Source organism: Schistocerca serialis, chromosome 7 (assembly GCF_023864345.2).
Source record: "Schistocerca serialis cubense isolate TAMUIC-IGC-003099 chromosome 7, iqSchSeri2.2, whole genome shotgun sequence".
In the NCBI taxonomy this organism is placed as follows: Eukaryota; Metazoa; Arthropoda; class Insecta; order Orthoptera; family Acrididae; genus Schistocerca; species Schistocerca serialis.
In genome coordinates, this window is record NC_064644.1 from 419,116,120 (window position 1) to 419,260,298 (window position 144,179).

The following is a 144,179-nucleotide window of genomic DNA, read 5'->3' on the forward strand; positions in this document are numbered from 1 at the left end:
TGCCTAGTAAAATACAATGGTGTTCAAACCAATAACTGAATCGAGGACACGGTTACTGTTTTTATCAAATGTAAACGATGAACTGTTTGACCATACTGTTGCAAATCAACTTGTAAAATAATAAATGTTGGAAGTCCTTTCATCTACAGGGTGTTACAAAAAGGTACTGCCAAACTTTCAGGAAACATTCCTCACACAAAAAGAAAGAAAAGATGTTATGTGGACGTGTGTCCGGAAACGCTTAATTTCCATGTTAGAGCACATTTTAGTTTCGTCAGTATGTATTGTACTTCCTTGATTCACCGCCAGTTGGCCCAATTGAAGGATGGTAATGTTGACTTCGGTGCTTGTGTTGACATGCGACTCATTGCTCAACAGTACTAGCATCAAGCACATCAGTACGTAGCATCAACAGGTTAGTGTCTTGATTGGGCCCCATGTTCTTCCACCTACGCTCAATGGAGCACGTTATCATGATTTCATATGGGATACTCTACCTGTGCTGCTACAACATGTGCCTTTACAAGTATGACACAACATGTGGTTCATGCAAGATAGAGCTCCTGCACATTTCAGTCTAAGTGTTCGTACGCTTCTCAACAACAGATTCGGTGACCGATGGATTGGTAGAGGCGGATCAATTCCATGGCCTCCACACTCTGCTGACCTCAACCCTCTTGACTTTCATTTATGAGGGCATTTGAAAGCTCTTGTCTACGCAAACCCGGTACCAAATGTAGAGACTCTTCGTGCTCGTACTGTGGACGGCTGTGATACAATACGCCATTCCCCACGGCTGCATCAACGCATCAGGGATTCCATGCGACAGAGGGTGGATGCATGTATCCTCGCTAACGGAGGACATTTTGAACATTTCCTGTAACAAAGTGTTTGAAGTCATGCTGGTACGTTCTGTTGCTGTGTGTTTCAATTCCATGATTAATGTGATTTGAAGAGAAGTAATAAAATGAGCTCTAACATGGAAAGTAAGCATTTCCGGACATATGTCCACATAACATATTTCTTTCTTTGTGTGTGAGGAATGTTTCCTGAAAGTTTGGCCGTACCTTTTTATAACACCCTGTATTACAGATGTCAAACTCGTATGCACTGGAATATCAAAATAGCGTACTTCCTCCTTTTTAGTTCTTATAAATTGCTGTAACTGTTTAGATGATGATGATGAAAATAAAAATATCATCCTAAGCAAAGGCCACTGTGTTATTATCCAATCAATTATCATACAGTTCCATAGCTGTTTCTCATTTTGATGAAATGCATGATTCTATTACAAGCATCATTCAGCAAATGAAACAGATTCAGTATATTTTACTGTACATATGTTTTATTGTTCTTCAGGGACATAATTAAAATAATTTATAACACAGGCACAAGTTTTAAAGAGTGGTACTGTAAATGCAACACTGGCTGATGCTTAAGGTTATTCATTCACATTTGCAGCTGTTCTCAGGACACACACAAGGAGCATTTTCACCCTGTTTGCACTCACACTGGCTGCCCTCTGCAAAATAAACAAAATATTTATGAGTTTTCTTGTTATTACTCCATAGACAGTGTATGTCTAAACACGCAAAAGAAAATTTTGCATCAGAAGTAGTCCAAAAATTAGTATTTTGAAGTATGTGAAGCAGGTTTTATCTGAAGTACTAATATTACATCTTTATCTCATTAACTGTAACCAAGACTTGAAATTCCAAATATAACTGGATAATTAAATAAGAAGAATGAAAAAACATTACTTTGCACTTATTTTTGTGAAAAAAGTTGTGTGTTCAGCCAAGAAAACCTGTTCCAATTTGCATTCTTAGCTTGCCAGTTATGTTTTGGTTACATTTATTGCCACAAAACATCACTTTGACTGTGTGCACCTTCAGTATAGTCAACAATAAAATGTCTATTCACAATTGATTTCTGTGACTGCAAAGTGTATTTTGAAAGTGAATTGTGATGAAGAGCTTGATACTGAATTCAGCACACCAGAAAGTGACAAAGAATGTGAAAATTCATTGTTGGACAATGAAATTGATGAGTGACATCACTGTGTGAAATAGGCAGGCCTACATCTGATGAATTGCTGCCAGCCCCTACCAGAGCCTATTTGCATAGGAGTGCAAAAGCTCTGAACATGTTGTCATGCAACACTTCTGTTTGTTCTGTGACATAACTTGGTGTCATGGTTGTCACATGACTTAAGTGAAAAATCACTACTGCCAGCTGGAAACAGAATTGTCTACTGCCGCATCAAAGCACTGTGAGGAAGCCAAACTACTGAAAGCATTGAACAAAACACACAATACTAATAATCTGAAGTTTTTCACATTTTTTGTAGAGCAAAAATGCCTTACATTTATGATAGTTTTGTATACAATCATGTTAAAATCACCAGCAAAAGCTAAATAAAATGATCTGCCCGCAATGAAGAGACTTAATAATTAACATTTTCCATCATTGATACCATATTTTTAAGAAACTCACACCTTTTTTGCCCAAAAAGGGGGATTATGCATTCCCATTTTCATATGAAAATATTTTTAACTAAATGCTACTGTTCTGTAACAAAAATAATTATTTTTGGATGAAAATTTTAATAATTAAGAAGTTATGAAAAAAGTAACCAATGTAAAAGCTTTCAGAATCAGTTTCTAGTGGTCATAAGTGGTTAAACATATACGTTCATCATAAGTATAAAATGAAGAGTAAAATGCTAGTCTGTTGAAGACAAGTATATTTGTAAACAAAATGCCATGAGATGGAAAAATACACAATCAAATTGCATCTTGGTAGAAGAGGAATGGACATCCAAGGAAAAGTATGACCAGAATCAATCTACATGTAGGAAACAATACTGTTTTAAGCAGATATTGAGAATAAGGGATGTGGAAGGAACAAATTGGGAGCATCTGTTTACATTAAATTCAAAGCAAGTTATTCTACTGAATTGCTTCTATCACTCCCTTTTTATTTATCTGATATTTAGGAAGAGAACATTAAAATGAGACTTTATATTCATGTTGGAATCATGACTGGTAAACCTGTTAGCATGGGTCCACAACACTGCACAAGGGATGGAATGGATAATGTGATGGTGTAGCAAGATGCCTTGATACTTAAGATTGGAGAATATTAAAAGCAGAAGAATGATGGACTGGCATTCGCAACCACGTGACGGTATCAATAAAATGAAACAAACAAGAAACGGTTGTGCAGGACATGTAATGAAGACTGTATAATACAAAATTTCAAATTTTTCTCATTAGATAAGTAGAGGTAATTAGTGGATCAATGGAAATTGCCTGATCATCAGGGAAGCCTCACATAAGATGGAAAGACAACCTTAACAATGGGAAGATGAGATCACTGAAAAGAAAAATGAACAGGTAATAGTAGCCATTAATTGGACAGGAAAGAGCAGTATTCTGGAGTAAGCATATCATCAGCTAGAAAACTATAAGAAAATGAAGAATACTGATAGGGCACGTTGAGGTAAATGCATTAAATGTATATGATGGAGCAGTTGTGTAATTAGACTCTTCACAGTTTTGTTTTATGTATCGTCACACAAATACTACATGTGTTATTGATAAATATCCATGAATATCAGTTGAAAGTAGATGTAATGTGAATGGCAGGACTAACTGCAAATGTGTGAATTAGAAACTGAAAATATGAAAACACCAGAGGGTATGGTGATGGTACAAACAGTCTGTTGAGGAGATGATCAGTAATAAAGCTGTGGCATTCAAACTTATTAGCCAAACATCTCAGTGTCAGTTTGCAGACATTCACATATAAAGCTAAAAATGTAATCTAAGGGCTGAATTTAATGTAAGTGATGGGTACCTGATGATCAAAGTTTGACATATTTTATAGTGTAGTTGAATGCTGCATTATTATTATTATTATTACTTAAAGAGTAACAACAATTACCTCATAACCTAGAATGGATAACAGTAAAAATTACGGAAAAGATAATCTAACTATTAGTGTGAGGATGAAAGGAGATCAGTAAAGCGTGAGTGAATACAATATGTGACATTGCTTGTACATCAAAAAATTTCAAAAAATGTTTTATAACTTGGGGATTTAAAAATGGTATTGTCAAGAGGCAGCCATGAAAGCTGACAATGGTCAAACGAACAGTGTGCTGACCACATGCCCCTCCATATCCACATGCAGTGATGTCTATGGACTGAGGATGACATGGTGATTGGTCAGTACTGTTGAGCCTTCCGAGGCCTGTTTGGATGGAGTTTAGAGTTTAGAATTGTCATGAAGGTTTATCAGAGTTGCTTGAATGGGCAGTGTATGCCCTTATATGATTGTATCATGAACCTCAAATAGCACAAAAAATGGGAGCGTTTCATGATTGTGATTATTCTGTTAGTAGCAATTAATTCTGATATCAATTCAAAGAGTACATATGAAATGTAAGTGTGCTGTACTACCTGTAAGTTTTTTTTAAAACAAGTTGTTTAAACTCTTAAGTCTATTTAATGTTTGTGGTAGTTAACTGGGTACAATACACAAGAATGAACTATGGCCTATAAAGGGAGTAATTTCTGCAGTGAGCTGCTAGAAAGAGGAAAGAAGTGTACATGTCATATGCTGCAACAATCTTCTGCAATCAGGAAAATTCTAGAGATGCGTTATTCACTTCAGAGCAAATATGAAACTGTAGATTTGACCAGGATACTTGGTTATTGCTCAACATCCTCATGAGCTGTTTCTTTAAAAGTCAGATCTTGTGATTAGCACTGAGTTTTCAAATTATACTGAAGAGACATTGTGGAATATTTGCTTAACTGGGCTACTCTAATAAAAGAAACACTAAATAGAACAACAAGTTGGTTATTTGAAGTATGGTACTGTAATAAACTGTTTTAAAAGATAGAATTTAGCAGATCATTAAATAAGAACGTTCTTACAGTTTATTGGCAAACAACTGATTTTCATGCTTCAGCTTCATTAAATTAACTGGTCATCTTTCATGAAATAGTTTGCCAGTTTCCATAGCTGCCCTCTTCAGTTATGCTGAGCAATTGAATTCTGGATATGACTCATCTCAAAGTAACAGCTAGGATAGCTGTCAAAATATTTAATTATAAGTGACAACATTAACAAACTCTGCGGACATCTTTTAAAATAATCTTCAATTAATAATGGCCTGTTCAAAATTATTAACCAAAAATTCAGTCACAGACATAATGTACAACTTTACAAACAAAATCATTCTGGAGTATCATTCTAGTGTCAGTTTTTGAGCCTGTCCTTTGTAGTTCCTATATCACCTATGTTGTTTGCAGTCGAACAACAATACAGAATTGTATGTTTTCACAAAGTTTGTTCCATAGTGTTAATTTCATCCACACCAACTGCTATTTTTGCCTCTTGCTAGCATTTCTCGCATAGTTCAATCATAACTTTGTACATTTGTGATCATAATACATGCAACATACACAACATCCATTGTGAGTTATCAAACAAAGCATCCTGCACTCTTCTGTCATAAATTGTCTTTACACTAAGTTATGATGAATCACTGTCTCCCTTTTTTTCTTGTATTGTTATCGCCCCACATGGAATAAAATTCAGAGAATCTCAAGTATAGACAAATATTGTACATACATTTAAATCTATTTTTTCTTAACTGTGATACTGTTTTCCATTTAATTTATGATAAAGATCTTAGATTCATGACACATTAAAAAGCCTTTCTCTCTTACAATGAATTTTTATCTGTCTCTCATTATTTATTATCCTATTAACGACAGGGTGCTGCCTTAATTCAATATGCCTTAAAAATGGGAGGAAAAAGATCATAAATTACTAGGGAACTGAAGTTATTTTGTAAAACAAGGATCTTAAATTAGGTTCGTGCAGATACTACCAAGATCTGTGGATATTGTTATCATCTATTAAAGCCCACTCTCTTCATGAGCTGCACCATCAAGCCAGTTTCTTCTAACTCACAAGAAAGTAACAGCTTCTGTAATGTACAGTGTAAAGCAGCTCATGCAGTTGGATTCTTATCTGCTGTAACATTCTTACTTACAGAAATGTTCTGATGATATAAAAGGAAATTGTACTGTCTGTAATTTTCTCAGATAATGTTTGGACTGTTTTAAGAAAAGGGGAAGATTGTAATAAGATCTTTGACTTGGCAATTAATGTGGCTACAGAAAAGTACTGGTACTAAACACAGTTTTTGTCTATAAATTATTATGATTTAAATCAACAGAAAATTATGATTTCTCTCAACTAAAGGTCCAAGCAATGATAAAAGTGTGATAGTGCTCTAAGTAAGTTGAGCCACACATTTGTAATTGCCGGTAAATAAACTTGGGAAAAGATGATGATCAGTATGTTTTTATCACTTAAAATGCAATTAAACTTGACTATCTCTTGACAGATCTTGGACATGATTAAACATGTGTCACATATAAAGAAGTTCAGTGTAAAGTTGTAGCTATTAATAAACCTAGGCTGACAAAATATTTACTTGTATCATCCTTCCCTGACTGGCAACATTTACAGCTCTCCGGACACTTGCACTCCTTTCCACATTTTTCTTCCTCCTTGCAGGTATCTGCAACAGACAGATATTTTATTTTCATAAACACCTGTACATGAAAAAGAATATGAGTACATTTTCAAATAACTGAAAACATTTCCAGTAAGTGGTTCCTTCATGTTTATCTCCACATCTCAACATACATGTATGTCCTGCTACAGACTGCCGTGAAATATGATCCATTAAGTTGGAGAAAACTTTCAGAATGCTGTTGTTATAGCAGCTCTGCTGGAAATTTAATATTATGTCTGCAGTCCTGACAGAAAACAGCAGTGTGAATTATTTATTTATTAATTATTGTACAAAAATACAATGTAAAGGACAAACCAAGGTAAGTTTGAGGTGTAGCAACTAATATAAATATAAAATATGGAATAAAAACATGCTCACTGTATTTTGGTTATATTTTTTTGTGTCTTGTGTCAAGTGATAGAGTAGCCATAATGAAAGTAGTGTGTTCACAAGAACTAAACCATTCTGCTCCTAAAGATCATTTAATATTCACTGTCAGTGGCTAAGGTGGTTAGATAACTGTTTTATGTATGTTGTTATTTTTAAACTCAAGGAGGTGTACCAACCAACCTGACACAGCAATTAATGCACTGAATGCTTTTTCAGAAGGAGCATGTTCAAATACCAATCTGGCTATTCAGATTAGAGTTTTAAAAAATAACCTGATGCAAAGGCCACGAGGTGGTTCCTTTGAAAATAACACACATGGATTCCTTCTTATCCTTGTTCTATCTGTGCTATTTACATTAAACTCTGATCTTCCCACCTTCCTTCCTTCCTTCAGAGAGACATATTGTGATGCTGTTTAGGAGTAGACATTCCAACTATTTCATTAATCTCCCATACTCTCCTGTCCATACACTGAGCTATATGTCAAATTTACCCTTACTTGTTTAATTCAGGAACTTATATAATGAATAGGTTATTTCAAGAGAAAATTATTTCAAGAGAAAATATTTGAGTACTATGTCATTTCAGATGAAAACATTTAAGTAAACATTCAACAAATTTCCACTAAGAATATGTGCATAAAAGAGGTATTTAAAAAAGTTTCAATTACATTTTCAAAGCCTGCACTACTGTACAATAATCATTTAGACACAGTTTGCACTCTAAGGATATTCTGGCTTTATCTGGTTTAAAAGGTGTCACAGGAATGATCACAGTGGCATCCAAAATTATGCTGAGTGAACACAATGGCCCAGCTGGAAAAATACAATGCTGGCTATTTTGAAAATGGTTCAAATGGCTCTGAGCACTATGGGACTCAACTGCTGAGGTCATTAGTCCCCTAGAACTTAGAACTAGTTAAACCTAACTAACCTAAGGACATCACAAACATCCATGCCCGAGGCACGATTCGTACCTGCGACCGTGGCGGTCCTGCGGTTCCAGACTGCAGCGCCTTTAACCGCACGGCCACTTCGGCCGGCGGCTATTTTGAGAGCATTTCACTGAGCAAAGTCTCACAAGGTAGTGAGTGATGCTCTATGTATGACACTAACTACAGATTTCCCTGCCAACATTCTCAGCTGTCTTTAACTGATGGAGCATTTTAGCACTGATGGAGCACTACACACGCTGGCAGATGATGTTCACTGGGCATTTGCCATACCCACAACCTATCAATGGATAACTATATTGTGTACCATGATTTGTCACTTCACACAACGTTTTTCTACTGTTCAATTGTGCAATGTTTACACTCCTTACACCAAGCAAGGCATCGTTTGACATTCACCGGCTTGATGTGCGGGCTATGAGCAGCCACTTGACCATGAAATTCAAGTTTTCTCACCTCCCACCTAACTGTCATAGTACTTGCAGTGGCTCCTGATGCAGTTTCGAACTCCTGTGTGATGGTCTGGATAGATGTCTGCCTGTTATACATTACGACCCTCTTCAACTGTCGGCGGTCTCTGTCAGTCAACAGACGAGGTCGGCCTGTACGCTTTTGTGCTGTAAGTGTCCCTTAACATTTCCACTTCACTGTCACATCGGAAACAGTGTACTTAGAGATGTTTAGGGGTGTCGAAATCTTGTGTACAGATGTATGAACAAGTTACACCCAAGCACCTGACCTCGTTCGAAGTCCGTGAGTTCCATGGAGCACCCCATTCTGCTCTCTCACGATGTCTAATGACTAGTGAGGTCACTGATATGGAGTACCTGGCAGCACAATGCACCTAATATGAAAAACGGTTGCTTTTGGGGGTGTTCAGATACTTTTGATTACATAGTGTATATTAGATTGGCATGCCTTTGTGCTTTGTAAATGTGTGAGTAGAAGTACGACAAGGGGCTCAAGTGTAGTGTGTGCTCTTTAGCTGACACGGTGGATTGCTGTTCACGCTAAGTGGTTCAGTTCAGTTAGTCTCTGGTATGTCTGGAATTAACTCTTATTTTGTGCTTGAATTAATTCAGTATAAATGTCTGCAAGCTATAAAACAAATTTTTCTCTCATTCAGCAATTCTGAGTGCATGTTATTTATTGTGCTTGATGTAATGATAAATTGTGACTCCAAGAAGAAACATGGACTCTAAAAAGTAAGAAATTCAAAGTGAGCCAATAATGCCTACAGCAACAGATAACGTTACATCAAAAAATCAGTTCAGAAAGCACCATCTACATCCATATCTATACTCTGCGAACCAATACGAGATGCATAGCAGAGGGTATGTCACATTGTACCTGTTATTAGGGTTTCTTCCTGTTCCATTCACGTATGGAGTGCGGTAAGAATGATTGTGCCTCTGTGTGTGCAGTAATTATTCTAATTTCATCCCCACAATCTCTAAGTGAGTGATAGTAGGGGATTGTAGTAAATTCCTAGAGTCGTCATTTAAAGCCGGTTAAGAGACTTTCTCAGGATAATTTAGGTCTTTCTTCAAGAGTCTTCCAGTTCAACTCCTTCAGTACGTCTGTGACTCTCGCATGGATTAAACAAACCTGTGACCATTCATGCTGTCCTTCTCTGTATGCATTCAATATCCCCTGTTAGTAGTAACTGGTATTGGTCCCACACACTTGAGCAATATTCTAGAACTGGTTGGACAAGTGATTTGTAAGCAATCTCCTTTGTAGACTGATTGCACTTCCCCAGTAATCTACCAATAACCCAAAGTCTACTATCTGCTTTATCCATGACTGAACCTAGGTGATCATTCCGTTTCATAATCCTACAAACTGTTAAAACCAGTTATTTGTATGAGTTGGCCAATTCCAACAGTGCCTTTTTGATATTATAGTCACAGGATACGACGTTTTCCTGATTTCTGAAGTCCAAAATTTTACATTTCTGGAAATTTGGAGCAAGCTGCCAATCTCTGCACCACTTTTAAGTCTTACCAACATCTGACTGAATATTTATGAAGCTTCTTTCAGATAGTACTTCATTGCAGATAACTGCATTATCTGCAAAGAGCCTGATGTTTCTATTAATATTTTCTTCAAGGTCACTAATACACAATATGAGCAGCAGAGTCCCAACAGACTTCACTGGGGCACACCCAAAGTTACTTCTTCATCTGACGATGACTCTAAAAATGGCTCTGGGCACTATGGGACTTAACTGCTGAGATCATCAGTCCCCTAGAACTTAGAACTACTTAAACCTAACTAACCTAAGGACATAACACACATCCATGCCCGAGGCAGGATTCGAACCTGCGACCGGTAGCGCGGTTCCAGACAGTAGCGCCTAGAACCGCTCGGCCACCTCGGCCGGCGACGATGACTCTCCATACAAGATAACAAGGTGCGTGCACCCTACCAAAAAGTCCTCAATCCAGTCACAAATTTCAGTTGATACGCCATATGATCGTAGTTTTTGAAAGTAAGCACAGGTGTGGTACTGAGTTAAATGCTTTTCAGAAATCAACAAATACAGGAACTATCTGTTTGCCTAGATCCAAAGCTTTCAGTATGTCATGTGAGAAAAGTGCGAGTTTGGTTTCACATGATCGATGTTTTCGAAATCCATGGTGGTTGACGTTGAGGAGGTCATTCCGCTTAAGATACCTCATTATGAGGCTAAGCAGTCAAAATATTGACTTTAAATGTTCGAAAACAAATATTTCTGCAAAGATAGGGATTTTCTTTACCAGTGACAAACAATCCGCTAATCCCTTGCAGTGTCCTAACTATGCCACGAAATAAAGTGGAAGATTTGTCGTATTCACACAGCAACTAGAATTACGATTTCCTGTGCTTTAACTTTCTTTTGCTGCATATGGCGTTACAAGTGATGAAATTATTTTATATTGACAATTAATGCCTTAGACTCTCATAGATTGGTTTTAGTGTTATGCGTTTTTTTAAGAACCCGCCAGTGTAACACAAGTACCAGAATCTCAAAACCACTTTATTAAAAGTGATTGCAGATCATAGGAATAACACATTCAGCAAGTGATAAACAATGACCAATGGGTGATAAAGCACTATCCAATGGTTCCTGCCAGTATGTGCTATTGTTGACAAGTCGCTAATGACAGACAAACATTACATCATAAACTGAAGAGCCAAAGAAATTGGAACACCTACTTAATATCGTGTAGGACCCGCAAGCACGCAGAAGTAATGCAACACGACATGGACTCGACTAATGTCTGAAGTAGTGCTGGAGGAAATTGCCACCTTTAATCCCGCAGGATTGTCCATGCATCCGTAAGAGTATGAGGGGGTTGAGATCTCTTCTGAACAGCAAGTTGCAAGGCCTTCTAGATATGCTCAATAATGCTCACGTGTGGGGATTTTGATGCCCAGTGGAAGTTTTTAAACTCAGAAGAGTGTCCCTGAAGTAATTTTGGACGTGTGGAGTGTCGCATTGTCCTGTTGGAATTGGTCAAGTTCGTCGGAATGCATAATGGACATGAATGGATGCTGGTGATCAGACAGGATGCTTACGTACGTGTCACGTCTCAGAGTCGTATCTAGACATATCAGGGGTCCCATATCACTCCAACTGCACACGTCCCACATCATTACAGAGCCTCCAACAGCTTGAACAGTCACATGCTGACATGCAGGGTCCATGGATTCATGAGATAGTCTGTTGTCTCCATACCCGTACATGTCCATCCGCTTGATACAGTTTGAAACGAGACTTGTCCGACTAAGCAACATGTTTCCAGTCAGAAACAGTGAAATATCGGTGTTGACGGGTTCAGGCGAGACGTAAAGCTTTGTGTCGTGCATTCATCAAGGGCACACGAGTTGGCCTTCAGCTCCGAAAGCCCATATCGATGATGTTTCGTAGAATGTTTCGCACGCTGACACTTGTTCACGGCCCAGCACTGAAATATGCAGCAGTTCCCAGAAGGTTTGCACTTCTGTCACGTTGAACAATTCTCTTCAGTCGTCGTTGGTCCTGTTCTTGCAAGATCTTTTCCTGGGAGCAGCGATGGCGGAGATTTGATGTTTTACCGGATCTCGGTACAGTCGTGAAATGGTCGTACGGGAAAATCCCCACTTGATCGCTACCTCGGAGATGCTGTGCTCCATCGCTCGTGCGCCGACGGTAACACCGCGCTCAAAATCACTTAAATCTTGATAATCTGCCATTGTAATACCAGAAACGATCTAACAAATGCGCCAGACACATGTTGTCTTATATAGGTGTTGCCGACCGCAGCGCCGTATTCTGCCTGTTTACATAGCTCTGTATTTGAATACGCATGCCTATACCAGTTTGTTTGGCGCTTCAGCGTATGAGTCTCAACCAGCTGCCGCTACCTGTCAAAACATCAGCTACAACAAAGGCAAAAAAGACGTTAATTCAGTGCTAGAAACTGCACACAAGATGCACTGCATGCTTCAGCACGAAAAAGTACAGTATGCACAGTGACATAATCCTAAGATGACATTGCCACGGTGGCAGCTTCTGCCTTCAAATGAGAACATCATTTGATGGTTTCTGAGCAACTCCCGACTTTCAACAGAGTTTGGATGCACTCAAACAACGGCTTACTGAGAAGGAAGGCAAGAGACAATCCTGTATAAACAAAAAGATGCTGTTGATTTGCAATTACACCGCTCTGGTTCCTGCAACGATAAAAAAGAGTAAGTGAAGCCACTCCCTCGTGTACTTGTATCACGGCCGCCTCGGAATGTGTGCTATGAAGTGTATCACACCATGAATTTGCCCAAATGTAAACGGAATGGCAAGCCACACGGAAGCTTACAAGCGTCTACTGGGTAACGCACAGAACGTAGTGATGGGGCAACCGACTGCTCAGTCGGCAATTCTTCGTTCAGTCGGTTTTTTTAGTAGAATGAAACAACTGAATGAAATTAGTCTCCGAGGCCAAGTCAATATATGAATGTTTTCACTCAGTCACCAGATTCCAATAGTTTCACTTAATGTGAGAAAACTGACTGATAAGTCTCTAGCAGTTACTGCAGGTATACAAATGTTTTCTCTTAGTCTCCAGATTTGAATGATTTCAGCATCAACAATTTTTAGAGACAAATAACGTATCTTATTTCAAGGAAAGGTGAATAAATAGTATATTTCTAAAAATGTATTATCTATGTACTTAAATACGATTTTTTTGTACTTCTGGTATTAAATATGAGTTTTTGGTTGGTTTTAAAAGATTAATAACTGGCGCTGCATTGCAAATTTATGTTTAAATAAATGAACAATTACTTTTTTATTTTAATTTATTGAAGCTCTGTCCCTCTCTTCTTGCTGGTTTGCACCCATCACCGAAAATTCTGTTTCAGTAAATGCTGAGGTGATAAGAACAGAAAGCATATAAGATACAATTTTTTTCACTGTCTGATGACTTAATAACTTGTTTCTAAGCATGTACTTTTATTTATCAGAAAAAATGTATATCATATGTAAATATTGCATACATGATGTACATTTTTTATTTATAGATATTACATATTATTAACCAGTGATTCTAACTTAACAAATACCTTTGCAAATTCCGTTATTTACTTTCGATTGTGTCAGTGTTTATTGTGTCCAAAAGTCCTTTGTTAATAACTCGAAATTCATAAATAATATACTTCGAAATTTTTGCCTTTACATCTTCTAAAAGAAGTGACCTCTATATATGCGTGTGTGATATACGTCTATGAACTCCATCGAGACTAGGAGCTCTACATACAAACGTTCGACAATGAAGCAAAAGGTTTTGGTGCCAATTGTCACGTTTTACTATCTCGAAAGCTAAAGCACCTCTAAAAGGTACTAAGAATGTCGACCAAGCATTGATCACGGAATTAATTTCAGAGACGAGTGAACCTTTGTGTGACATACATATCTGGAACATTCTGGACTAAGTTGACCCATGAACTAGACGTCACGAGAGACAGATTGATTTGTTATCTACTCTAAAGTAAACTCTACCAGTTTGGGCGTATTATCTGTAGATAACACGAGTAAACTAGACTCCGATGGACTAGAGAACAGGACGATGGACAGGCAGTCATCGAGATAACGAACTATAACGTATACGGGTTCGTCTCGTGACAGTATTAAAGTTTGACTAACAAGAGATAGACCGAAAGAAAAGAGAGAGACTGGAGAGGGGAGTTCAAAGATATTCTGCGTCATTCCTCACTGACTTGTTTAATTATAACGCGAGCTTCGTCAGAGTCGGCAGGACATTTTTCCACACAAGCGACGTATGATTTACCCCCACCCCCTTGCCCCTGCTAGCCTTAGACATTAGTTACCTTTCCGATGGCTCTTGGCAAGACCGTTAACAGACGGTCATGTAAACCTTCCCGTTTCTTAGAATGCCTATCATTTTATGTCTGTTTTAGAAACTATATGCTCCTCGCAATACAATGAAGAGCGATCGATTCCCTCAGTGTAAGTGATTTCGATTTTAGATCGACAGAAATCGTATCCCGTCAACTGATGCCATCAACAGTGTACCGAAACAATCACGTCCCATCAACTGACGGGACCGACAGTCAAAGTGTTAAAATAAATTTAAATGATTGAAGAAATTGATTGTTTTTTTTCTTTAAACTAAGCATTACATAGACACATCTCTGTAACAGAAATAAATTCCTGAACCTTGTTCTAGTGCTAAATATTAAAAGAAGAAACAATCCATTTTCATTTACGGTAATTCCTGAGATCTTTAAAAAAAACTTTTAATGCGGGAACTATACTTATTTTATAGTTGCAGCTTCAATCAAAGTGTGCTGTCTTGAAAATGGGTGAACTGAATGAAAATAAAAAAAATTCTTTAATTTTTTAGTTTAATAATGGAACTTTTTAATTCTGTAATTTACAAATTATTTCACTTTCCATCGGGAAAAATGGCACAGAAATGAAATAAAAAAATCATACAGTTTTATATTGGCTTGTTCAACTGTTTATCTGCGTAAGTTATATGTTATATGTGCATGGGTGTCTGCGGAAATTTACGCAGCGGGAGGACAAGACTAAAACTGCCATCTTGGACATAAAAGAGTTGGTCATTTTAGAGACGTATCATGCCACAGGAACTAAATTATCCACACTGATGAGCCAAAACATTATGACCATCTGCTTAATAGCTTGTTTGTCCATCTTCGGAACAAAATACATTACTGATTCTGCATATCAGGGATCCGACAGTTTTTTGGTAGGTTTGTGCAGGTGTGTTAGTATTAGATGTGTACGCACGGATCACGTAATTCGCGTAAATAACGGGTTGCTGATTTGCGTAGCGGTGATGACGCCCGATAGCGAACCGGGGTGGGTCCTACAGCATTTAAATCAGGCGAATTTGATCGCCGATACATCAACGTGAGCTCACTATGACGCTCCTCAAACCACTATAGCACGGTTCTGACTCCGAGACACGGCAGTTATACTGCTGAAAGATGACATCACCGTCGGGGAAGACAACACGCAGGAAGGGATGCAGATGGTTCGCAGCTGTCAGCGTTTCTTCTATTACTATCACAGGTCCCAAGCAAGCACAGGAAAATGTCTCCCGTAGCATAACATTGCTCCCAACAGCCTGCGTCCATGGCGCGTTTAGAGCCGCCGTTCACTTCGATGACGGCGTTTGTGGAGACTACTATCGACCTAGTGTAGCAAAAACGTGATTCACCCAAAGAGCGGACACGTTTCCACTGATCGACGGTCGAATCTCGATGGTCCCGCGCCCACTGCATTAGTAATCGACGAGGTCGTTGAGTCAGCATGTGAACACGTAAGGGTGGTCTGCTGCGGAGCTCCATGTTCAACGATGTACGAGTTGCATTCAAGTTCTAAGGCCTCCGATTTTTTTTCTAATTAACTACTTACCCAAAATCGATGAAACTGGCGTTACTTCTCGACGTAATCGCCCTGCAGACGTAAACATTTTTCACAACGCTGACGCCATGATTCCATGGCAGCGGCGAAGGCTTCTTTAGGAGTCTGTTTTGACCACTGGAAAATCGCTGAGGCAATAGCAGCACGGCTGGTGAATGTGCGGCCACAGAGAGTGTCTTTTATTGTTGGAAAAAGCCAAAAGTCACTAGGAGCCAGGTCAGGTGAGTAGGGAGCATGAGGAATCACTTCAAAGTTGTTATCACGAAAAAACTGTTGCGTAACGTTAGCTCGATGTGCGGGTGCATTGTCTTGGTGAAACAGCACACGCGCAGCCCTTCCCGGACGTTTTTGTTGCAGTGCAGGAAGGAATTTGTTCTTCGAAACATTTTCGTAGGATGCACCTGTTACCGTGGTGCCCTTTGGAACGCAAAGGGTAAAGATTACGCCCTCGCTGTCCCAGAACATGGACACCATCATTTTTTCAGCACTGGCGGTTACCCGAAATTTTTTTGGTGGCGGTGAATCTGTGTGCTTCCATTGAGCTGACTGGCGCTTTGTTTCTGGATTGAAAAATAGCATCCACGTCTCATCCATTGTCACAACCGACGAAAAGAAAGTCCCATTCGTCTGTCGTTGCGCGTCAACATTGCTCGGCAACATGCCACACGGGCAGCCATGTGGTCGTCCATCAGCATTCGTGGCACCCACCTGGATGACACTTTTCGCATTTTCAGGTCGTCATGCAGGATTGTGTGCACAGAACCCACAGAAATGCCAACTCTGGAGGCGATCTGTTCAACAGCCATTCGGCGATCCCCCAAAACAATTCTCTCCACTTTCTCAATCGTGTCGTCAGACTGGCTTGTGCGAGCCAGAGGTTGTTTCGGTTTGTTGTCACACGATGTTCTGCCTTCATTAAACTGTCGCACCCACGAACGCACTTTCGACACATCCATAACTCCATCACAATATGTCTCCTTTAACTGTCGATGAATTTCAATTGGTTTCACACCACGCAAATTCAGAAAACGAATGACTGCACGCTGTTCAAGTAAGGAAAACGTCGCCATTTTAAGTATTTAAAACAGTTCTCATTCTCGCCGCTGGCGGTAAAATTCCATCTGCCAGACGGTGCTGCCATCTCTGGGACGTATTGACAATGAACGCAGCCTCATTTTAAAACAATGCGCATGTTTCTATCTCTTTCCAGTCCGGAGAAAAAAAATCGGAGGCCTTAGAACTTGAATGCACCTCGTACAATGAACGGTGTGCTCCAGAACACTTGTGCGTGCACCAGCGTTGTGCTCTTTCGGCAGAGATGCCACACATCACCATCTATCTTACTTTACAGACAGACAAACCCTCGAACTCCACGTTCTGTGAGGAGTCGTGGACGTCCCTAATCCGATAAGACCGATGACCTCGCAGTTTGGTCTCCTCCCCAAATCAACCCAACCCAACCCAGCACGCCCAGGCAGTATTAAGCCTTCCTATACCATTACACCTTAGCCACAAAAACGTTCACGGTCACCAATGTTCCGGGGTGCATTACGTGTTCTCACCTCTCGGCATGTGAGGGTATGTCTGAATCACTAATAATACTGAACTTGCACTCCTCGAGAAGAGAATACGATCGCACTCCTCGAGAAGAGAATGCGATCGCACTGCTCGGCGGCCCAGTCCCTAAGCTCTTGGCACCAATGCAAGCGATGCAGCCGATGTGCGGCAACAGAAGACTGGTCGTTGGCATATAGATCACCCCCATGGAGTCACCAGTCTGCTGTGGAGCGTGAGTTGCTTGCCTTGTAGTCTTGTTAAATGTGGTTGCACCCGCTGTTTGACGTCTGTGCTTTCTTGCCTGTTACACTATGCAGCAGTTACCTGCTGCTGTAGTTTACCGCTATCGACCAAATCCTCTCCTTCAGTCGGCAGAGCCTGTGGTTCGGAACCCCCGATGATGCACGAGAAACAATGCTATGCACAATAGCAAATTTCAGGGTCACACTCGTCACACTTCGTCGTTCTTCCAGTTTCCTGACGAGTCTTCCCCCTGTGAAGTCATCCAGATGTTGCCTCCAGACCACGTTGTAGTGAAGAAAGCCACTATAGTGCTCCGTAACTGCTTGCTGTGTGACAAACACTGTACGTATTTTCCCATTCCCTTAGCCTCCCCGCGTTGCAGGGCAGCCCCATTAGACACTACAATCAAGCAGACTTCCCGCCATGTGGTACCCAACTTTCTGTGCACGGCTGGGAGACCTCTGGCATTTTCACCGAGTAGTCAATATGTCATTTCATGTATCCCGTCCTCTTAAGTTTTGCAGAGGAGTGTATTTGGAAGTAACAATGTATAGAAATACGCATGGAACGATGCACGAGGCTCACTTGTAGGGAAAACAAATGACAGGCTACGATTCCTTTAAAAGAAACAGCTGCTTGTCTGGGAAGATATTGCTTACGAAAAGCTTGTACTGGTCATGTGTCTGGACCCACGGGCGAGCTGCTGAGAAACATGAACTGCCAGAAGCTTGAAAGCAGACGCTGACAATTATGCAAAATTGCAAGAGCCAGTATGAAGTGAGAGATCTAGGAATGTACGAGGGGCGTTCAGAAAGTAAGCTCCGATCGGTCGCGCAATGGAAACGACTATGAAAATCCGATAAAGCTTTGCACAGATGTGTTGGGTAGTGTCTCTAGTATAACCCCAGTTAGCATCACGTCGCTCTTCTCATTTCTGAGCTCGCAGTGAGTGCGTAAAGATGTCTAGAAAATAGTGTCTGCCGCCAAGTACGAGGGCCTGGTGAGAAATCTCGCCTGAAGCTATGCAGCTAACATTACATAACTGTCGTGCTGTTTCTTCTTCAAGACAATTCTCAGCCGCATTCTGCAGGGGCAATGAAGATGCTCCTGCATCGTTTTCAAATGGAAATGTGAGATTACCCACAATACAGTCCGCAATTGTCTCCCCCTGAGTTTCATCTCTGGTCACATGAACCGCTGTCTTTGAAGACAACATTTTGACACAGACAACGAGGTGTAGGCCAGCGTGGAGAATTGGCGGAAAGCACTGGCGGCTGCCTTCTATGACGAGGCTATTGAAAAGTTGGTACAACGCTATGACAAAAGTCTAAGTCAGAACGGCGACTACGTAGAGAAGTAGCTGAAAGGTGTAGCTAATTGTTACAAGTAAAACATTTCTGATGTTCACTGTGGTTTCAATTTGGCAATCAATCGGAGCTTACTTTCTGAACAGGCCTCGTATTAGAGCCTTCTACGTATCGCTCCTGTAGGGCCCGTAAAAAAATATTAGATTAATTAACGGCGCGCACAGAGACATGTAAGGAGTTATTCTCCCAGCGCTCCGTACTCAAGTGGAGCGCGAAGAAACCCTAATACGTCGTACAACGGCACCTACCCTCAGCCATCAACTTTACAGCTATTGGTTGAGTATGGATGTAAGTGGAGATGTACAACATGAGGACATCACGCATACGGAGCGACCAGATAGCTACTTGGTTCAAAATGGTTCAAATGGCTCTGAGCACTATGGGACTTACCATCTGAGATCATCAGTCCCCTAGAACTTAGAACTACTTAAACCTAACTAACCTAAGGACATCACACACATCCATGACCAAGGCAGGATTCGAACCTGCGACCGTAGCGGTCACGATATTCCAGACTGTAGCGCCTAGAACCGTCGGCCACTCCGGCCGGCAGAAGCATTTCCACTAGGAGTGCTGGACAGCCTCATCAATCGCATGGGAAGCTGTGGTCCTTCCAGTGTTGTCACGCGAATCTACCACACCTCATGTTGACGATCTGTATATGACAGCAGTGTGTGTGTGTGTGTGTGTGTGTGTGTGTGTGTGTGTGTGTGTGTGTGTGTGGAGAGGGGGCGGGGCAACACATTTGCCTCTTTATACAGGAGGAACAGTAAACACTAAATCATACTTTTTGAGGTGGCATTGCAGACTAATTCTTATAAAACATCCCATACAGGTGTAACTAAATTCCCTTTACAGACGTTGTGACTTGTAATGGGGGCCAAGACGGTCAAGTTTAGCATGGGAACTCACGACCGAAAATGTACCGTTTTCCCTCTAAACGCAAAATGTACCCTCAAATCTCACGGATTTTCTTCGCGACTGACTAGGGTATTACATAATTATGTCATGCACCGATCACCTGACGTTCCATGCCCACTACAGGCTTGTTTACGTGTCATTCTATTGAGTTTGTGATCTGCCCATAGAGATTTGTACCTACCGTTGTGCTTGTGGTTTTCGTTAATACTGTGCTACTGTACGTTAGTTATCATCCACTACAGTACAGAATACAAGCTGCATCTTCCTGTTGACCACCAGGAACTACAGGTTTTCGGAATATGCCGACACGATGTTATTGTACGTGAAGCTCGGTGCAGTGGGAGGGCTGGTCGTCAATTGTACGCAGAGCGTTTTCCACATCACCAGACACCTTCGCACCTCCTCTTTGGCACGGTGTACCAGCAGGCTGGTACATTCACCACCAGTAGAGCCAACCGTGGTGCTCCACAAACTAGACTTTGAAGAGACTCTACTACATGCAGTGGAGGAGGATGCGCAAGCGGACACCAGAAACGTAGCAGGTGACTAAATGTGCATCACCAAAATGTCTCGCGTTTTTTCCACGAACAGCAGCTACGCCTGTACCACCCCTAGAAGGAACAGACAATGCAGTCACAGGACTCTGGGTCACCAGCCCACTTCTGCAGATGATTTTGCACCGTTTTGTGGACGAGCCCGATTTTCTATGGCGGATAGTTTTCACGGATGAAGCCACGTTCACCAGGGAAGGTGTTCTCAATTCCCACAATTGTCGTGCGTAGGCTGATGTAAACCTGAATATTGTGCGCCACCACAGGTTTCAGAAATGATACCATATGAACATTTGGTCAGGGTGTGTGGATGGCCATGTAATTGGGGGTCACCTTCTTCCACTAAACCTCCCGGGCGCTACATACACTACTGACCATTAAAATTGCTACGCCAAGAAGAAATGCAGATGATAAACGGGAATTCATTGGACAAATATATTATAGTAGAACTGACATGTGATTACATTTTCACGCAATTTGGGTGCATATATCCTGAGAAATCAGTACCCAGAACAACTACCTCTGGCCGTAATAACGGCCTTGATACGCCCGGGCATTGAGTCAAACAGAGCTTGGATGGCGTGTACAGGTACAGCTGCCCATGCAGCTTCAACACGATACCACACTTCATTAACAATAGTGACTGGCGTATTGTTACGAGCCAGTTGCTTGGCCACCATTGACCAGACGTTTTCAATTGCTGAGAGATCTGGAGAATGTGCTGGCCAGGGCAGCAGTCGAACATTTTCTGTATCACAAAAGGCCCGTACAAGACCTGCAACATGCGGTCGTGCAGTATCCTGCTGAAATGTAGGGTTTCGCAGGGATCGAATGAAGGTAGAGCCAAGGATCGTAACACATCTGAAATGTAACGTCCACTGTTCAAAGTGCCGTCAATGCGAACAACAGGTGACCGAGACGTGTAACCAATGGCACCCCATACCACCACTCCGGGTGATACGTCAGTATGGCGATGACAAATACACGCTTTCAATGTGCGTTCACCGCGATGTCACCAAACACGGATGCGACCATCGTGATGCTGTAAACAGAACCTGGATTCATCCGAAAAAATGGTTGTTGTCTTGCAAACGTCCCCATCTGTTGACTCAGGGATCGAGACGTGGCTGCACGATCCGTTACAGTCATGCGGATAAGATGCCTGTCATCTCGACTGCTAGTGACACGAGGCCGTTGGGATCCAGCACGGCGTTCCGTCTTACCCTCCTGAACCCACCGATTCCATATTCTGCTAACAGTCATTGGATCTCGACCAACGCGAGCAGCAATGTCGCGATACGATAAACCGCAATCGCGATAGGCTACAATCCGACCTTTATCAAAGTCGGAAACGTGATGGTACGCATTTCTCCTCCTTACACGAGGCATCGCAACAACGTTTCACGACGTAACGCCGGTCAACTGCTGTTTGTGTATGAGAAATCGGTTGAAAACTTTCCTCATGTCAGTACGTTGTAGGCGCCAACCTTGTGTGAATGCTCTGAAAAGCTAATCATTTGCATATCACAGAATCTTCTTCCAGTCGGTTAAATTTCACGTCTGTAGCACGTCATCTTCGTGGTGTAGCAACTTTTATGGCCAGTAGTGTAATTGGGGGTCACCTTCTTCCACTAAACCTCTCGGGTGCTACATACTTGTGGTTTCTTGACGGCGTATTGTATGGCCTCTAAGAAGATGTGCCACTGCCACTGCATGTGCGTGAAAACATGTGGTTCCAGCACACCACCTCATTTTTCATGTGTGGTTCGAGGCCATCTGCACCTACGATGAGGACAACATTGCATAGGTCGTGGTCGCCGGACTGCCTGGCTTGCACGTTCTCCCGACTTGAACTCGCTAGACTACTACCTCTGGTACCACATGAAATCCTTGATATACGAGATCCCTGTGGCATCCAAGGAAGACACATTGACCCGGGTTACGGCTGTAGCGGATGCTGGAGGGTCAAGGATTGGTGATCATGTGTACCGGAATATGATAAGGAGGTAGCGCATCTGTGCTGACGTCGGCGGTCTTCACATAGCGTGGTCGTGCGGTAGCGTTATCGCTTCCCACGCCCGGGTTCCCGGGTTCGATTCCCGGCGGGGTCAGGGATTTTCTCTGCCTCGTGATGACTGGGTGTTGTGTTCTGTCCTTAGGATAGTTAGGTTTAAGTAGTTCTAAGTTCTAGGGGACTGATGACCATCGATGTTAAGTCCCATTGTGCTCAGAGCCTTCACATAAAGCCCTACTTGTGAATGAACCCAGACGACGAGTGACAGGAGCCAGAGAGCAACGTGTGTTGTGGTAATGTGCGTCTCGCAGGACAGTGGAAAGTTTCCGGACATGAATTCCTACGCTAAACTTAACTGTCTTGGTTCCCGCAAGTCCTCGAGATTTGTAAACGGAATTTAGTTACACCCGGTGCAACAAAATGGTTCAAATATCTCTGAGCACTATGGGACTTAACATCTGAGGTCATCAGTCCTCTAGAACTTAGAACTACTTAAACCTAACTAACCTAAGGAAATCACACACATCCATGCCCGAGGCAGGATTCGAACCTGCGACCGTAGTGGTGGCGCGGTTCCAGACTGAAGCGCCTAGAACCGCTTGGCCACATCAGCCGGCCCCTGTGCAAGTGTCCAGTTTGTACTGGTTATGGATATGAGTTATCTATTGCGTATGTATGCAGACAAGCGACGAATGAAAATTTGTACACAGGCCGGGACTCGAACCATGGTCTCCTGCTCAGCAGGTAGATGCGCTAACCACTACACCACCTCGGCACAGTGGCTTTGCACAACTGCACGGGCTACCCTGGCACGCTTCTCTACTCAATCCATATTCCAATACAGTTAGACTGTGCAATGCTTTTCGCGTTTAGGGGGAATACCGCATGGGGTGGGAATTTGGACTGAGGAACTCAACAAAGGTGCATGGGTGGCACCAAGGAGGGTATTGCCAAAATGGAGTGTCCTAGAGAGCCCTTTGCCGTTTTGGTTCAAAGATGGCTCTGAGCACTATGGGACTTAACATCTGAGGCCATCAGTCCCTTAGAACTTAAACCTAACTAACCTAAGGACATCACACACATCCATGCCGAAGGCAAGATTCGAACCTGCGACCGTAGCAGTCGCGCGGTTCCGAACTGAAGCGCCTAGAACCGCTCACTCACAGGGGCCGCCCTTTGCCGTTTTATTCATGCATGTGTCAATGCTGCACCTTCCGCAACCCCCCCCCCCCCCTTCCATCTGTGATCAAGCCACAGAAGGACTGAAAAAACATTAGCACTATTTGTTACTTCGGATATCACGTTTAAATTTTCTAGAATGCTTCTGAAGGATCCCTAGTGTTTCAACCCTGTATAATAGGGTAAAAATCGCTGTCACATTACCTTCCAAAGCGGTTCGATAGCATGTAATGGGGGTAGCCACCCCACGATGTCCCTAGAGAATGGCTGAATCGTCCGGTGGGTGTCAGCACTGTTCAACGTTGTCAAGAACGTTGTTTTTACTCATAGCATTACGAGCTGTCGCTTTCAACCGCAAAATGTGTGGGAACAGTACCACAAGGGAAAGGGTGGTTTCATTGACGCCATTTATGGCACATCCTGACGCCTTTTCCTATCAGTACTGAGTGGTAGTTTTTGTGAAACGTTTTCTATGGTCAACTATAATGAAACAGCGTGATTTCAAGGCTGGCCGTTGCGGTTCTCACTTGCATCACAGCGGTGTCAAAAGGAAGTGGAAATGTGAATAAGACGGGTGTGTGACGACCTTCCCATTGCTGCCCGCTGTGGCCGAGCAGTTCTACGCACTTCAGTCCGGAACCAAACAGCAGTTGACCGGCGTTGCTACGTGAAACGTTGTTGTGATGCCTCGTGTAAGAAGGAGAAATGGTTACCATCACGTTTCCGACTTTGATAAAGGTCGGATTGTAGCCTATCGCGATTGCGGTTTATCGTATCGCGACACTGCTGCTCGCGTTGGTCGACATCCAAAGACTGTTAGCAGAATATGGAATCGGTGGGTTCAGGAGGGTAATACGGAACGCCGTGCTGGATCCCAACGGCCTCGTATCACTAGCAGTCAAGATGACAGGCATCTTATCCGCATGGCTGTAACGGATCGTGCAGCCACGTCTCGATCCCTGAGTCAACAGATGGCGACGTTTGCAAGACGACAACCATCTGCACGAACAGTTCGAAGACGTTTGCAGCAGCAGGGACTATCAGCTCGGAGACCATGGCTGCGGTTACCCTTGACGCTGCATCACAGACAGGAGCACCTGCGATGGTGTACTCAACGGCGAACCTGGGTGCACGAATGGCAAAACGTCATTTCTTCGGATGAATCCAGGTTCTGTTTACAGCATCATGATAGTCGCATCCGTGTTTGGCGGCATCGCGGTGAACGCACATTGGAAGCGAGTATTCGTCATCACCCGGCGTGATGGTATTGGTTACACGTCTCGGTCACCTCTTGTTCGCATTGACGTCACTTTGAACAGTGGACGTTACATTCCAGATGTGTTACGACCCGTGGTTCTACCCTTCATTCGATCCCTGCGAAACCCTACATTTCAGCAGGATAATGCACGACCGCATGTTGCAGGTCCTGTACGGGCCTTTCTGGATACAGAAAATGTTCGACTGCTGCCCTGGCTAGCACATTATCCAGATCTCTCACCAATTGAAAACGTCTGGTCAATGGTGGCCGAGCAACTGGCTCGTCACAATACGCCAGTCACTACTCTTGATGAACTGTGGTATCATGTTGAAGCTGCATGGGCAGCTGTACCTGTATACGCTATCCAAGCTCTGTTTGACTCAATGCCCAGGCGTATCAAGGCTGTTATTACGGCGAGAAGTAGTTGTTCTGGGACTGATTTCTCAGGATCTATGCACCCAAATTGCGTGAAAATGTAATCAAATGTCAGTTCTAGTATAATATATTTGTTCAGTGAATACCCGTTTATCATTTGCATTTCTTCTTGGTGTAGCAATTTTAATGGCCAGTATTGTGGTTCTACGCCTAGGGGACTGATGGCTTCAGAGTCCCGTAGTGCTTAGAGCCATTTGAACTATTTGAACCTTCCCATTGCGTGACCCGTTCACGGTGGCATTGAGCAGAAGTGTGGTGAAATTTGATGACAACTTGACATCATTAACCCACCTTACACGTCACATAAACTTCTGAACTCTGGCCTTTTTTTCGCATGTGACGACATCTTCCTGTTCGAAGCGTCGCGGAGCCAGAGTGTCCGCGACAGAGCGCCACGCTTTTTCAGCGTTAGAGAGAAATGTAAGCATCTTACAGCGAAATTTCAAACTTTTGTATCGCACTGGGAGACAGTGACTGGGTTTCAAAAAAAGAGACGCTTGAATTGTTTTGCGAAGTGTAGTTAAGCCCCTGCTACTATCGCTGAATAATTTCCTTAATTGTGTAGGAATTATTTTCCGGATATTCCTCTTAGAGTAAAAAACATATCGCCACGTGACGCTGTTCTCAACAATACAGAGGTCTCCGTAGCGGGCCACGCCGTTGCTGGGCAACAGTCTGTGACGTCGCGACTGACGAGCAACATGGAGACATCCGTCCCCAGTCAGAAAAGTCTTACGAAAACCATGACGAGCAGTAAGAACACGGATCAACGATAACAGTCAGAAGGTAAGACATGAGCAAACATCTGAGTTCCGCCGATTCATGACGTCGTCCAATACGCAGGCGTCAAATCGATTGCATATTTCCGAGTACACATAACAAATTCTCACGGTCATGTTTATTTAATTAATATGTAGAGCTTTGACACTGCAGTTACGTTCAGAGAAAATCAAAGTTTGCCTGAGGCAGTTTGTGTTGGAGAAGCATGAATTTTAGAAATTTTGTAATTACAAAAAAATCGGAATTCTACAAATTATATATTGTACGAAGTGTGTTCGCTTGCATAGACAATGCACGATAAGTCGAGTGTGTCACCATGGTCTCGTGAAACAGAAGTTGGTAATTTCCTAGAATGATTGCCTATCGAAGTCTCGAGGTCCAAACGATACGTATCGAACGTGCGATCGTAAATCGATAATGCGACTTCGTGGCGGGTGTTGTGATCAATTATTTGTGATCGTCATTTTTATCTGTTTCCCGTTGTTCACGTAGTTGCTCTAAATTACGTACCTCCGCGAATTATTTTTGAGGTGCTAGGGAAACCAAGATGATTTATATCGTTAGAGAGTGGTATGTCTGGTGTTCTTGATGTTTCTTCGGCGGATTCTCTCACATGGGAAAAATCTAATTCCATGTTTATCCAGCGTAGAAAATTGTTTGACTTTTGTCGTATATATGGAGTACTACCAGACGAGGGAAAAAGGGACTGTGTAGACTATGATTGTGCAAAGTGTGTAAAATTTCGTAAGAACAGTTTCGATGCTGAAATACAGTTACAATTTCATTGCGGACAGTGCGGAAAACGAACGAGTATCAGGAAGAATACATTGTTCGACTGTTCCAAATTATCCACCCAGACCACCGCAATGGACTTTAACATGACGACAATACCGACGACGAGTAATGTAAGTCGTCTCCTTTGCAATTGCAAGTATTTTTGTAACACTCTTCTTTTGTCATTGCTGCAGCAGTGCGGAAAACGAACGAGTATCAGGAAGAATACATTGTTCGACTGTTCCAAATTATCCACCCAGACCACCGTAATGGACTGTAACATGACGACAATACCGACGGCGAGTAATGTAAGTCGTCTCCTTTGCAATTGCAAGTATTTTTGTAACACTCTTCTTTTGTCATTGCTGCAGCGAGCACCGTAAATATAACGCCCGGCATCACAGTTGCATGATCGATTTACGATCGCACGTTCGATATGTATTGTTTGGACCCCGCGACTTCGATAGGCAATCATTCTTGGAAATTACCCAGACGTTTCCTATTGAACTATCATAATAAAATGAAATGATCGTATGGCATTTACTGGCCGGGATGTCCCCTTCGGGATTCGGTCACCTTATTGCAAGTCTTTGTAGTTGACGCCACTTCGGCGACTTACGTGTCAATGATGATGAAGGACATACAACACCCATCCCCTGCCGGGAATCGAACCCGAGCCCCCTTGCGTAAAAAGTAATATATAACTTCCACAGACAAATTTCGAAGAATGAGCTGTTCTTTTTTTTTTCAGGGAATTAAATTGCTTTTAAATTGTAGGTGTCTTGCAAGTGGAACGAAATGTCATTTGAAACTATTGTTTCTGCTTACGGTTAATAAAATGAGGTGGAACAGCTTTCGTCTGTGTACCAGTATATTCCATATTCTCAGTCCCAGCACACCGCGCCAGCATTTTCTTGGCTTCTCGCCTCCCCCGTACTGGACTGGTAGACGTCGCAGTAATTGTAGCCGCTAATAACGTTGATTTCTCAAGCTGCCAACTATGGCGTTCGAATGATACTGCGCGCAGTAGGTCTAAAACTAAAGTCTTCATTGTTAAAAGATGCGTTTTGTTGCAGTGAAAAGGAATTTATAGCAATTATTTGTACATGACCTCTTAGTGAGACGTGTACCCCATGATCTGACAATCTACATCTACATCTACATCTACATTTATATTCCGCAAGCCACCCAACGGTGTGTGGCGGAGGGCACTTTACATGCCACTGTCATTACCTCCCTTTCCTGTTCCAGTCGCGTATAGTTCGCGGGAAGAACGACTGTCTGAAAGCCTCCGTGCGCGCTCTAATCTCTCTAATTTTACATTCGTGATCTCCTCGGGAAGTATAAGTAGGGGGAAGCAATATATTCGATACCTCATCCAGAAACGCACCCTCTCGAAACCTGGTGAGCAAGCTACACCGCGATGCAGAGCGCCTCTCTTGCAGAGTCTGCCACTTGAGTTTATTAAACATCTCCGTAACGCTATCACGGTTACCAAATAACCCTGTGACGAAACGCGCCGCTCTTCTTTGGATCTTCTCTATCTCCTCCGTCAAACCGATCTGGTACGGATCCCACACTGATGAGCAATACTCAAGTATAGGTCGAACGAGTGTTTTGTAAGCCACCTCCTTTGTTGATGGACTACATTTTCTAAGCACTCTCCCAATGAATCTCACTCAACCTGGTACCCGCCTTACCAACAATTAATTTTATATGATCATTCCACTTCAAATCGTTCCGCACGCATACTCCCAGATATTTTACAGAAGTAACTGCTACCAGTGTTCGTTCCGCTATCATATAATCATACAATAAAGGATCCTTCTTTCTATGTATTCGCAATACATTACATTTGTCTATGTTAAGGGACAGTTGCCACTCCCTGCACCAAGTGCCTATTCGCTGCAGATCTTCCTGCATTTCGCTACAATTTTCTAATGCTGCAACTTCTCTGTATACTACAGCATCATCCGCGAAGAGCCGCATGGAACTTCCGACACTATCTACTAGGTCATTTATATATATTGTGAAAAGCAATGGTCCCATAACACTCCCCTGTGGCACGCCAGAGGTTACTTTAACGTCTGTAGACGTCTCTCCATTGATAACAACATGCTGTGTTCTGTTTGCTAAAAACTCTTCAATCCAGCCACACAGCTGGTCTGATATTCCGTAGGCTCTTACTTTGTTTATCAGGCGACAGTGCGGAACTGTATCGAACGCCTTCTGGAAGTCAAGAAAAATAGCATCTACCTGGGAGCCTGTATCTAATATTTTGTGGGTCTCATGAACAAATAAAGCGAGTTGGGGCTCACACGATCGCTGTTTCCGGAATCCATGTTGATTCCTACATAGTAATTCTGGGTTTCCAAAAACGACATGATACTCGAGCAAAAAACATGTTCTAAAATTCTACAACAGATCGACGTCTGAGATATAGGTCTATAGTTTTGCGCATCTGCTCGACGACCCTTCTTGAAGACTGGGACTACCTGTGCTCTTTTCCAATCATTTGGAACCCTCCGTTCCTTTAGAGACTTGCGGTACACGGCTGTTAGAAGGGGGGCAAGTTCTTTCGCGTACTCTGTGTAGAATCGAATTGGTATCCCGTCAGGTCCAGTGGACTTTCCTCTATTGAGTGATTCCAGTTGCTTTTCTATTCCTTGGACACTTTTTTCGATGTCAGCCATTTTTTCGTTTGTGCGAGGATTTAGAGAAGGAACTGCAGTGCGATCTACCTCTGTGAAACAGCTTTGGAAAAAGGTGTTTAGTATTTCAGCTTTACGCGTGTCATCCTCTGTTTCAATGCCATGATCATCCCGGAGTGTCTGGGTATGCTGTTTCGAGCCACTTACTGATTTAACGTAAGACCAGAACTTCCTAGGACTTTCTGTCAAGTCGGTACATAGAATTTTACTTTCGAATTCGCTGAACGCTTCACGCATAGCCCTCCTTACGCTAACTTTGACATCGTTTAGCTTCTGTTTGTCTGAGAGGTTTTGGCTGCGTTTAAACTTGGAGTGAAGCTCTCTTTGCTTTCGCAGTAGTTTCCTAACTTTGTTGTTGTACCACGGTGGGTTTTTCCCGTCCCTCACAGTTTTACTCGGCACGTACCTGTCTGAAACGCATTTTACGATTGCCTTGAACTTTTTCCATAAACACTCAACATTGTCAGTGTCGGAACAGAAATTTTCGTTTTGATCTGTTAGGTAGTCTGAAATCTGCCTTCTATTACTCTTGCTAAACAGATAAACCTTCCTCCCTTTTTTTTATATTCCTATTAACTTCCATATTCAGGGATGCTGCAACGGCCTTATGATCGCTGATTCCCTGTTCTGTACATACAGAGTCGAAAAGTTCGGGTCTGTTTGTTATCAGTAGGTCCAAGATGTTATCTCCACGAGTCGGTTCTCTGTTTAATTGCTCTTTGTAATTTTCGGATAGTGCACTCAGTATAATGTCACTCGATGCTCTGTCCCTACCACCCGTCCTAAACATCTGAGTGTCCCAATCTATATCTGGTAAATTGAAATCTCCACCTAAGACTATAACATGCTGAGAAAATTTATGTGAAATGTATTCCAAATTTTCTCTCAGTTGTTCTGCCACTATTGCTGCTGAGTCGGGAGGTCGGTAAAAGGAGCCAATTATTAACCTAGGCGGTTGTTGAGTGTAACCTCCACCCATAATAATTCACAGGAACTATCCACTTCTACTTCACTACAGGATAAACTACTACTAACAGCGATGAACACTCCACCACCGGTTGCATGCAATCTATCCTTTCTAAACACCGTCTGTACCTTTGCAAAAATTTCGGCAGAATTTATCTCTGGCTTAAGCAATAGGCAGTAAACGTTGACTCTGAGAAGACCATCAGTGCAGCAGCTGACGGGAATAGCTGTTTCGATAGGGAGGTGAGAAAACTTGGATTTCATGGTCGAGCGGCTGCTCGTGAGCCACGCATCACACCGGCAAATGCCAAACAACTCCTCGCTTGGTGTAAGGATCGCAAACATTGGACGACTGAACAGTGGAAAAACGTTGTGTGGAGTGACTAATCACGGTACACAATGTGGCGATCCGGCGGCAGTCTGTGGGTGTGGCGAATGCCCGGTGAATGTCGTCTGCCAGCGTGTTTAGTGCCAACAGTAAAATTCGGAGGCAGTGTTGTTATGGTGTGGTCGTGTTTTTCATGCAAGGGGCTTGTACCCCTTATTGTTTTACATGTCACTATCACAGTACAGGCCTGCAGTGATGTTTTAAGCAACTTCTTGCTTCCCACTGTTGAAGAGCAATTCGGGGATGGCGATTGCATCTTTTAACACGATCGAACATCTGTTCACAATGCACGGCCTTTGGCGGAGTGGCTACACGACAATAACATCCTTGTAATGGACTGGCCTGCACAGAGTCCCGATCTGAATCCTATGGAACACCTTAGTGCAGCACTCCGTGAAGAATGGGTTGCCATTCCCCGAGAAACCCTCCAGCAACTGACTGAACGTATGCCTGCGAGAGTGGAAGCTGTCGTCAAAGTTCAGGGTGGGGCAACATCAAATGGAATTCCAGCATTACGGATGGAGGGCACCACGAACTTGTAAGTCATTTTTAGCCAGGTGAAGCCCATGAAGACTATTTGCAACATGTTGATTCCTATAGAGGAGATTTTCGGTCTCCAGAAATGTCATTTTTTCATTGTAATGTTTCTTGTAGCTGTTAGACAGAAGAATTACACATTTGATACAGTTTTGTTCCATATGCGTGTGCATAATTTCCAAATAACACAATCGCCGTACCACAAGGAACTTAGATTTCTTATTTCCTCAGTTCATTTATCTGAAGCCCTTTTTATTAAGAACGTGTGAAGAATACATGTATAATGTCTCTAATTGGATCCGTCAGCGTAGTTACTTCAGAGGTGGTTCACGACGTCGATTCCGAGCACGGGAACTGCATAACTGAGTGATAGACCGTAGTTCTTGTAATGCTTGTAATAACACATGATTCAATGTTGTGGTCGGGTATCGGTGATTGTAGAGGCTTCCCGAGCTGATAACACAATTTTATTTTAATAAGTCTTATAATTTCCCATTATATCAGGCACAATGCCACACTATGTAGTAATTCATTTTATTGGTTACCTTACCTCTTGATTGTACTACACTTTTCTAGTCCATGACAGATAAATTCAGAAATCCTCTCAAAAACCAGGGCTTCGTTTATAGCAATAACATCTGCTGTAAATACAAAACTCTTATTTATAAGTAAAATCTGTCAATTAATTTAGGAGAACATATTTGGAAATATCTCGTGTTACATTGTATTTTTATATCTGCCTGGGTAAATTTCGAGAGAGTTTGATCAAATCCGTTATTCGATAGTTCCATGTCTCGGTATGTTACAATTACAAGTTGCAATGGTGTAAGATAAGGAAGATTATAGTATCCAGGGCGGGTCAAGTTGTCAATTCGTTTTAATCTATTGGAGATAGCTGCAGTCTAGTGGCGAACATTTTAAACTATTCAGAGAGACTTCTTCGGTTTGGCCAGCGAGTTACTTGTCGATTGCTGCAGGAGCTCTTCTGCAGTAATTTGTGTTTTTTTACAGTTCTTGGGTTCGGAAAAAATCCTTTTTTAGCAAAGATCACAATTTATTCTCATTGATCGTTAGTTTCGGCTAACGTTGCCACCAGTCTACAGATCACGGTATGACGGACATTTTCCTTGTTCACCGATACCACTTGTCATGGGCAACTTTTTGCGATGTTCACGCTGCACATTTGGAGTCTGTGTCATACAATACTAGCACTGTTGATACAACTTCACATGACAATGTGAAAATTATGTATTGTTATTTGTTGCTTCGTCTCTAGAGTAACGCAATGTGTTAATTGCAACCTCACTCTGCGCATGTGGAAATTATCTGATATAACATTAACGTTATTACGCAGTGGGTGCAACGTTCTCTTAGACTTGAGTCATTTTACACTCATGTTTCATCGAGCTGTAAACAAGATTGAGCTATGCAGTTCGCACAGGATTTATGACAATGCGCCCTATCGATTGGTGTTTGTACATAGAAAACAGTTTTCTTATGCTTTGATGAATATGGCCAACATCTTTAGCCGAATCTAGTAAAACTAGTAATCAATAAAAAAATTAATCAGTAAAAGTAATAAATTGCACTCTTGCCTAATAAAGGAATTTTTATGAATCCAATAGCTGTAAACAATAACAGATTTTGTGTTTCCTCTATGATGTAAAGCAACTGAAAAATCCATTCGCATGTGTTTATATATATATATATATATATATATATATATATATATATATATATATATATATATATATATATACTCGGGCACAGTGACGTCGCCACTGTGCCAGAGCACACATTTCGTAACGTATTTACCTTATTTCAAGACAACGGAATTGATAATAAGACAGTATTTCGTGAAATAAATATATTAAGGCATAAGTGTATTAACAACATGGTGGAAAGCTATGTTCCCTAATCACGGGTTTATGTTAAGACGCTGTAAGATTATTTTAAAAAATATCTACAACAATAGTAGGATTCCCAAACTATTTAAAAGGCACGTGATGCTGCAAGAGAAGAAAAGATACCGTTTGCTACAGTAACCAAACTCTTCAGTGTTTCGAGAAACACACTTAAAAAAAAGAGTTCTTAAAAAAAAGTGATACTACAGACAAGAAGATTCAGGATAACTTCAGATGCGTACCTAACCAAGAGCAAGAGGAAGAACTCCTTAAATATACTTTTGACATGGAACGAGGACATTACGGCATATTCGTAACTGATTGACGCCACTTTGCACTTCAGCTTCCTGAGCGAAATAATTTACTTTTCCCATTCAACAAAGAGTAAAAGATGGCAGGCAAGGATTGAGTGACACAGTTTAGGAAGAGACATCCAAACATAAACCTTTCAAAACCAGATTCCACTTGATCTGACTCTTATTTATCGTTTTCTGTATGGTCACTTTATCCAAGGGCAACGTAGCCATTCCGCAAACTTTTAATTAAGTTCACTTTTCTATTACAAAAGAAGGGTTTGAATAATAATAATACAATTTTTAGTGACAGAATGTATAACACAGTTTACGCAGATATATTTCATGTGATTATCTATGACATGAGGTCAAATAGACATTTCCTCAGAGTGGCCAACTTACCCGTTTTCCGCTACTGTCGTGTTACTTAACTGGTAAGTATACAAAAGTTCAAGACGAGTACCAATAGCATATGTGTGAACTCTATATATAAACTGATCCCTCAGCAATAATAAGTCGTTGACTTGCTGGTGGGCGTAAGAGACGTAATTCTTACAATCCTTAAAACGTTTTCGACGGGACGTTAAACACTAACCACCACCACCACCACCTTAAAACGTTTGGTGTTTCGGTTCTTGTGCATTTCTTAGGATTTCTCTGCTAAAACTCTTCTTGGCGATGTTAAAGACAAAGTGGTGGACATCAATCCAAGACACCTGAACCAAATGAAACTGACAACTGTAATTTTAAGGGCGCCTTTTTGAACCATTAACATAATTACGATGAATCAAACAGTTGTTGATCTTTGTGAGATCAATAGCTGGTACCTGTTGAGTAGCTTACTTCAATATTTATTAACCTGCAAAGAGCTCTCATTCGACCAGTCTTAGATTATATGTGATCTTTTGTGGCAGCGGTTCGATAAAGGCACTCCTAAAATAAAAGTTCTTCTTTCCTTTGTCCAGGTCTTGTCAAACGAAGCAATGGAAATGCCTTTGACTATCCGAAGAAGGTTTGTAGCCGAATATTCAAGAAACGAAATACGATGTGCTTGAAATACTGCAAGAATTACGCTGCTACGCTCAACTACCAGCGATAACACGTATTGACGTCTAGCGTAGCCACATCTTATGTAGTGTTGGCAGAAGAGCCAACACTGTGTTTCTAGAGGAGGCCGAAATGCACGCGTTTAATTACACGCTGACTGGCGTGAGGTGGTTGGTTCAAATGGCTCTGAGCACTATGGGACTTAACATCTATGGTCATCAGTCCCCTAGAACTTAGAACTACTTAAACCAAACTAACCTAAGGACATCACACACATCCATGCCCGAGGCAGGATTCGAACCTGCGACCGTAGCAGTCGCGCGGCTCCGGACTGAGCGCCTAGAACCGCTAGACCACCGCGGCCGGCTGGCTTGAGGTCTGGAACAGGACAATATCTTGAGAATTGTAAATAAAGTACGTAGATGATGTAATACTTAACTTTAATCCACAATTGTAGAACATCTCTCTTGATGATACATGCTTCATAATATTAATTATCAATTGAATACGACGCCTTGCTAGGTCGTAGCAAATGTAGCTGAAGCCTATGCTAACTATCGTCTCGGCAAATGAGAGCGTATTTGTCAGTGTAGCTTCGCTAGCAAAGTCGGCTGTACAACTGGGGCGAGTGCTAGGACGTCTCTCTATACCTGCCGTGTGGTGGCGCTCGGTCTGCGATCACTGACAGTGGCGACACGCGGGTCCGACGTATTCTAATGGACCGCGGCCGATTTAAAGGCTACCAGCTAGCAAGTGTGGTGTCTGGCGGTGACACCACATCTTACAATGACTGAAGAGACTGTGAATGTACAGGGACATCTGCTCCGTATATACAACACAGCCAGTCCCTTCGAACTGCCGTAAAAACGATCTAATACTCAGCAACAAATATACACTTTGTATCATAACTAATCTATTTCGACATTTGTTCTATTGTTAGTAAAAAGACAACTACGTACTCAAAGCGGTCAACAGTCTTGAAAGTGAATCGATCTGCAGTCAAAGGCACATCACTTCTGACTTTCTTACTTATGACCAGGTATTCTGTCTGATCTTCATTAACACGTAATCGTGTTTTCTCAGCAATTTTTAATAGTTTTGCATTATCCAGATTAATTCTGTTTTGGAACTACTTATTAGTGCTGCATCGTCTGCCTAAGCAAGTCTAGTATTTTCACCTTCTCCAGTTGGGTCTCTTGTGGATTGGTTTTAGTAAATTCTCTATCCATTTTCTCAAATTCTCTATCCATCTTCTCTATCCGTCTTCTATAAAATAGGTGAAATGGCGTCCCCTTGTCTCAGTCCGTGTAAACCTTAAAGTTTTCAGTTTCTCCTATATGTCAAGGAACAGCGAACAAAATACATTTTAGTTTCATCAGAATTCTAAAGGAAAGATCACTTAGTACTAACATCAAAATCAGTGTATCAATCGACTACTTACTGGTAACGTTATGCGGATTTGAAGTGTTAATATTCAGAAAGAAGGTGAAAAAAAAACTGTTGATATTCGACGGAAAAATACTAAAGAAAATTTCTGGACCTGTTTGTAATGAAAATAACATGGAATGGACGATAAGGATCAATGAAGAATTAAGATAACTGTACAAACACCATAACATCGTCTAAACGCTAAAGAATGTTGCCGCACTTATGTCCGACATCAACGTGCAATAACCATTCACAGACAATTGGCAGCCGTAGCAGTGGGGGGACGCGGAAAACAGTGCATTCGTCGTAATAATGCGAAAACGGAGGAATTTAGCTAACGTTCAAAATGGCATGATCACAGGCTACCAGGTCAAGGGTAGAAGCATTTCCGAAACGGCTAGCTTTGTAAACTGTTTGCGTGCCGTCGTGGTTAAAGTACACCGTGCATGGCAAAATGGCGCGGGGCATCAGTAATGCCATAGATGACAAGGGTGAACGACGGCTGCAGAGATGTGTATCGACTAATAGGCGTGCAACCGTTGAACAACCGACCACCCGGTTGAACCAAGGGGCTACCAACAGCCTGTCCTCAATGACCGATCAGCGATCATTGTTGTGTGTGGTCTCCGCAGCAGGCGCCTCGCAGGGGCGGATTAATGAAGTTTTGTGGGTGGGGGCGGTTGCCTAGAGGAGAAAGAAGACCAGGGGTCCACCCTATGATAGTTCATGGGAAAAAACCTTCAAAAGCTACTGTGTTTGCTGTTTTGATACTTAAAAATATCAGACAACTGCAAAAATTTCTTGGAATGTGTAGAATTCACAATTTTTTTCTGAGTTGTTAATACACAGCAAACTGTTTGTATATGCTCCTGATTTCTGGGCAAGCAGTCTATCAACAATAGTAACAAAGACAAGATGGGAGTAAAGCATACAGCGCCCGAAGGCCAGTATTACATTACCAAATTTCTTTGTCAAAGAAATTTGATGGCGTAATAGGGAACTTTGTCAAATCTCGTGTGTCGTCAAATAAATTTGATCAAATCTAGGGCCTCGCTGTAGATTTGGTCAAAGAAGTCGCTTGTCTTCTGTTCACTGCAATGTGACATGTTACCACGTGGAGCGCTAGCATCGTTGCACCCTTCTGTCATCTGTAGTGTTTTTATAAGCATTGCCGGAAAAATACAGTTGGTGTGCACCGACAACTACAAAATTAGTAGAGATGTATGAAGCTGATGAGGCGCTTTACAACGTGAGGCACCCTGAATACAAAAATAGGTTAACAAGATTGGAGACCTGACCTGACTTGACCTAACCTAACTCTCTCCTGTAGCAAGGAATCGGAGTGTTACAGTGAGCCTGTCTTCTGCAGATATAGCAGTTCATAAGTGGGTATTGTGCTTTGTGATATGAGGATACACTTCACTGAGCACATACTGAAAGGTATGCTCATCCATTCTTAAGTAATTGATTTGCGACTTGACGTCCTCCACTATAAGCTCACGTAACAAGTTTTGTTGAATGCTTTTATCGTGTCGCCGTAAAACTCACGGCTTGACCTAGTACGTTTCCTTTTTACCACCGCTTCTCTTCCGCATGTGCACCCAGTGCAGTTGTGGTACATGCAACAGCTGTGGTTAATAAGTTGTTATTGTCAGCTATCTTGAACTTTGACGAAAAATATGATGACAGTGTAATACCCCTTTTTAGCACCACGCTAAAGATCTTTGTCAAGTATATTTAACGAATATTTGATCAAATCTTTGACAAAGAAATTTGATATTGTAATACCGGCCGAAGGGAAACGCGAAGCGCGTGATGTTGTGGAAGATCGGAAATCCCTGCTAGTTAGTATTTGGCGCCCACGATTCGAACAGGAGGGGGAGCACAAGTCACTGGTACAGGTAGTACACTTTCTCGGGCACTCAAAGTAAGGTGGCTTGGGGCATACTGAACTAAATCACTAAATCCACTGATCAAGACTAAGTTCACGTGCTCAACTTTGGCGCAGATCACAAAAATTACCATTTGATTTTAATTTAGTTTCGACTCTCTGGTTGGGAGGGCGGGGGGGGGGGGGGCGGGGAATCACCCCATCCGACGCCCCCCTCCCTCCCCGCCTTGTTCGTGCACCCTTGCTGACTGCTTTTCATCGGCGACGAAGAATGAAATTTACTGTACCAGCCGCAACTGGACGTTCAAAAACGGTTCAAATGGCTCTGAGTACTATGGGACTTAATATCTGAGGTCATCAGTCCCCTAGACTTAGAACTAATTAAACCTAACTAATCTAAGGACATCACATACATCCATGCCCGAGGCAGGATTCGAACCTGCGACCGCAGCGGTCGCACGGTTGCGGACTGAAGCACCAAGAACCGCTCGGCTACAGCGGCCGGCAACTGGACGTCCATCCGATTGGTGACAGGTGGCGTTTTCAGATGAATCACGTTTTATGCTCTATTGGACAAAAGCTGTTGGCGTGTATAGCGTGAAACGTCTGAAAGCAAACAAACTGCAACAATCGTCGGAAGGATCCAGGCAGGAGAGCATTCCATGTGTGATATCGTCAGTTTGGAAGGCACGGTAGGTCAGCATACTACGAACCTATCCACCACGTCCACCCCTGCACGCCATGTGTTTTCCTCGGTAGGATGGCACTTACCAGCAGGACAATGCAACTTGTCACACAGCTCTCAGTTTACGTGCGTGTTTGAAGAGCACCAGGGTGAGTTTACTGCACTTTCCTAGCCACCAAAGTTCCCACATTTAAACTCAATCGAGAATCTGTAGATCAACTCACACCATGGATCCTCAAAAAAAAAAAAAAAAAAAAAAAAAAAAAAGTAGCGTAACTGACTGCAGTACTGGGGTCGGCAAGGCTCCTATTCCTGTCGGTACCTTTTCCAGAACCTTACTCTCTTCCTTCATGTCTCTCAGCGGTCAGGTTGTTTTGACGGATGGTCAGGGTATAAAGAATGATGGAAATTAGACTACCTAGAATATCATTCTGCAGGATAACACACTCATGCATATAAATTGAGGATAATTGCAGAATGTGGTGCCACACAACGTGGCACTACACAAAACTGTCGCTAATAGCATAGGCACAGAGGGAACACACACGACACAGATCTGTAAATCCACGTTATTGGTGATAAGTTGAGAAAACCGTCCCGAAACACATATGCTACAAAACGCCACTTTTTCCTGCGCATGCACCCCGACATCAATATGGGATATGATCGCCATGCACACGTACGCAGGCTGCACAACGGGTTACCATACTCTGGATTAGGTGGTCGAGCAGCTGATGGGGTGTAGCCTCCCATTCTTGCACCAGTGCCTGTCGGAGCTCCTGAAGTGTCCTAGCCGTTTGAAGACGTGCAGTGATACGTCGACCGAGACCATCCCAGACGTGCTCGATTATGTTTAGGTCTGGAGAACAGGCATGCCACTCCATTCGCCTGATATCTTCTGTTTCAAGGTACTCCTCTACGATGGCAGCTCGGTGGGGCCGTCTGTTATCATCCATCAGGAGGAAGGTGGGACCTACTGCACCCCTGAACAGATGGACATACTGGTGCAAAATGAATACACGTCAAATGCACCCCCCTGACATGTTACAGTTCCTCTGTCAAAGACATGCAGGGGTGTACGTGCACTATCATAATCTCACCCCATACCATCAAACCACGACCTCCATACAGGTCCCTTCCAAGGTCACTAGAAATAGAAATGGGCGTTTGGCGTCGTTGGCCGGGAGGCCTCTTACGGGGCAGGTCCAGCCACCGTGGTGCAGGTCTTATTACATTCGACGATACATTGGGCGACCTGCGCGCCGGATGAGAATGATATGGCAACACAACACCCAGTCCCTGAGTGGAGAAAATCCCCGACCCACCTGGGAATCGAACCCGGGCCCCTTAGGACGGCAGTCTGTCAGGCTGACCATTCAGCTATCAGGGCGGACTTAAGGACATTAAGGGGTTGGTATCTGGTTCCTGGTTCACGCCGGATGAAAACCTGGGAGAATCACTGTCCAGACTATATCTGGACTCGTTCATCAACATAACCCGGGACCACTGTTCCAATGACCATGTACTGTGTTCTTGACACCAGGCTTTACGGGCTCTGCTGTGACCAGGGGTCAGTGGAATGCACCTTGTAGTCTCCGGGCGAATAAACCGTGTCTGTTCAGTCATCTGTAGACTGTGTGTCTGGAGGCAATATTTCCAGTGGGTGCGGTAAGGTCCCGAGCAAGGCTACCTGCAGTACTCCGTGGCCGTCTGTAGCCATTGATGGTGAGATATCGGTCTTCTAGTGGTGTTGTACAATGTGGACGTCCCGTACTGTAGCGCCTAGACAAGTTACCTGTCTGCTGGAATCGTTGCAATAATCTTGAGATCACACTTTATGGCAGACGGAGGGCCCGTGGTACCAGCTGCTGTGTTTGACCAGCCTCCAGTCGCCCTAGTATTCTGCCCCTCATAACGTCATCAATATGTGTTCTTTGAGCCATTTTCAACACACAGGCACCATTAGCACGTTTGTAAACGTCTGCACACTTACTCGCTGCACCGTACTCTTATATGCACCAACACACCTCTGCGTATGTGGACTGCTGCCAGCACCACCGTGCGACGACCGCAGGTCAAATGCACCGTATGGTCATACCCCGAGGTGATTAAAACTCGCAAACCGCCCATCAGAGCGTTGTTTCACCATGTATCAGCAATATCCTTAATTTATGAGCATGAGTGTAGATGGGATGAGAGGAAAAGGAACGCATAGAACTGTGTGGCGAGATAACATCCAGGAGGACACAGCTAGGAGGAACATCATCACCAAATGGATAAACAGTGCACTCGACGGAAAGAAATGGAAGACGCTCTTACAGCAGGCGTACGATCGATAAGGCCCTTGCCACGTGTAAAGTAATAAGAAAGTACGATGGTGAGTCAAATGAAAACCTTAAATTTGTAACAACAAATCGAAATTTCGCGCCGTCATCCTGTAAGTTGGTAAGCGTGCTACAAACAGCGTGCAGAATGGCCTTTAGGTGGCAGGCATAGTGCAGATGCACACATACATTCGCAGTATCAGAATAAAGATGGCCGCCCCATCTGTGACTTGCACCAGGAAAGAACAGCGTTCTGTTATTCGGTTTTTGCGTAGTGAAGGTGTGAAACCTATCGAAATTCATCAACGAATGAGGGTTCAGTACAGCGATACATGTTTGTCACAGCAGCAAGTCTACGAATGGAGTAGGAAGTTCGCAAATGGTGTGTGGAATGTGGAAGATGTTCCTCGTCCAGGTCAGGCACAACGAGTTGTGACTCCACAGAACACTGGAGCAGTTGAAGCCATAGTGAAGGAAAAACGCCGAGTGACACTGAATGACATTACAGCATATTTACAGATTAGTCATGGGTCAGCACGCCACATTGTGCATGATTTGCTCCAGTTTCACAAAGTGTCTGCAAGATGGGTGCCACTGCAGCTGACTCCTGAAATGAGAGAACGACATGTTGATGCTTGTGAAGAACTTTTCGGCGCTTTGAACGAGGTGGTGATGGCTTTCTTGCAAGAATCGTTGCTGGGGACGAAACCTGGGTTCACTTCCACCAACCGGAAACGAAGAGAGCGAGCAAGGAATGGCGCCATTCCTCATCACCAAAACCAAAGAAGTTTCGAACAGAACCATCAGCAGGGAAGGTTATGCTGACTCTCTTTTGGGACGAAAAAGGCGTCATTTTGGAGCATTATGTGCCTAGAGGGGCCACTGTCACCAGCGCATCATACGCAGATCCCCTAAAAAATCATCTGCGGCCTGCAATCAATTCAAAGCGATGTGTATTGCTGTCAACAGGTGTCCTTTTGCAAAATGACAATGCAAGGCCCCACACTGCCCGTACATCAGTTGCAACAATCACAGACCTGCATTTTGAGTGTCTTCCTCATCCACTATACTCACCAGACCTTGCCCCAAGTGATTTCCATATGTTTGGACCACTCTAAGACGCCATGGGAGGAAAGAAGTTCCGTTCTGATGAAGAGGTACGCCACGCAGTGCATGGGTGGTTGCGCGGACTACCAAAAGAATTTTTGTCTAAAGAAATTTATGCACTTTGTAAGCGCTGGAGGACTTGCACTGAGCGTGGGGGAGATTATTTTGAAAAGTGATACAGCTTTGTACCACTTCTGTACAATAAATAATATTTACAGAACATTTAAGGTTTTCATTTGACTCACATTCGTATTATAATTGATAGCGAAAACTGACACGACTGAAAATAAACGATATTACAAATAAGGCCGTTTCATTAAACATGGCTCCACAAACGAGCCCTCTTAGAGATAATTACAAATGTGTTGACTATTAACCGCCACTGACTTCAGGATGAAGCATTGTCCCAGTTAGTTTAATAGTATTGAATGTTGTAAATCTTGGAAGGTTATGCAATCCACTGCTCCAGTTCCTTAACGGTATGAAAGAGAGTGCTGTACACTTCATATGATGCTCCTAGAGAGAAAAATCGAGAGGTTTGAGGTCAGATGACCTTGGAGGCCAAGATACAGAATCCTCTCAACCAATCCATGTTGGACCACAGTGGCGCATTACATGTCATCTTACATCAGCAGTCAAATATACCTGTGCCCCATCATGAATGTTTAAGGGGCGATCTAAAAGGTTCCGTTGAAAGGCCATACAGTCCAGAATGAGTATGCCAGTCAGGCAAATTCGCAGTGAACACTGAGGCAATCGTCCCACTGACGATGGGTAGGTGCTCGAATGTCCCCCATTTGTCCATAACGGACGACGCTGGCCTCCTAGATCGGCTGGCGTCTTGTGTCGAACCTCGATCAGCACAGAACTTGGCGCACCATTCCACAACGGTGCTTTTCAACAGACATGCTACCCCATAGACATTTTTCATTCTCTGTAGGGTGTCTACCATTGTTTGTCCTGTTTGGAGGCATTTGGTAATAAGGTCGCCATAATTCACGTTTCGTCATTTCCGTACACATGCTGGAAACACAAATGCCACACTAATCCCTCGCTTGTATGTCGGTGTTTATATACCCGAATCGGACTAGTGCCTGCGTTGCATATACGCAGGAGTGACGTCCTCAGGACGGAAACTTTTTGATCGCGCCTTATACCTCACTCCCCAGCCAGCGGCCATGGTAGAAATTTGAGCCCAGTTAGATGTGGACTTAATCGAAAAGTTTACTATGCCAGATAATTGGAAAATTAAAATAATAAACCCCATCAATAAGAAACGGGACAGAACAGAATGTGAAAACTATAGAGGTATAACAGCTTATAAGATCTTCACAAGTATATTAAACGAAAGGATACAGAAGTGTGCAGGAGGCATACTAGGGACATATCAATGTGGCTTTCGACCAGACAGGGGAACAACTGATCAAATATTTGTGATAAGACAAATGATGGAAAAGTTCTATGTATGCGATATAGATCTGCATTTCCTATTCATCGACTTCACACAAGCCTTTGACAGCATAAATCGGCAAGAACTATATAGAGTACTGAAAGCAGTTGGTATACGTGCTAAACTAATAAGACTAGTCAGAATGATAATGACAAAGACAAGAGCAAAAGTAAAGGTCCTTAGCAGAACAAGTGAAAGCTTTGACTTTAATAAATGTATGAAGCAAGGTGATAGTCCCTCTACTGTCCTATTCAATGTAGCCCTGCATAGTGTAGTAAATAAAATCAACAAAAGAGGCACCATATTTACGAAAACTAGCCAGATATGTGCATACGCTGATGACATTGCTATAGTAGGAAGAAATACCAATACACTCCTAGAAACATACCGGGCAATGGAAACAGGAGCCTTAAAAATTGGCCTCATAGTAAATGAAAACAAGACAAAATATATGGTAATGTCACAATCTGAGACCAGAAGAACCCCTAAAAACCTAAACATCAATGGGAAATGCTTCAAAGGAGTGTCCTCTTTTAACTACTTGAGAGCCCTAACAACAAATAATAACAGTATTGGAAAGGCTATAAGGGAAGGAATACAAGCAGGAAACAGATCTTACTTTGCAAATATGCAGCTTTTCAAAAATAGTCTTGTTACAAGAAAAACAAAACTGCAAATATATAATTCCCTAGTCCGCCCAGTTAGCACATACGGGTCAGAGGTATGGACGTTGACAGAACACGATAAAAATGCACTAAGAACCACTGAGCGGAAAATACTGCCGTACGCAAAATCAGTGGGCCAATAAGGGAGGAAGAAGGCTGGACAATACGCTACAGTGCCGAATACTAGAGTTAATACAAGGCAGGACATAGTGCCCGCTGAGCGAAAAATACTACCGTACGCAAAATCAATGGGCCAATAAGGAAGGAAGAAGGCTGGAGAATACGCTACAGTGCCGAATACTGGAGTTAATACAAGGCAGGACATAGTGAAATTTGTGAAATCACAGCGAATACGATGGGTACGACACTTTGAGAAAACGGCAGAGGATAACATTCCAAAGAAAATGATGAAAGGTGTGATCCATTCAGCTAGGCGAAAAGGGAGACCTAGAAGAAGATGGATCGACGAGGCAATAACGGATATCACCAGTATGGGAGTCCGGGGGTGGAAAAGAGCAGCAAACAATCGAGAAGTGTGGAGGAAGATTGTTGAAGAAGCCGAAGCTCACTAAGTGCTGTAGCGCTACTGAAGAACAGAAGATGTGGACTTAATCGAAAAGTTTACATTTCAGATATATTTGTACTGCCTGGGCCAGTATTCCATGCCGAAGTCAGAAGCGGTTCGTCACAACATATTCACAGCAATCTTGCGAGTGTCTCGTTTAGTGGAACGAGTTTGCTGTTATCGTATACTTTCACCTGCGTTAGTTTTCATTATCAATTAGCGTATACACTGTAATGTTTCTATGTTTCATTCAAACAGCTTCGGTGAAGCGGTTTACCAGCGGCGATTGGAGCATGTAGCATGGGAAGATGGAAATCGATAGGCGTCGTATAACCACGTTTATTGCTCAGCAGTAAATACATATTTTGTGCGATCCTCTCCCAAGACACGTGGCAGCGGTGAGCTAGGTCAGTTTTGCGTGGGAGGAAATCAATAAACACTCCGCCGGTGCGTTGCCGACACACGAGGCGGCGATGGAAAAACACGCATTAACTGAACGACGAAGGTTTATACTGAACCCCTACAGAATGTGTAGCTTTCCATGTGTCGCTGCGGTCTTTATTAGACGTAGTAAGTGTTGATTTGGAGGTGGAGAGTCCCGCGCATTGCTCCCTCTTATATTATTGCTAGTTAAATTACTTCGGAGTCCAGTTGAGAATAGAAATAGCAACGTGTGAGTTAGATTGTAAATACAGAAAAATAAACGTTATCGCAAGTAGGAACTATAGGCGGCACATGACTCGCGGAAAAAAGAAATTCTTGTCTTGGGCAAACAGCGCGTCAGAGGGTCAGAATATTGATGCCAGTATTAGAATATGACTGCTGAATTGTTAGACAGCCTACGTGTATCATCTACTTACGGTTTTGAATTTTCATTAAATTTTCGATGCGTGGGTCGAACTCATTGTAGTACCGTTTTTTTTAGTAAGTATTTGGCTAATAACATTACGAAGAAGCTACTTGACTCAATATCAATGTCACACCAACCCTCTCCATTCCTTTAAGGAACGAAAAGAAATATACACTTTCCCTTTCTGTCCACACAGAGTAAAACCGTGTATCTTGAGTTAGTCCTTATGACAAAGATTACGGGTTTTAACGACACAGCCTTCCCACGTTATTTTAGTTCAAGTTACAACAATCTTTATATAACATCCTAATCAGCGCTTTGCAGTGAATTATCATTGACAATGCACCACAATGATTTTAATGAAAAACTGGATATCGTAAACGGCAAAAATATAGGTAATCAATGAAATGTGAAAATAAAGGACAAAAGCTATTTCATGACTCACGTTTGATTATCATCATATACGTGCAACAATGAAATCAAGAAATTTGAAAGTATATAAATTAAAATACATTAATCACAGAAATGATCAGTAATATCAAACAGATTTCGAACAATAACAGTTCTGCGCTCAAGGAATATCAAAGGTTCGCAAGTGAAAGAGTTACAGATGGCTTAAGATACAGAAAAAAAGGAAAGAAATAACGTGGTTTGATAGTGGCGTGGATGATTCATATTATACAGCTACTGCTGAAAATAAATGGTAGCATCTGTTTGTAGTAAACGGTGGGTGAGATAAAAACCGCCAGTCCCGCTAAACGTTCGATATTTATAAACTGATAATAGAAAAACAGGCACGAGCCAGCAATTTAGGCATGAGCATTACGTGAACAGAGATGTGTACGTACCCTTGCAAACATCACAGCACGGAGACGACATTGTGCAGCTCGCGAGGGAACGACTTGCTCAGAGTGGCTGCAGATGCCCCTGTGATGCACTCGTTGCGCCCCACAAGCTCTTGATGCACCGAGGGAAGCTACAGCAGCGCTCCTACCAGAGGACGACGCAACTAGCGCCGCGTAACCACGTCCTACGCTGAATAACACGGGAACGAACGATACGGAAGACGTTTTTGTGTATAGCCACTACGCAGATGCTCAAGTTTTCATTATTCTTTATACAAATGCGTGGTGCATGTTCTTTCGAACATATTATTACTCTGCAAGTAGCTTGAACAGTACGTCGTTAGCTAGCAGGCATAAAAATCTTGGTGCACACCACACGTCCATGATTTTTAAAAGCTGTTATACTCAGGGAGTGGACAAACAAATCGGTAATACTATGAGAATTGCTTCCTGGAACATAAAAATGCAGATGCTAGGCAAGCCTGCAGGTTGCGCTGTTGTATTCGACCACAACGGCACCCATGCAAAGTCCTTAATACGTAACAAGTATCCGACGTGCTCAGAACAGTGTTCTGTGCAGCTGTGAGTGCTCTATATCGGAGCTCAGTCTATTCGAACGTGGACAAATTGTTGTTGATCGTATGATAAGTGCTTCCGTAATCAAAGGAGCCGAAGTATTTGCGGTTTCAAGAGGCACCATAGCAAAGATTTATACCGCATACAGCGGAAAGAGAAAAAGTCATCCGCTGTGTCAACGCGAACGGAAGTGTGTGCTGATTATCGTGAAAGATGGTCATTGGAGAGGATTGTGACGAAATGCAGGATGACGTCAGCTTCATAAGTCACAGCAGCTTTGAATGTCGCTTTCGCGAACGTCGTCAGCGCCAAAACAACACTAAGGGAGCTCCACAAGTAGACGATTGTTACCTTGTACATGACTCCGTGCGTGTGATTAGCAGTCATTCCTCGCCAGGTGACGCTGCTATCGCCTGGATGGGTTTATTTTACGCTACTGGCCATTAAAATTGCTACACCACGAAGATGACGTGCTACAGACGCGAAATTTAACCTACAGGGAGAAGATGCTGTGATATGCAAATGATTATCTTTCAGAGCATTCACACAAGGTTGGCGCCGGTGGCGACACCTACAACGTGCTGACATGAGGAAAGTTCCCAACCGATTTCTCATACACAAACAGCAGTCGACCGGCGTTGCCTCGTGAAACGTTGTTGTGATGCCTCGTGTAACGAGGAGAAATGCGTGCCGTCACGTTTCCGACTTGGTTAAAGTTCGGATTGTAGCCTATCGCGATTGCGGTTTATCGTATCGCGACATTGCTGCTCGCGTTGGTCGGGATCCAATGACTGTTAGCAGAATATGGAATCGGTGGGTTCAGGAGGGTAATACGGAGCGCCGTGCTGGATCCCAACGACCTCGTATCACTAGCAGTCGAGATGACAGGCATCTTATCCGCATGACTGTAACGGATCGTGCAGGCACGTCTCGATCCCTGATTCAACAGATGGGGACGTTTGCAAGACAACAACCATCTGCACGAACAGTTCGACGACGTTTGCAACAGCATGGACTATCAGCTCGGAGACCGTGGCTGCGGGTACCCTTGACGCTGCATCACAGGCAGGAGCGCCTGCGATGGTGTACTCAACGACGAACCTGGGTGCACGAATGGCAAAACGTCATTTTTTCGGATGAATCCAGCATCATGATGGTCGCATCCGTGTTTGGCGACATCGCGGTGAACGTACATTGGAAGCGTGTATTCGTCATCGCCATACTGGCGTATCACCCGGCTTGATGGTATGGGGCGCCGTTGGTTACACGTCTCAGTCACCTCTTGTTCACATTGACGGCACTTTGAACAGTGGACGTTACATTTAAGATGTGTTACGACCCGTGGCTCTAACCTTCATTCGATCCCTGCGAAACCCTCCATTTCAGCAGGATAAAGCACGACTGCATGTTGCAGGTCCCGTACGGGCCTTTCTGGATTCAGAAAATGTCCGACTGCTGCCCTGGCCAGCACATTCTCCAGATCTCTCACCAATTGAAAACGTCTGGTCAATGGTGGCCGAGTAACTGGCTCGTCACAATACGCCAGACACTACTCTTGATGAACTGTGGTATCGTGTTGAAGCTGCATGGGCAGCTGTACCTGTACACGCCATCCAAGCTCTGTTTGACTCAATGCCCAGGCGTATCAAGGCCGTTATTACGGCGAGAGGTGGTTGTTCTGGGTACTGATTTCTCAGGATCTATGTACCCAAACTGCGTGAAAATGTAACCACATGTCAGTTCTAGTATAATATATTTGTCCAATGAATACCCGTTTATCATCTGCATTTCTTCTTGGTGTAACAATTTTAATGGCCAGTAGTGTAATAGTAGGTCGATGATCCTAACGTTCTGGCTGACGAGTATAACACATAAATTGCGAGTAATATTACAACTCAATATGCCGGCCGGAGTGGCCGAGCGGTTCTAGGCGCTACAGTCTGGAACCGAGCTACCACTACAGTCGCAGGTTGAATCCTGCCTCGGGCATGGATGTGTGTGATGTCCTTAGGTTAGTTAGGTTTAATTACTTCTAAGTTCTAGGCAACTGATTATCTCAGAAGTTAAGTCGCATAGTGCTCAGAGCCATTTGAACAATTTTTTTGTAATGAGTATTTACTTTTACACTTCTTCTGTTATGTGGAGGCGGATGAAGATTTCGGCTGCTGTTAACGCTTCATGGTTCTTACACATCAATTTACATAACAGTTTTTCGTTACATGTTAGTACACATAAATAATATGATAATTTAAGGCAATTACAATAAAGGAAATAAATAAAACATTTATAGTTTGGTGCTGCGCCGTACGAGATATGGGCTTAATGAAACACTATCACATGAATATTTATTTTATTTATTTATTTCATTAGCAGTACAGAGTAACCCACCGCCTTGTAATGTAAGGTGGGTCGGATGCTTCTGAATCTAACAGCAAAGACTTCTGATTGTTACAATCTTATTGGTATACAGTTGTTAATGCTTTTTTAAAAAATAATATAAAGAACATAATATATCAAGATTTCTCTGAGGTTATAGCGAATTGAGTGCTAAACAATTGTTAAAATGATTCCATATAATTTGTTACTACCTAGATGATGAGAATATACTTTATATAATGCAAATGTCAAAGAAAAATAAAAAAGGAAAATGTAATACAATAAGTGTGGTGAAAATAGTTGCAGTATGTAGAAGGAAGTCATATGCTGTATTGGATGTGTAATATAGTCTAAGTAGCATGTTGGCTGATAATGGCCTGTTTCTATTTCAGATGAGAAGGTCTCAGTACAACTCCGAGCTATTCTCATCTGAAATGGTTTGTACTAATGTATGTTTACACAGATTATACAGATTAAATACTGATTGAGCACTTCATACATCGAATACATGAATTTCAGCTTTACATGAGAAATTCACTTAAGTTTGTAATTTGTTAGTAGAAATAGAATATAGTTCATTGCAACTTGAATGCATTATTCCTTACATAACTTAATACATTACTGACATGTAAAATTCATTGATTGTAGCTTTGAATAGAGAAGCGAATATACTTCTGTCTGCACACAGTAAGACGAGCATTACGTTACTACTTGTGTGCAGTATACTTTAAACACTATGCAGGATGTCATTGGGGAGGAGGAGCCTCGGAATAAAAGTTCTTCGCGCCTTCTCCTCCCAAGCGACATTATCTTACTACTACAGTCTTAGTATGTGGTGCCGGTGTTTATTTGTTTTATGACTGTTGTGTTGTTTGTGACTGTATTGTGACATGCATTGTCATGCATTGTTGGTTTTGGTCCCTTACCTGTTGATCCCTTCTGAGTCATGTTCATTTAGTGTCCCTTCCTCAATTTCGGAATCTGTGGTCGTGTTTGTTGTGTTGTTTGTGTTTGTCTACGCCTCCTTCCATATGAGTTTCGGCGCTTGTATTCTTCGTGCAGAGTGTTAGATACAATATCGGCTGCGCTATTTATTGTGTTCCAGTCATCGGGATTACGTATTATTCTGGTGATGTCATTGTCGTTCTGTATAGGTCTCACTTGTGCTAGCAAGTTCCACAGCAGTGTGACGAGTTCTGGCGTCCCAGTTTCTCCGCATACGCATACTTCATCGTTAGTTAGTCCCATACGGTTTAAATGTACCGGATACGGCCCGTGGTCTGCCAGGAAATGCACTACCCCCGGCTTGAGGTGACATGTTTCGGTTGTAGTCTTTCACGTACATCAGGAAAGAAAAAGTGTACTCGGCGACCCCTTTCGGATGCATCGCACACCCTCTGCCATGCTTGAATCCGCCATTGTGTCATTTGTGTTTCGTTAATATTCAAATGGTTCAAATGGTTCAAATGGCTCTGAGCACTATGGGACTTAACTGCTGTGGTCATCAGTCCCCTAGAACCTAGAACTACTTAAACCTAACTAACCTAAGGACATCACACACATCCATGCGCGAGGCAGGATTCGAACCTGCGACCGCAGCGGTCACGCGGTTACAGACTGTAGCGCCCAGAACCGCACGGCCACTCCGGCCGGCTGTGTTTCGTTAATAATGTTGGTTCCCGTAATTTCGGTGACTTTATCGAGCCTGTCCCTCTTAAGCCAGTAAAGTACAGTTCTATAACGTACTGTTATGTCTATAGGGCAGGTACCCATTGTGGTGTCACCGCCAGACACCACACTTGCTAGGTGGTAGCCTTTAAATCGGCCGCGGTCCATTAGTATACGTCGGACCCGCGTGTCGCCACTATCAGTGATTGCAGACCGAGCGCCGCCACACGGCAGGTCTAGAGAGACTTCCTAGCACTCGCCCCAGTTGTACAACCGACTTTGCTAGCGATGGATCACTGACAAAATACGTTCTCATTTGCCGAGACGGTAGTTAGCATAGCCTTCAGCTACGTCATTAGCTACTACCTAGCAAGGCGCCATTACCAGTTACTATTGATGCTGTAAAACATGTACCGTCAAGAGCGATGTTCACCAGTTATGGATTAAAGTGAAGTATTTCCACCATCTGCGTCCGTTTTTCTAGGTTCATATTTCCTTGTCCTGTTCCAGACCTCACGCCAGCCTGCGTGAGCATAAACGCATGCCTTTCGGCTTCCTCTCATAGTGGGTTGGCTGTCTTGCCAATCCACAACACCCATCACACCGCAAAGTGCCTCTAGTGACGTGGTGTTGAACGTTCCGCTCATTCTCAGGAGTACGCTACGTTGACCTCGTCTTGCAATTGTCTTGTTAGTGTGTATGTTCAGTCTGTGAGTCCAAGCACTTGCGGCGAAGCATGCAATGGATTCAAATATCGCAATGCGGTGGGTCCTTACCGTGTTAATAGGTACACAACTGGCCATTAAAATTGCTACACCAGGAAGATGACGTGCTACAGACGCGAAATTTAACCGACAGGAAGAAGATGCTGTGATATGCAAATGATTAGCTTTTCAGAGCATTCACATTAGGTTGGCGCCGGTGGCGACGCATACAACTTGCTGACATGAGGAAAGTTACCAACCGATTTCTCATACACAAACAGCAATTGACCGGCGTTGCCTGCTGAAACGTTGTTGTGATGCCTCGTGTAAGGAGGAGAAATGCGTACCATCACGTTTCCGACTTTGATAAAGGGCGAATTGTAGCCTATTGCGATTGCAGTTTATCGTATCACGACATTGCTGCTGGCGTCGGTCGAGATCCAATGACTGTTAGCAGAATATGGAATCGGTGGGTTCAGGAGGGTAATACGGAACGCCGTGCTGGATCCCAACGGCCTCATATCACTAGCAGTCGAAATGACAGGCATCTTATCCGTATGGCTGTAACGCATCGTGCAGCCACGTCTCGATACCGTAGTCAACAGATGGGGACGTTTGCAAGACAACAACCATCTGCACGAACAGTTCGCAGCAGCATGGACTATAAGCTCGGGGACCACGGCTGCGGTTACCCTTGACGCTGCATCACAGACAGGAGCGCCTGCGATGGTGTACTCGAACCTGGATGCACGAATGGCAAAACGTCATTTTTTCGGATGAATCCCATTTCTTTTTACAGAGTCGTGATGGTCGAATCCATGTTTGGCGACATCGCTGTGAACGCACATTGGAAGCGTGTATTCGTCATCGTCATACTGGCGTATCCCCCTGTGTGATCGTATGGGGTGCCATTGGCTACACGTCTCGGTTACCTCTTGTTCGCATTAACGACACTTTGAACAGTGGACGTTACGTTTCAGATGTGTTACAACCCGTGGCTCTACCCTTCATCCGATCCCTGTGAAACCCTACATTTCAGCAGGATAATGCACGACCGCATGTTGCAGGTCCTGCACGGGCCTTTCTGGATACAGAAAATGTTCGACTGCTGCCCTGTCCAGCACATTCTCCAGATCTCTCACCAATTGAAAACGTCTGCTCAATGGTGGCCGAGCAACTGGCTCGTCACAATACGCCAGTCACTACTCTTGATGAACTGTGGTATCGTGTTGAAGCTGCATGGGCAGCTGTACCTGTACACGCCATCCAAGCTCTGTTTGACTCAATGCCCAGGCGTATCAAGGCCGTTATTACTGGCAGAGGTTGTTGTTCTGGGTACTGATTTCTCAGGATCTATGCACCCAAATTGTGTGAAAATGCAATCACATGTCAGTTCTAGTATAACACATTTGTCCAATGAATACCCGTTTATCATCTGCATTTCTTCTTTGTGTAGCAATTTTAATGGCCAGTAGTGTAATTTGTACTGAGTTGTGTTTAATTTTGCTAGTTTGTGCATAATTTTGGAGGCTTTGTCAATTGTCAGTTTTATATGATGGTTGAAAGTCTGTTTTTCGTCAAGATGCAGTCCGAGATAACGTGTGGCTTTCTTCCTCTGTATGTTTGTACTGTCTAATTTTAGAATTGGATTCCTCTGTAGTGTCCCTCTGAGCAGTAAATATACAGTTTTTTGGGAGCTATTTTTAATTTATTTTCTTTTCACCAACTGTTAATTTTTCTGAAGCAGTTGTGTGCCTTTTGTCTCTAGTGCTGCTCTCGAGTTGGCCGACACCACTACGAGCAGGTCATCTGCGTAAGCACAACACCTCTTACACTGTCGTCATTGTCCAGGGTATTCAGCAAGGGCTCGATTGCGATATCCCAGAATATTGGTCCGCAGATCGAGATCTGTGGACATTCCTTTGCTATTCTCTTGACAACCTTCCGTGTACCAGCCCTCCACTCCGCCACTCTGCCTCTGCAGTAGTCGAGGAGGCTATTGTAGAGGGAAGCTGATAGACTCATTTCCCTTAACCTGGCGAAGAGGGACGGCCACCACAAGTTGTCAAAAGCCCCGGCTATGTCGATTGGCGACCGCGTATTTGTCGTTGAAGCTATTTGTAACTGTCAGTTCTTGGTCTTCTATTGATCTACTTTCCCTGCAGCGGAACTGATGGAGCGTTAGGCCGAGGAGGCGTCTGTGCGATTGTAAACGGTCACACAGGAGCCTTTCCTGTACCTCGCCGAGAGTGTTTAAGAGACAGACCGGTCGGTACGTTTTGGGGTCTGTTGGTTCTTTGTCTTGTGATTTCCTCATTATTACTACATTAGCAGTTTTCCAGAGGTTTGGAATTCTGCCTGTTAGTAGTGCCTCGTTGAAGATGTTAGTAATTGCGCAAATGGTATGGTTGCACTGTCACTGATGTATGGCTGCCTCATGCTCTCGCTTAGGTCAGCGTGGTGTCGCTCGTCTTGTGTGGGGTCGTCATCTGGGAGGAGCCTGTTCAGAAGATATTCTGCTGTGCTTCTCCATCCTCTGGTCATCGTGCCGTCAGTTTCTTTTAGTGTTGACAGAACTGTCGGTGTCTTAACTCGTTCTGTTTCTATCTTGAATGATTGTCCCCGGATGTCGTTCTGTAGCTGGGGTTTTACAAAATTGGTCCACTAGTCTTGCCTTGTTGTCTTTAGTTGTTTTTGGTATTTCTGTTTAGCGTCACGATACAGATCAAGTCTTATCTGTCTTTCAGGATCTGTCTTTGCTTGCTGGTAGAACTTTCTATTGTCCCGCGAGTCCTTCCTTAGTCTTGCCGGTTCTGTCGACCACGGTTGTTTCTGTCCTCACCCAGTTTTTGCCTGTGATACAGCTGCTTCCTGTGCTCTTTGCAGGGCATCTGTCAGTACATGCGTTTTGTAATCTATACTGCCTTGAACAGTGTGTAATGACGACGCCTCAACAATATCTCGAACTTTTTACCAGTCGGTTCTTCCTATGAGTAAATGCTGCTTTCATGGTCCATGTTATGTGTATTGATATATCTGTCCGTAGTTATGACGATTGCGTTGTGGTCGCTGTGTGTGGCTCTATCTAATACCCTCCATGCATTCACTAGTGGAAGAAATATGGCGTTCCCCAGAGAAAGGTCTATGTTACTTACACCACCTGCGTCTCCGCGGTAGGTAGGTGGCTGACCCTCCCTATTCAGTATAAAGAGGTTGCATTCATTTACCACGTCAAGCACTAGTTGCCCTCTGTTGTCAGATCTACCTGAGTTCCACAATGGGGATTTTGAGTTGATATCAGTTAGAATGAGCAGCCTTTCTCTTTCTGAGTGTCGTGCAATGTCTTTTATTTTGTCTGAGAAAGGTTCTATGTCATTCGAGTACTGAGCGTAAATAGACGACATGATCCATATATCCTGTCCGTCTGTTATTTCTTCTGTGGCAGTGTGTTAAGAGCAAAACTGGGAGATCTGTGTTACTATGAGGTTTTTATTAACTACTATTATCGCGGCTTTCGCGTTTGGTGTTCCTGCTATTGTGATGTAATGTGAGGGGAGCCCTGAAATCTTCCCGCCTCGCAGAAAAGGTTCCTGAACGCAAGCGATGTCTGCTTTTGTTTCCTCTAAGAGCCTATGTAGTTCCATGTTTACTAGGGTACTGCCCTGGTTCAAATGGCTCTGAGCACTATGGGACTTAACATCTGAGGTCATAAGTCCCCTAGAACTTGAAACTACTTAAACCTAACTAACCTAAGGACATCACACACATCCATGCCCGAGGCAGGATTCGAAACTGCGACAGTAGCGGTCGCGCGGTTCCGGACTGAAGCGCGTTACTGCCCTGGCAATTTAGTTGTATTACCTTCAGAAGGGATATCTAATGAAGGAAAAACACTTGGGTGTGGTTTCTTTAAAATCCAGAAACACACGTCCATGTGCTCTCACGAAGTCCTTGTATACCTTCTTTAGGTTTAGGCCCTCTACCCTTCGCGCACATGCCTCCCCTAAAAGCTTAAATAGTTCTTTGGAGTTCGTTGGCAGATTTTCAACTCTTAGGATGATCCTGTCAGTTTGTTCTGTAGTTGGAAAGCCGATTTTATCCCCGTTTTGCCGGCCGTTGTGGCCGTGCGGTTCTAGGTGCTTCAGTCTGGAACCACGTGACCGCTACGGTCGCAGGTTCGAATCCTGTCTCGGGCATGGATGTGTGTGATGTCCTTAGGTTAGTTAGGTTTAAGCAGTTCTAAGTTCTAGGGGACTGATGATCACAGATAGATGTTCAGTCCCATAGTGCTCAGAGCCATTTGAACCATTTATCCCCGTTTTCATGCTTAGTTTGTATTACAAAGCTAAGAGCTGTTTGAAATATATCCATGTTTTCTAGTCTGCTAAGCCGTAGGTTAACTTACAAGTTTTCGTAATTTACGTAATTACCGGTATTCACCTTGGGTTCCTTGATTGTGTCTGTTTGGTGTTCTTGACTGTTTGTTTGTTGCTCCGATTTCGAGTAATTTTGTAGTGCAGCACGTCTTTCGTGCTTTATGGTTTCTGGTAGTGTGTAGTTTGATGTGGTTTCACTGAGCATTTCCCCTGGTAGAGACGTGTTGTCTTTGATCTCTACCGGGGACTTGTTCGTAAAAGGTGTCTGTTCTTTGTCAGTTTCTGGGGTGTTTGTGTATGGTGTTGTGCCAGTGCAGAATGTGTCTTTCTGTTCAGCTACATTACTGTTTTGTTTTTCGTAGTGACTGTGTGAGCTACCCCCGTAAACAAAACGAACTGGTGTAATATAGGGTCTACATTTGGTTGTATCATATTCTACTCGTTGCGCGGCTAGTGTGCAATTGTCTTTGTGTTTGCCTGTGGTGTTGGATTTCATGTGAATTCAGTGACATCATTCTCAGGATGTTCAAGGACGTCGTTATATTTCTCTGTACTAACTCACAATATTTCGTCTTCCATTTCGTCAACTCGTAAAAGGAGACCAGCCTGGAAGATGGCCCAATCAAACGTGATGTTTCAGGTGCCTGGCAACTTCATATTCAATTGCATCCTGCATGCACATATCGTCTATATAGTCGGTAACGCTTAAGTACCTACACTGTAATTTCTCCCAGGAATGAGGCATTACATTAGTATTGGTATCTGCATTTGAGGGTTGTAATGCCGCCAGGCAACGGCTCGCCGCCAGCTTGTCATCCTAGTCGACGGCGATTTGTACCTTTACCTGTTTGTGTTATTAGTTGCGTCTGTTCCTGCGTGTGTTAGGGGGGTAGGTTTCTGACAGTTATGGTAGCATTCCTTATTAGTGGACGTTGTCCAGAACATCGTACTCGGTGCGCTCTATTTGTATTTCGTAGAGCTGTTTATATGTAGGACAGTCTGCCCCCCGCGCCCCTGCCTTATCGCACGTTCTGCTTCTGTGTTTTCATAGTAAACAGCCTACAGGATTCTCCTGCCTGCATTCTGACTTTTTGTGTCCCGCTTTTAGCACATCTCCCGCATACTGGATCTTTGTCGCAACGCTTCGATGGGTGATCGAAGCCCCAACAGTTAAAACACTTTTGTACAGCAACAAAGTCTTATATAAAGATTCAAACTGAACAAAAACCCGTTGTTTTTGAAACAGCAGTAATCGTACTCTTGGCGACACTTCTAGAATACAGTTTACTGTCCTTTTGCCCTTTGGTCCTGTTTTAAATTTTATTTTAACCTAGTTATCGAACTCGTCTTAGTAATGTGTCCACTCAGGTTTATTTCGTAGAGCTCTTCTAACAATTCCTGGTCAGTTAAATATGTTGAGGCATGGTGCACTGCCAGCAGGGCTTTGAACTTCTTGGGTTCTTCACACGTTATGTCCTTAAGCTGTGTTTTTTTTCTGTTATCTTTTTCTTGTCTACTTATGATTCTGTTTCAATTATTATGGTGTTTGCTGTTGACCTGATTGATTTTATTTTTAATTTGTCGTGCTTGGGGTAAATTGTTTAAGTTCAAATGGTTCAAATGGCTCTGAGCACTATGGGACGTAACATCTATGGTCATCAGTCCCCTAGAACTTAGAACTACTTAAACCTAACTAACCTAAGGACATCACACAACACCCAGTCATCACGAGGCAGAGAAAATCCCTGACCCCGCCGGGAATCGAACCCGGGAACCCGGGCGCGGGAAGCGAGAACGCTACCGCACGACCACGAGCTGCGGACAATTGTTTAAGTGATGGTATCTGTAATGGTTCTCGCATCTTGGTTGGTTTCTGATTGAAAGAAAAGTGTGCTGGACTGTTAAGCTTTCGTTTGTTGAATGCGTTCCTGTACTTTGCTTTTAGGGTTTGCAATCGGACCGGCAGCCGCAACCGCTGCAAATGAGAGTGAGAGGGGTTTAATTACTGACTTTAGTCTCTGATTTTCGGATTTGAGTTTCGCTATTTCTTGTTCCAGGCACTGAACGCGTTACTGGGAATCTGGTGCGTTTGCAACCGCTAGTTCTCTTCTGAGTCTGGCGTTTTCAGTTCTGAGCTCTTCATTTTGTCACATGAATACCAAAAGGAGGGCCAAAACATGTCCGTCACTTGGAGGTTACTATTTAAAGCACTGCACAAAGTAACACGTTACTGGAGGGACAGGCGGTTAATTCTGAGTACATACAGAAGTTAAAGTACTGAAATGGATATTAATGGCAGCCAGGAACAAGCAAAAATTAATAGGGGAGTGGGACTGGGGTGTCCAGTATTACGTTACGTATTTAGCACTAGCCGAGTACCCGTAGTTGCCCAGGTATGTACACACATCAACAAAAGTTTTGCATCACCCCGGTTCCCAGAACTCCTGAAGACAGATGTTGACTGTGGGTGTATCACAGACACAGTCCCTTTGACTGTTCTGAGATGTCACTAAACCCGCCTAAAGATGTGAACGACCATGCATGAGCAGCGCCTATTAGACAGAGGGGGTCTGACAGCCGATCAGTTCCAGTCATTCCAACAGGAACGAGGTACACGGCCTGTGTTGTCTGTAGTTCAACCGTGCCTAGACGGTCAACACCGCGGTTCGATCGCGTCCGCATTGTTACTTTACTTCGTGCCAGGAAGGGCTCTCAACAAGGGAAGTGGCCGCGAGGGATTAGCCGAGCGGTCTAGGCGCTGCAGCCATGGACTGTGCGGCTGGTCCCGGCAGAGGTTCGAGTCCTCCCTCGGGCATGGGTGTGTGTGTTTGTCCTTACGATAATTTAGGTTAAGTAGTGTGTAAGCTTAGGGACTGATGACCTTAGCAGTTAAGTCCCATAAGATTTCACACAAATTTGAACATTTTTTGAACAAGGGAAGTGTCCAGACGTGTCGGAGACGTGTTTGGAGGCAGCCCTGTCAGGCTGAACGCCTTAGACATACTGTCCAGCAAGTGCAGCAAGGTGGATGTTCCTTGCTGTTTTGGGGTGGCATTGGGTGGGGCCAACGTACGCCGCTGGTGGTCACGGAAGGCGCCATAACGGCTGTACGGCACGAGAATGCCAGTCTTCGACCGATAGTGCAACCATATCGGCAGCATACTGGCGAGGCATTAGTCTTCATGGATGAGAATTCGTGCTCCAATCCTGCACATCTTGTGAATGACTTCCTTCAGGATAACAACGTCGCCCGACTAGGGCGGCCAGTATGTTCTCCAGACATGAACCCTATAGAACATGCCTGGGATAGATTGAAAAGGGCTGTTTATGAACGACGTGACTCACCAACCACTCTAAGGGATCTACGCCGAATCGCCATTGAGGAGTGGGACAATCTCGACCAACACTGCCTCGATGAACTTGTGGATAGTATGCCACGACGAATACAGGCATGCATCAATGCAAGAGGACGTGCTACTGGGTATTAAGAGGTACCGGTGTGTACAGAAAACTGGACCACCACCTCTGAAGGTGTGGCTGTATGGTGGTACAACATGCAATATGTGGTTTTCATTAGCAATAAAAAGGGCGGAAATGAAGTTTATTTTGATCTCTATTCCAATTTTCTGTACAGGTTCCGGAACTCTCGGAACCGAGGTGTTGCAAAACTTTTTTTGATGTGTGTATTTATTTTAGTTCTATTAGTCAGTCTCCTCCATCCCCCTCTCTCTGCCCCTCTCCCCTGCGCCGGCCGGAGTGGCCGTGCGGTTCTAGGCGCTACAGTCTGGAGCCGAGCGACCGCTACGGTCGCAGGTTCGAATCCTGCCTCGGGCATGGATGTGTGTGATGTCCTTAGGTTAGTTAGGTTTAATTAGTTCTAAGTTCTAGGTGACTGATGACCTCAGAAGTTAAGTCGCATAGTGCTCAGAGCCATTTGAACCATTTGAACCTCTCCCCTGCTCCGTTTTTCGCCCATCTCCTCTCCATGAACATCTCCTCCTCTTTCCGTTCTCTGTATATCGCCTTCTCCATCTTTCTCTGTGGCGTACCATGATATAACTTCGTAGGTACATTCAGTGATTTACGTGAATACTGTGTGCTAAATGTGTTGTGAGCAGAAGTAGCATCAAAGAAGTAATACATTCAAACGTCATGAAAGATGCAGCAGTTTTTGACGCATCCGTGATTATGATGTTTCTCCTGCTCTATGTGCTGTACAGTGACATAATTTTGCAAGTATGTTCAGTCTGTCTGCGAAATGTGTCATGAATATAGTCAGTAGCAAAGAAGTAACAAATTAAAACATCATGCTTGATGAAATAGTTTTTCCGCATGAACAGCGAAAATGTAGTAAGCGATAATTTTTTTCCTGTTATTTTGTGGGGGTTCTAAGCACGAAAAGTTTTCGTGAAGACTGGAAATTATGAATAAAGCTTTTAGCAAATCACTAAGTGCTCCCAAATACTGGATAGAGCGCATAGTAGCTATAATTATGCTACGTGTATATTATGCAACAAATGGTATGTAAGTACGGATTAAACACATTGAAGATTGTACAAGCATTGTATTCATGACTTTGGATCGTATCACATAGAACTTATCAGCCAAGAAAAGCATTTTCACGAATATGATAAATACAAAAGTCAAAGAGGAAATATTTTCCCCTGATTCGCGTAATATTCCTCAAATCAATAACGAACTTGTACTATACACATTCTAAATTAGCATATGTTCTTCCTCTGGGTTCAAGCTATAGCCTTACCAAATTTTATCTCTTTCGGTTCAGCAAGTTAATAATAATAAATTTAAACATCATGCGTGATGCGCCAGTTTTTCACGCATCTAAGTATATATAACCCTATATATCCAGAACTATGTGTCATACAATTATATAGTTTTGCAGGTATATTCACTGATATATGTAAACACTGCCTGAAAAATTAAAAATGTGTTGCGAATTCAGTTAGTAGTAAAAAAGTAATAAATTAAAACGTCAGCCTGATGCGAAAATGAACAACACAAATGTAGCGATAATTTTTTTCCTTTCATCACTAGGCGGGGGGTATCAGTCAGAAAAAGTTCCGTAAAGATTTGAAATTACATGTGAAGTTTGTCGCAAGTTACTAACCGGCTCCTGTGACCGAGCGCTTCTAGGCGCTTCAGTCTGGAACCGCGCTGCTGCTACGGTCGCAGGTTCGAATCCTGCCTCGGGCCTGGGGTTTGTGATGTCCTTAGGTTAGTTAGGTTTAAGTAGTTCTAAGTCTAGGGGACTGATGACCTCAGATGTTAAGTCCCATAGTGCTTAGAGCCATTTGAACCATTTGCAAGTCAATAGGTAGGGCCTACCCTCGTTTTTAAATGATGCATGAATAAAATTTGGATATTCGCCGGTCGTGATCTACACTTCTTTTTTTTGTCCGCCCTTACACCTTTGGTAAGTAGGTGGTTCTTCACCTCTCCTCCCCCCTCCCCCCCCCCCCCCCCCCAGCGTTTGTTCCCAGACAGTAAGTTGTATGTGTACCAAGACTGGTTAAAACTGGTTCTGTGACTTTGTAGGAGATATGGAACATTACATGCATCCATATATTTTTATATTAGGTTGTATATGAATATCTTTCTTTCTATGACACGATTTTGATGAAATATAGCCTATACGGTGCCTCTAGGTATGCTGATGTTACCCGTGAAAAAAAAAACCCTTAAAAATTCGTCTGGTAGGTTTGGAGATTAACGTGTTCAAAGGCAGACAGAAGATACGACGTTTTTACAGATTTATCGTTAGTATACAGCTGTTCATCGAGAAGGCAATAATAACAATGAAAGAAAAGACGACTTGAATCAAAATCTATGGTATACATATTCACTGCGTCAGATTTGCTGATCACATTGCAATAGCGGCATATTCAGGAAAAGGAACTGAATTGAATGCTTAAGCTGTTAAATAAAGAGATAACAAAACTAAAATTACAAATGAAGACCTAGAAGGCAAAATTCATGGTTATAGGCCCGAAACGAGATGGAGGTAAGTCTGACATAAGAACTGGGAGTGAGCAACTCGAGGAAGTAACGGATTTTCACAATGTCGATATCATTGTGGTGGAAAACAATTGATTACTGTGCTCGTACTGCGAACAGCTGAAAGCAAGAGAAAACTAAGCCGCAATTTTTCCCGAGGGCATTCAGCCCTACTGTTTGGTTAAATGATAATTGCGTCCTCTTGGGTAAAATATTCCGGAGGAAAATAGTCCCCCATTCGGATCACCGAGCGATGACTGCTCAGAAGGATATCAGGAGAAACAAAACTGGTTTTTGACGGATCGGAGCGTGAAATGTTAGATTCCTTAATCGGGCAGGTGGGCTACAAGAGGGAAATGGATTGGTTGAAATTAGATATAGTGGGAATTCCTGAATTCGGTGGCACGAGGAGCAGGTCATCGGGTCACGTGAATACAGGGTTATAAATACAAAATCAAATAGAGGTAACGCAGGAGTAGGTTTAATAATGAATAAGACACTAGGAATGCGGGTAAGCTATTGTGAGCAGCTTGGTGAACGCATTATTGTAGCCAAGATAGACACGAAGCCCACAGCCACCACAGTAGTACAAGTTTGTATGCCAGCTAGCTCCGCAGATGATGAAGAAATTGATGAAATGTATGATGAGATAAAAGAAATTATTCAGGTAGTGAAGGGAGACGAAAATTTAATAGTCACGGGAGACTGGAATTCTACGGTAGGAGAAGTAAAAGAAGGAAAAATAATAGGTGAATATGGACTGGGGGAAAGGAATGAAAGAAGAAGCCGTCTGGCAGAATTTTGCACAGAGGATAATTTCATCATCGCTAACGCTTGGTTTAAGAATCATAAAAGAGGGTTGTATACGTGGAAGAGATCTGGAGGAGCCAGAAGGTTTCAGATTGGTTATATAATGATAAGACAGAGATTTAGGAACCACATTTTAAATTGTGAGACATTTACAGGGGCAGATGTGGTCTCTGACCTCAATTTATTGGTTATGAACTGTAGATTGGACCTGAAGAAACTGGAAAAGGGTAGAAAATTAAGGAGATTAGACCTGGACAAGTTGAAAGAACCAGAGGTTGCTGGGAGTTTCAGTGAGAGCGTTAGGCAACGGTTGACTAGAACAGGGGAGAGGAGTGTAGTCAAAGATGAATAGGTACCTTTAAGAGGCAGGAGAGGATCAAGTCGGTAAAAAGAAAAGACCTAGTAGAAATCCTTGGATAACGCAAGAGATACTGATTTAACTGATGAAAGGAGAAAATATAAAAATGCAACAAGGGAAGCAGAGAATACAAACGCTTAAAAAAATGCGATTGACAGGAAGTGCAAAACGGCTAAGCAGGAATGGCTAGAGGAAAAATGCAAGGAATTAGAAGCATGTCTCACTAGGGGAAAGGGAGACATCGCCTACAGGGAAATTAAAGAGGTCTTTGGAGAAAAGAGAATCAGTTGTATGAATATCAAGAGCCCAGCTGGAAAACCAATCCTAAGCAAAGAAGGGAAAGCTGAAAGGTGGAAGAAGTATAAAGAGAGTCTATACTAGGGAGACGTTGTTGTTATATAAATGGAAGTGGACGCGATCTAAGTCGTAACAAGGCTCCGGAAGTAGACGATACTCCGTCAGAACTACTGACAACCTTGGAGAGCCAGCCTTGGCAAAACTCTTCCATGTGGTGTGCAAGATGTACGAGACAGGCGAAATATCCTCAGACTTCACGAAGAATGCAATAATTCCAATTCCAAAGAAAGCAGCTGCTGACAAGTGTGAAAATTACAGAACTACCAGTTTAATAAGTCATGGTTTCAAAATACTAACACAAATTCCTCACAGAAGATTGGAAAAAATGGTAGAAACCGACCTTGGGGGAGGTCTGTTTGGATTCCGGATAAATGGAGGAAAACGCAAGGCAATACTCACCCTACGACTTATCTTAGAAGGTAGTTAAGGAAAGGCAAATCTACTTCTATGGGATTCGTAGATTTTGAGGAGGTTTTGGAAAAATTGTTCAAATGGCTCTGAGCACTATGGGACTTAACATCTGAGGTCATCAGTCCCCTAGAACTTAGAACTACTTAAACCTAACTAACCTAAGGACATCACACACACCCACGCCCGAGGCAGGATTCGAACCTGCGACCTTAGCAGTCGCGCGGTTTCCGGACTGTGGCGCCTAGAACCACACGGCCACCGAGGCCGGCCGAAGGCTTGTGATAATGTCGACAGGAATACTCTATTTGATATTCTGAAGGCAACAGGTCTAAAATACAGGTAGCGAAATATACAGGGTGGTCCATTGATAGTGACCGGGCCACACGAAATAAGCATCAAACGAAAAAACTACAGAGAACGAAACTCGTCTAGCTTGAAGGGGGAAACCAGATGGCGCTATGGTCGGCCCGCTAGATGGCGCTGCCATAGGTCAAACGGATATCAGCTGTGTTTTTTTAAATATGATCTCACATTTTTATTTCATATTCGTGTACTACGTATAGAAATATTTATGTTTTAGCTGGACCACTTTTTTCGCTTTGTGATAGATGGCGCTGTAATAGCCTCAAGGTATAAGTACGTGGTACTGCCAGTGCGGACGGTATTTGCTTCGTGATACATTACCCGTGTTAAAATGGACCGTTTACCAATTGCGGAAATTGTCGATGTCGTGTTTATGTATGGCTATTGTGATCAAAATGCCCAGCGGGCGTGTGCTATGTAAGCTGCTCGGTATCCTGGACGACATCATCGAAGTGTCCGGACCGTTCGCCGGATGGTTACGTCATGGAAACAGGAAGTGTTCAGCCACATGTGAAACGTCAACCACGACCTGCAACAAATGATGGCCAAGTAGGTGTTTTAGCTGCTGTCACGGTTAATCTGCATATCAGTAGCAGACAAATTGCGCGAGAATCGGGAATCTAAAATACATCGGTGTTGAGAATGCTACATCAACTTCGATTGCACCCGTACCATAATTCTAAGCACCAGGAATTGCATGGCAACGACTTTGAACGTCATGTACAATTCTACCACTAGGCACAAGAGAAATTACGGGACGATGACAGATTTTTTGCACGCGTTCTATTTAGCGACGAAGCGTCATTCACCAACAGCAGTAACGTAAACCGGCATAATACGCACTATTGGGCAACGGAAAATGCACGATGGCTGCGACAGGTGGAACATCAGCGACCTTGGCGGGTTAATGTATGGTGCGGCATTATGGGAGGAAGGATAATTGGCCCCCTTTTTATCGATGGCAATTTAAATGATGCAATATATACTGATTTCCTACGTAATGTGCTACCGATGTTACTACAAGATGTTTCACTGGATGACAGAATGGCGATGTACTTCCAACATGATGGATGTCCGGTACATAGCTCGTGTGCGGTTGAAGCGGTATTGAATAGCATATTTCGTGACAGGTGGATTGGTCGTCTATGCACCATACCATGGCCCGCACGTTCACCGGATCTGACGTACCAGGATTTCTTTCTGTGGGGAAAGTTGAAGGATATTTGCTATCGTGATCCACCGAGAACGCCTGATATCATGCGTCAGCGCATTGTGAATGCATGTGCGAACATTACGGAAGGCGAACTACTCGCTGTTGAGAGGAATGTCGTTACACTTATTGCCAAATGCACTGAGATTGACGGATATCATTTTGAGCATTTCTTGCATTAATGTGGTATTTACAGGTGTTCACATTGTAACAGCATGCGTTCTCAGAAGTGATAAGTTCACGAAGGTACATGTATCACATTGGAATAACCGAAATAAAATGTTCAAACGTATCTACGTTCTGTATTTTAATTTAAAAGACCTACCTGTTACCAACTGTTCGTCTAAAATTGTGAACCATCTGTTTTTGACTATTACAGCGCCATCTATCACAAACGAAAAAAGTGGTGCAACTGAAACATTCGTATTTCTTTACGTACTACACGAATATGTAATAAAAAATGGAGGTTCCTATTTAAAAAAAAAAGCAGTTTATATGTTTGACCTATGGCAGCGCCATCTAGTGGGCCAACCATAGCGCCATCTGGTGGTCCCCCATCAAGCTAGACGAGTTTCGTTCTTTGTAGTTTTTTCGTTTGACGCTTATTTCGTCAGATATTTGGCCCGGTCACTATCAATGGACCACTCTGTATATACGACCGTCACACTTAAAGTCTCGCTCACAAGTGACGAGAATTTCAAATTGATCACTGTCGCGCATGCGCAATGTGCATGACTTCGGAACTGACCCTCGTATGAACACGCCTGTCCTCGGTTTGGCCACTTCAAACTACTTTTCTTGTCAAGTACAGTGTGTAAACTTTTAGATGGCAGACCTCTCCCTAGTCCTGAATCGGCAGAAGTCGATAAACGTCGGGTGGCTTCGGTAGGCACGCAGTTTCGACTGCTGCCAACAGTACGTAGCTGACTGTTGTACAAGGTAGCCATTGTCGTCTGCTTCGTTATTGTTTTGCGCTGTACTGTTGTGCGTGTTTTTATTGTGCAGTTGTGCTAAACATTATCAAAATGAGTGAAGAGGCAGTTGCTGGCCCATCTCGGGAGTCGTCAACAACCCCTACCGGTAGGCCTACGGTTAGAAGGAAACCAGTATTACGTAGCGATGCTCGCAAAATTATATTGCGTGTGATTGAATGCTGCGAAAGGGAAAGGGAGCAGAAAAAACTGCTTCACCCCATTTACAAATCATCAGTGAGAGCTGCTACATACACAGGACAAAGCATGCGTAGCATTGGAAGATTCAAACAGTTTTCCAAGAATTATCCTGGCGTATCACCACAAACGCCTGGCAAGAAAAGGTGAGTTTTCATTTCAGATATTTTGTTCGCGATCACTTTGAAGGAATCACCAAAATTTCACCGCAATCGGATGAATGGTTTGGGAACGCACAGAGGGCAGACATACATACATTCATTTTTATATATAGAAATTGACAGTTACGTTATACTATATGACCTGTTTAAGTACATATAAATTTTATAATTAATAGTTTAACATTGCGGTGAATGAAATAAAATGAAAAAAAAATGCGAGTAGTGGGAATCGAACGCGGGTCCGCTGCGTGACAAGCCTTTACCTAATTTTTAATTCTCATTTTGTTCGTTTTCGTTCGTTGTATTTGCTCGGGGCGGACGTCGTAAGACATCCGTTTAAGTTCGTCTTTGATCGGTTAACTCAGTTTTTTTTTTTTTTTTTTTTTTATTACAGAGGGCTGCTAACCCTCTGACCGAACACGCTGAGCTACCGTGCCGGCTGTCTAATCAATTGCGCTACGCATACAACGGTGACCTAACTGATGAAACATTGTCCATTACTGTTTTCGGGCGTTCGGAGAACAACTCACCAAAGTTTCATTGCAATCGGATGAATGGTTTGTGAGCGCATAGTAGACAAACATACATACATTTATATATATATATTTTAATGTACATGACGATTTTAGTTTCGTTTACGAACAACATTTAAAGCGAGTTTTACTTACAAGCCTTTCGTGTAAGCATGACGCGCAATTTGTAGTAGTGTCAGCGCTGCAACTGGTAGGCGTGCCTTGTACCCCCCTAACCCCCCCCCCCGCCCAACGGCTCCCCTCCCCTCCCCTCGCCAGCCAATGCTTGCTTCTTGCTTCCTCCTCTCCCCTCACAACTCTGCCGTCTTACAGTTAACGCACTGTACCGGAGCTGTACCGGACTGGCACAAGAGTTGGCTGCCTGGTGACCTGGCGGGACAGTAGCTGTGCGCTGCGCGACCATCATCGGCACGGGCAGGGGCGAGCTGGCGTGGAATGCTGTGGGGACCGCGCGGATTAAGCGCCGGGGTGGGGGAGCACATTCCCTGCAATATTGCCGGCCACGTCTTACCCTCCCCCGCCCACACACATTCCATTCCGTGGCTGGCGATCTGATGAGTTCGCGCCACCGTGCCGCATCTCTTCCCCGCCCTGACAGACACACATTTCATTACTAAGCCTCTTACAATTTAAAAACTTACTACAGATGATTGAAAATTATCTGTTCTTAAATTAGTTTTTCATCTTGATTTCAAAACCAATCTTAGTTTTCATTTATAACGCGCAGTTATCCGTAATGGAATAAAATTAATTATACTTTCAGTTTGAGGAAATTATTTTATGAAAGCTACCTGGATATAGAAAATTGCCCTGTTTTTATACACTGAAGCGCCAAACAAAATGGTATAGGCATGCGTTGAAACTTCCCCTTTGTATGTAAAATGTGACAGTGCTGGAAAATCTCTTAAGTTATTTGATTTTCAAACAGCTCAGCTAAACTGAACATACTCAGACAGTTCTCTCTTTACTTATTCTGATCATCACGAAACTGACACACAATATTTTTAGCGCAACGCAATCTGACTTTCAATAATCCCTACACAACATTGGCCCTGACTAACAATAACATACACCTTTCGTGAATCACTTACCTCACAAAAATCTTCGTTACTCGAACCACTGCAGTACAGCGAGTGCAAATACTGCCAGCTAAATAAAAGATTTTAAGTACTGAAGGCACTAACTACTGTAAGGCATAGTTAGCAAATGAAAGAATTTCATAGAGAACAAACAATGTATTAACTTAATAGGGTTCAAAAGTCATTATATATATATATATATATATATATATATATATACAGGGTGTTACAAAAAGGTACGGCCCAACTTTCAGGAAACATTCCGCACTCACAAAGAAAGAAAATATGTTATGTGGACATGTGTCCGGAAATGCATACTTTCCATGTTAGAGCTCATTTTATTACTTCTCTTCAGATCACATTAATCATGGAATGGAAACACACAACAACAGAACGTACCAGCGTGACTTCAAACACTTTGTTACAGGAAATGTTCAAAATGTCCTCCGTTAGCGAGGATACATGCATTCACCCTCCGTGGCATGGAATCCCTGATGCGCTGATGCAGCCCTGGAGGATGGCGTATTATATCACAGCCGTCCACAATACGAGCTCGAAGAGTCTCTACACGTGGTACCGGGGTTGTGTAGACAAGAGCTTTCAAATGACCCCATAAATGAAAGTCAAGAGGGTTGAGGTCAGGAGAGCGTGGAGGCCATGGAATTGGTCCGCCTCTACCAATCCATCGGTCACCGAATCTGTTGTTGAGAAGCGTACGAACACTTCGACTGAAATGTGCAGGAGCCCCATCGTGCATGAACCACATGTTGTGTCGTACCTGTAAAGGCACATGTTCTAGCAGCACAGGTAGAGTATCCCGTCTGAAATCATGATAACGTGCTCCATTGAGCGTAGGTGGAAGAACATGGGGCCCAATCAAGACATCACCAACAATGCCTGCCCAAACGTTCACAGAAAATCTGTGTTGATGACATGGAAATTAAGCGTTTCCGGACACATGTCCACATAACATCTTTTTTTTACTTGTGTGTGAGGAATGTTTCCTGAAAGCTTGGCCGTACCTTTTTGTAACATCCTGTATGACATCCAATTAAACAAATTTCCTTTTTCTGACGGACACACGTCCAGATTGTCCACTCATAGTGACCTCTCAAAACTCTGGCATCTCTCCCCCCACATCCACCACTGGTGGCGGTTCACCTCAAACTGCCCAACGCTACGCGCTGTTCACATCCAACTGCCCAACGCTACACTAGCGAAAATTCCAGTAATGAGTCCAACCAGCCACAGACTGCACACAGCGCAGTCAGCGATTTTCATACAGAGCGCTACGTGGCGTCACCAACATAAAAACCTAAACAGCCTACTTACAGCGCATTAAAATACAGAGATATCCAAACAGGCAGAATCCGGCACTGCAGTTGGCAACGCCTGTATAAGACAAGCGTATGGCGCAGTTGTTAGATCGGTTACTGCTGCTACAATGGCAAGTTAGCAAGATTTAAGCGAGTTTCAAAGTAGTGTTATAGTCTACGCACGAGCCATGGGATGCAACATCTCCGAGATAGCGATGAAGTGGGGATTTTCCCGTACGACCATTTCACTAGTGTACCGTGAATATCAGGTGATGTACTCTTTCCACGGGGGCAATCAATAAACTATTCTGCCGACCAATTTCAATAACAAGTGACAAACAATCAATTATCTTTAACGGTAATGATAAGGGAAAGGATTAATTCGCTCCAACGCTTCACTTTAGATTTTGCATTTATTGTCACACCCTTCAGTGCAAACCGCAGAACAAGCAAGTTTAACAATGAGAGAATATTTGCTTTCGTAATATTTGCTATATAACTTAAGAATTACTTAATAAACAATAGGAATATAAGGTTATTCCTTTTTAACAAACAGACATTTAAGACCATAAACGATAAAGATCAACGGTTAATACGTCCTATAAACTTGAGCAAGGATCACTTTTTCAGTCTCTGAATGTAGGCAGTAGGTGACGTCGGGGACAATCAGACGTACATTAAATGTTACACCATTAAGGACGATCACTCATTAAGAATTATAACCACAAATTAAAGAAGATTCATTTAAAGCAATTAAAATTAAAAGCAAATAAATTAAGTCACGTCTCAGCAAATTTATCAAAACCAAATCTCTCAGTTCTGTAGCAATGTTGGATCGTGGAATACGCCGGATTACCCACACAGAAGGCTAAATTTTAGCAAACAGCAGTTTCTCCAAACGTAGAACTATCTTAACAGTGTACAATACTCAGGTTATTCAGAACTACTCTAAATCGCCTATCTTGGGCATAACGGTGGAGTAGGTAATTAACCTCTTATTTCATTCTCCTGGAACATTGAGCGGCAATAGGCGCTTGGGCAGCCCTACCCCAGCGTGGCTCGGTAAAGAGGATGGCTCCACCAGGAGGAGAAAACATTTACCCGAACTGGAAAGGGGAACTCGTCTAACAAGAGCCACTATAGGTTGGACGAAGATCAGTTTGCGATTTTTACTCATTAACCAAAGCTTGCTGGCCAGCGGACGAAAATTACAGAGGCAAAGGTAGCTATTTGTGCTCACAAGAACAGATAACTTCTGCAAATGAGATTCCGGCAGAACTACCGCCGTAGTATCAATGCGGGACTCCGGAGCTGAGGAGAGCAAGTCAACAACGGTCTCTACCCAATAGGCCCGACATTTCAGACAGACCGAGCAACCGACATCAGTCGTGGCTAGGCGGATTACCAAATAGAAACTCTATGACTACCTTAAATAAATGAAATAGAGCACTTAAATACGAGGGGGACTAAAATCCGCCGGCCGATGTGGCCGAGCGGTTCTAGGCGCTTCAGTCTGGAACCGCGAGGCCGCTACGGTCGCAGGTTCGAATCCTGCCTCGGGCATGGATGTGTGTGATGTCCTTAGGTAAGTTAGGTTTAAGTAGTTCTAAGTTCTAGGGGACTGATGACCTCAGATGTTAAGTCCCATAGTGCTCAGAGCCATTTGAACCATTTGACTAAACTCCTTAACACGAGAATAAATACAATAACAACGACCAAGTTAAATATGCCTACGCACTGAAACACAACAGACATTGGCGAACATTAACATAATCTCGCATTTCAGACATCCATAAAATTAATAGTCTACAGTTCACACTCTCTTTCCGCCAGACAGTACAAGGTTTTTTAACATTTTACAACGTGCTTATCCAAACAGTGACCTACGCCGTGCATGGGAAAACAACGGCTTGCAGAAGGTCCACAGCCAAAATAATTTTTTTTTCTTTACGTCGCGCGCCGTAAGTAAGTCTGAATGGTGTTCCAATGCACGATCATGCAGAGAAACGTTGCCACACAGTTATTAATAGCTCCGACAACACCGGGAGATCGGCCCCGCCAGACGACGGCCGTTGCAAAACTAGGTGAAAAATCTTACTTTCAGAGACGATACCACCTTCTGGAGGTTATTGGCAGCCGCAGACGGGCTTCTTAGCTTCCCCATGTCCATTCTGCGTTCCGACGGACTTGGGTAAATCCAGCACGACAATGCGACATCCCACACGTTCAGAATTACTACAGAGTGGCTCCAGGAACACTCTTCTCACTTTAAACTCTTCCCCTGGCCACCAAACTCCCCAGACATGAACATTCCCCCCTGCAGGTCTGGGGGTTAGAATAGGCCCAAGGTATTCCTGCCTGTCTTAAGAGGCGACTAATAGGAGTCTCACACGTTTCGGCCTTTGTGATGGTCCCCTGTAGGGTTTCACCTCCATTTTTCAAAATTTTCGAGAAGAGTGAGCCAGTTGCGTAAGGGCGCCTTATATGGTGCATCACATCCATCATGCACTGAGACCTGTCGCTCCTTCATCGACAAGGATCTGCACTTCTGTTCATTCTCCAACTGTTGGGCGAGGTCACCATCCTAGGTGCGTATTATTCCATCAACTGTGAAGTATCGCTTTCTATGCTGACAATGACAATGGACTTGTTTGCTTGGTTGCACCCGATATCCAGCACGGTAGCCAGTCCGTTGTGGTGGGGCTGCCATGTACCCTGTTGGTTGTAGCCCCCTGACCACACAGGGATCGCTCTGCTGATGCCTACGCCGTTACATCCCCATATATGCCAAGGGGTAGATGCCCGTCCCCCTGGGGCATCGGGACTCCTGGCAATGGCCATCTTGCCAGGTGGCCTTTGCTGCGGCTGGGTGGCGCCCGTGGGGAGGGCCCCTGGTTGGAGTGGGTGGCATCAGGGTGGACGACACACAATGAAGCGTTGTACATCATCTCTTGCTGGTGGTCAAACACCAGCAGTCTCTAAGCGTCCACGGGTTCAATTCGATGCACAGAAGTATGACCCCAAATTGTTCTCCTCCCTGGCCACACTATGGGAGGAACATCAGTCTAAGGATGGCAGCGGCTCTTATTCACCTAGGTACCTTGTATGTTCGAGAGCTGATGGGGAATCTTTCATGACGATGAAGCCTCAGTTTTTTGTTGAGCATTTAGAGGACAAGTTTGGGGAGGTGGAGGGCTTATCCTAAATGAGATCTGGGTCAGTCTTGATCAAAACAGAATCCTCTGCCCAGTCACGGGCGTTACTCGCTTGTGACAAGCTAGGGGATGTTTCTGTAACCATCATGCCCCATAAGAGCTTAAATATGGTCCAGGGTATCATATTTCACAGCGACCTTCTGTTGCTGTCCGACGAAGTGCTGCGCGCCAATTTAGAACAGCGAGGTGTACATTTCGCTCAGCGTGTCCCCCGGGGTCTGACGGATAATCAGGTTGCCACTGGTGCCTTCATCTTGGCCTTCAAGGGTGATACATTACCTGAGAAGGTCAACGTGATGGTCTACTGCTGTGATGTAAAACCCTATATCCCTCCCCCAATGTGGTGCTTTAAATGTTGGAAGCTCAGTTAGATGTCTTCCCACTGTACTTCCAGCGTCACATGTCGAGATTGTGGATGCCCATCACATCCCAATATTCCATGTGCCCCACCTCCCATCTGTGTCAACCGTGGAGAGCATAATTCGCCTTGCTCGCCAGACTGCAGGATTCTCCAGAAAGAAAAGAAAATCATGGAGTACAAGACCATGGACCAACTGACCTACACTGAGGCTAAGAGGAACTTTGAACGCCTACATCCTGTACGCAGGACATCGTCTTACACCACCACTACAACAGTTCTAGCCCCATCAGCTCCACCAACCCCAGTCACCTCTCAGAGCCAGAAGACCCCCCTTGATGGTGGGGGGGGGGGGGGCACTTCCCTCTCTGTTGCTCCTGCACCAGTTACTTCAGGAGCAACACCCATCGAACCATTGGGGACATTTGTCTCCACTTCTAAGCCTGAAAAGCATACAACTTCTTTGGATGCTCTCGCTAGGAAGGGGTCCCTTGGGTCACTGCCTTCCCGGGTTTCTGCTGTGGGAAAGATGACATCCACCAGTGGCTGAAGAGCCCAAAAGCAGCTGGTTGCAGGGCTTCACACTCATCCTCAGTCCCAGAGACTGAATCAGTGAAGTCCTCCCAGCTAGGGAAACCCAAGGAACAGCGAGAGAAATTCAAAAAGAAGGTCCCCAAGACCAAGGGAATTGTGGTGACACCCACACCACCATTACCTCCAAGCTCTGCATCTGCATATGAGGCGGAGATTCTGGTGTCCGCTGAGGACCTAGATCTGGCTGGGCCCTCAGACAAAACGGATGTAGACTGCTCAGATAAAAAGTCGGTGGCAGCAGATGACCTTGAGGCGTAAACTGCCTCATTGAATGTTCCATGCCTTCCCAGTCTCACGATGACGTCATCCTCCAGTGGAATTGCGGCGGTTTTTTCCACCACCTGGCTGAGCTATGGCAACTGTTACGCTTTACACCTGCTTTCTGCATTGCCCTGCAGGAAACCCGGTTTCCGCCAATGCGGACCCCTGCCCTCTGTGGCTGTAGGGGAACCGTAGCGGCTGCAATTGAGTGTCAGGTGGAGTTTGTGTTTATGTCCTAAACTCAGTCTGTAGTGAACCTGTGCCCCTTCAAACCCCTCTTGAAGATGTGGCTGTCAGAATAAGGATGATTCAGGAAATAACTGCCTGCAATGTAATCTTCCTCCAGATGGTCTAGTATCCATGAATATATTAACTGTACTGATTGATCAACTCCCTAAACCCTCCTACTTTTGGGAGGTTTTAACGCCCAAAACCTCTAGTGGGGTGGCACCGTGCTTACTGGCCGAGGCAGAGATGTCGAAACTTTACTGTCTCAGTTCAACCTCTGCCTCTTAAATACTGGGGCTGCCACACAATTTAGTGTGGCTTGAGGTAGGTACTCAGTCATTGATTTATCAATTTGCAGCCCAGGACTTCTCCCATCTATCCACTGGTGAGCACATGACGACCTGTGTGGTAGTGACCACTTCCCCATCTTCCTGTCACTGCCCTGGCATCAAGCCCGTAGACTCCTGCCCAGATGGGCTTTAAACAAGGTGGACTGTGAAACTTTCACCTCTGCTGTCACCGTTGAATCTCCCCCCTCCCAGCCCCCAACCACACACAAGAACATCGACGTGTTGGTTGAGCAGGTGACTACAACAATCGTTTCTGTATCAGAAAACACTATCCCTCGCTCTTTAGGATGCCTCCAGCGAAAGACAGTCCCTTGATGGTAGCCAGAAGTTACTGAAGCAATTAAGGAGCGTTAGCGAGCTCTACAGTTGCATAAGCTGCACCCTTCCCTGGAGCACCTCGTAGTTTTTAAACAGCTCCTTGCTCGCGTTCGCCAACTTATCAAACGACGGTAGCAGGAGTGTTGGGAGAGATATGTCTCGACCATTGGGTGCCATGCGTCACCTTCCCAAGTCTGGGAAAAGATCAAGCGTGTTTTTGGGTACCAGTCCCAAACAGGTGTTCTCAGTGTTATCATAAATAGTGTGTTATCTACCGACGCAAACACGATTGCCGAGCACTTTGCTGAGCACTGTTCTCGAGCTTCAGCATTGGAGAATTACCCGCCAGCCTTTCAGACTCTCAAACAGCGGCTGGAAGGGAAAGTCCTCTCATTTACCACACACCACAGTGAATCCTATAACGCCCTATTTACATAGTGGGAGCTCCTCGGTGCCCTTGCACATTGCCCCAACACAGCTCCTGGACCAGATCAGATCCATAGTCAGATGATTAAACATTTCTCATCTGACTACAAGCGACATCTCCTCGTCACCTTCAACTGGATCTGGTGTGAAGGCGTCTTTCCATCGCAATGGCGGGAGAGCAGCATGATTTCGGTGCTCAAACCTGGTAAAAACCCACTTGATGTGGATAGCTATCGTCCCATCATCCTCACCAACGTTCTTTGTAAGCTGCTGGAACATATGGTGTGTTGGCAGTTGGGTTGGGTTCTGGAGTCATGTGTCCTACTGGGTCCATATCAGGGCGGCTTACACCAGGGTCGCTCTACCATTGGTAATCTTGTGTCCCTAGAGTCTGCCATCCAAACAGCCTTTTCCAGACGCCAACACCTGATTGCCGTCTCTTTTGATTTACGAAAAGCGTATGACTCGACCTGGCGACATCATATCTTTGCAACATTATACGAGTGGGGTCTTTGAGACCCACTCCCGATTTTTATCCAGAATTTTCTGTTGCTTCGTACTTTGGTGCCTTCCATAGTTCACCCCATATCCAGTAGAATGGGGTCCCACAGGGCTTTGTATTGAGCGTCTCACTATTTTTAGTGGCCATTAATGGTCTAGCAGCAGCTGTAGGGCCGTACGTCTCACCTTCTCTGTATGCAGACGACTCCTGCATTTCGTACTGCTCCACCAGTACTGGTGTTGCTGAGCAGCGCCTACAGGCAGCCATCCAGAAGGCGCAATCATAGGCTCTAGCCCACGGATTCCAGTTTTTGGCCGCAAAGTCGTGTGTTATGCACTTCTGTCGGCGACGTACCTTTCATCCAGAACCAGAACTTCACCTTAATGACGATCCACTCACTGTAGTGGAGACATATCGATTCTTAGGACTGGTTTTCGACGCCCTATTGACTTGTCTTCCTCACCTTCATCAACGTAAGCGGAAGTGCTGGCAGCACCTCTATTCCCTCCGCTGCCTGAGCAACATCAACTGGGGTGCAGATCGCTCTACGCTGCTGCAGCTCTACAGAGTCCTTGTTCAATCCCGCCTTGACTATGGGAGTCTGGTTTATGGTTCGGCAGCGCCCTCAGCATTGCGTTTACTCGACCCTGTGCACCACTGCGGCGTTCGCTTAGCGGCAGGAGCTTTTAGGACGACTCCGGTGACGAGCGTCCTTGTGGGAGTCGGAGTGTCTCCATTGCAATGCCTCCATTGCAGATTAGGCATGCACAACTACTGGCCAGTTACGTAGCACACTTTCGTAGTTCCCCTGCAAATCCGAATCACCGTCTCCTTTTCCCACCCACGGCGGTTCATCTCCCGCATCTGTGGCCCAGGTCACGGCTTCCAATTGCAATTTGTGTCCAATCCCTTCTTTCTGAACTGCAGTCCTTGCCTTTACTGCCTATACTTGAGGTCCATTCACGTACACCTCCATGGTGTACACCTAGGCCCCAGCTTCGCCTGCACCTTTCACGTGCCTGTAAGGACTCAGTTAACCACGTGGCGCACCCCTGCCACTTCTTCTCGCTTCTTGACATGTACCGAGGCCACGAGGTGGTTTACACCAATGACTCGATGGCTGATGCTCACGTCGGCTCCTGTTATTGTGCTGTACGTCTCCTTTTTTTCCTCTCTCCGTTGAGTAATTATTGTACTGGGAACAAGGTACCAATGACCTCGCAGTTTGGTCCCTCCCTCCCCTCCCCTTCTTTTAAACCAACCAACCCACCCTGTCAAGAGTGCACAGGAAGGAGCGATAGAGGCAGTGGGATTTGCACAGGAAGAGGACAGCCCATGGAGGGAGAGTCGGACATCTACATCTACATCTACATTTAACTCGGCAATTCACCCAACGGTATGTGGCGGAGGGCACTTTACGTGCCACTGTCATTACCTCCCTTTTCTGTTCCAGTCACGTATGGTTCGCGGGAAGAACAACTGTCTGAAAGCCTCCGTGCGCGCTCGAATCTCTCTAATTTTACATTCGTGATCCCCTCGGGAGGTATAAGTAGGGGGAAGCAACATATTCGATGTCTCATCCAGAAACGCACCCTCTCGAAACCTGGCGAGCAAGCTACACCGCGTTGCAGAGCGCCTCTCTTGCAGAGTCTGCCACTTGAGTTTGCTAAACATCTCCGTAACGCTATCACGGTTACCAAGTAACCCTGTGACGAAACGCGCCTCTCATCTTTGGATTTTCTCTATCTCCTCCGTCAACCCGATCTGGTACGGATCCCACACTGATGAGCAATGCTCAAGTATAGGTCGAACGAGTGTTTTGCAAGCCACCTCCTTTGTGATGGACTACATTTTCTAAGGACTCTCCCAATGAATCTCAACCTGGTACCCGCCTTACCACCAATTAATTTTATATGATCATTCCACTTCAAATCGTTCCGCACGCATACTCCCAGATATTTTACAGAAGTAACTGCTACCAGTGTTTGTCCCGCTATCATATAATCATACAATAAAGGATCCTTCTTTCTATGTATTCGCAATACATTACATTTGTCTATGTTAAGGGTCAGTTGCCACTCCCTGCACCAAGTGCCTATCCGCTGCAGATCTTTCAGCATTTCGCTACAATTTTGTAATGCTGCAACTTCTCTGTATACTACAGCATCATCTGCGAAAAGCCGCATGGAACTTCCGACACTATCTACTAGGTCATTTATATATATTGTGAAAAGCAATGGTCCCATAACACTCCCCTGTGGCACGCCGGAGTTTACTTTAACGTCTGTAGACGTCTCCCCATTGATAACAACATGCTGTGTTCTGTTTGCTAAAAACTCTTCAATCCAGCCACACAGCTGGTGCTATATTCCGTAGGCTCTTACTTTGTTTATCGGGGCGACAGTGCAGAACTGTATCGAACGCCTTCCGGAAGTCAAGGAAAATAGCATCTACCTGGGAGCCTGTTTCCGGAATCCATGTTGATTCCTACAGAGTAGATTCTGGGTTTCCAAAAACGACATGATACGCGAGCAAAAAACATGTTCTGAAATTCTACGGTAGGGTTGGATGGTTTTAGTAGGAACATGGACTCCACGGCGTCTGTAATGGCCTTGTGAAGGAAGGACGAGGCGTGGGTGATGTCGTCAGGACAGTGGTAGGTAAGAAGGTGGCTTTCAACCTGGGTGGCGGTGGACTCCCAGTAGGCATTCCAGTTGGTGCGACGGTAGTCATGGACTACCTTGGGAGGGTGTGCAGGGCAGGGAGCTAGGGGTGGATAGTGAGGATATTTGATGGTGAGAAAGACGGGGTGTGGTTGCTACCTGTGGGGTCAAGGATGTTTATGGCGATACCCCCAAGGAGGTTGACAGAGGCAATGACAGCATTGGGGGTGCTGTTGCTTTCGGGACGAGTTTGCTGAGGAAGAGGAACAAGGTCACTGTGGATCGTGGGGAGGAACTGATGCCACTGCCGAAGGGTGGCAGAGGAGCGTCAGTGGATGTTGACGTCGGCTACAATCACATAGGTGGAGAAGGTGCAGTGAATGTGGGAGATGAAGTCCTAGGGGATCGGAACAGTGGAGCGGACGTAGATGGTGGTGCAGGTGACTAGGGTGGTTGTCATCCTTAATGTAGTTTATAACTATTTATTTTTATAACTGACCACGTATCGAATATTTAATGATCTCACGAGGTTGAACTATGTCACGATCTTCACTTGCAGACTGTAAAGTTGGTTCTGCATGCCATGTAATGTAAACACTGGCATCTTGTACCTATTGCAAAATAATGCAACATTTCCACTACCTTGTTCCCTGACTACATGGTGTAGGGGTATGAAATAACAAGAAGGAAGACAAAAGAACCGAAGCAGATGAATTTTAGATATATAACTAAGAAAACAAATATTTTAATCTACACGTTAATTTTATTCTTTGCACTACTTTTCTGCTGTTTTTATTTTTACTGTATGGCTAGTTTGCAGTGTGTTCATTTATTCCAGTTGTAACACTTGAAAATAGCTTAAGGCTGAGATCTAGATCGTGTAATAAAGCACATCATACAAATAGCGCTCGTATCTTTCCGTAAGTTTTATATGACTGTGGCCCCACACGAAGGAAAAAAAAAAATCACTCCGTGTAACGCTGCCTCACAGACCTGTCACGGCGGGCTGCAATATGAGACGCAGGCCCGTGAGGTGACGCAGGGGGGCCCACGCCAAATTCTTCACGGCAGCGTGAGTCACGGCGACAATCATCGCAAGTTGGATCGCAGTTTCTATACGCAGTTTGCTGAGGAACTTTGGCTCTGGCAGAGATGGCGACTACTTCTGCTATGTTAATAGATATAAGTTCAGAATCGGATTCCGATTCTGAGTTTGAGTTCGAAACGGTGTGTTACATCGCTTTGATGAAACAAAAAGCAGAAAAAAGTGCGTGCATGAAAAGTAGACTAAGTCATGGGGAATTCGCTTTAACTAAGGAATTTGACGATGAAAAATTCACGAACTATTTTGGATTGAACCGTGATCAGTTCCAAGAAGTGCATGGTCTCATCGAGAATGAAATTGACAGACAGGGATGCAACGCTACAAGGCCGATTGGAACCAAGGAGAAACTAGCTGTGTTTTTAAGGGAAGCTATTATGATTAACATATATCTCTATACAGGGTGTTACGAAAAGGTACGGCCAAACTTTCAGAAAACATTCTTCACACACAAATAAAGAAAAGATGTTATGTGGACATGTGTCCGGAAACGCTTAATTTCCATGTTAGAGCTCATTTTAGTTTCGTCAGTATGTTGTTCCACCTACGCTCAATGGAGCACGTTATCATGATTTCATACGGGATATTCTACCTGTGCTGCTAGAACATGTGCCTTTACAAGTACGACACAACATGTGGTTCATGCGCGATGGAGCTTCTGCACATTTCAGTCGAAGTGTTCGTACACTTCTAAACAACAGATTCGGTAGAGGCGGACCAATTCCATGGCCTCCACGCTCTCCTGACCTCAACCCTCTTGACTTTCATTTATAGGGGCATTTGAAAGCTCTTGTCTACGCAACCCCGGTACCAAATGTAGATACTCTTCGTGCTCGTATTGTGGACGGCTGTGATACAATACGCCATTCTCCAGGGCTGCAACAGCGTATCAGGAATTCCATGCGACGGAGGGTGGATGCATGTATCCTCGCTAACGGAGGACATTTTGAACATTTCCTGTAACAAAGTGTTTGAAGTCACGCTGGTACGTTCTGTTGCTGTGTGTTTCCATTCCATGATTAATGTGATTTGAAGAGAAGTAATAAAATGAGCTCTAACATGGAAAGTAAGCGTTTCCACACACATGTCCACATAACATATATTCTTTCTTTGTGTGTGAGGAATGTTTCCTGAAAGTTTGGCCGTATCTTTTTGTAACACCCTGGATATAAAAATGTTCTGGTTGTTTGTGTATAGCCACTAACCTCCAAAAGCTCTTGACCGATTGCTTTGAAATTTTGACACAACATTGCGTTCTAATACAGTATAGTTTTTAGGTACCTATTTCTTTAATATATTATATATAACCTATATACATGTAATTTTTCACGATTTTTTGTAACAATGTTTCCCCATTATAAAATGTGTATAAATTCATATATTACAGCTATATATATATATATATATATATATATATACGCGCACATTCTAGTAGAACGTTGTGCCAAAATTTACATGCGCGTAGTCCAGTGCAACGTTGTATCCAAATTTCAGAGCATTGGAACTAGGGTTACCATATATCCAAATGAAGTAACCGAGGGTATTACAGTCTTTATGTGAACACAATGGATTAACTTTTTAAATATATAAATATAAAAGCATATTTCTCGCTTCCTCGAACTTTCTGAAGTAATTATTCCTTGGATTAATTGTTTTCATAGATTTGAGAACATATGAGGTCTTTATATGATATAAAAGGCACTGTCCTGATTGACTGAGCGATTGACTCATAACGCCCAGTCGAAACCACTGACGATAGTGTAGGATGTATACACATTTCCCATCCATATTTAGCAACTGCAGAAGTATAGCCGGGACCGCTAGTTGCCTATACTTCTGTATGCAAAATAATATTGCCATCACCAATGGCAGAGGGTAACAGTTTAGAGTTCATAGAAAACTCTTTATTGAATAAACATAATAATATTCAAATGGCCAAAATATTCTGTAATAACACACAAATACCGTCTGTACAGCAAATTTAAATAGCAAAATTTGTACTAACATTCAGTTTTCAGCGAAATTATTAATAAGTGTGAGCAAATCATGCCGATTTAAGGCCGTAGTTGAAGTGCTTTTTGAAACTCACTATCATCTTGTGTAGTAAGCGATGGACTGTTGGAATGTAAAGAATGGGTTGAAGTTGATGAACTAGAGTAGGGTGGTCTGGGGTCTTGGTTACTGTACGGGGACAACTCGTGATATGATGGCCGCTGAACTGTGGTGGACTGTTGAGTTCTCACAGGAATGTTCAGCAACGAGGCCTCCATATCTGTAACCACACGGAAAATGTCACTTCTGATGACATGCTGAGATGACAGTGGCATGCATCTGGTCATCTGGTACATTGACATGAAGAAGTGGTACAGAGGATCACTTGGAGCACTCGTTTGAGCCAACAGATTTCTTCTTTCTTCTGATCTCCATCTTCTTCGTTCTTCATGTTGTTCAATGCTTCGTTTGAGTAATCCAGCAATAGTGTCTTTCTTCATTTTTTTTGCAGATGTCGGTTCTTGTGGCGGAGGTGACATTTCAGGAAGTGCCCGTGATTGAACTTCGTCCCGAACACTTCTGATTACCTGCTGCATATTGAGTGATTCCTCACCCTCGTCGACTACATCAGTTGGACTATCAGTGACACAATTTTCTGATGTGGTTTCATTATCATCAGTGTATTCGTTTAGGTTCCCTTCTCGTGCTTTACTGGCCATATATGGTTGTAGAAATCCCATCTGCTTTTGAAATTTCCATTCTTTAAGTGATTCAGCTGGTGCCCCACTTTTCATGGATTTTTGCTGTCTTCTGAGAGCATCTCTCAGCGAATGTCTCAATTTCTCCCACAACGCTTTCGCTTCAACACCTGCAACAACGATGTCAAAAGAGAATTTCGCTATGTCAATTATTCGCTTTTTAATTAAAAAATAAACAAATACAGCTACAAATCTTTTTTTTCTTTTATGTTCTAGGTATTTGGCGACAGGAAACATATACAGAACTATTGCATACGGCTACAGAATGGGAGAACGAACGGTCGCTAACATCGTATCGGATGTATCTCAAGCTGCATGGCAAGTAATGTGACCAATATTTATGCCAGAACCCACAAAAGAACAGTGGGAATCAATCGCAGCTGGTTTCCCACGAAGATGGCAATTCCCAGACTGCATAGGCGCCATTGATGGGAAACATGTAGTAATAAGAAAACCTGGTAAAACTGGATCCCCCTATTTCAATTATAAACACACTTTCTCCATCGTGCTAATGGCTACCGTAGACTACGAGAAAAAAATCATTACTATTGATGTTGGGTCACAAGGGAGGTTCAGTGATGGAAGCATTTTCAATACAAGCGTTTTGGCGAAAAGAATGATGAAACACACTTTACGGCTTCCGACACCTGCAGCACTACCTCCAATACAGGAGGCAATGTCTTTCGTATTTGTAGGCGATGAGGCATTCCCTTTATGTGGGAATTTGATGCGACCTTATCCAAAACGAAGCGTCACTGACCATTATGAAAACAATGTGTTCAACTATAGACTGTCAAGAGCACGCCAAACGCCAGAGTGCGGTTTTGGTATACTTGCTTCGCGTTTTCGAGTTTTTCGAACACCATTTGAAATTAAAGTAGATACTGTTATCAGTCCCCCTATGAACCATGTACATTGCCGTTGGTGGGGAAGCTTGCGTGCCTCAACGATACCGATAGCCGTACCGTAGGTGCAACCACTATGGAGGGGTATCTGTTGAGAGGCCAGACGAACGTGTGGTTCCTGAAGAGGGGCAGCAGCCCTTTCAGTAGTTGCAGGGGCAACAGTCTGGATGATTGACTGATCTGGCCTTGCAACACTAACCAAAACGGCCTTGCTGTGCTGGTACTGCGAACGGCTGAAAGCAAGGGGAAAGCACAGCCGTAATTTTTCCCGAGGGCATGCACCTTTACTGTATGGTTAAATGATGATGGAGTCCCCTTGGGTAAAATATTCCGGAGGTAAAATAGTCCCCCATTCTGATCTCCGGGCGGGGACTACTCAAGAGGACGTCGTTATCAGGAGGAAGAAAACGCGTTCGGATCGTGGAATGTCAGATCCCTTAATCGGGCAGGTAGGTTAGAAAATTTAAAAAGGGAAATGGATAGGTTAAAGTTAGATATAGTGGGAATTAGTGAAGTTCGGTGGTAGGAGGAACAAGACTTTTGGTCAGGTGAATACATGGTTATAAATACAAAATCAGATAGGGGTAATGTAGGAGTAGGTTTAATAATGAATAAAAAAAATAGGAGCGCAGGTAAGCTACTACAAACAGCATAGTGAACGCATTATTGTGGCCAAGATAGACACGAAGCCCATGCCTACTACAGTAGTACAAGTTTATATGCCAACTAGCGCTGCAGATGATGAAGAAATTGATGAAATGTATGATGAGATAAAAGAAATTATTCAGGTAGTGAAGGGAGACGAAAATTTAATAGTCATGGGTGACTGGAATTCAACAGTAGGAAAAGGAAGAGAAGGAAACGTAGTAGGTGAATATGGATTGGGGCTAAGAAATGAAAGAGGAAGCCATCTGGTAGAATTTTGCACAGAGCATAACTTAATCATAGCTAACACTTGGTTCAAGAATCATGAAAGAAGGTTTTGTATACATGGAATAACCCTGGAGATACTAAAAGGTTTCAGATAGATTATATAATGGTAAGACAGAGATTTAGGAACCAGGGGCAGATGTGGAATCTGATCACAATCTATTGGTTATGAACTGTAGATTAAAACTGAAGAAACTGCAAAAAGGTGGGAATTTAAGGAGATGGGACCTGGATATACTGACAAAACCAGAGGTTGTACAGGGTTTCAGGGAGAGCATTAGGGAACGATTGACAGGAGTGCGGGAAAGAAATACAGTAGAAGAAGAATGGGTAGCTCTGAGGGATGAAGTAATGAAGGCAGCAGGGGATCAAGTAGGTAATAAGACGAGGGCTAGTAGAACCCCTTGGGTAACAGAAGAAATATTGAATTTAACTGATGAAAGGAGAAAATACAAAAATGCAGTAAATGAAGTAGGCAAAAAGGTATACAAACGTCTCAAAAATGAGATAGACAGGAAGTGCAAAATGGCTAAGCAGGCATGGCTAGAGGACAAATGTAAGGAGGTAGAGGTTTATCTCACTAGGGGTAAGATAGATACTGCCTACAGGAAAATTAAAGAGACCTTTGGAGAAAGGAGAACCACTTGCATTAATATCAGGAGCTCAGATGGAAACCCAGTTCTAATCAAAGAGGGGAAAGCAGAAAGGTGGAAGGAGTATATAGAGGGACTATACAAGGGTGATGTACTGGAGGACAATATAATAGAAATGGAAGAGTATGTTGATGAAGATGAAATGGGAGATACGATAGTGCGTGAAGAGTTTGACAGAGCACCGAAAGACCTGAGTAGAAACAAGGCCCAAGGAGTAGACAACATTCCATTAGAACTACTGACGGCCTTGGGAGAGCCAGTCCTAACAAAACTCTACCATCTGGTGAGCAAGATGTATGAGACAGGCGAAATTCCCTCAGACTTTGTATTCCTTTTTGCCTACTTCATTTACTGCATTTATGTATTTTCTCCTTTCATCAATTAAATTCAATATTTCTTCTGTTACTCAAGGGGTTCTACTAGCCCTCGTCTTTTTACCTATTTGATCCTCTGCTGCCTTCACTACTTCATCCCTCTGAGCTACCCATTCTTTTTCCACTGTATTTCTTTCCCCCATTCCTGTCAATTGTTCCCTTATGCTCTCTCTGAAACCCTGTACAACCTCTGGTTTAGTCAGTTTATCCAGGTCTCATCTCCTTAAATTCCCACCTTTTTGCAGTTTCTTCTGTTGGGATCAATATTAATAAAAAAATTTAATTCATTTATCCGAAAAAGTTATTATTATAAACCATCCCGTACAGCCTGCAAATTCAACCACCTCACACTAAGACCAGCAATTTCCGAACCTCGCCCATGGACATGCCTTTCATATCGCTAGGCCTGCTACAGGTGGGCCACGTAAACACACAGTACCTACTGCCCCAGCGTAATGATTGTGCAGCATGTGCGCCGACGACGTGGATGTGCCAGTGCTGGAGCAACCACAAACATGCCGCACCCACAAAATTTTTAGTTTGATAAAAATAAAATGAATATTTCTCACTTGCCTTTATAAAAAGTAGAGAACTATTATAACACTCAGATAGAAGTTAAAATTTCTGACCTCTAAACAATGTCTTTTTTTTTCCAGAAGGGTTTGTGCATAGCATGGAATCCGTTCTTTTCGGCTTGCTTTCATTTCCTGATAAGTGATGCGCTACAAGACACCTGATTCCATTCGTCAACAGTTGTTTTTAAATATGTCCTTGCCAATATTGAGCAATAATAAAGAATAATCCGAGATACAAAGAAGCCGATTGCTATTTTTTTTAAACATAACAGCGGTGTCGTTTAAGATTTCAGTGCAATTGTTTTCACCTAATCTGGATTGTTATCGTTTTGTTTGTTGAGACCATGGTTTGAAGGATACCGGAGCTTTTATTGTTGACTGACGTGGTTGTAAGCCCTCATGTGGGAGAGATTTTTATTAAATTTTGTATTTTACATGTTTAACAAAGTTTGGTAAGAGTGGCTGGCTAGCTGGCTGGCTACAGGTTCTCACGCCGAAGAAGGCACGAGGAAGACCATATGGCGTGAGTCAGAAGGGGCAGAGTAGCTGGTGAGAAAAGCCCTTGCTGTCGCCAGGGCTACTGTATATACAGGGTCAGTCACCCAACATGACCGCTGGATATATTTCGTAAACCACATCAAATACTGACGAATCGATTCCACAGACCGAACGTGAGGAAAGGGGCTAGTGTCATTGGTTAGTACAAACCATACAAAAATGCAGGGAAGTATGTTTTTTACACAAACCTACGTTTTTTTTAAATGGAACCCCGTTAGTTTTGTTAGCACATCTGAACATATAAACAAATACGTAATCAGTGCCGTTTGTTGCGTTGTAAAATGTTATTACATCCGGAGATATTGTAACCTAAAGTTGACGCTTGAGTACCACTCCTCCACTGTTCGATCGTGTGTATCGGAGAGCATCGAATTACGTAGGGATTCAAAGGGATCGGTGATGGACCTTAGGTACAGAAGAGACTGGAACAGCACATTACGTCCACATGCTAACACCTTTTTATTGGTCTTTTTCAGTGACGCACATGTACATTACCATGAGGGGTGAGGTACACGTACACACGTGGTTTCCGTTTTCAATTACGGAGTGGAATAGAGTGTGTCCCGACATGTCAGGCCAATAGATGTTCAATGTGGTGGCCATCATTCGCTGCACACAATTGCAATCTCTGGCGTAATGAATGTCGTACACGCCGCAGTACATCTGGTGTAATGTCGCCGCAGGCTGCCACAATACGTTGTTTCATATCCTCCGCGGTTGTAGGCACATCACGGTACACATTCTCCTTTAACGTACCCCACAGAAAGAAGTCCAGAGGTGTAAGATAAGGAGAACGGGCTGGCCAGTTTATGCGTCCTCCACGTCCTATGAAACGCCCGTCGAACATCCTGTCAAGGGTCAGCCTAGTGTTAATTGCGGTATGTGCAGGTTCACCATCATGCTGATACCACATACGTCGACGCGTTTCCAGTGGGACATTTTCGAGCAACATTGGCACATCATTCTGTAGAAACGCGATGTATGTTGCAGCTGTTTGGGCCCCTGCAATGAAGTGAGGACCAATGAGGTGGTCGCCAATGATTCCGCACCATACATTTACAGTCCACGGTCGCTGTCGATCTACCTGTCTGAGCCAGCGAGGATTGTCCACGGACCAGTAATGCATGTTCCGTAGATTCACTGCCCCGTGGTTTGTGAAACCCGCTTCATCGGTAAACAAGTAGAACTGCAACGCATTCTCTGTTAATGCCCATTGACAGAATTGCACTCGATGATTAAAGTCATCACCATGTAATTGCTGATGTAGCGACACATGAAACGGGTGAAAGCGGTGACGATGCAATATGCGCATGACACTACTTTGACTCAGTCCACCGGCTCTCGCAATGTCCCGTGTACTCATGTGTGGGTTCATGGCAACAGCAGCTAACACACCAACTGCACCCGCTTCTCCTGTGACGGACCTGTTACGGACCCGTTTGCGTGCTACGACCATCCCTGTTGCATACAGTTGGCGGTAGATGTTTTGCAATGTGCGGCACGTTGGATGCTCCTTGTCCGGGTACCGTTCTACATACACCCTGCAGGCTTCAGCTGCATTTCGTCGACACTCGCCATAGATGCGTATCATCTCCGCCTTTTCAGAGTTCGAATACACCATGGTCACAGTTCCTACAACACTACACTATCACAGACGTCTGGTAACACGGTGTACTACAGTTGGTCTGCGTGCGGAGACGAATGCAGAATAACAATAGCAGCAAGCGCTACATGCGGACACTGCGACAGCTAGACCAAACCACAACAGTGCACTACAGCCACACTCGTAAACACGGTCGTCATCGTAAACATGTCCCTGCAGATGCTGCTCGCCGACCGTGGCCCGTGTTTGTTACAACACGCAACTGAACGTCGGAGGTTTCAAGCGTCAACTTTAGGTTACAATATCTCCGAATGTAATTAACATTTTACAATGCAACAAACGGCACTGATTACGTATTTGTTTATATGTTCAGATGTGCTAACAAAACTAACGTGGTTCCATTTAAAAAAACGTAGGTTTGTATTAAAAAAACATAATTCCGTGCATTTTTGTATGGTTTGTATTAAACAATTACACTAGCCCCTTTCCTCTCGTTCGGTCTGTGGAATCGGTTCGTCAGTATTTGATGTGGTTTACGAAATATATCCAGCGGTAACGTTAGGTGACTCACCCTGTATAGAGAGAAGTGGGCAAATTTCATTATTATCAATTAACAGAAACCGTATTTTCGCATACAGACATTAGCAGAAACAGAATCCTATTAGTCATCAGTACTATCCAACAACAAATCAATTTAAACAGTGCTCACAGAACTTTGTGTCATTCTCAAAGACGTGGTTAAATCCATCTATTCCTTTTTCACTGGTAGATATGGAGGGCTACACGCTAGTAAGGAATGATATTGTAAGGAACGTAGGCATCTTTTTTGATAAACATTTAACCAGGACAGATCACATCACGAAAATTTGCTACAGAGTTTTAACAATGTCAATGTGGAATGTTAACAACGAATTACAATGCAACTTACCATTTCGTATGTCCGTTTCCTTGGCCACTTCCTCCCACTTCGCAGCTTTCAGCTTCGTTTTCAAGTAATCTTCATGGCTAGTATCATACAGAACTTTGCGAACACGTACGGCTTCAATTAGCTTTTCCTCCATTTCGAACTACCAACAGCCAGAACCACCGTGAGCCTCGCAGTAAACTGCGTACAGGAAACTGCAGTCCGCAGGGTCACCAAGCGCAGGAACTGCGCCACGTCACGCTGCGCTCTAACGTGCGCAGGGCGATTCAGTTGTGTGGTTCGCAAAAACTCACCGTGAGTCACCCTGCGTCACAGCACGGACCTGCGTCTCATCTCGCGGCCAGCCTTGACTGTGGCGCCACGCAGTTTTTAAGCAGAGCTTTGCATAGTTGACAGCGTATCCAGGCACGACTATCGACACGGTGTAAGGAAAACCGTGGTTAATCCGAGCAAGTGACTCATTTCCATTGAACAATGGTGCAATGCCGATGATTAGAGCCGGCCGCGGTGGTCTCGCGGTTCTAGGCGCGCAGTCCGGAACCGTGCAACTGCTACGGTCGCAGGTTCGAATCCTGTCTCGGGCATGGATGTGTGTGATGTCCTTAGGTTAGTTAGGTTTAAGTAGTTCTAAGTTCTAGGGGACTGATGACCACAGCAGTTGAGTCCCATAGTGCTCAGAACCATTTGAACCATTTGAACCGATGATTAGATTAGATTAATACTTCTTCCATAGATCATGAATACGACACTTCGTAATGATGTGGAACGTGTCAGGTTAATAAAAGATGTCTGTACAAGATATTACATTACACAAAATATTGCATGACACTAATGTTTAAGTTGTTGTTGTTGTTTTCCCTTAATTTATATCTAAAAATTCAGCCACTGAGTAGAAGGAGTTGTCATCTAGAAATTCCTTTAATTTATTTTTAAATGTTAGTTGGCTATCTGTTAGGCTTTTGATGCTGTTTGGTAGGTGACCAAAGACTTTTGTAGCAGCATAATTTATCCCTTTCTGTGCCTAAGTCAGATTTAACCCTGCATAGTGAAGATCATCCTTTCTCCTGGTGTTATAGCTATGCACACTGCTATTACTTTTGAAATGGGTTGGATTATTAACAACAAATTTCATAAGTGAATATATATACAGTGAGGTTACTGTGAGGATCCCTAGATCCTTAAATAGATGTCTGCAAGATGACCGTGGGTGGGCTCCAGCAATTATTCTGATTACACGTTTTTGATCAACGAATACTTTTCTACTCAACGATGAATTACCCCAGAATATGATGCCATACGAAAGCAGTGAATAAAAGTAGGCATGGTAAGCTAATTTACTGAGATTTTTATCACCAAAATTTGCAATAACCCTAATAGCAAACGTAGCTGAACTCAGACGTTTCAGCAGACTATCAATGTGTTGCTTCCAGTTTAACCTCTCATCAATGGACACACCTAAAAATTTAGCTACAGACTTCTGTTCAAAGTCTATATTTATTACTGGAGTTGTGCCATTTACTGTATGGAACTGTATATACTGTGTATTACTAAAATTTAAAGAGAGTTCGTTTGCTGAGAACTACTTAATAATTTTGTGAAAAACATCATTTACAATTACATCACTTAGTTCTTGGTTTTTGGATGTTATTACTATACTTGTATCGTCAGCAAAAAGAACTAACTTTGCATCTTCATCAATGTGGAATGGTAAGTCATTAATGTATATCAAGAACAGTAAAGGACCTAAGACCTGAGCCCATGCCAATTGTAATTAATGATGGTGTTTGGCGCCACCTATACTGCATCGAAGAGCAAGTAAGCCTCTGGCCTTTGCATTATGTGATGGGATCTAGACGTCCCAACTACTTTCTATACATACTCATGACAGCAGCGCGCGAACACCAACCGTCTTCGCCATTTCGGAGATGCTCTTTCCCAGGTGTCAAGCAATAACAATTTGCTTTTAGCCACAGTTGTTCCGGTCAGCGGATTTCTCCAGCTGCAGCCAGAATCGTTGCTAGAATGACTCTGCAATCGTCTGTGCTTTGTTTATGTACATTCCCTACCACCTCACATGCTCACAATTTTTTTTCTTTATTGTCATTTCATTCCCTGCCCCATATGGGCAGGGGAGGGCTGTCAGCGGTACAATCCTCTGCTGTTGAGCCGAGTGACATGACAGCTAATACTAGAAGAAAATGGCGATAAAAATGGGGGACATAAAAACACAGTAAGGGGAGATAATGGAGGTAAAAATACACTGACCTGGAGATGTTAATGGAGGGAAAATTAAAAAAAGTCTACATAAAGTGAAAAAACTCAGTTGGCTATTCGTAGAGCATAACAAAGACACTGAAGTCACACACACAGGTTAAAAGTCGGCCACAATATTAAAAAAAACACTCCAGGACAAAATACTTTAAACCCACTTGGAGAGACAGAGCACACATGATGAAGAATAAAACTGCCAGGATGGACCTGCCGAGGGAGTGGCCTGAGAGGATGGAAAAGGAGGGGAGAGCAAGGTGCAGCAGGGGAGGGGGTGGGACGAAAAGAGTAGGGATGTCAGGGGGTGCACCAAGAAGCAGGAGACAGGTGGGGTGGGAGATGAACAGGGAAGACAAGGCAGGAGGGAGTGCAGACACACTGAAGGGGAGCACAGGAGAGGGAGGGGGAGTAGGAGGGGAAAGCCGCTCAGGAGAAGGGAGGGGGAGGAGAGGGGGCCCTGAGGAGGGGACAGGAGGAAGGTGGGGTTAGAGTTGGTAGGAAGGGTAGACGTCAGGGGGAAGCTCATCATCTGGGAGGAGTAGATGCTGGAAGTTGTGTTGAGAAAGGAGGCAGAGGGTGTGGAGATGGAGAGAGGGTGGGACACAACGGTAAAGGCGCGACAACGGGCTGGGGGTGAAGAGGAAGGGAGACACCAGGGGGTGATGAGGATCGAGGCAGCGGAAAATATATAGGGTGCGGATGTGTTCAAGGAAAAGGAGAAGGTGGGGGAAGGAGATGAGGTCATAGAGAATGCATGTGGGGGACGGAAGGGGAGGCGAAGTGCATTGCGTTCGACGATTTGGAGGGCTTTATAGAACCTGGGAGGGGCAGGAATCCAAGCTGGTGTAACAGAGCAGATCAAGGAATTGTAGGTGTGAAGGATGGTGGAAGGCGAGTCTGTTGTGAGCTTTGTGTTGTATGGTAAGGAGATGGAGAGTCCAGCTGAGGTGACGGTCGAGGTTGAGGCCAAGGTATTTGAGGGTAGGAGTGAGGTGGATAGGACGGCCATAAATGGTGAGGTAGACATCATGGAGACGGAAAGAGCGGGTGGTGCGGGCTTTGATGATCGCCTGGGCCTTGGAGTGGGTGATATGGAGGAACCACTGGCTGCATAAAGCCATGCTCACAACTCCACCGGGGAGGGCAGTGGTCATTATGTCTTGGCTCATCACTGTGTATCACTGCGAAGTTAACAGCATCAGTTGGTCTACAGTGCTTCAGGAGCACATCTAAATGAAGATGAAAGTACAACATTCATTCAGTTCTGCGATGCTACAGTTGTACACTGTTGGTTTTGTACTTTATGAATATACATCGATGGTAGGCAATGAAAACTTCGTAACTCCATCTGTCTGTGAAAACTCTTAATTCCAGTAACCAGTAACTACATAATCAAAGAGAGATTTGAAACTGCATGGATTTGCCTTGTCTGTCAATAACTAGGCTTCTACTATTCGTTACACCTCTAGCAACTTTCTGTGTCGCTTTATACTATTTTTAAAGAAACCGTTTTTGCTTCACCTGCAAAATTTAACGAAATGGAGTTGTGAGGTTTCATTGCCTATCTTCGATATCTATGAAGTATATACACCCATGTTGTTGTTGTTCTGGTCTTCAGTCCTGAGACTGGTTTGATGCAGCTCTCCACGTAATCTTCAGCATTCTTCTGTAGCACCACATTTCGAAAGCTTCTACTCTCTTCTTGTCTAAACTATTTATCGTCCACGTTTCACTTCCATACATGGCTACACTCCATACAAATACTTTCAGAAACGACTTTCTGACATTTAAATCTATATTTGATGTTAACAAATTTTTCTCCTTCAGAAACGCTTGCCTTGCCATTGCCAGTCTACATTTTATATCCACTCTACTTCGACCATCATCAGTTATTTTGCTCCCCAAATATCAAAACTACTTTGCTACTTTAAGTATCTCATTTCCTAATCTAATTCCCTCAGCATCACCCGACTTAATTCGACTACATTCCATTATCCTCGTTTTGCTTTTGTTGATATTCATCTTATACCCTCCTTTCAAGACACTGTCCATTCCGTTCAACTGCTCTTCCAAGTCCTTTGCTGTCTCTGACTGAATTACAGTGTCATTGGCGAACCTCAAAGTTTTTATTTCTTCTCCATGGATTTTAATACCTACTCCGAACTTTTCTTTTGTTTCCTTTATTGCTTGCTCAATATACAGATTGAATAACATTGGGGATAGGCTACAACCCAGTCTCACTCCATTCCCAACCACTGCTTCTCTTTCATGTCCCTTGTCTCTTATAACTGCCATCTGCTATCTATACAAATTTTAAATAGCCTTTTGCTCCCTGTATTTTACCCCTGCCACCTTCAGAATTTGAATGGGAGTATTCCAGTCAACATTGCCAAAAGCTTTCTTTAAGTCTGCAAATGCTAGAAACGTAGGTTTGCCTTTCCTTAATCTTTCTTCTAAGATAAGTCGTAGGGTCAGTATTGCCTCACGTGTTTCAACATTTCTACGGAATCCAAACTGATCTTCCCCGAGGTCGGCTTCGATCAGTTTTTCCATTCGTCTGTAAAGAATTCGCGCTAGTATTTTGCAGCTGTGACTTATTAAACTGATAGTTCGGTAATTTTCACATCTGTCGACATCTGCTTTCTTTGGGATTGGAATTATTATATTTTTCTTGAAGTCTGAGGGAATTTCGCCTGTCTCATACATCTTGCTCACCAGATGGTAGAGTTTTGTCAGGACTGGCTCTCCCAAGGCTGTCAGTAGTTCTAATGGAATGTTGTCTACTCCAGGGGCCTTGTTTCGACTCAGGTCTTTCAGTGCTCTGTCTAACTCTTCACGCAGTATCGTATCTCCCATTTCATCTTCATCTACATCCTCTTCCATTTCCATAATATTGTCCTCAAGTACATCGGCCTTGTATAGACCCTCTATATACTCCTTCCACCTTTCTGCTTTCCTTTCTTTGCTTAGAACTGGGATTCCATCAAAGCTCTTGATATTCATGCAAGTGGTTCTCCTTTCTCCAAAGGTCTCTTTAATTTTCCTGTAGGCAGTATCTATCTTACCCCTAGTGAGATAAGCCTCTACATCCTTACATTTGTCCTCTAGCCCTCCCTGCTTAGCCATTTTGCACTTCCTCTCGATCTCATTTTTGAGACGTTTGTATTCCTTTTTGCCTGCTTGATTTACTGCATTTTTTGTATTTTCTCCTTTCATCAATTAAATTCAATATTTCTTCTGTTACCCAAGGGTTTCTACTAACCCTCGTCTTTTTACTTATTTGATCCTCTGCTGCCTTCACTATTTCATCCCTCAAAGCTACTCAATCTTCTTCTACTGTATTTCTTTCCCCCATTCCTGTCAATTGTTGCCTTATGCTCTCCCTGAAACTCTGTACAACCTCTGGTTCTTTCAGTTTATCCAGGTTCCATCTCCTTAAATTCCTACCTTTTTGCAGTTTCTTCAATTTGAATCTACAGTTCATAACCAATAGATTGTGGTCAGTCCACATCTGTCCCTGGAAATGTCTTACAATTTAAAACCTGGTTCCTAAATCTCTGTCTTACCATTATATAATCTATTTGATACCTTTTAGTATCTCCAGGGTTCTTCCATGTATACAACCTTCTTTCATGATTCTTGAACCAAGTGTTAGCTATGATTAAGTTGTGCTCTGTGCAAAATTCTACCAGACGGCTTCCTCTTTCATTTCTTACCACCAATCCATATTCACCTACTATGTTTCCTTCTCTCCCTTTTCCTACTCTCGAATTCCAGTCGCCCATGACTATTAAATTTTCGTCTCCCTTCACTACCTGAATAATTTCTTTTATCTCACCATACATTTCATCAATTTCTTCATCATCTGCAGAGCTAGTTGGCATATAAATTTGTACTACTGTAGTAGACGTTGGCTTTGTGTCTATCTTGGCCACAATAATGCGTTCACTATGCTGTTTGTAGTAGCTTACCCGTACTGCTATTTTTTTTATTCATTATTAACCCTACTCCTGCATTACCCCTATTTGATTTTGTATTTATAACCCTGTATTCACCTGACCAAAAGTCTTGTTGCTCCTGCCACCGAACTTCACTATTTCCCACTGTATCTAAGTTTAACCTATCCATTTCCATTTTTAAATTTTCTAACCTACCTGTCCGATTAAGGTATCTGACATTCCACGCTCCGATCCGTAGAACGCCAGATTTCTTTCTCCTGATAACGACGTCCTCTTGAGTAGTCCCCGCCCGGAGATCCGAATGGGGGACTATTTCACCTCCGGAATATTTTACCCAAGAGGGCCTCATCATCATTTAATCATACAGTAAAGCTGCATGCCCTCGGGAAAAATTACGGCTGTATTTTCACCTTGCTTTCAGCACCTATACTACTACGTAAAAACAAGTAGGTATTGATCGTTGTTACTAAAGGTATAGAAAAGTTGTTGACCGGTTTGTTTCAAATGTGCTGCATTGTTATCTTCTCAGAGTAGTTTTTAATAGGAAACATTATAGTTGTTTTTGTGGATTATCAGGTCATGATCAGAATACTACTGCAGAATCTGAATAGTTCGGAACTTTGTAATCCTATTGGTTCGCATATTAAAACTATGCGAAATACTGCCATTGAAGCTACTAGGCTCACAAATCAGCAGCTGCAGAGGTCTCTCGAATATCCTCTACACCGGTGGTTTCCAACCTTTCTTAGCCATAATCCCCATGGGCAATCAGACCTAGTACCCCCTGCTGCCATCTGTTGCCCTGCCACTCTCCCTCACATTACCACCAACTTCAGCATCTACCTAAACTGTAGAAGGGAAGACTTTTCTTGGAACACTTATTTTTAAAATGATGAAAGATGAATGATATTTAGTTTATGTGTGTGTGTGTGTGTGTGTGTGTGTGTGTGTGTGTGTGTGTGTGTGTGTGTTAGGATGAATGACGAAGAAATTTGTGGTGCAGCAGAAATGCTACCCACAGCTCCTCCTCCTCAGAAAAGACTGTCCACAGTGAGGGTACACTCTTGCTACAAAAATGCTTCCCCTGCATTACTCTTCTTCATTGTGGCACTTGCTTGACCTTCACACTGCAACAAGTTCAGATGTGTGCACTGTACATACTATTCATAAATCATTGCTGCCCTCCTTACTTCTGAACTGACAGAAATTGGACGACTTCAGGCTGTTAATGCTTTCTGTCTAATCACTAAAATAGTAATAATAATAGTAATAATAATAATAATAATAATAATAATAATAATAATAATAATAATGATAATAAAAGTAATAAAACTGTGTACAGCACTATAGTAGTTCTTATGTAGTTACTGCTGTATCGTGCTGTCAGTTAATTCATTTATCTGTTTCGGAGCAAGTAAGGAAGCAATTTCTAGACTACTGCAGGTACTGCCTACAGCTTGGAGAAGACATTTTATTGAATATTTAGCATTTCTCACGTATGTATCTCACTTTTATCATCAGTGATGTGCGGGACAAAGCACAACATATGTGTGTAGTGGGTGCACTATGTGAGGAGTCTGTAACCTCCACCACAGTAATGCAACTAATTGCGAAAAAGTAATTATTGATAACTTATATAATCAATATTAAAGTCTTATTAAATTGTGATAATAGTAATGACGTTTTGAAAATAAATTAGTTTCTTGACTGAAGAAGATCTAATCATTTATTTTTTACCCCTCAGAAAATTTCGTTTTACCACTCAGGGGGTAATTACCCCCCAGGTTGGGACCCACTGCACCATACCAATGATACCAACCGATTTGCTCCTTCATTTTAAGCGACTTCAGTTCCCAATCAGGATTTCGTTGGCAATAACAATAAACAAGGTTCAAGCTCAGAGAGAGGGAGAACAGAAGATGGACAGAGAGGGTGTTAGTAAATACACATGAAAAGAAGGAAGGAGGAGATGGATAGATAGATAGATAGATAGAGAGAGAGAGTGGAGGAGGAGTTGGGTGGAGAGTGGAGGGGAGAAGAGGAGGTAAATGAAGAGAAGGGGGAGTAGGAGATGGTGAGTGGGGGGAGGAGGTAAACGAAGAAAAGGTGGAGGATGAGATGGACAAAGAGAGGGGAAGAAGGGGATTAGGACTTATATCCATTTCCTGTACATATTTAGTGAGTGCAAAGCACTGCCGTGTTCGCTAGCTAAAATATAGCTTCGCTAAACGTGTGATTTATTAATTATCAGATTGCATGTTTTCTGTGATCTCAGATATACTGTTCTATCACGTTCATGTTTTGTCCTGAAGAATACACATAAATCGCTGATTCGTGTCGTCGTCACAGGGCTATAGAAGGAAACAAATTGGGCATGTGGTCTCATTTAAAGTAAGAGAGAGAATATCAGTACATTTTAAGCGTTTTATTAATCACAATTTCTTGTTTCTAGATGTAAACGTCACTTAAGTAATTACTTCTGTTAACAGACGGCAGGAAGGTCATCATACCTGCAACAGAAAAAGAAAATTTTTTACAAAAAATCTCCATGTTCTTTTCTCAAGATAATGTTCAGTGAACAATAAAAAGGATTTTGTAGAATCATATTTATTTTCTACATCTATGTGTTCCTTTACAGGTGGCATCTGACAAGACCGTTCGTAACTGTCTTACGGTGCTTTTATGACAGTTTAACGTATGTTTACGGAGTCCTACGAGGTTTTAAGGACTCTCATTGGATAGACTAAGGTCCTTGTATTGGCGAAAGGCCAAATCATTCCAACATGAAATTCCATACCAAGGTTTGTGCCATCCTTCTAAAATATGCTCACCAGTTCCAGTTTCTGTTAAGTCCAGTGAGTGTGAACTGTTACAGACCCATCTAAATTGTGTTGGATTGTACGACATGACCACGTGTTAGCGCCAGTTCAAATGGCTCTGAGCACTATGGGACTTAACTTCTGAGGTCATCAGTCCCCTTGAACTTAGAACTACTTAAACCTAACTAAACTAAGGACATCACACACATCCATGCCCGAGGCAGGATTCGAACCTTCGACCGTAGCGGTCGCGCGGTTTTAGCGCCAGTCGATGAGCTTCAAATTACTCGACAATTAGCAGGGACTGGACGGCATGCGGCCAAGTACAATGCTGAAGGCTATCCACGGTCAATATCCGACAGTCTTTCAATACTGAAACATCGTCTTATCCAATAAAAGAATATCAGTATTTAACGACTCATCGGCGGCGAGGTCTCTGGACATGGAAGTCAAGCTCTGTTAGGACAGGAACCGCTCTTTCAATGGAAGTCCCTCAGCACTCTCTCAGCACTCACCTTAAGCAATTTAAGTAAAGCTCCGAAACTTAAATGTTGATGCCGGGATGACCACTCGGGCCCCGGTTCTCCCACCGAAGTAGTCCAAAAGCGGCATCTTGTCGCAGACCTGCATGTACAGGAAGTCCACATACTATTATCACAGGAACGTCACAGTACCCGCATAACGCCACGTTCTGGATCCCCTGTATCTTCATTATTAACACACTGTATTGGTTCTCTCCACACGAAATACAGACTTCGTCGAGGTAGGCTACAGCTAGCCACAAAACCAGCATTTTAGAACACTTTTCGACTTAAAAGCCTCTTATGCACCAATAAGGTTTATTATCTGCCCGGTAACTCACATCCCCTATTCTTTAAAGACTCGAATTCCCATGTATAGAACATGATTGTTAAGAAATGAGTTAATCTGTTAAATATCAGGAGTTAAGTATATATAAAGTTTATCATTGAAGACACAAAATCCTAACTATGTTGGTTTTATTGATTTCGGATTATTCACCGGTAGAATAATAAAGTCAAAAACAAGTCATAAATTATAGTTAAAGTTCGTTTGAAGTCGCTTAGTGCTCTTATTCTGAATGACAGGCTGAATCCAATCTAGGTGCAGTAATTTACACGCCTTGAGTTAGACTGCCTCAAGACGTATACACAATTTAATGAGTAGATTATGACAAGATTTTATATTTTTAAACTCGTCAAATAATGATATGAAGTACTGAAAACCAAATTTTTGTTGCCTGTGGAAGCTATTAGATGGGCAACTTGCAACAGGGACCAAGTGACCGTTTTAGCTATTTAGTGACATAGAACGACAAAATTTTACTATTCAACTCATGATTTAATGTGATTAAAAAATAGGAAATGAACTGGAATCATTAACATGAAAAAAAAAACAGAAACGGAAAGTAAGTCAGTGTTTCAGCTTTAAGAATAATGTACTGTAACAATAAGCAAACATGATTGCTAAAGAAATACTTGATACATTTAAAACAAATACTATACCTTCCTAAATACACTACTGGCCATTAAAATTGCTACACCAAGAAGAACTGCAGATGATAAACGGGTATTCATTGGACAAATATATTATACTAAAACTGACATGTGATTACATTTTCACGCAATTTGGGTGCATAGATCCTGAGAAATCAGTACCCAGAAAACCACCTCTGACCGTAACAACGGCCTTTGATACGCCTGGGCATTGAGTCAAACAGAGCTTGGATGGCTTGTACAGGTACAGCTGCTCATGCACCTTCAACACGATACCACATTTCTTCAACAGTAGTTACTGGCGTATTGTGACGAGCCAGTTGCTCGGCCACCATTGACCAGACGTTTTGAGTTGGCGAGAGATCTGGAGAATGTGCTGGCCAGGGCGGCAGTCGAACATTTTCTGTATCCAGAAAGGCCAGTACAGGACCTGCAACATGCGGTCGTGCATTATCCTGCTGAAATGTAGGGTTTCGCAGGGATCGAATGAAGGGTAGAGCCACGGGTCGTAACTCATCTGAAATGTAACGTCCATTGTTCAAAGTGCCGTCAATGCGAACAAGAGGTGACCGAGACGTATAACCAATGACACCCCATACCATCACGCCGGGTGTTACGCCGGTATGGCGATGACGAATACACGCTTCCAATGTGCGTTCACCGCAATGTCGCCAAACACGGATGGGACCATCAGATGCTGTAAACAGAAACTGGATTCATCTGAAAAAATGACGTTTTGCCATTCGTGCACCCAGGTTCGTCGTTGAGTACACCATCACAGGCGCTCCTGTCTGTGATGCAGCGTCAAGGGTAACCACAGCCATAGTCTCCGAGCTGATAGTCCATGCTGCTGCAAACGTCGTCGAACTGTTCGTGCAGATGGTTGTTGTCTTACAAACGTCCCCTTCTGTTGACTCAAGGATCGAGACGTGGCTGCACGATCCGTTAATGCCATGCGGGTAAGATGCCTAACATCTCGACTGCTAGTGATACGAGGCCGTTGGGATCCAGCATGGCGTTCCGTATTACCCTCCTGAACCCACCGATTCCATATTCTATCAAAGTCGGAAACGTGATGGTACGCATTTATCCTCCTTACACGAGGCATCACAACAACGTTTCACCAGGCAACACCGGTCAACTGCTGTTTGTGTATGAGATATCGGTTGGAAACTTTCCTCATGTCAGCACGTTGTCGGTGTCGCCACCGGCGCCAACCTTGTGTAAATGCTCTGAAAAGCTTATCATTTGAATATCACAGCATCTTCTTCCTGCCGTTTAATTTCGCATCTGTAGCACATCATCTTCGTGGTGTAGCAATTTTAATGGCCAGTAGTGTAATAAGCTTAAATATGAAGATTTTTAATTTATTGGCTGTGTTGGTAGTCATGTCGGCAGCAGGATACGTGTGTATTAGTTCCCATGTAACGATAAATAACTAACCTTGTAATAATAGTTATTTAAGTGAATATTAAGGAGGTCATACGTGTATTAGTGCGGGTCATCTATAAAAGGTTTCACTTTTTGAAATGTATTGCTAGCTGACAAGCCCAGCATTACCCAGGTGTTCATTTTGCCAATTCTCTATTAGGAACGAAAACAAAAAAATGAATTGCGTTTGTGGTGTAACATCCTGGACACTTTCTGTACGCTGGGCGCAGCTACTTCGCGTGTCCACAACACGATTTTGTAAATGGGAACGTCTCGTCATAGCTCTATTGACGGCCATTGTTTGCGCTTCGCAGTTGAAAGCTGTCAAAAGCGATGCCACGTGTCAGGGATTTCATTGACTCGATTGCAGGGGTGTCTTAGTATAAAAGAATGAATATGTTAAAATTTTATGAAATATGCGGCATTTTTCGCGCATATCAGTTTACAACGTCATAGCTCTTGAACTATATATCGTACAATGATATATTTGTGTAGGTACATTCAGTGACATGTGCATACTGTGTGCAAAATGTGTTGCGAATAAAGTTATTAGCAAAGACGTAATAAATTTAAACGTCATCCATGATGCGATAGTTTTTCACGCATTTCATGATTTGTGACATATCTCCTGAACTGTGATCGGTAGATTGGTTCTTACCCTGACAGCGATTGTTGACTGCCAGTAAGGGATATGTGTACCAAGTTCGGTTGAAATCGGTCCAGCGTATTTTTGGCCAAAATTTGGTTTTGTTTACATTTTAATAGCGATAAAAGCGAAAAGTTTTTCTCAATGCAAGTTTGAGATAACTAAATAGTGTTAATCCCCTTAACATACGTAATGAGAATAAGTGTTCATTTAAGTGTCCCGGTTCAGCAAAGTTGCGTACTGTTTCGTGTTTTTGAGCATAATGTCTGTGAACGAGTTTTATCGGTTTATTCAGCACTATATCAATTTCATCTAGCTATACAGGGAAGTCCATTGATTGTGACCGGGCCAACGAAATAAGCGTCAAACGCAAAAACTACAAAGAACGTTACTCGTATAGCTTAAAGGGGGAAACCAGATGGCGCTATGGTTGGCCCGCTAGATGGCGCTGCCTTAGGTCAAACGGATACCAACTGCATTTTTTAAAAAAATAGGAACCCCCCTTTTTTATTCGCTTTGTGATAGATGGCGCTGTAATAGTCATGAACATATGGCTCACAATTTTAGACGAACAGTTGGTAACAGGTAGGTTTTTTAAACTAAAATACAGAACGTAGGTACGTTTGAACATTTTATATCGGTTGTTCCAATGTGATACATGTACCTTTGTGAACTTATCATTTCTGAGAACGCATGCTGTTACAGCGTGATTACCTGTAAATACCACATTAATACAATAAATGCACAAAATGATGTCTGTCAACCTCAATGCATGTGGCAATAAGTGTAACGACATTCCTCTCAACAGCGAGTAGTTCGCCATCCGTAATGTTCGCACATGCATTGACAATGCGCTGACGCATGTTGTCAGGCGTTGTCGGTGCATCACGATAGCAAATATCCTTTAACGTTCCGCACAGAAAGAAATCCGGGGACGTCAGATCCTGTGAACGTGCGGGCCATGGTATGTTGCTTCGACGACCAATCCACCTGTCATGAAATATGCTATTCAATACCGCTTCAACCGCACGCGAGCTATGTGCCGGACATCCATGATGTTGGAAGTACATCGCCATTCTGTCATGCAGTGAAACATCTTGTAGTAACATCGGTAGAACATTACATAAGAAATCAGCATACGTTGCACCATTTGGACTGTCATCGATAAAATGGGGGCTAATTATCCTTCCTCCCATAATGCCGCACCATACATTAACCCGCCAAGGTCGCTGATGTTCCTCTTGTCGCAGCCATCGTGGATTTTCCGTTGCCCAATAGTGCATATTATGCCGGTTTATGTTACGGCTGTTGCTGAATGACGCTTCGTCACTAAATGAAACGCGTGCAAGAAATCTGTCATCGTCCCTTAATTTCTCTTGTGCCCAGTGGCAGAACTGTACACGGCGTTCAGAGTCGTCTCCATGCAATTCCTGGTGCAAAGAAATATGGTACGGGTGCAATCGATGTTGATGTAGCATTCTCAACACCGACGTTTTTTAGATTCCCTATTCTCGCGCAATTTGTCTGCTACTGATGTGCGGATTAGCCGCGACAGCAGCTAAAACACCTACTTGGGCATCATCATTTCTTACAGGTCGTGGTTAACGTTTAACACGTGGCTGAACACTTCTTGTTTCATTAAATGACGTAATTATCCGGCGAACGGTCCGGACACTTGGATGATGTCAGCCAGGATACCGAGCAGCGTACATAGCACTCCCCGTTGGGCATTTTGATCACAATAGCCATACATCAACACGATATCGACCTTTTCCGCAATTAGTAAACGGTCCATTTTAAAAACGTAGTTGATATCCGTGTGACCTATGGCAGTGTCATCTAGCGGGCCAACCATAGTGCTATCTGCTTCGAGCTAGACGAGTTTCGTTCTTTTTAGTTTTTTTTTGTTTGATGCTTATTTCGTGAGATATTTGGTCCAGTCACTATCAGTGGACCATCCTGTATTTGTATAACTTAACATATGCGAAAAATTGCTTGACCTGCTATAGGATTGTTAGCTACAGGGTGTGATATGATGGGTGCTTTTGCTTTTTCCACTGACAGGACTATAGTGACACGGTAAATGGGCAATTAAGTGAGGCTTTGCCGTCAGGTGGGTCCGTTTGTTTTTCTGTCAGCTGCGGCAAAATAATTTCCCCTTACATGTGACTTCGAAATTCTGAGGACATTGCTATCTGCTCATAACTGGTTTTTAAGTGCACTTTTAGTGCTAACAGTAACCTACAACTACAGTGAAACCTGTTTTAAATTCCCAGATTTTACGTTTTCCCGAGATTTACGTTACTTTCTGCTGTAAAACCCTATTCTCTCAATTAATGACTTCCCATAAATTACAAATTTCGTATAGATAACTATTCCCACGTTTGGCGCTTTCTAACCACTACCGTAAGCTTCACTTTTGATTTTCAAGTCGATTTATGTGGTAAAATCGTGTTCACACTCATGCACAACCTTCACGATAATGCATAACATAGAACTGTACAGTTTGTTTCAGAATCAAAATCGTTGTGGGTTTTATGAGAAAAATAGGTGGCAGTTTGAGGGGAAATTTGAAAATGTTTCCACACGTTTCGCCACCTGCCTGTACTCAAACTGCAATAAAATAAAAAACGTAAACTGAATTCGTTTTTCCTCTTAGAAGCAAGTAAAGAAATGCACAAAACAATACGCAAGAAACAACGGTTGTCAACTTACAAGTAAGCGCGACTACTTTGTATTAATGTTGCAAGATTCTCATTGTGTTCTTTTACGCTCTTAGTTTTGTTTGTCATGGCATTGACAAAATTGCTTGCCTTTTCAACTGTATCTTTCTGCTAGTGCAAATTCATGTGCATTTTTGCAGATTTTGAAATTTCTGAAATTGGTCAGTGGACAACTGATGAATGCCCTATGCTGGCTGTCATGCGTTACCCGTGGCCGGAAAAGCACACACGACTTGCAAAGCGCGCCTTTAACTGCTCAGAATAAATTTCATCTTGAAATTACAATTTTTGTTAGGTTGCCAAGGATTCAATGAAATCTTATGTTCCAGGAAATTATCAGCCTGCGGTTTTCGGCGTAATTTCACCGAAATACTAACCAGGAGATTACTGTCTTTTTAGTCAAAGGAATTAAGTCAGCAGAGGTACTTGCTAGGTCTATATTTTTCTCATCAGCAAAATTGCTGGAATTTTTTGTAAAGGTATCTGAGTCTGATTTACACTCTCGTGACATTTCATCGCATGCAGCATATTTTTCACTTCTCTCACTCTGAGTTTAGATTTTCATTCGTTTATGTGTTACAAAAAACTTCCGGAATCGGTCATTGTTTCACTCTGTTAGTATGTTTTTAGATCTTACAAAATTGTAAATAAACCACATTCACGCACCACTGTTCAATTGCAGCTCATCATTGAATATGGTGAAACTGCGAGATAACTTCATTCACTGGCAACAACACTCTAGCGCCATACCGATCAACTGAGGTTCGTGACAGCGCATTCTACAGACGTTCATGCTCAATTGTGTTGCTTATTTGCAGTATTGGTTATGGAATTAAATAAAGGCTTTTGCACGGCAGTTACGCAGTGTGTGCCACCGACAGTTAGACAGCAGGTGCTGGGAGTAGTTTCAGTGAGACGGCTTCCTCCTCTTACCGACAGGTATCGATGTATCGATCAGCGACCGTGCCGTGTAAATGAACACCCATTCAGCAAATGAAAAGAAATACAACACAATACATTGCTCTAAATTGGCATCGTTAACCATTATTTGAATTTTGAAGGAGTAAGCTTTTATCGGGTGTGTTCTGTCATGCAACTGTTCTGTTCCACGAGTAGGCATTTGCCGTTTATTAAATGTTCGCACCTTGTGAAGTGGGGACTCTGCTGGCGAATTTCGTTCCTGAAGGTGGCAACGTTTTCGACACGGTACTCTCACCATGGATGTCCATCTTAATGTGATCACATAGGCGCATAGACATGTAGTTTTGTCATTCATTCGTTCGTCAGCTTCATTTCATTATTAGTGATGCTTAGAGTTTATTGACATCTAATCTCTCATTCCTCACATGCTGCACGTTGTTCACAAATACTGCAATTTCGCATATTCTGCCTATTGAAAGGTAAATTTAATTTTTTATTTTTCGCCATGTGGGTACTGTGCTGTACTTATTATTCAAGGATGATGTCCTTTTAAGAGTTTATTTCATTTTTAACGTGTTTATGTTTGACGTCCGTTTATGACAACAAATCTTTGTTTTCTGGTTGGCAAGAACTAACAATGCACTTGCCTATAGGAAATACGCAACAATGTTGTTCACAAATGTATTCGTACATATTGATAATAAATTGATGCTTCGTCTACTTATTATCATTGTCGCATCACTGTTGTTAACTTGTGCCAGTTATGGGATGGAACAAAAATATCGATATTTTGTATCGATATTGTACCAAACGTAATACCCATTTGTGAAGTATCAATATTCGTGTTCGATTGTTTAGACTCTTTCTTGAAATAAGAGGAAAATATCAGCGTGCTCACTCCAATTGATTCAGCAAATATTGGAAGATTTTCTGACTACGAGCAATGCAATTTAGGCTTTCACTGACGAAATATTAAGTGCTCTGAATAACCGAACATCACCCAATGGTATCTTTTGTGATCTCTCAAGGGCTTTTGATAGTGTACATCATGGAATTCTTCTGAGCTTAAGCATTGTGTTATAAGTGGGACAGCGCACAATGACAATGAGCTTTTCTTAAAGAAAAATACAGCAATTTTGTATTCATTATCCTGTTTTGTAATAAAAGTTCCAACATCCTACAAAGTTTTTCCTTAATCTTAATATATATTATAACTCAATAAATGTGTTATTTTATTTTTATGTAACTTATATCCATATTTTTACGTCATTTTAGTTCTAATTTTCCAGGTATTTTAGTTCATAAAAATCCGGGCCCAGCTGTTACATGTTCTTTTTCACATTCGCCAATTCTCACTAGGGGCAACTGTCTCCATTCGTCCCCCACTGTGGGCGCCGCTGTCTGCGGTAATATTATAGAATACGCTGTAGAGATCGTAAATTTGTGGAATAAGAGGAGAAGATTAATGATCTTCAAGCTGAACTAGATAAGGCAAGGAAACATCTGGATAGGTTAAGGAGGGATAAGGGGAAAAAAACTAGGTGGAAAGTGGCTACAGATATTTGAGGAAACAGACATCTTACTTTTTCAGCGTTGTCAATAATGCAGGAAATATATTTGGCCTGTTGATCCAGTTATTAACAGATGAATCTCATGTAGTTGTAGCCGCAGAAAGGGCACAACAAACTTTCAAAAAGTATTTGGAAAATAAGAAAGTAGAAAAATCTGTAAATTAAACAAAATTAAGCGTTCCAATTACAGAACAAGATATTAAACACAAAACAGTGCCTGGCAACAACCAAATCACTACCGTTAGATTGAAGAAAGTCTTTTCTTCTTTCTATAACACAAGACATACTTCACAGTAGCTAAGTAGCTACAATTTTGTATAGTTATTTCTACTCTGAGTGAATTCAAAACACTAAACTAACCATCATCCTAATGAAACATCGTCGTATTGACCTATTAGCCAACCTCAACACGTCTACAAAAATGTAGGACATAATATACCCTTTCCCATTCCCAAACACAGAATGAGTTCAGTCGCAGACACTCTGCAGACATCAGTTCTTTCGCCTCGCCTGACCGCCTCCACTTCCTCCTTTGCCATCCTACTTATCATTACATGCAAATGTATTTCGACAGGTTGTTTGTCTCATACTTGCCCTCGAAAGGTAGAGGTTCTGGATTCGAGTCCCAATCCAGGACACAATTTTAATCTGCCAGCATGTTTCATATCCAGCTCCTGTACTAGCAAGACATCTCAGTCAATATCATATGCCTTGAAGTATCCTATATGAAACTTTGTTGCCTTTTGGCAACATTGGTCATTCCGAATTCTCTGTCCTAACATCCATCTACAACAGACACCTATGGCAATAGCGTGTCCTCATTCCTCTTCTCTTTTTAGACAATTTATATGTCTAAGCAATCTGATTTTCTCCACCTACTCCAGTATACCGGTGGCACCATCTTCCTTGTTCTCCACTCAGCCTTCCAAACTTCCCAAACTCAGATGCAGGTGAAAAAGTTCACCTCCTGGTGTAAACTCTGATGCCTGTGAACGAATCTAATTCAGGTAATTATCATACGATTAAACATCTATCTTTTCTGTCTTTCTGATTTCCAACTCATAATTCATAACCATTCAATTCATGTGACACACTAAAATACTTTCGAATAACCTTCGACTGCAAAGCAGCATTGAGGTCCTTTATAATAACCACCCAACTACGAGGTGCATTCAAGTTCTAAGGCCTCAGATTTTTTTTCTAATTAACTACTCACCCGAAATCGATGAAACTGGCGTTACTTCTCGACGTAATCGCCCTGCAGCCGTACACATTTTTCACAACGCTGACGCCATGATTCCATGGCAGCGGCGAAGGCTTCTTTAGGAGTCTGTTTTCACCACTGGAAAATCGCTGAGGCAATAGCAGCACGGCTGGTGAATGTGTGGCCACGGAGAGTGTCTTTCATTGTTGGAAAAGCCAAAACTCACTAGGAGCCAGGTGAGGTGAGTAGGGAGCATGAGGAATCACTTCAAAGTTGTTATCACGAAAAAACTGTTGCGTAACGTTAGCTCGATGCGCGGGTGCGTTGTCTCGGTGAAACAGCACATGCACAGCCCTTCCCGGACGTTTTTGTTGCAGTGCAGGAAGGAATTTGTTCTTCAAAACATTTTCGTAGGATGCACCTGTTACCGTAGTGCCCTTTGGAACGCAATGGGTAAGGATTACGCCCTCGCTGTCCCAGAACATGGACACCATCATGGCATCCACGTCTCATCCATTGTCACAACCGACGAAAAGAAAGTCCCATTCGTGCTGTCGTTGCGCGTCGACATTGCTTGGCAACATGCCACACGGGCAGCCGTGTGGTCGTCCGTCAGCATTCGTGGCACCCACCTGGATGACACTTTTCGCATTTTCAGGTCGTCATGCAGGATTGTGTGCACAGAACCCACAGAAATGCCAACTCTGGAGGCGATCTGGTCAACAGTCATTAGGCGATCCCCCAAAACAATTCTCTCCACTTTCTCGATCGTGTCGTCAGAACGGCCTGTGCGAACCCGAGGTTGTTTCGGTTTGTTGTCACATGATGTTCTGCCTTCATTAAACTGTCGCACCCACGAACGCACTTTCGACACATCCATAACTCCACCACCACATGTCTCCTTCAACTGTCGATGAATTTAAATTGGTTTCACACCACGCAAATTCAGAAAACGAATGATTGCACGCTGTTCAAGTAAGGAAAACGTCGCCATTTTAAGTATTTAAAACAGTTCTCATTCTCGCAGTTGGCGGTAAAATTCCATCTACCGTACGGTGCTGCCATCTCTGGGACGTGTTGACAATGAATGCGGCCTCATTTTAAAACAATGCGCATGTTTCTATCTCTTTCCAGTCCGGAGAAAAAAATCGGAGGTCTTAGAACTCGAATGCACCTCGTAAAATCCCACAATACTCCACATTCTGTTTACATTAGATTAGATTAGTACTTGTTCCACAGATCATGAATATGACAATTTGTAATGCTGTGGAACATTTCACTTCAACAATAGATTTCCTTACAAGACATAATCGAATTTTTATAATTTTACAATTACTAATTTACATCTATAAATTAAGTAGAAGGAGTTGTCAATCAGAAATTCTTTTAATTTGTTTTTAAATCCTGGCTACCTATCTGTCAAACTTTTGATGCTATTTGATAAGTGACAAAAGATATTTGTGGAAGAGTAATTCACCCCTTTCTGTGTCAAATTTTTCTGACAGCATTGTAGCTACATACAATGGTATTGCACTTGAATTGGTATGGGTTATTAAAAACATACTTCATAAGTGAATACACATATTGTGAAGCCACTGTGAATATCACTACTTCCTTAAATGTCTGCAAGACGATCATGGGTCAGATCTAGCTACGATTCTAATTACATACTTTGTGCAATGAATACTTTTTTCTTAATGATGAACTACCCCAAAATATGATGCAATATGAAAGCAGTTCATGGAAATAGGCATAGGGAGCTGGGCTACTGATATGTTAATCAGCAAAATGTGCAGTAACTGTAATAGCATTAAGTAGCTGCACTCAAACGTTTCAGCAGATCACAAGTGTGTTTCTTCCAATTCAAACTGTCATTAATGCACACACCCAAAAATTTGGAATATTCTCCCTTATCTACAGATTTCTGTTCAGCATTTATGTTTATTAATGGTATTATGCCATTTGCTCTGAAGAACTGTACGCACTGTATTTTACCACTATTTAATGAGCCCATTTGCAGAGAACAACTTAATAATTTTGGGAAACATGTTATTTCAAAATTCCTCAGATAATTTTCATTTGTTGTGTGTGATTACTATACCTATATCATCAGCAAAAAGAACTAGCTTTGCATTTTCATGAATATAGAGTGATAAGTCATTAATATATATTCAGGATGTAAGACGTCGTGGTCTCCTGACCTTCATTGCTTACATATTCCGCCCTCACAATCATATTCCGCACGTCAAGACGCTTCATTCGAACCCAAATTCGATAAGATAAAGTCAATGTTGTATGAATTCATGTAAACGATATGCAAATAACAAGTAAGCGCTCCGTGGTTGAAATACTCGAGGCTGGCATACACACACACATTCAAGACATGACGGTCACAAAAGCTTTTAGTTCGGGAGAGGCAAACACCTCACACCAGACGCCGGTCCCTTCAGAGGTGTACGTCGGCCGGCGGCCACCTGTGGAGCGGACAGCGTTTGCCCGAGTGAAAGGGGGGATGACCCCGTGTTCGGATTGAAAGAAAATTCCGCTACACTATGTCACGCATTCTTTACAACATAGCACGCAGTTTCAGAGATTTTCACGGAGACAGCAAACGCCAAACGCCGATGCTACAGATTTCCGGATTGGTCGCCTTAAACGAAACGTCATCCTCCCGATTTAGAAGAGCAATGCTGATTGACAGACGATATTTCTGATGCCTTGAGCTGAAGGAGTAATGGAAGAGACCGAAAGGTATACCCCTTCACATCTGACATGGAGAGGGGCTGTTCCATTGTTGTTCTTGGAGCGAGAACACATAACGAGAGCGTGCGCGCTCGTACGTGTACTCAAAGAGCTAGGAACAAGTCTCTCCTCAGTACTTCACTGGGAGAGCACCTCTGTCGAGAGTGAATCGGAATGCTACTCTATATTGAGTCCTTGCGATTAACCTTTGTTCACTGTGTTGGCTGCCACACTTATTGTGCGGTGTGAACGGACAGAGTTATAGTTAAACGCCTGGGAGCTAATTTTTGAGTGGCATCGCGGTGGACTGGTTATCTGACCGGTGTACCACGCCAATAGTTAGACTAGGGGCGAATAGGAGTCCTTGACTTCATCAAGGCGTAGGGAGAGTTTGATTGGCGGAGGTCAATCCAGATAGAACGAAAGTTATCTTATTTGTCAGGAGCAAGCGGCGCAGACAGCAGTCATCACAGCTTACGGTATTGTGCGCTACAGCTCTTGCGAGCCCCATATTTCCTCCACAACAGTACACTTCACTGCATTTCACATGCAACAGCGTCAACTGTACCTAGCAACATTCTAACGGATAATTATTCAAGTTGAGTAGGCGCGGCTCTCAGCCATTCTGCCAAGTCAATAACAATCTTAAACTTTTTATAGAAATTTCATTAGCGAATCCTATCCTTGATAGGTAACTTCACATTCCGAAAAGAACCCGGAAATAAATTGTTAAGTTCATAACTAAAAGTGCCATTGCGATTTCTCAGAATTTTTGCAAAAATAAATAATAATTTTCGTTAGTTTCTTGTTTTTCTTACACTAACTAGCACTACTCCAGTACCCAAGTATCCCACTAGTTACGTAAGAAATTTTGTGAATTTTTGCGTCATTTCCTTACAGTGGACGACTCCAGAAGATATTTATTGCTGAAAGTTTTTCAGGCATTTCTCTTTAGAACGTTAGGAGCGTCTGTCTGACTTCTGTAGTAGTGTGGGGGTGGAAATTGCATCTTGTAGGAGCCACAGGGTAAAGGGCACATCTCAGATTAATCCGTTGTGCAGAATGACAGAATAGCACCCACACGCTCACAAGGACAATAAGGAACCCAGGACTGGACCCCGTGGGACCATATTCTTAATACCTCCCTAGGTTGATCAATTTGCTGATTTTTGTACTTAATGTGAATTGTTTATTTGCAACTTTTGCACTCTTGCAGTTAAATATGAATTAAACAGTTTCGGTACTGTCACTCGTACTGCAATATTTAGCCTATTATGATTTAAACAATAAAAATCTTTTGACATATGACAAAAAATTCCAATGGTATTCAGTTATTCCGAGCATTTAGTATATCATCAGTTAAAGTATATACACATATTAAAATTTCTGTTGGAGTTTTTCTGGAAACCAAATTGAGATTTTGTTAGTACATTATTCTTACAAATGTGTGAAGCTACTCTTGAACACATTACTTTTTCAAGAATTTTTGATAAAACTGTCAGAAGTGAGATTGGGCAGTTGGTGCTCCAACAGTCCTATCCCCATTTTTATGCAATGGTCTAATAATAGCATAATTCAGTCTGTCAGAAAGAAAGCATTTCTATTACATATGTGGCTTAGACTCCAGCTTATCTGTTGAGAACAAGCCTTTAGTACTCTGTTGGAAATGCCATTGCAACGACATTTCATCGGGCACTCTCTTCCTGACAAGTACAACCAGTCAGCCACTTTCTTCCATGTCTTCGTGCTTAACCTCACACTTCTTGTTTACAAAGTTCCCCGTGCTCAAATCCATTCCCTTGCCCGAAGTTAGAAACCTGTCCATTTCGTTCTTCAGCCCTCCTTTCTGTCTCCCCCTACTTTCACTACTCGTAGAAGGAGCTAACTATTATATACAACATTGTCTATAGCTTATACAGCTTATTCGCCAGAATCAGCATCATCACTTACATTACAGAATCGTCTGTGTTTCATATTTTAAATGAAATGAGGCTGGGTAGAAGCAAAAGTACATATGGAAAACTAGCACCAAGATGACTATATCAAGTCGTGTTCACCCCCCCCCCCCCCTACCCCCCCCTCCTCCTGCCCCAAGTAGAAATCTTGGATTTTTTCCTATCTACACAGTCGTGTAGTTTGAGAGGAGTAAGTGAAGTGATATTCTACTAAGTGATCCTAAAGCTTAGCATTTATTCTTGTACTACTTCTCTCTTTGAAACAATATACAACGCGTGTACGATTACAAGATGCTGTTAACGTTAAGAAAGGTTTTTTCCAATGTCTATTTATAATAGTTTGCATCATGTTATTTTCTCTGACACGAGTTCTTGCAAGCGATAAATCTGAAGCAAAATAATGTCTGTATAAGTCAGAATAATATAATTAACCAGTTATTAAAGTGCATGTATATCAAACAGTCCTAAACTCTAAGGCACGAAGAGACTAAGTTGTGTGTCAACTACAGCTTACCTCGTTTACTTCGAACCACTGGAGTCTTTGGTCCCGCAGGGGCATTTTGTACAAGTGCAAGAGGAGCTGCATTTACAGTCAGCTTTGCAGGCTGCAAAAATAAAATGTGCCATTATTTTTCGGCTTTGTATACACTTACAAATATATCAATTACATGGGACATCTCGTTGCATCACATCGTTCTTTTTACGAGCTGCATAATGGGTGACTCAAGCTGATACCTAACTTACAACAATTTGCACCGTATCATCTACTGCCTTATGGTGGCCACTGGGTAGCTATATAACTTGTACATCACTTTCGAACATTTATGAAAGTTATTAATTTGTCCATGTTTCGAGAGCGATGTTGCTTCACAACTGTGTATTGAAGTGATGAGTAGTCGCTCGAGTTGCCGAAATGCTCCTTATTTTAGTCCATGACCGATTTCGGCTTTTATATTGAAACCATTTCATAGCAGAATCTGGAACTGATATCACAAATGCAACTAAATGTTTTACATAATAATGTAATCATTGCTTAAGTAATTTATATTATAGGAAAATTGACATTTCGAAATGAAATTTAAAACGTAGACTTTTACCGTATACGAAATCTATTGCTCTTTCTGTAAGTCGGAAAATTGGTAAGGAATTTTAAAACACTATACATGGAACACAGAAAACAAAAACGGAAAAACTTCGGCAGTAAATTCGTCGTAACAGCTCACTTCGTGCAAGATAGTCAGAAGGTGCACAGAATTGGAAACAACGTCGGAGTTCTTCATACAGTGAAGAAGGGATGTTTTATAAACATATTTTAAGAAATAGTAGTTTACGCCATCCGACAAAAATGCTGAGGAAAAGACGCTCAACGAGTGGAGGACAGTAAGAAACAACAGTTTCCTGGATGTATTCCGCCACTTTATTCATGTTGTTGTTGTTGTAGTCTTCAGTCCAGAGACTGGTTTGATGCAGCTCTCCATGCTACTCTATCCTGTGCAAGCGTCATCTCCCAGTACCTACTGCAACCTACATCCTTGTGAATATGTCTAGTGTATTCATCTCTTGGTCTTCCTCTACGATTTTTACCCTCCATGCTGCCATCAAATACTAAATTGGTGATCCCTTGATGCCTCAGAATATGTCCTACCAAGAGATCCCTTCTTCTAGTCAAATTGTGCCACAAATTTCTGTTCTCCCTAATTCTAGTCAATACCTCCTCATTAGTTATGTGATCTACCCATCTTATCCTCAGCATTCTTCTGTAGCACCACATTTCGAAAGCTTCTATTCTCTCCTTGTCTAAACTATTTATCGTCCACGTTTCACTTCCATACATGGCTACACTCCATATAAATACTTTCAGAAACGACTTCCTGACACTTAAATCTATACTCGATGTTGGCCCGCATCTCGTGGTCGTGCGGTAGCGTTCTCGCTTCCCACGCCCGGGTTCCCGGGTTCGATTCCCGGCGGGGTCAGGGATTTTCTCTGCCTCGTGATGGCTGGGTGTTGTGTGATGTCCTTAGGTTAGTTATGTTTAAGTAGTTCTAAGTTCTAGGGGACTGATGACCTAAGATGTTAAGTCCCATAGTGCTCAGAGCCATTTGAACCATTTTTATACTCGATGTTAACATATTTCTCTTCTTCAGAAACGCTTTCCTTGCCATTGCCGGTCTACATTTTATATCCTCTCTGCTTCGACCATTATGAGTTATTTTGCTCCCCAAATAGCAAAACTCCTTTACTACTTTGTCTCATTTTCTAATCTAATTCCCTCAGCATCACCCGATTTAATTCGACTACATTCCATTATCCTCGTTTTGCTTTTGTTGATGTTCATCTTATATCCTCAAGACACTGTCAATTCCGTTAATCTGCTCTTCCAGGTCCTTTGCTGTCTCTGACAGAATTACAATGTCATCGGCGAACCTCAAAGTTTTTATTTCTTCTCCATGGATTTTAATACCTACTCCGAATTTTTCTTTTATTTCCTTTACTGCTTGCTCAATATAGAGATTGAATAACATCGGGGAGAGGCTACAACCCTGTCTCACTCCCTTCCCAACCACGGCTTCCGTTTCATGCCCCTCGACTGTTGTTAACTGCCATTTGGTTTCTGTACAAATTGCAGATAGCCTTTCGCTCCCTGTGTTTTACACCTGCCACCTGCAGAATTTGAAAGAGAGTATTCCAGTTAACATTGGGTAAATAAAATAACTCATAATGGTCGAAGCAGAGAGGATATAAAATGTACACTGGCAATGGCAAGCAAAGCGTTTCTGAAGAAGAGAAGTATGTTAACATCGAGTATAGATTTAAGTGTCAGGAAGTCGTTTCTGAAAGTATTTATATGGAGTGTAGCCATGTATGGAAGTGAAACGTGGACGATAAATAGTTTAGACAAGGAGAGAATAGAAGAGATATTGAATTTAATTGATGAAAGAAGAAAATACAAAAATGCAGTAAATGAAGCAGGCAAAAAGGAATACAAACTTCTCAAGAATGAGATCGACAGGAAGTGCAAAATGTCTAAGCAGGGACCTTCCTTTAGTCCTAGATCACTAAAGGGGGGAACACGTTTCATTCCTGCTAAACCATCGTAAAGTTTCCTACTCCATATTTTTTTCAGAGAAAGTCATAATTTATAGGTTATGCATCAGTTAATTTAAATCGCTTATGATCTGTTACATTACAAATTAAGTACAGAAGTCCTGTTTTTTACCCTACTGGAATCCAAAATTTTACGAGAGTTCAGTTATCTAGCGTTAAAGGCACTAAACAATTTCTTAGCTGCGTTCAGGAGTTATTAGTGTACGTTGAGTCCACGGTACGCCAGCAGCGTCTACAGTTTCCTGTGTTCTAACTTTTGACTGCTCACGCTTGAACACATTACTTTAGAATACATACCTGAACGCACCGGCTACTGCAACTGCTTTAGAATTGCGTTAAATCGAAACAACTGCCTTTAGTTTTCTATTGGTAAAACACGTACTTTAAAAACTCTAGCACGTCGAAATAGAATTTCTCTTAATGCTAAAGCATGGCCATAACCTACTTTTATCAGAATGTTCAGGTTTTATAGTCACGACTCACCCACTCTTCTTACTGTATTTATTGGAAGCATCAGTCTTAAATCTCTCCGACTTTTGCCCTCGTAATCTTTTGACTTCACTTTTATTCAGTACAATGTAAGCTATACGTTTCTTTTTTCTGTGCTAATACTGTACGTGAGTAGACTTAATGCTTTTTCATGTCGAAACTTCTCCATTCCTGTTATGTAAATTATTTAAACACTGGTTACTTCATTACGTCCAAAGTTTGCTTGCATTTACAATGACGGTTTCAGATTCCACCAGAAAATGGTTGCAACATAAAAGCTGAAGCCGGCAGAAAAGTAACGAACTTTTTAGCAACAGAAGCGGCTATTCATCAGCTCTGAAAGTGACACATTCCGCAGCAACGTGGTTCACTGAGAAGATGGCCACGGTCAGTGTAAATTAACTTACGCTCGGTGGTCCCGCAGCAAGTTGCACAGCAGGCAGGAGGCGGCATTTCAGTCATCCACAGGTAAACAAACAGCAGCGTCTCGAGTGGTGTATGAGATAATCACGTCGTTGTCTTCATATACGCTACAGCCCTGCTGTGGTGCCGTGTGCAACCTGCACTTGCAGACTTACGTCACACAGTTGCGTGATGCAGCAGTCGCCACTTTTGCAGCCGCGCTTGCACTGATATCGTGCGTTGTGGAACGTTCGAGGCGCGTAGGGAAGTATAGGTGTCGCGTATCAGGGAGAGGCTGTTTCCTTACGCGACATTGTCGTTAGCGAATCTATTATGCGATACAGAATCATGTTCTTTTGTTTACTTTTGTAAAAACTCTTGAACGATGGGCTAACGTATGAGTATCTTGAGAAAAATAAAAGGACTCGTTTTAATCACTGTTAGTAGTAGTAGTAGTAGCTTTATTCATCCGTAGATCTCATTTTACAAGGATAGAGGACCTGTCAAAGTATTTACAAATTTAGATCAATGTAAAATAAGCTAATTCGTATACACATATACTTCTAGTCTTCTAGTTAGAGACAATTATTAGGTTTGCTCCTGGTATACAATACTTTTTTACAAATAACTTATTGAATAATGTAATGCCACATTGTTCACTCGTATCCAACTATCAGTCACTGCACACCTATACACACCTATTTTCAGAACACTACACACACACACACACACACACACACACACACACACACACACACACATACATACTAGTGATCTCTGGGCCATTTTCTGTACCGCAACTTCCCATTTGCTGTCCTGAAAAACTGAGTCAGTATCTCTCGATAATGGGTGAGATGTTGAGCTGAGAAAGAGGAAGAGGTGTTAGTACTGTGCCATGCATAGCTTGGGGGTAGGTATTTCTAGAAAGGAAAAAAAGAAAGAAAAACATAAAGTGAAGGTGTTATGTGGAATGTTGGATATTTTATAATCATTATTACTATTATTTATTTGTATAACATTTTTTATCAAACCCCTACTCTGTTTTAGCTAAGTAATCATTCAATGTATAAAATGTATTGCATAACAGGTACTTTTTAGCTGCCTTTTTAAATAAGTGTATTTTTGCAATTTCTTTAATCTCTTTTGGTAATTTATTGTACAGTTTTATTCCTTGGTAGAAAATGCCGTTTTTGAGTTTTATGTTTGTTTTTTCTTGGTAAATGTAAGTTGAGTCTATTTCTTATTGCATGACCATGGACAGAGCTGTTTGTGCAGTAATTACCAATGCTATTTTTGTTGTGTACAACTGACTGGTAAATGTATTCACATGAAGCAGTTAAAATCCCGTGTTCTGAACAGATCTTTACAATGAGCTCGACTATTATTTTTGGTTATTATTCTTATGGCTCTTTTATGGAGTTTGAAAATTGTGTTCATATTTTGTGCATTTGTTCATATCACAGTTCATATGATGACAAACCTAAAGATTGAAAAGTCGAAACGTGAGCAGTTCTGTAAAGTGCAGCGTTGTATTTCGTTGACTGTGTTCGGTATAACGATTCACGTGCAGCAGTCTAGATACAGAACGACTACCAGAAGTCAGAAAGTCATACAAAGTGATAGAAAGTTTTCAGTTCATCTGGGATTAGAGCCTGGAAAATTTGTATTGGACCTTGCTACGAATCAACAAATAGCAGCCTCCCCAGTTATGTTGGTGGTGGCTAGAGATGGGCAAACTCGTTCATCCTTGGGAACTAGTTCACTGCTGATCGTTCTTTTTTGGGAACCGCTCATTTTTTACTCGTTCACCGTTCATTTGTGCTTGGTATACGGTTCTTAAGAAAAACTGGAAACTAGTAGTGTAGGTGATTGAAGGATGGAGGGCACCAAGAGGGGGCACTTGCCTCCCCCCTGGAGTATAGAGTCTTTATTTATTACAGAATTCTTACACACTTTTAGAAGTAATTTCTGTGATTCTGCAGAACCTCTCGTTTAGCCAACCGTAGCCTTATGTGGCTGATCGCAGGGAAATAATATAGGGTGGCGCACGGAAAACCGGGCCCGAATACAGACTGCTTGCCAATTACGGACGATGTGTTTCCCGTTATGAGCAGATATAACAAACAGACAAACGTGTCATAGCTAGGCAGTGAAGAAATAACAATCTAATGCAAGCAACAATTTCGAAACAATCGATGACGATGTGTAGAGAGCTGGAGAAGAGAACATGAAAATCTCACGCGACGAGCGTGGGCTATAGCACATGTAGCCTTGTAAACCTGTTGGTGGCTGTTTCCCAACTTAGACCACAAGTGTCTTGTATAAAATTCTTCGTTTCGACTTCCACTACATAGCTATGCCACGTTGTAAATAATAATCGTTTACACCCTATATATACTTCACGTTGTCTCTGAGTTCGTAGGCGAAGTAGAGAGTTTATGGAAGCATAAAATAAAATGTGGTTTTCTCATACTTGCGTCACACGCTTAGTAAAAATTAAGTTTTTATGTTGCATTATTAAAGTTAATGCAGCAATAATAATAATAATAATTAAGTTCGCAGTAATAAAGTTTTTGGCTTGAAAGCTCCTTCTGAACAAATGTTTTTGAGATAATAAGTAAATACGATTTGTGGCAATCTATCTCTTTTCAAATGGAGAGGCACCGCTTTTTCTACTGAGCCAAAATGACTCACAACCAACTTTTTTTTTTCAAAGAAACCTAACTAGCAGGTTATGCAAATTGGAAACAACAAAACTTAAAAATAATTAGAGCCTTCCTAAATGTAATGTTTTGTATATGAAAGATACACGAAAATCGTTTTATACGAATTATCTTACACTAAAAATTAAGCAAATTATTGAAAGTTAGCTGCTAAATCAAGTCGATGAAACCAAAAAAATATATGAATAACAAAAAAACTTGCCTTGTTATAAGTATGTCTTCTGCTGTTCATCGATATAATGAAGTGAGCTGATATGCCTTTTCGTTACCTGAAAAGACGTACCTATTACATACAACGTAATTTTTATGTAATTCACGTAACTATAAAATACTTTTTGATTACTGGTCGTGGACGCTGAATAGCCAGAACAAAGTGCAAGAACAGTTTGGAACACATGTAAAATGGGCGAGCGCAGTGAACGAAACGAACAACTGGATACTGAACTAACTAGGAGCAGTCGGTGTGGAACTGAGACAGGTGGTCATGCGAAGAACGACGAGTGCGGCCGAGGGAGACCGAGATTGAGACGAGCACGCGTCCGAGGCTGGAACGAGAACTGCCGAAGTGAACGCCGCGACCGAAGTGCACTAGTGAACTATGAACCGATCGTTCCTCGTTCCCGGGAACTGTAAGTAGACCGCCACGACCGAAGTGAACTATGAACCGATCGTTCCTTGGAATTCGTTCCTCGGTCCTTTCGTACATCTTGGTGAACCGTTCCTTTGCACCCGTTCGTTCGCGAACTACCCATCTTTAATGGTGACTGTTTTGGAATCTAGAATATGGCAGAGGGAGCAAGGAGGGTTGGTAAAAGGTTACTGATTATCACGTGTTCTGCCAAGATCCTCGACAGCGAGTAGTCATCAGAGAGAAGGGTGTCGTCAGGAGTGCCCCAGGGAAGTGTGATAGCACCGCTATTATTTTCTATATACATAAACGATTTGGCGGACAGGGTAGGCAGCAATCTGCAGTTGTTTGCTGTGGCGTACGGGAAGATTTCGAAGTTGGGTGACTGAAGTAGGGTACAAGATGATTTAGACAAAATTTCTAATTGGTGTGATGAATGGCAACTAGCCGTAAAATAGAAAACGTAAGTTAGCGCGGATGAATAGGAAAAACAAATGCGTAATGTTCAAATAAATCGTTACTAGCGCGCTGCTTGATAACCCACGTCATTTAAATATCTGGGTATAATGTTGCAGTGCGAAATAAAATGAAACGAGGGTGTGAGGATTGTGGAAGGGAATGCGAATGGTCGACTACGGTTTATTGGGAGAATTTTGGGAAAGCGTGGTTCATCTGTAAAGGAGATCGCATATAAGACGCTAGTGCGACCTATTCTTGAGTATTGCTGGAGTGTTTGGGATCCGCAACAGGTCGGATTAAAGGAACATAGCGAAGCAACTCAGATGCGGGCTGCTAGATTTGTTACTGGTACTTTCAACCAACATGCAAGTGTTACGGAGATGCTTCAGGATCTGAAACAGGAATCGATAGAGGGAAGCCGACGTTCTTTTCGAGGAACACTGCTGAGAGAATTTAAAGAACCGGCATTTGAAGCTGGCTGCAGATTGATTCTATTGCCGCCAACATACATTTCTCGTAAGGGCCACCAAAAATTTCCTTTTAGGTGCCAATGCCATCTACAAAGAATAAATACACTCCTGGAAATTGAAATAAGAACACCGTGAATTCATTGTCCCAGGAAGGGGAAACTTTATTGACACATTCCTGGGGTCAGATACATCACATGATCACACTGACAGAACCACAGGCACATAGACACAGGCAACAGAGCATGCACAATGTCGGCACTAGTACAGTGTATATCCACCTTTCGCAGCAATGCAGGCTGCTATTCTCCCATGGAGACGATCGTAGAGATACTGGATGTAGTTCTGTGGAACGGCTTGCCATGCCATTTCCACCTGGCGCCTCAGTTGGACCAGCGTGCGTGCTGGACGTGCAGACCGCGTGAGACGACGCTTCATCCAGTCCCAAACATGCTCAATGGGGGACAGATCCGGAGATCTTGCTGGCCAGGGTAGTTGACTTACACCTTCTAGAGCACGTTGGGTGGCACGGGATACATGCGGACGTGCATTGTCCTGTTGGAACAGCAAGTTCCCTTGCCGGTCTAGGAATGGTAGAACGATGGGTTCGATGACGGTTTGGATGTACCGTGCACTATTCAGTGTCCCCTCGACGATCACCAGTGGTGTACGGCCAGTGTAGGAGATCGCTCCCCACACTATGATGCCGGGTGTTGGCCCTGTGTGCCTCGGTCGTTTGCAGTCCTGATTGTGGCGCTCACCTGCACGGCGCCAAACACGCATACGACCATCATTGGCACCAAGGCAGAAGCGACTCTCATCGCTGAAGACGACACGTCTCCATTCGTCCCTCCATTCACGCCTGTCGCGACACCACTGGAGGCGGGCTGCACGATGTTGGGGCGTGAGCGGAAGACGGCCTAACGGTGTGCGGGACCGTAGCCCAGCTTCATGGAGACGGTTGCGAATGGTCCTCGCCGATACCCCAGGAGCAACAGTGTCCCTAATTTGCTGGGAAGTGGCGGTGCGGTCCCCTACGGCACTGCGTAGGATCCTACGGTCTTGGCGTGCATCCGTGCGTCGCTGCGGTCCGGTCCCAGGTCGACGGGCACGTGCACCTTCCGCCGACCACTGGCGACAACATCGATGTACTGTGGAGACCTCACGCCCCACGTGTTGAGCAATTCGGCGGTACGTCCACCCGGCCTCCCGCATGCCCACTATACGCCCTCGCTCAAAGTCCGTCAACTGCACATACGGTTCACGTCCACGCTGTCGCGGCATGCTACGAGTGTTAGAGACTGCGATGGAGCTCCGTATGCCACGGCAAACTGGCTGACACTGACGGCGGCGGTGGACAAATGCTGCGCAGCTAGCGCCATTCGACGGCCAACACCGCGGTTCCTGGTGTGTCCGCTGTGCCGTGAGTGTGATCATTGCTTGTACAGCCCTCTCGCAGTGTCCGGAGCAAGTATGGTGGGTCTGACACACCGGTGTGAATGTGTTCTTTTTTCCATTTCCAGGAGTGTACAATAATCAGATATACTTCGGAAAGGACTTCAACTTCTATGATTTTATTTGTTACATTATTTTTTATAGGTACTGTGAACGGAGTACTTTGGATTTGGAGTAATATTGATCAACTTCTGAGCAAAATACTGCCTTGAAAGAAAGTTCCAGAAAACATTCCAATTTCTGGTTATATGACTAGTGAAAGTAATCCCTGTTTATGATAATTTAATCGAATTAAAATGAACGCAGTTGCCAAAATTGTACTACAATAAATGATAAAATATTGTTATCTCATGATAGTATTGCGTAAATTACATATAACAAATCGTGGGAGAACGAGTTCCCCCAATATGCGGTAGGTAACGTAATATGCGACACAATGTCGCGTATTTGGATCCCCATATTGTCGCATATTAGGAATTTCGCCATCTTACACAAAGAATCACGCACTTGCTAACAACGTTCGTTGGAAAATGAACCTAATTGTCAATAATTACAGGTAATACAGTCACAAATAACAACAAGAAAAGAGTGCAGTAATATCCACTTACCCTTAAGCTGAAATATTGTCTTAACATCGATGTCGCAAAAACTCCAAACACAAGAAATTACGTACTGTGTCCGGCTCAACTAGGCGTCCTACTCGCTGTGTCGTCGTCTGGCACGCAGTAGACGTGTTTAAGAAACTCTCCACCAGAGAGCAACCCCTAACATGAACACAGTTGGGGTGTCTCATATTAGGGAACTATCGCGTAATAGGCACCTTTCCTCTATAGAAATTGTTTTCCCCTCGATCTACTTGGGAGTGCAACAGGAAAGGGAATGTCTAAGTAGCGGTATGGGGTACCCTCCGTCTAGCACCGTATTGTGGTTTGCAGAGTATGTAAGTAGACGTAGGTGTAGAATGTGATGTGTTAAATCCTGTACCGACCAACACTGTCTTAGAAGTGAGAGGATTGGAGCCTATACAGCTGTTGATGAAATGTGTATGAGATTCAATATTAAGTTTGTCAGTTCTCTTATACTTGCGGGAAGTAATTATCTATTAGGTCTTGGGAGTGGGTTTGTCTTTTTCTTTCTTTTCATTCCATACAAGAACTCAGTCGCACTACCGTGTTTCACGATCAATAAGGTCAACCACATTATTATGTTCCAAATCATACAGATAACCCAAAGTACGAAGTATGGTGATGGTAAAATATATCTGCTGAGGTCTTACAAAGAAAACAAAACACGATTTGTTCATTTGTTCCTAAGGCTCGTTATCGACTACTGGACTTTCTCTTAAAGAGTGTCGTTCTTTAAATACGAATAAAAGTGTGTAACGTGAAATAACTCAATTAAGCATTATCAGAAACAACGAGAGAGAATATAGAACCACATCTTCGTGTTTTTTCTCTGATCACCAAGCCTGATCGAAGGAAATTTACTCAAGTTTTATTATATGAAGGAAGATTCACAAAAAAATAATTATAAAGCGATTAGTCCCTTGTCAAGAAAATTAAGCAACGTGTACGACATATAAATGAAAGAGGAAAAGACAGTTCAATAAAAATAATTTGTGTCCACATGTAGAGTATGTCAAACTGCGGAAAATGGGTGTGTAGTGTGCACACAAGTGCGAACAATATGAGGTGTGATTACCCAGTGGGCATTACAGCTATGGCGTCCGAAAGGGGACGGGGGGGGGGGGGGGAGGGCAAGAAGGCGAATTTGCTCTCACCCACTCTGGAATCATACTGAGTGCATAATCATCAATTTTCTGGGGCATAAGTTTCTTGTGTCACCTATAAAATGTAGTTCTTATAGCACGACATGTATCGAAACTGACGAAGCCATTTATATGAAAAATGACAATTTTTGAGCATCCCCCCCCCCCCTCCCCCCCGTCTCTTCCCGGATAAATCTCTGCGGATGCCCATGATCAGAGCCTAGTGACAAGAAAACGGGAGTGTGTCAAACAGATATTTGTATCACCTTTAACCAGTTACAGTTTCAGGAATTAGCAGAAGCCTCAAGAAAAACTAGAGGATGAATAATTACAAGCATGGGTAACTTGGGGTTTCTAAACGTTCTCCAGTAGAAGAGAAACATAGATTTCAAGGTATTGGGTTGGTGTATGAGTACTTAGCGTTTTCCATAAATTTAAAGACACAACAGATACACGTAACAGAGACTTCGTTATTTAATAGTCTGCCAATGCTGCGGTAACTTTTCTATTCCGCAACTGTAGAAATCACGTGGTTCTGAGGCGAACAACTCGTTCAGCCATGCTCGGAACGCATTTTCATCCGGAAAGGAAGTCCCTTGAAGGTTGTGCGATAGTGAGCCGGAAAGATGAAAGTCTTAGAGCACAAGATCAGATAAATAAGGTGGATGCGGAATGACTTCCCAACCCAACTCCTGTATAGTGTTTTTTGTCAGTGTAGCCGAGTGGGGGCTGGCGTTATCGCGGAGTGGCATCACATCATACAGCCTTCCCGATTGTTACTCTTGCCGGCCACTGTGGCTGAGCGGTTCTAGGCGCTTCAGTCCGGAACTGCGCTGCTGCTACGGTCGCAAGGTTCGAATGCTTCCTCGGGCATGGACGTGTGTGATGTCCTTAGGTTAGTTAGGTTTAAGTAGTTCTAAGTCTAGGGGACTAATGACCTCAGATGTTAAGCCCCATAGTGCTTAGAGCCATTTGAACCATTTGTTGCTCTTGGATTGTGTCTGCAAGACGTCTCAGTTGTTGACAATTAATGTCAACTGTGATGGCTGCACCTCGGGGAAGCAATTTGCAGAACACCACACTGTCGCTGTTACATCAGATGCATAACATTATCTTTTGCGGACGCGCGCAGGTCTTCGTGTGGGGAGTTGCTGCTTTGTTTCGGCTAAACCATTCCTTTCTCTTCCGTGTGTTGTCGTAAAGACACCATTTCTTGTGGCCAGTAATGATGCAGCATATGAATGATTGGTGTTGTTCGCGAACCAACTGAAGGCGCCCAAGCGTAGATGCACATATCGCCACCTGTTGATTTTTGTGATTTTGACTTTGCGCTTGCGGATAACATACATCCGACTTTTAAGCCTCCCTCATTGCGTGCAAATGTAGCACGGTGGTAGAATGATCACAGTTCATCACATTTACCAGTTCTCGAGTACACTGACGGGGATCATTGTGGATTAATGCGTTCAGACGATCTTCATCAAACCCCAAAGGCCTTCCTGAACGTGGAGAGCCACTAATGTCAAAACGACCCTCCTCAAAACGAGAAAACCGTATTCTTGCCGTTCCCTATCTAGTGGCATTATCCCCAGACACGGCGCAAATGTTGTTGGCCCCCTCCGCTGCTATTACGCCTCTATTGAAGTCAAACAGCAGAATATGTCGCAAACGTTCAGATTTCTCCACCTGGAAGTCTATTTTCTAACGGCCGAGCGGTTCTAGGCGCTTCAGTCCGGAACCGCGTGACTGCTACGGTCGGAGGTTCGAATGCTGCCTCGGGCATGGATGTGTGTGATGTCCTTAGGTTAGTTAGGTTTTAGTAGTTCTAAGTTCTAGGGGACTGATGACCTCAGATGTTAAGTCCCATAGTGCTTAGAGACATTTGAACCATTTTTGAACCATTTTCTAGCGTCCGCAACTCCAAATGACAAAATGAAAATATGTAAACTCAGACAGTAACAGTGAACCACAAATAAAAGATGACAATCCATAAATAACCCCATAGCGTAAAAAAAGACAAAAGAAAACCGCTATGAACTTCTGAACTAACCTAATACTATGAACCAGCGACAGTTCTTGAGACAGTGGTTATTCGCATCTCTGAGGAAGACGACAGAGAGTTGTCTGATAATTGCAGTGAAATAAGTGTACAAAATATGCAGTATAAAATGTATGTCAAGATGGTAAAAGGAAGATTAAGAAAAATCGTAGCTCGTAGACTGTAACGTTAGGCAAGGGTGATGTTTCACAGAAAATGTTTTATTCTAGGACAGACCACTGAAGGGCGTGACGAGTCTTTGGTTTCAGAGCAGTTGAAGATAACTGCTGTGTGGAGAGGAGAAGAAACACACAGAAAAGTAAAAAATAGTCTGGAGTGCTTTTGGTACACGAAGATCCCAAATGTTTGCAGTTTATTATCAGTGTGTAATATGCTTTGATTTTTGTCAATGACATGTGAACTTTCAATGTTAAAACTATACCAAAGCTGGGGGTTGCTCAGAAAGCAATAACAGTCGCACGGGGTAGCCGACCGGCTCCCCCCGTCCGAGGTTCGAGTCCTCCCTTGGGCATGTGTGTGTGTGTGTGTGTGTGTGTGTGTGTGTGTGTGATAGTTTAAGTTAGAGTAAGTAGTGTGTAAGCCTAGCGAACCGATGATCTCCGCAGTTAGGTCCCATAGGAACTTACCACCACTTCAGGATGCAACAGAAAGATTGTGGTGTTACACCAATCCTGCTCCCCACTTCCACTAGCTAGTGGAACCCGTAGCGATTATGTTGTGTCGTGTGGTCGTGGTTGCATGTGACTCGATTCTACAAACAGGCATAAATCTAGCAGTCAATTTGAACATCGATTAAAGAAGAGGAAGGGACTTACCACAATCATGGGAAGTCCCTATACTGACTTATTAACTAAAACGTATTCTACATTCACGATTTACAAACGAACAGTCAATAAAATTAACTCTGGATCATGCACGCAAAAAAATTGTTACTGTGACGCTGCCGGTATGCCGATTCGTTTTTGTTTGTTTTATTGACTGGACGAATGATGTGGAAGCGCAAAGACACTGTTACAGGGGAAGTGACGACGAAATTTTAATATTTATATTTTTGTCATTATCACATTTAAGATGCTTGTGCAATAATTCTGCTGATGAAGGCTTGCGCCTTGGAAACGCGTCAAAAGATTTAGTGCTTGTGCTCTGAGACGGGTGGTTGAGCCTACATTTTAACATCATATGTCATTTATGAGTAACACGATCAGGCAGGTGTTTCACCAGTATTAGTTCGGCCGAAGATGTCTCCATCTCACTTTTCAAACAGCCCATTGTTTTATCCAGATGCGTTGTAGCCTCTGTAGGTGTTATTATGTCTTCATAATGAGCACCAACTTAGTCCGATAATCCATCATCACTATCGTCACTGCTTACAGATGAACAAATGGAGGTAATTTCGTAAGAAAGCAGCACTTTAAAACAAAAGTCTCCAATTCTTTCCAGCTATTCTTCCAATCGGACACCATTGAAGTTCCAATTTAAATTCAGAAACATTTTTTTCCAATAATACACCTTTATTTATGCAATGCATAAACTTTTTGCCCCTAGACACAACCACCTCCTTTATTTTTTATGTAATTTCACACAGGCCACAGACGGGGCAATTCCTGGATAGCCGGCATTCGGAGAGGTGAGGCTGCCAGTCTGATTGTCTCTTTTAGACGGTTTTACACATGCAACTAGGTGAATACTGAGCCAGTACCTAAGTCCTCCACAAAAAACGTTCTCACACTTGAGATTTACTCTAGACGCAGACAGGTGAGGCACGCAAATTCCGTCACGGGTAGGGTTGCCATATCTAATTGGGACCTTGTCGGGACACAGTGAGATTGAAAGGGTACAGTACCGCCCGACATTGAAAATAGGGACAACATACTTCATTATTTTTGTCAGAACAACACATTTTTTTTGTAAAATAACTCAATTTCAATTAATACAGTGAAGCCGGATACCAGTGTGGGAAAGAACAACAATTTATTTATTTAATTGATCACATGTGCACTCCCACAAAATAAATCCCTACATCGAGTTTGGTGAGATCTGTGAAATGAATGAGTGTATGGTCGTCTGCTAACCGCAGATAGTGAATGTGAATATATGGTCATCTTTGAGTCGATCCTTTGGCCACCTTTGGTGGGACCAAAGAGATGAAATTTACCAGAGCTTTGAGCGCCTGAAATGTGGCTGACCAATACGGTAAGAAGGTGCTCCCCCCACTTCGACAGAGGTGAGAGAGCACCTCGAGAACGGCCATATTTCAACACTCTGCCGCTGGATCTTGTGCTGTTAAGACTTCTTTTAGTTGTGCTTCGTAATGATGAAAGAGTGGAGACATGGTATGCATGTGGAATATTTAAGAGTAGTTTGAAATAATAATTTCTCTATTTCAGGAACTTTTGTGGGGAGAATTAAATGTCAGGCAGATAATATTAATGGGATTGTAGGAATCTTCAGAAGTGACCAACGGTCACAATGAAACCACGTGTAGCAATAAGTTGAAATACTTCCGTGTGCTTAAGTTAAGCTGAATTACTAGCGTGTGTACAATAAGTTGAAATATTTAAGAAATAGCGTGTGTACCATAAGTTGAAATATTTAAGAAATAGCGTGTGCAGGACTTGAAATTAGAGACGAGTGCTTCCACGTGGTGAGTACTGTGTGAGTCTCAAACTGTGTATGAGACAAAAGATAAAGAGAAGTACTCGTCCATGGTATCAGTTGAGGGCTCGCGTGTGTGCTTAATATTAAACTGCATGATATGATTCCGTGTGACGCTAGATTTAAACTCTGAGAGAGAATCAAGGTGAGTCGGCCGTCTATCCAGCAACGGCACTTGGCTTGCATTGCACAGGGAGACGTGCATTTATCTCCAGAGTTCACGGTAGGAAAGTAGAATTACAAAGTGGGGCAGTGTCGTGTGAAACTGGGATAAATATTGATTGAAGTGGGAAAGCTGAAAGTGATAATGTTGTAACCATTCTTTGTGTAGTATTTCATATTGTTGTGTGGTGTATGTCATGTAATTTGGGTATGTGTGGTTTGCATGGGGGAGTAGCAAGGTAGTTTCAAAAGATTTGTGGGTTATGCTTGTTCCTTCTGTATCGCTCGATCTGGAGGAAAGTTTCGTGATGATGATTGTGAGAGTCGAAGTGTGAGGTATAATAAAAGATCCACCATCCTATCCAGAAAGTGCACTGTAGCCTTAAATAAATTACGAGACCATAATATAGAGATTCACTAATGTAAAGCCATGCCCACTGGGCGGAATTTCTCATGTGATATTGTTGTAGGTTGTAGAATTTGTGTGTTTAGGAATAAATCAGATAGTGAAAAGAAAGAGATTGGTGGCCTTTTTCATTGAATTGTATGTTGTCATAATGTCCCGAATTTATAATGTGTGCGCCATTCGTATTCAGTGGGATGGCCACGTGTTAATAAAAGCCGTTAAATAAAAGACAAAGAGTAAATGTGGTATTGCCAGTGCATAGTGTACAGTCAGAGTTCTATAAATCACTGATAGTCAGATGCGTGTTTTCGTTGCGTATTATTCATACAGGAGAGTAATTTGTAACTAAATAGTAAGATACGAGAATTCATGTTACTCGATAAATTAAGGAAGAATCCACTCGCTTGGCAAACCACTCATCTTGCAGGCCTGACTGCTTGATGCCACAGTATGAGAAAGGCATGTGGGTGCCTCTCATAATTTCGACCCTGCCAGGATAATTTGTGCCAGGATACAGTTTTTGCCAGGATATTTTTTTTGTTAGGATAACTTTGTTGTCAGGATATTTTCTGCCAGGATATTTTGCTATTACGGTTTGCTGTTAAGATTTTTTATTTTTTGATGGAATGAATGGTGATAGCGCTAAGAAGTAAAATTTTTTCTGGTTGCAATTTCTTTCTGGATTGGTGAGGATCTTTTATTTTTTTTATGTAATTAATTGCTATATCGTCCAAGGCTGGAAGATCGTGGTATAATTTTTTTTGCGTAATGTCCGTAGTAACTAGGTCGCAGTCGGAAAGTGTAGCCACCATGGAGAATAACGATTCTGGGGCGAACGTAGCAGTGCAGCAGGAAGTAGCTGTTGACCATGGGTTAATGAGTGAGAAAGACAAACACTCCGAAGGGGCTGTATTGTTCAGTGGACCGCTGCTGGGTGATCCTTTGTGCGGCGGTCTTTGTTCACAATCGGGGGCTTTTCCCGACGACACGGGCTAGCCGGGAGTAGGTCAGGTATGCAGTGAAAGTGCAGCTACCCTTAGCGAGGCTACGGTTTCTCAGGCGAACGAGGTGAGCGCGTCGAAAGTAGCAAATGACAATGTGATACTACAGTTTTTACAGAGGATGGATAGGGAGACTAAGGAAAGATTGGAAAGATTAGAAGCGATGAATAGAGATAATAAGGAGAGAGATAGGGAGAATAAGGAAAGATTTGATAGAGATAATAAGGAGAGAGATAGGGAGAATAAGGAAAGATTTGAAGCAACTAAGGAAAGATTGGAAGCAAATAAGGAAAGATTGGAGGCTATGGATAAGGGAAATAAAGAGGCAATGAGGAAGCTACACACAGTTATCGATGAACGTCTGCCCGCAGTTAATAATCGGTTAGATGAGGGGGAGAAGAATCTGGGTGCGTCGAAGCAAGTACAGGATGCTGTGAAAGAAAAAGCCAATAATTTGGAGGTACGAATAAGTGCAATAGAGAGCGATATTACAGAACGTAGGGACGTGTTGCCGGATGAGCGAATCAAAGAAGTAGTGGTCAGAATGAATACGATTAGTGTAGAGGTAGAAAAGATCAGTATAAGAGGCGAGACAGGCTCTGACAGTACGCAGCGAGAGGTTTATGCCAACCAGGGGGAGATACAATCGCTATTACAGCTTAAAGAGGCGCAATTAGTAATAAGTAGAAAAAATAGTGAAGAACTAGCACAGTTGCAATTAGCATGCAGTAGCGAAGGTGACACACCACCAGGTAGATTGCAGAGGGAGAGTGAGATAAATTCAAAAAACGAAAATAGGCAGAAAGAGGAAGACGAATTCACAGAGTCAGAAGAACGGTTGTGTCGGATAAAACAGGTGGCAGACCCAACTGGGTGTAGTCCAAGGCTGTCTCAGTTTCAAGATTCATTACCTTCATCGTGGGGACTGCTCCTTAAAACGAAGTTGGTGTATAACCATTTGAGGTACGAGGCTAGAGCGAAAATGTAGGAAGACATTAAAGACTGTAGTAGCTATTTAAATGAATTCTGGTCGAAAAGTAAGCAGGACCAGCTTAAGCAAAGCATATTGATGATGCCAAATCGTAACGAAGGTGGTATAAGAGATCCAGTGTCGTGCTATCAGGAAATGTTCAGACGAAACAGGTATTTGGATGTGACATACGAAACTGGGGAGCTCATTAGGATCCGTATAACGAAGTTGCCAGTGAGATTGCGCAGAGATATAGTGATAGCAGGCAGAGGCTTAGACGATTCCGCGTCATTTCAGCACTTGTTACAGGAACTGGGTAATGAAAGCAACATTGTGAACGGCGACACGACTCGTAGGTCAAATAGTGTCGAGGATAGGAACGGCAGAAACTATCAGAATGACAGGAGAGCGTGGGATCCTGGCATTTCTTTCTTGTCGAAATAGATTGATGGATAGAAGAAACTAATCCAACATATCAGCCCTTAGCATCTTGCCTTAAAACACATGCAGCTGGCACTGAAAATTGTCTATGTAGCAGACACACTCTACTAATATGTAGGAATGCAAATACCACACTTCTGATCAGAGAATAAAACACCAGTAATGGCATCTGTTAGGCTGGTCTCTCAGAGCAAAATTTGCAAATTTTTATTTCGAACACTAAAGTAAAAGGACTGTTTCCTCAAAGAAACCAGTTGCTAAAATGTTATGTAATAATGCCAATAAGTCCAGTTTAATTATTGCGATTTGACTATTGCAGGTACTTAACACGTAATGTAAAAAGTAAACATTGTGATCTGTATGGAATAGGGTACGTTTAGACTGCTGTTACAGGTAACATCTGTAATGTGATCGAAGTTTTTTTAAATTAGATGCCATCTGATCTATAGTATGTCATAGTCGTAGCGACAGTTATAATGAGGTGCTGCGTATGGTTGCTCGGAATCTAGTGTTAGTGAAAGAGGCCACTAGCACCAAAGTTACTAACACTTGGGCTGCCCATCTCTCCCAGCTTGTATATTCTCTGCACACATTTAATTTTCATGTAAGCTTAGATTCCTAACTAGCAAATTCTTTACTGTGTACGGTGGACCATTCAGAGTGAGGCGGATCGTCCATGAAAATGCTGTACTGATTGAGACGATCAAGGGAAAACAATCTCGTGGGCTTCATCACATTTAAAACATCAAATTATGGAAAAGTTAAGGATAGATCGAAAGTAGGCAATTTATGGTAGATAGTCAGTGTATTTATTTGTGGTGTGTAACGTTGTGCAGTGGCAAATCGAACATAAGAATTTTCAGGCGGGATGTCAGGAAGTATGACGGAATAGACTGGTTGAATGAGCCATGAACAGGAGTCGACAGAGTGGTGTATGTACGTATTTTTTGTCATGTGAATAAGGATCAAGCAGAAACGACGTGATGATTAATGAGCGGATAAAGATGGTAGATAGAGAAGCGACGTGATAAATAGTAGTGGATAAAGAGGATATTTAAGGAGAGAAGCGACGTGAAGCAGTGTGATTAATAAAGAGAGATTCGACGTGATGAAACAGTGGTAAATAAAGGTGAGTAGAATTGAATAATGTGGAGATGTCTTAGATGTATGTTACAGAGAGACCTGTGTATGCTGCAATAGAGATTGATGCGAATGGCGAAGGAAGACCAGGAAATGATGGAGTAATGGACGGACGGAGAGCCGAAATACGAATGAAGAGATGAGGATAACTGCACAATGAGAAAGGACATAAAGGGAGTATGAGATCCAGATGGTGAACGTTGTGGAATACTGACGTAAGATGTAATATAAGTGTAGATCTAATTCTTAGCATAACATTTGCGATTTGGCAAAAATATTATTTTTTGTTGTTGTTGAAGCCTGGTACCAGTATAACTAATCAAAACGGTACCAATAATGTGTACAGTTATTTTGCAGGAGGAATAATTTGTGTATGTTTTGTTCTTAGATGAAATGTCGCAATTTTAAAGTGATATTCAGCAGGAGGAATAGTCGGTAAAGCGAATGCAGAGGTAAGCCGATGGAGAGAGGTGCCAGAGTGAAAGGACGAATTCGGAGGCTGGAATGCTATCTCCGACACAGCTTCATGTGTTATGTGGTTGAGTATAAGGGAGCAAAGGTATGGTATATTGTCGTGAGTGTGGTGGTGTTATGAGTATAAGGGAGCAAAGGTATGGTATGTTGTCGTGAGTGTGGTGGTGTTATGGTTAGCTGACTTCTAGACCTATTCTGTTAGTGTATTAATGGATTGAATGAGAAGGAAAATGTGATGTCTGGTGAGTGAGAGTCGTAGAGTAGTGTGATCAATGCGCACACTCCTGTAAAGGGGATGCTACCGATCTGTAACTAAAACATTATTGTGTATTGTTTGATTTGGATGAACCTCGATGGCAGGTCAGGATTTGACATCATGTGGATGGTTCATACATGTCCTAGAAATGTTGTTATATATAATAAAATGTAAAATGTATAAAGAGATACTAATTTCAGTCTGTCACAAACACAAAGGTGCATTGTATGTTGTAGATTTAGAGTCACCAGTTTCTAAAATGTTTATTGTGTTAGGATGTTAAAGTAGTTTAATATTTAATAACCTGTGGTAGGTAATTGTGAGCTGTATAGATTATTTCTTATTTTTTTTGTTAGAACACTTTCAAGTGGTATTAATTTCAATCTGTCACAAGCACAAAGGTGCATTGTATGTTGTAGATTTAGAGTCATCAGTTTCTAAAATGTTTGTTGTGTTAGGATGTTAAAGTAGTTTAATATTTAATAACCTGTGGTAGGTAATTGTGAGCTGTGTAGATTATTTCTTATTTTTTTGTTAGAACACTTTCAAGGGGTATTAATTTCAGTCTGTCACAAGCACAAAGGTTCATTGCATATTGTAGTTTTAGAATCAACGGTTTCTAATATTTTCACTGTGGTAGGATGTTAGAGTAGTCTACTATTTTATATTGTAATTATGAGTTGTATAGATTGTTTATTATTCCTTTTGTTTTGTTTTTTACACTTTCATGTTTTGTATGAGGGCGACAGGTACAATCAATAGCACAAGTGTGGGCTGTATATAGAAAAGGGATAAATGTTGATGTATGTGTAGAAAACTAGGGTATATAGTTTTATGTTTTTTAGAACAAAGATTCTTTTATTACCAATGTATCTAATAGATCATACATGTAATCAATGAGTATTTAAATATATCCTTTTGTCTGTAATGTTGCGAGATGCACGGAACGGTCTGACTGATTGGGTGTCGTAACGCCCATACCGCTAGCGGGCCGAGCTGACGTAGCCATGGCGACGGGCGAGAGAGCCGCGGCACTCCCCACTCCACTGCCGGACGGGGTACACTCCACGCGCCCGCTACAGCAGGTCAACGGCCTGGGGCGACACGCACGTACCACTGGCCATTCATAAGTTCCGCCACCCTTACGACTGGGGAAAGTATCCCGCGGAGGCAACAGCGGGTGGTTTCTTCTGCTCAACGGCGCGCGCAGCGGCGCCACAGCAGAATGGACGACGCGCGGCAGAGCCCGGCGGGCATTTGTTACCAGCAACTATTAACTAGTACTGGACTGTGGAGCCGTGAAACAAGATGACTGCGACTTTCCATAAGGTGGAAAGTGAAGGACTGGTGTTTCCACGTTGTGAGTGGTGGAAAAGATTTTGTCTTTAGCAGACAGGACGATCGTTTTGTTTTGTCTTGACCACTGAATGGTGGGATCCATAAACTTTTGGCAGTGACTTGTTAAGTGTGCTTTGTGAATTGCATGTGGGACGCTTGGTATTCTTGAAGAGGACAGTTGCCGTTTGGTGACTAATTATTGTATGAACGCAAGAAACTAGAGTGGGACATTGACATTTGCGTCTGTAGTAGGAGACATTTCTTTAATTGGTGCAGGAATAAGTGCTGTTTGTTGGAACTTACGACTTTTAATTACACCATGAACTGAAAGGACAGAACCGTGGGTAATAGTAGTTGTAGGGCCATTTCTGGACGACCAGATTCGTGTGGATGGTACGCTGAGAGTGACTATGACATTTGTGTTTAATGTGAGATACAGTTTACTGTTCAGTGCGTGTTCAAAATGCCGCTTTGAGTGACTTAAAGACTTTCGTCCGGGTAACCATGGGAGAGCTTTGACACCGAGACAGTGTTTCTAGGAAAACTATCAGCAACTTTTTGACCCCAAGAAAATCACAGAATGAAATGTTTCCGTGTGACTCGCAAGATAGGGAATAATGTATTTGTAATTGTGTAAATGTTTTTTTTTATGTTTCATTCCTGAAGGGACAGCAAGTCTAATTCTATTTCTTTAACATTTGTGTTTAGAATAGTTAGTGTTTGTTTTTTGTTTGTTCTGAGTTATCAATTTCACGTAGCATGTTTATTAGAATATTTGGTACAATGATGCATTAATTATTAGCCAGTGGCGTAATACTAACGTAGCGGCTCTTGTTGCATTGGTCAGTAAGGTTGTCACAGGGGACAAGAGTTTGCATTGCACAACAAAATATCGGAATTAACTGATGTATTTTGATGTCGTGGACAGTAATAATCTTGTTGGTGTGTTGACTGAAGCCACTTATTTTCATTATCACAGTGGTGATATTTCTCATTAAAGTGTAACGAAGGCTAGTCGAAATGCAAGTTCTTTTCGTCTAAATATGTAACAATAGAGAAATGAGCAGTAGAGTAAGATACGAGAGCTACTGGTGGAATCAAGCACTTATTGCTAAATATTTATTGCGTGTATTGATATGGAGCCTGACTTCTACGTGCAGCTAGTGTACGCAATTTTTTTTCTTTCGTAGATTTTGTTTTGTATTTAGACATTGCCGTGTAAAGACTATTACAACGCAATTTATGAATGTCAGATTACTTGTTCTGTGTTTGGACGGTGAGCTATTTAGAATTTCACGAGTACAATTAGTATTTTTTTTTATTTGTCATAGAATTAGTAAAGTTTGGATTACTCATAAAAATAACGAAGATCCCAGTGGCTAAGCAAATTTTTATCTCAACATTATTTTTTATTTGTGTGATGTAATGTTTTATTTGTCATGTGGATTGTTGCAAACTTGTATGTGTACGTTACTCCGGATTGTGGAGAGTACAATAATGGAAAAATTGTGTCAATACTTTGGTAAAGTAACAGCATTTGGTCGTCTATTTGAGGTCACCAGGGGCTAAGGTCTCCTCCTGGTTACTTTGATGATTTGCTACGTTTGTTCTAATACAGTTTTCTTAAAAAAATGTTCGGAACTACCCTCGCATTGCAAGGATAGTACCGTGCCATTTTTTTCTGCATGGGTAGCCGGTGGTGAAAGGGTACAGTACCGCCCGACATTGAAAATAGGTACAACATACTTCATTATTTTTGTCAGAACAACACATTTTTTTTGTAAAATAACTCAATTTCAATTAATACAGTGAAGCCGGATACCAGTGTGGGAAAGAATGACAATTTATTTATTTAATTGATCACATGTGCACTCCCACAAAATAAATCCCTACATCGAGTTTGGTGAGATCTGTGAAATGAATGAATGTATGGTCGTCTGCTAACCGCAGATAGTGAATGTGAATATATGGTCATCTTTGAGTCGATCCTTTGGCCACCTTTGGTGGGACCAAAGAGATGAAATTTACCAGAGCTTTGAGCGCCTGAAATGTGGCTGACCAATACGGTAAGAAGGTGCTCCCCCCACTTCGACAGAGGTGAGAGAGCACCTCGAGAACGGCCATATTTCAACACTCTGCCGCTGGATCTTGTGCTGTTAAGACTTCTTTTAGTTGTGCTTCGTAATGATGAAAGAGTGGAGACATGGTATGCATGTGGAATATTTAAGAGTAGTTTGAAATAATAATTTCTCTATTTCAGGAACTTTTGTGGGGAGAATTAAATGTCAGGCAGATAATATTAATGGGATTGTAGGAATCTTCAGAAGTGACCAACGGTCACAATGAAACCACGTGTAGCAATAAGTTGAAATACTTCCGTGTGCTTAAGTTAAGCTGAATTACTAGCGTGTGTACAATAAGTTGAAATATTTAAGAAATAGCGTGTGTACCATAAGTTGAAATATTTAAGAAATAGCGTGTGCAGGACTTGAAATTAGAGACGAGTGCTTCCACGTGGTGAGTACTGTGTGAGTCTCAAACTGTGTATGAGACAAAAGATAAAGAGAAGTACTCGTCCATGGTATCAGTTGAGGGCTCGCGTGTGTGCTTAATATTAAACTGCATGATATGATTCCGTGTGACGCTAGATTTAAACTCTGAGAGAGAATCAAGGTGAGTCGGCCGTCTATCCAGCAACGGCACTTGGCTTGCATTGCACAGGAAGACGTGCATTTATCTCCAGAGTTCACGGTAGGAAAGTAGAATTACAAAGTGGGGCAGTGTCGTGTGAAACTGGGATAAATATTGATTGAAGTGGGAAAGCTGAAAGTGATAATGTTGTAACCATTCTTTGTGTAGTATTTCATATTGTTGTGTGGTGTATGTCATGTAATTTGGGTATGTGTGGTTTGCATGGGGGAGTAGCAAGGTAGTTTCAAAAGATTTGTGGGTTATGCTTGTTCCTTCTGTATCGCTCGATCTGGAGGAAAGTTTCGTGATGATGATTGTGAGAGTCGAAGTGTGAGGTATAATAAAAGATCCACCATCCTATCCAGAAAGTGCACTGTAGCCTTAAATAAATTACGAGACCATAATATAGAGATTCACTAATGTAAAGCCATGCCCACTGGGCGGAATTTCTCATGTGATATTGTTGTAGGTTGTAGAATTTGTGTGTTTAGGAATAAATCAGATAGTGAAAAGAAAGAGATTGGTGGCCTTTTTCATTGAATTGTATGTTGTCATAATGTCCCGAATTTATAATGTGTGCGCCATTCGTATTCAGTGGGATGGCCACGTGTTAATAAAAGCCGTTAAATAAAAGACAAAGAGTAAATGTGGTATTGCCAGTGCGTAGTGTACAGTCAGAGTTCTATAAATCACTGATAGTCAGATGCGTGTTTCCGTTGCGTATTATTCATACAGGAGAGTAATTTGTAACTAAATAGTAAGATACGAGAATTCATGTTACTCGATAAATTAAGGAAGAATCCACTCGCTTGGCAAACCACTCATCTTGCAGGCCTGACTGCTTGATGCCACAGTATGAGAAAGGCATGTGGGTGCCTCTCAAGATGAGCATGTAGAAATGAAATAAAAAATTATTTAATATAATTACTTTTTACATGGCAGACGCTCTATCCATCTGAGCCACCGAGGACACAGAGGATAGCAGGAGATCCCGGGTTCGAGTCCCAGTCGGGGCACACATTTTCACCTGTCCCCGTTGACGTATGTCAACGCCTGTAAGCAGCTAAGGGTGTTCAGTTCATTGTAATTTCATTCCAACGAGCTGCATGGTCACCGATGACATGCCCGAAAGAACAGATACCATCTTAGTATATATATAGTTAAGGCTCACCGGCCACTTGACCATCTTCTTCTTCTGTGCGAATGCACAAACAGTGCCCGAACTCTTACGGGAACCGGCAACGCGCCACGAGTAATGAGTATAATGGGCGGGGGCACTACGAATGTAGTGTGGGACAACACGTTGAGAATGTGGGTTTCGCGGGAGGCGTGCCAGAGATAAATCCCTGCAGTCGCGCTATCGTCTGTGTCCTCGGTGGCTCAGATGGATGAGCAAAATTTTCTCAGCGTGCTCGGTCAGAGGGTTAGCTACCCTCTGTAATAAAAAACTGAGTGAACGGATCGACAAAGAACCTGAACGGGTTTCATCGGACGTCCGCCACGAACAAATCCAACGAACAATATAGAACAAAATGAGATTAAAAAAATTAAAAATTTAAAAAAAAGATGGATAGAGCGTCTGCCACGTAAGCAGGAGATCCCGGGTTCGAGTCCTGGTCGGGGCACACATTTTCATCTGTCCCCGTTGACGTATGTCAACGCCTGTAACCAGCTAAGGGCGTTCATTTCATTGTAATTTCATTCCAACGAGCTGCATGGTCACCGATGATATCTGTTCTTTCGGACACTTTCGGACATGTCGGAAAGAACAGATACCATCTTAGTATATATATAATTACTTTTTATTTAGAACACAATGACATGGAAAATGATGAGGCAGAAGCAGCTGGTATACAACTTTTTCTGAATATTTCGCTTTTTCCAGCAAGTGTTTTTCCCTTTTACATGTTTATAAAAATCTGTGCAAGTCAGCTCGTAGTTAAAACTGGCAACGTAAGTGTTGTAACCTGTTGTGACCGCGACCGGAACGGTGACGGGGTGGCCGAGAAAGCGCGGCGGGACCAAACGGAGAGCGGCCCGCGAACAAACAAACCAACGGAAAGGACGGACACAAAACAACGACGGGCGATGGAGGGAGCCCTTACGACGACAACACGAAAGAAGCAACGGAGTGACAGAGACAACCAAGCGAATCCCAGACGTCGACGAGTAATGAAAACAAAGAACGGTAAACACGTCTGATGTCGAGACGATGTGTCGAGACTCACGCAACGATTAGACTCGCTGGCTGAGCGGGTAAAGGTAAAGTAAAGGATGGGGCCTCACCACGCCCACACCAACGTGGTGACCAAACCAAAAGTTCTACTGTCACCTCCGTATAACATATTAGTTTTTGAATCAGGAGTCACAGGATGCGGGCTGTGACGTTGTCCATGCGTCTGGGTAAGATTACTCATTAACATGATCCATCAGGAGATAGAAAGTGGACGAAAGCGATCGAAGGGTAGCGGTTGTAAGAGCAGAGGAAAAAAAAGTACCAAGGCTAGCACCAAGGGAAAAAAACCTCTGCGACAGTAGGACGGGTAGTAAGGGCAGTAGCGGCTTGCTATCTGCGACAGTGCATGCAAGGTGTGGTTATATCGGCTCACAGACGGTGTAGGGGGTATGTGTGGTTGGTTTGCGTGCTGTGTACAGTACGGTTTCCCTGCGGTTGCCTGTTTTTCGGCTGGTCGAACATCTGGGGTTACCAGTAGTAGCTGTGTTGCAGGGGCTCGCCAGTACTGTCGTGTTAGCGTTTTATGGACCATAGATGTTTAGTTCCTAGCCAGTAATGTCTTTGGTCTGTTATGCTTCCATCTATGGTTGTGGTCGTAGTTACCCAGAGAAAGGATAAACGGGTTGCGCGAGTGTCTCGTGTTATTGTACAGTCGTGTGGAGAGTTTTAGGAATAGAGGAACGGAGGGTTCCAAATGATTGGAAAAGAGCACAGATAGTCCCAGTCTTCAAGAAGGGTCGTCGAGCAGATGCGCAAAACTATAGACCTATATCTCTGACGTCGATCTGTTGCAGAATTTTAGAACATGTTTTTTGCTCGAGTATCATGTCGTTTTTGGAAACCCAGAATCTACTATGTAGGAATCAACAAGGATTCCGGAAACAGCGATCGTGTGAGACCCAACTCGCTTCATTTGTTCATGAGACCCAGAAAATATTAGATACAGGCTCCCAGGTAGATGCTATTTTTCTTGACTTCCGGAAGACGTTCGATACAGTTCCGCACTGTCGCCTGATAAACAAAGTAAGAGCCTACGGAATACCAGACCAGCTGTGTGGCTGGATTGAAGAGTTTTTAGCAAACAGAACACAGCATGTTGTTATCAATGGAGAGACGTCTACAGACGTTAAAGTAACCTCTGGCGTGCCACAGGGGAGTGTTATGGGACCATTGCTTTTCACAATATATATAAATGACCTAGTAGATAGTGTCGGAAGTTCCATGCGGCTTTTCGCGAATGATGCTGTAGTATACAGAGAAGTTGCAGCATTAGAAAATCGTAGCGAAATGCAGGAAGATCTGCAGCGGATAGGCACTTGGTGCAGGGAGTGGCAACTGACCCTTAACATAGACAAATGTAATGTATTGCGAATACATAGAAAGAAGGATCCTTTATTGTATGATTATATGATAGCGGAACAAACACTGGTAGCAGTTACTTCTGTAAAATATCTGGGAGTATGCGTGCGGAACGATTTGAAATGGAATGATCATACAAAATTAATTGTTGGTAAGGCGGGTACCAGGTTGAGATTCATTGGGAGAGTGCTTAGAAAATGTAGTCCATCAACAAAGGAGGTGGCTTACAAAACACTCGTTCGACCTATACTTGAGTATTGCTCATCAGTGTGGGATCCGTACCAGATCGGTCTGACGGAGGAGATAGAGAAGATCCAAAGAAGAGCGGCGCGTTTCGTCACAGGGTTATTTGGTAACCGTGATAGTGTTACGGAGATGTTTAATAAACTCAAGTGGCAGACTCTGCAAGAGAGGCGCTCTGCATCGCGGTGTAGCTTGCTGTCCAGGTTTCGAGAGGGTGCGTTTCTGGATGAGGTATCGAATATATTGCTTCCCCCTACGTATACCTCCCGAGGAGATCACGAATGTAAAATTAGAGAGATTAGAGCGCGCACGGAGGCTTTCAGACAGTCGTTCTTCCCGCGAACCATACGCGACTGGAACAGGAAAGGGAGGTAATGACAGTGGCACGTAAAGTGCCCTCCGCCACACACCGTTGGGTGGCTTGCGGAGTATAAATGTAGATGTAGATGTAGACCTGCATGATGGTATCTAGCCGGTATTCCCGGTGAAGGTCCGCGATGCGTGTGTAGCGCGGAGCGTTGCTTATGATATTGAGTACTTTGTTCTGTATGAGCTGCAGACGGCGCAGGCGAGTTGGCGCAGCGTATCCCCAGACAAGGGCTGCGTACGTCATCAGGGGTCGAATAAGTGTCGTGTACATGGACTTTAGACACCCTCCTGTCCAGTGTGCTACGCCTGTTAAGCATAGGGTAGAGTTGTTTGAGCCTCGCGTTAGCTTTGTTGGTCACGTGTTGAATGTAGTCCCCCCCAGAGTAGTTTCCTGTCCAGCCAGACACCGAGGTATTTGCCCATCTCGCGGAAACGTATCGGGCGTGTGTGTAGTGTTATTGGGTTGCAGTGCTGATGTTTGCGCAGTTGCTTCGGTCTTCTAGTGAACAGAACGGCCTCGCACTTATCGACGTTTACTCTAACACGTCATTTCACCAGCCAAGGCTCCGCCGTTCTGAGTGCAGCCTGTAGTCGTGAATTAATGTTAGACGGCTTCCAATCTTGCGCAAGGATGGCGGTGTCATCCGCGTAGTTTGCTACCGTAGTGTTGTGTGTAGCTGGGAGGTCGTTAATGTAGAGGTTAAACAGTAAGTGCCCTAGGATGCTTCCTTGTGGTACTCCTGCCTGGATACCATGTCGTGTCGATTGTTCGCCCTGCACGTCGGTGTTGAAACTCCTGTACGTGAGATATGAGTGTATGAGACGTACGAGTCCGTCGGGGAACCCTGCGTCGCTAAGTTTGCGTATTAGGACGTTGTGCCATAGACGATCGAAAGCCTTTTCGATGTCCAGGAACACTGCCCCAGTTGCTTTGTTTGTGTTGTATCCGTGTGTTATGTATTCAACGGCGCGGAGGAGTTGTGCTGTTGAGTGGTGATTCCTGAAACCGAATTGCTCCGGTCTCAGGGTGTCGTTTGTGATGCAGTGCCTGGTGAGTCGTTTTAATATTACCTTCTCAACGATCTTGCTCAGCGCGCTCAGCAGATTGATGGGTCGGTAATTTTGTGGGAGGGAGTGGTCTTTCCCCGGCTTCCTGAACATCAGGACCTTGGCCGTCTTCCAAAAGGCGGGGAAGTGTTGGTGCTTGAGTATGGCATTCGTGATGTGTGTTAGGTAGTCTACAGCTTTGTCCGCGAACTCCTGGAGGACACGGTTTTGAATGCCATCGTGACCAGGGGCCTTCCTAGCGGTGGTATGCATGATGGCCCATTTGACTTCAGCTGTACTAGCTTGTCGGATGATGTTGTGCGCTGGTTTGGCCAAGATGCGTGTGACCTCCTGGTGCGTAGCAAGTGTGAACGCTGGGTCTGAGGGATCCAGATTCGGTGTGAATGACGCTGCGAGTGTGAGGGCCATCAGTTCCACTTTTTCTTCCGCAGAATATGCTGGTCCGTCGGGCCCTTCTAACGTGGGGGTGTACAGTTTCTCCCTGGTGAAGTGTCGGGCCAGCTGCCACACGCCAGGTCGCGTGGTGTCCAGCCCTTCGAGTTTCTGGTCCCACTGTTGTGTCTTAAATGTTTGTATTTTTTCCCGAATTATACCCTGGAGCCTGTTAATGTGCTGTTTGAAGTGCTGGCGCCTGGTACGTTGCCAATGTCTCCTGAGGCGTTTCCTCATT

The 144,179-nt window shown here is 42.9% G+C and overlaps 1 protein-coding gene and 1 long non-coding RNA gene across 4 annotated transcripts; both read right to left on the reverse strand.

The window, feature by feature from the left end:
• Positions 1–1,322: 1,322 nt before the first annotated feature.
• LOC126412497 (transcription factor Adf-1-like) lies at positions 1,323–89,564 on the reverse strand. Of its 3 annotated transcripts, none has more exons than XR_007575299.1 (3): positions 46,621–46,746; positions 6,521–6,607; positions 1,323–1,522 (listed from the first exon to the last, which is right to left on the reverse strand). XR_007575299.1 is itself a non-coding variant. In XM_050082118.1 (3 exons), exons 1-3 carry the CDS (start codon positions 89,523–89,525, stop codon positions 1,446–1,448), a joined length of 297 nt encoding a protein of 98 aa, XP_049938075.1. In that variant the 5' UTR covers positions 89,526–89,564; the 3' UTR covers positions 1,323–1,445. The 3 variants fall into 3 exon arrangements, 2 of the variants coding, with proteins under 2 accessions (XP_049938075.1, XP_049938074.1); XM_050082118.1 differs by lacking the exon at positions 46,621–46,746 and adding an exon at positions 89,393–89,564; XM_050082117.1 differs by lacking the exons at positions 1,323–1,522; positions 6,521–6,607; positions 46,621–46,746 and adding exons at positions 82,130–82,976; positions 89,393–89,564.
• An 8,462-nt stretch (positions 89,565–98,026) lies between these two features.
• Positions 98,027–117,250, reverse strand: LOC126413324 (uncharacterized). Its single transcript, XR_007575365.1, has 3 exons — positions 117,147–117,250; positions 113,657–113,747; positions 98,027–98,126 (listed from the first exon to the last, which is right to left on the reverse strand). It is a non-coding gene; the product is annotated as an uncharacterized LOC126413324 (long non-coding RNA).
• Positions 117,251–144,179: the final 26,929 nt, after the last annotated feature.

Bases quoted from the DNA above. Each gene is read 5' to 3' on its own strand.
- LOC126412497 (XM_050082117.1), bottom strand. From the start codon at position 89,525: ATGGAGGAAAAGCTAATTGAAGCCGTACGTGTTCGCAAAGTTCTGTAT. The intron at 82,977-89,392 runs GTAAGTTGCATT...TCGTTGTTGCAG, and splicing joins GGAAACGGACATACGAAATG to GTGTTGAAGCGAAAGCGTTG.